This window comes from Xenopus laevis, chromosome 8L (genome assembly GCF_017654675.1).
Source record: "Xenopus laevis strain J_2021 chromosome 8L, Xenopus_laevis_v10.1, whole genome shotgun sequence".
NCBI lineage: Eukaryota > Metazoa > Chordata > Amphibia > Anura > Pipidae > Xenopus > Xenopus laevis.
Window position 1 is genome coordinate 79,627,772 of NC_054385.1, and position 144,179 is coordinate 79,771,950.

Below are 144,179 nucleotides of genomic sequence, written 5' to 3' on the forward strand. Positions count from 1 at the left end.
CTGGCAGAACATTTCCCTCTGTGTCTCCGGGGCTACTGTTATCTGCCTCTATGTGACATTCTATCTACATAAACTGTTCTCCCCTGTTCCATAACCACATACATCCTCCTGTGACCCCCTCCTCCCTAAACATTTTTAGATAAAACACTTTACTCATTACAATAAAGCACATGATAATATGAAACATATCAAGTATCCAGACACATTATATGGCCAAAACGATCCAAATATTCCTTATAAACTAACATAACCCTCACTGATGAATTCCAAATTGTGTCTCAAACAAATGCAGCAAAGCAGCAGCTGTAAACAAGTCTAACTCATCATACACATGCTGGAGGGTATAGAGGTTGCAGCCATTGGAAATGTGTTCTCTGAATCCCGCTATACCACCTGCCAGTGTGACAGTTGGGTTTGCCAGATGCCAACAGAGCACTGCCAGCTGACTGTTAGGGGCAGATTTATCAAAGGTTAAGTTATGTTCAGGGATGGGCGAATTTTCGCCGCCGGCGAAATGTCGCAGACACCCATTAAAGTCTATGGGCGTCAAAAAAATTTTGTCGCGCGGCGAAACTGTTTTGACGCGCGTCTTTTTTTTTTGACACACGCTGCCATACGAGTCTATGGGCGTCATTTTTCCGGCGAAACGAGGCGAAAAAATTCGCCCATCCCTAGTTATGTTTTCCCAAAAAAGTTTACGTTTTTCAATGGTAGTTTTTCATCAAAAATACAAATTTTTGATTGAAAAAAAAAAAAACTTAAATTTTGCGGTTTTATTAAAATAAATTTGAACTAGAATTTTTCAAGATTTATTATACCCCAAAGCTGGAAATAGCTAGAATCCGGAATTACTCCAGCTAAAACCTGTCGAGGTCATGTAGAAGTAATGGCAGAGGTTCCTTGAACCATTTGAAGATGTTAATAGTGTTCACAATGTGTTTTTAATTGGTGGGTTTTGATCAGAGACTCGATTAATTTGAGCAAATCGAGTTTTCTCCTCACTGAAAACTCGATCAATCCGAGTTTTTCGGTAGTTCGCCCCAAAATCATTGTTTTAAGTTTTTTCCATTCAAGTTTTTTCTTAAATCAGAAGACATCGGAATTATGAGTTCAGTCGAGATGTAAAAAACCTCACAAACCTGTAAAACTCGACCTTTGATAAATAACCCCCTTAATGTTACATTTGTACATGGTATACCACTCCAGGAGGAACGGCCAGCTCAAAAACACATCTCTTTGATCAAATAATCCCAAACTCTGTCTTGGTTTTCCTGTGTTTTGTATCAGATTATTTTTAAAAAGAAAGTCTTATGTGCCATTTGCCCTAAATTTAAACCTGAAATATGCTGCCAACCTTGACCTTTTGCATCTGATGGATTCAGATTTTCTGGTCTTTGTGAAGAGTAGAGGATATCAACGACAAAACAACCAACTTCATATTAGCTGCACCCAAATTACATAAGGCTAAATTTAATATGAACCTTGAGGGCATATGTTGGACGCGCTTTCTGTAAGATTACGAAGTAGATGTGCATAAGTTTGTTATATCCATTCTGCATGGAAACATACATTTATAACGGCTTCCACAAGAGCAGCAAGAAGGCTAGTAACATCATGCATGGAAAATATTTTATTTACATGTTAACGTTTACCTGTTTGTCCAGCACATGATTTTTATATTTTTTTGTCAACAACAGTTCTATTTTACATGACAAAGGTTTTCTTCCTCTAGGTGTATAGAGAGACAGAAATCACTGATACTGAATCTGCTAGGGAAATGTGGGTTCTACAGCCATTAAACAACACTAGAATGCCCAAAAGCTGTACTGGAACTTGGAAGTCCTTATTTATATAAATTTTAGAGGTTCTCTACTAAACACACAGGGGCTACTTTATGCTGTATTAGCGCACTTACCCATAGCATTTCTGATCCTTATGTTTGTAACATGTAGTAGGCTGTTCAAAACATGTTTGCTATTAGCACCTATGTTAATAAATGAGCTGTTCAGTTTACTAATGTGGGGACAGTAATTAACGTATAGCCAAGATATTGCTTGTTGCTGGTATAGATCTGTTAAACAAATTGTTTTACCCATATAAATACATTTAATAAAAATGTAAATGTACATTTATATGCACATGAATTTAGCACTCAGACAAAAGCAGTAAATGCATACATATGTAGTTTCCCTCTACCTCGAGCCATATTTGCCTTTATACCAATAGCTAGGCTGCCATGTGACTTGCTCCACAAATAAAAGGTGCCTTTTCTGGTACAAGTTTAAATCTAAATGTGCAGAGAACACTACTTAAAAAAACAGTATATCTTTTTAACTAAACCGCCCTTTCTTTTAAAAAGGAATACATTTATTTATGTAAAAAGCAATTAATTAATTTAGAACACCGCTGGATAGTTTAGTCATCTGATTATCATATCATTCCAAGCTAATGAGGCATTGAGTTCTCTATATTAGCCATTTATGTCTAAATGCTGTAATCTTGGGTTTAGCAAGTTCCAGCCAATACGGCTCAGTACAGAGTGAAAGGCAGTGCAACACATTGATAAGGACAGATAGGACAGGGGGGTGTAAGTGCTGAAACCTGTTGCAACCTAGATAACGTTATTTCATTCCTGCTTCCTCACCATCCCCACCGATATCAATTGCCGTACTTTTTGTACACCACGTCAAAATGAAAGTATCGTAAGGGTGAATGCACAGCTCTAGGCTATGATTTAGTATGGACAATATGGGGATATCCCTCCCAAAACAGCCACGTGGTCAGAGGATAGCTTGACAGAATGTTCCACCATAATGTAGCACCAAGCCTAGCTTAGCTCTGGAAGATGCCAACATGTCTCTCTTTGTAGCAGTAAAGTAAGTGTATCTGATGCTACTAAATGTGTGGTACTCATGGTATTCTCTATAATTCATACAGAAGGATAGGCGAAAAGATTCTCATGATATGAGCACCTTCCTCTCTCTTTGGTTTATCACGTGAAACCTCATGGACGAGATTCAATTAGAGGAGATAAAACGTTTCTCCAACTTCAGTTCCAGTTTTCTTCTCATAGACTTCAATAGTTTTCAAGTGATAAACCTTGAGAGAAGTTTTTCTCAATTGAATTGCATCTCACATTGAATCTCGTCTATGAGATTTCACATGATAAACCTTTTTCTCAATGAATTGAATCTGACCCTTTGTCTCACATACTTAACTCTCTTCTAGGTAACAGAGTAGAACAATTTTCTCTCCACCAACTGACTTTGTATCCAAGTAAGCATCTGTTGTACAGTTGTCTAATGTTCCTGACATTGAATCCCTGTTCTGCACAGGAGACACCTCTTTTCCTTCTATGACCATAAAAAACGACTCATCAGAAGTTAAGATGGCAATTTTACTATAATTATTTTTACTTTCAAAGATACATTCTAATTTCTGTAAAAAACTGTACTTGTTCTACACCAGCTAGTAACCAAACCTAGGCTCTTCAGTCACCACAAAACCTTACTTTCCAGCAACCATTGCCAGTTGCTAAAGATGGTTGTTGGGAATTTGTATTTCAATAATAACTGAAAAGCCATGTGACTATTTTCATCAATATAAAACATTAACCTCCGTCTTTATCTCCCCTACATTTCCTTGACATCAAATTCTTAATTTCCTTTAACACTTCCATAATCTGTACAACAGTGTCCAGAACATAATAATCAGAGACCTCAGCCATGGTACCTGGGAAGACAACTAAAATTAAGACAGACCTTCCTGGGAAATGTAAAATTGGAGCAAATGATAGAAAAACAAAAAACCTGGTTGGTTATCTGGTGCAAATAGCGTGACATTGATGTCATCTCTAAGCCAGGTCGCTTTGGGGCAAACTTGCAGCTTTGAGGGAATAACTGCCGCTTCTAATTAAATTTCCAGGATGTGTCACCAAGGCCTTTTTTTCCAGTTGTTGCTCATGTTACATAAAATAATAAAGTCAAGCTATTCTCCATGCCTTGTAGCAGTTACTCAGCTTTCAAACATCGGCAAATGCACCCTGCTTTTATCTCGCGCAACACCAGCCATCCCAGGGAACAAAATCATACGCAGCTTTTTTTTTACTAACTGCTAAAGCTGGTAATAATTGAGTAACGCTGACATTAAGCAACACCTTTTTTGTTTGGGTTTGTTATTTCTATCAAGTTATAAAACTGTCTCACATATCCAAACTGTAATATTAAAGGCACACACACCTTACAGTACAAGCTTCTCTATGTACGTGCTCTTTCCAAGCTGAGCATTGGTGACAAGTTTATCTAGTACCTCTTCATACAAGGCAGGAGAGTGTCTTTTACCCCTCAATAAATGGCAGCAAATGAAATATCTTCCTTGGTTGATACTTTGCTACTTATAGTACAGGTAGAGTTCTGAAGACCTTGAATATTTTTAGCAAATATAACCTTTATAGCAGACATTTTTCAGAATAAGAAATGTTGCAATTACTGGGGATGATTGCATATGCATTAAAGAATCTATAATGACTATTAGTATGCAATACTGTGGCAAAAGAAGTAACTTGAATGTATTGATGATTGTGGGTGATTCATAGCTTTGGTTTATTTGGTATGCATTAATGCAATACATGTATTTGAAGACATGTAATACTGTGGCATTGCTTCCTTTCCAAAGTTCTTCAAGAACCTAATTTGTCACTTGGCATTGTCTACTAATTGTTGCACCAAGGCAATGGAACAATCCTAACTATATCTAGCCTGCAAATTCTTTTAATTACTACTATCACCTGTTACTAAGGTAAAAAAGCAGTTTTTCCTTTCCTAGACCCCCCCCCCCCAGAAAGCCACTGAATGAGGAATGTATTTTGACCTATAATAAACAGACCAACTATTGATTAATCCACACATGCAGTCACCTGTGGCTGTCGATAACTAAACTACATTACAAATATGGTTTAAAAAAGGCATATGTTGCCTGCCGTACATAAAATTATAAATATTGGAAAATTGTATAAATATGCCACTGTATTTTCTTATATACAAAACTGCTATATATACAGGGTTAATAAAATAAACCCCTCACAGATTATGTGGCCTGCAATATCTGTTAAAGCCGCGAAAGGTTTAATAATTATGTAAGCCTTTGCTAAGAGATTTATATACAAGACACAGCTGCCGTGTAATAGTGGAGGGAGAGAATGTTTACAGTACAATCTGATCCATGCTGTCTGATTAAGTAGGAGGGGGTCTTTCGTATTTTAGCATCAAGTTGAAGGAGCGGGCAAAGTTGTTGGAAAGGGCGCAGTTTTGGCTCTCCTGCATCAGAAGGATAAGCAATGCCAAGAGGAGGAGCAGTAGAAGGAGCAGCTGGAGTGGAAGTGCGGCACAGCACACCCGGTGCAGGAAGGAGCACAGACCCCCAGATGACTTCTGTAATATCAAAGGATAGAATTAGCATAACACAGCAGAGCCACTATGAAATTCAGCTACACATCTCTTATAGCAAACATTTAAATGATTTTTGTTGGATATTTTCTCAGTTGGAATGTGAACAAATGTGCAAATGTGAGCACTGAAGAATTGAAAGAATACTATTACTGCATTTAACTGCTCTTACTTTTAATATTTGAATATATTCTCCAAAACTATACTTGCAAACAGATTATTACATTTTATGTTAGTAATCCAGACTTAGATGTGGGTAAAGTATAAAAGCTTGTAACTAGAGGTTAAAAACAAATATATGTATTTGATCACAGTTAATCTTCATGTTGTATTAACACTACTTATTTCAAGGTGTAATTACCTATGATAAATGTTATTACTGATTACATGTAAGTAAACACCCTGTACTATAGGAACACGCAGGAACAGAAATCAGTTTTATACTGGTTTCAAGACCCAAATATAAGCTTTACAGAGGCAGAGAGGTTACAGGTAACACTGTTTAGTCTTTAAAGGGAAAGTATCTTAGGATCACTAACATATTTTCTCAATTTACTTTCAAAAGTAGAGTATTCAGTGTTGTGGGAAGGATGTTTTAGTCACAGTCAAATACCGTGCTGACAATGCGCTCATACATGTATTGTACTTTTAAATCTAATTGTACCTTAGTTATTCCTCTTAGCTCTTCAGATGTTTTTATGCTCTGTAAAAAAAATAAAATAGAAATCTTGGCATAAATTCAGTACAAGCTAACACTCAAGTAAATGTAAATTATACCCCGCTTCTTTTATTACACACTTTTAACATGCGTATTACTGTTAATGCACATGCAAAAGGCTTATGGGCTAATTTATGATTGCAAGTAACAGTGCAGAAAAAAAATGGACCCAGAAGTGCACCCATTAAATTGCTATTAAAAATTGTGTCTAGACATGCTCATTAATACTTGTATCAGAATGCCAATGCTCCTACCATGAGACAAGGTAAAAAACAGGGGCAGCAAAAAGCTGCATATGGTGAGTTTATGAGTTAAATTTCAGGCTTTTTAATAATGGAAATGTGGCTCTTTTAGTGTAGAGAGGGCAATAGCGATGTGGTCTTGACTCTTGACTCGCTCCTATGCCAAAGAGATAACTGTGGATCAAGTGAGGGGGTTTCATGCTTTATAAGCCCCAGAAACATCGCCGGAGGGTGCGTGGTTGCAAGAGAGTCCTGGAATTAACGATTTGCCAATAATTGCATGCAAGTTGCAGTGCACACTATTTTGCAGATGCCTAAAATTATTGGGGAATAACACTGCATTGTGAGTAACAAAACACAGCAAGTTGTGGGGCTAACTGACGAACATAGGTGCTGAATTGCACACTTGCAGTTGCCATAACAACCAATTAACAATTTGTTTTGATCAGTTTACTATAAGTTGGAAAATGAAAGCAAAGACCTGATTAGTTACTAGTGGCAACTGCACTTGTACAATTTAGTACCGATATTCATAAACTGGCTCTTACGTATGAATTTTGTTCCTTGCACCGTAAATGAGCCCTAACCAGTATTAATTATCAGTTCTTGACCAGAAAATACTGATTGGTTGCCATGTTACTGTAAGGCAGTTGGTTGGACAAGGTAGTGTCCCTGATGTTTTATTGCTGCAACATGGAGAATGGGATCTTAATCTTTATTAAGTGGACAGGTTCATTTTTGTATGTGGTCTCACGCATTAGTGATATTAATGATAAGTGGTTTGCTAGCTTATGACTGAAATGTGGTTTGTCACAACCTAGGAAATAGAGCTGCAAGAAAGTGCATCAATTTGAATTACAGAAGTCTAGGGGGCAGATTTACATAGGGTCAAATATCGAGGGTTAATTAACCCTCGCTATTCGACTGCCGAATGTAAATCCTGAATATTGAAATAGAAGGATTTAGCGATATTCCTACGATCGAACGATTGAAGGAATAATTGTTCGATCGAGCGATTAAATCCATCGATCGAAGGATTTTCCTTCGATCAGAAAATTGTTAGGAAGCCTATGGGGACCTTCCCCATAGGCTAACATTGGCCTCGGTAGGTTTTAGGTGGCGAACTAGGGGGTCGAAGTATTTTTTAAAGAGACAGTACTTCGACTATCGAATGGTCGAACAATTTTTAGTTTGAATTGTTCGATTCGAAGTCGTAGTCGAAGTAGCCTATTCGATGGTCGAAGTAGCCATATTCGACCATTCGAAATTCAAAGTATTTTTTCTTCTATTCCTTCACTCGAGCTAAGTAAATGGGCCCCTAGGACTTCTTGCCTTGCGGTATCTGTTTTGTTGCATAAGCTGACTGTTGGTGTCTTACGTCAATGAGTTCTCAGGCTTTTTAAAGCCTATAAAGAAAGAAAAGAGTCATCTCTCCCTTCCTTTAAAGATTTGCTGCTACAGCAATGAAGTGAAGAAGTTCTCCAACAAAAAGGAATATTTTCTTTTCTGAAAAGGTTTGGTTGCCATAACACAAGCTTCTGCAATGCTACTCTTATTCCAGAAATTCACCAGCGACGGCTTCGCTCACATCACCACACTTCGCCATGCAAAATTTGCCAGGACAACACTAATTCACTAAAATCTAAAGTTGTGTCCAGGGCTCTGAACGATGGCGAAGTTTCACTAGCGTTAATTCGGCAAGCAAAGCGAAGTTGCGCTAGCGTTGGCTTATTTGCATATGGCGGGAAGTTAAATTTGAATGGACGTATATGTTGCAGCAAATACATTACACAAACCTTAATAAAATAAACAAGAGTTGTTATATTGCCCTACACATGAGTCCAGTGTATAGTTTATGTGCCATATGTTAGGAAATGTAGGGGAGAAGCTGGGTACCCTAAAAAAATCTTACAATCTTTTGCAGCTTATCACCCTGAAAAACTGAAAAGTTGCCAGCATTTTTGAGGAACTCCTATCTACTCAATTGCACTTCGCCTGGTCTGAGGTGGTGAAGGCAAGTCTGGCGCAAGAGGTTACTTTCATTAAAATTGCATCTTAGTAAATTTCAGTAGTTACATTCATTCATCAGAGTGAAAATTCGCCTGGCGTTAGAGTGCGAAGTCGCGCTAGAGTCAATCTCCTTCGATAGCGAATTTACGCCAGCGCCCATTAGTAAATCGGCAAAATTACCTCACGCTGGCACTTTGCCCTTTAGTAAATTTGCCCCTTAGAGTGCTGTAATGCATACCATATTAGTGCAATGAAAAGCAAACTAGAAGAACAAACTTTCTGCCTTCTACCAACAGATTGGAGTAAAACTGAGTTATCTGGACATTCAGTAATGCCATTTAATACCAGAATGTTCAAGGTTCCTCCAAAGTGCTTATAAGGAGGCTGATTTATTAAAATTCACTGTGACACATTTTCAGTCATTATTTATAGAAACGTGAAAAAAAAACCTTAATCACACAATCTAAAACTTGTCTAGATGAGGCTGAACCCAATAGGGTGCATTTTTTTGGAAGTTTGACAAGTGAATAATTAATTTTTTTTTTTAGATATTTACAGAAAAAGTTGTGATCATGATTTTCTAATACCGTAAATGCTTGAAAACGTATAAATCAAGTTTTTTGCAACGTTTCACTATGTATTTTTTCAGTGATTTTCAATAAGTTGCAAAACTGCATGATTTCTAACAGTCTTCCTTAGTGTAGAAAAAAGGCCTCATATAATATTTATAAGCAAGAGAAAATCCAGAAACAACAGCCTGCAGTACAGTAAATATTATGTACAAAACAAATACCCAACTGGGCGGTAATATGGCACACACATATTAAACCTACAGTGTCATGAATCATCACTGTAATCCAATGAAATAATAACCCGTTACCAAATAACCCAAACACAGGCAAAACAGGAAAAACCACTTGGGATCTGTATCAGAGATAGTGTAGGAAGATAGAAAGCAAATTCTCTGTAAAGCCTACTGCTGTGCTAGTGGGAGGAACATGAGTGAATTGGTATGTATGAGAAACCACACAGTTTATTTGTGTATACTGACACCTATAGAGCTTTTTGTATTGTTTGGACTAGTGAGGCACAGCAGTTTTATTTTTTGCTTTCTACAGTACTACTTACTGTATGTTACTGCCAAGTATGATGGAAAGAACTTAAAGAAACTAAGTTAAAGGGGAAAAAAATGTGTTGCTTTTTTCGTTGAATTTCCATTTTTACTGTGTGAATATTGTATCTGAAAGGATGCAGACAAGAAATTTTCTTTGTAAGGCCCAGAATCATTCATAAGTCTCTCCCAAACAGTTTGAAAATGCTCCAACATAAACTTTGGTCCAGATTCAATTTAGTTAGAAAGGGGTTTATCACGTGAAAACTCGTGGACGAGATTCAATCTGAATCAGGCCCATTGTTTGAAAAGTTTTTGTTGTGGCAAACAAACACGTACAATTGTTCTGTAGAATGTAATGAAGTCAGCACACTAGGTAGTGTGGATTAAAAATGGAAATGCTCAGTCTTCCAGAAGGACTGTAATTTTGTTTCAGTGTCCCTTTAAAATGTGTGTGCCATATCACTAGTCAGTTGATTGTTTGATAGCCATGTTGTCTCTCTACTTTCTCCCTCAAATAATCCATTAACATTACATTAGAGTTAAATGATTAGCCTCTTACCGATGAGCTTCCAGCATCTCTTAGTTTGGATTTATAAAGCATCCATTGGTAACGTAGGTCTTCCAGTCTTAAATTATCAGTAACAGCCATGGCTGGCATTGAAACAAGCAAGGATTCAAACAAGCGCTGGCCCTGGGGTATCCGCAGCTGTAATCTCTGAGAAGAAAAAACATATTTAAGGAATGAGAAAAGCATCTTTAAATCAGTGCAGATGAGCCCTCTCATGACTTTTTGTAATCAATATACTTAGATACATGCAGATTAAAAGAGCAAGGGTATGCTGAAGCCCAGGGTGAATCCCATTGTAAAGGAGAATTCAACCCTTTAACAAAAAAACCCGTACCCCCCACCCACGTAGACCCTCCTTCCTCCTCCCCCCAGCTTAACTGCCCCCCTGGGGAAATGCCCCATACTTTATACTTACCCCTCGGTGCAGATTCTGGCATCATTGTTCCACGCAGCCATCTTCTGGGTTTTCATCTTCTTCCGGTGCTTTGCCAATTTTCGTGAGTTTCGGCGCATGTGCAGTTGTTGCAAACCAGCAAATTGCTCCAACTGCGAATGCTCCGACATGCCGATCTCCCACTCAGTTTGCTGAAGACCCAGAAGATGGCTCTGTGGACCTCCAATGTCAGAATCTGCGCCGAGGGGTACGTATAAAGTATGGGGCATTTCCTGCGGGGGCAGTTAGGATGGGGGGAGGAGGGAGGGGGGTACGGGTTGTTTTGTTAAAGGGTTGAATACTCCTTTAAAGGCCAATAAAAGGCCAAACTCTGCTCAGCTCTAAATTCAACTTGCAAATTGAAGCAATTACTTGTTCATTAGATAGTTATAATATAGTTCTTTCTAAAACTTAGTGTCTGGTAACCAATCAGTGGAAACCAAGAGAAGTGCAAAGCAGGAAGTAGTATTCTGGCTATTACGTTATACATACAGTCACTCCAGCCATTACATTTTTGACTAACTAATAGGGATGGGCACATTTTTTCGCCTTGTTTCGCCGCAGAAATGACGCCCATAGACTTGTATGGCGTTGTGAGTCCAAAAAGATGCGTGTCAAAAAGTAATTTTTGACACCCATAGACTTTAATGGACGTCGCCGATGGCAAATTTTTGCCGAAATGAAACGGGTCGAATTCGCACATCCCTACTAACTATATTAGAATAAAATGTTTTATTTTGCACAGCCTATCTATTTACCCACTTTTTATTTTTATACTGAAGTGTTCCTTTAAACAAACTGAGGCCCCTGGCAACTGCTTAACCACAGAAGTGGTTCTGACTGTATAGAACAGGATTTTCACTTACCTGGAGCTTGCTGAGCCTGGATTTCATTTCCTCCCTGCCTAATGCTTTTGTGCTACAGATTTTGTTCAGTGTGGAATTCTCTTCCTGCAGCCAAAGCTCAAATTCCTTCAAGAGATTCATGTGGCCACCACTTGTCTCTGTCTGCAAAAAGTAAATAAAAACAATAATTATGTTTTCCACAAGTTAATTTTGGAGAAAATAAACTTTTTTTTTATCAGTTGTCAGTGTCTAGCTTACATTTTACTGACACATCAAGAGTGAGGCACATTGCATTTTGCAAATGAGTTTTGGTATTTACCTGTCTCTCTTCTTTACTTTGCACAGAAGATGAATCCACAAAATCCACAGATTCTGCCAGACTGATACCTTTCTTGCTTCTTTTTAAAGAGACAATATTATATGGAGAAGTTAGATTCACTGTGGTCTTCGGGCTGCCTGCCTGGAATCTTGAAAATGCAAAAAACCAGTGATAATACACTTGCCAACAAGGGGGCAGATTTACTAAAGGGCAAAGTGTCTGTCACTAGCAAATATTTACAGAAATCCCATCCACAGGGACATCGCCGTTTTACTAACAGGCATAGAGGACAATTCGCTAGCGAAAGAGACCATCGCTAATGTAGTTTTGCGCCCTATCACCAGGCAAATTTTCGCTCAGGTGAACGATCGATAACCTGCATATTCACAAGTGCGAATTTTATAGAACGTTAACACTTTCACCAGAGTTTCTCTCGCCACATTAGACCTGGCAAACTTCATAAGATGAAGCTACATCCTCCTCAATCTTATGTCATTATGTCTTATGTGACATTATATCCTATATGCCATAAAAGTTCTAAAGAACACTGTTTTTTTTTCATATTTTAAAGCGGAATTGCCTTTAAAAATTGTAACTATTAAAAATGTTTGTGTTAACATTTTTTTTCAACCATTTAAAGGGCATGCCACATTTGTTTTAGGGTGGGTTCAAGTCTAGGGCATTAGAGGATCTATTTTGTCTTTATTATGCTTCCTTGGACATCTGTAATTATAAGTGGCCACTTCAAGCATTTGCACCAACATCTCTAACAAAGTCCATACGACTTATATGTACCCCTATTTAAATTGACCTAAGCCTACGTGTACTAACAAAGTTTGGCTAGGCAGAAATAAACGCTAGTGGAACATCAAAGTGGTGCGAAGTGTTGCGGAGCCTGCACAAGTGAAAATTTGCCCTTTAGTGCATTTGCCCCATGGTGTATCATGAGAATATAACCCTGGTGATGGAGTTGTACAAACTGTAACGATATGGACAAGGATGGTAATTACATTGGTTATGCTGAGGTGAATGCAAAGCTAACAGCTTAGACAAAAGCTACACAGTACCAACTATAATGGCAGTGTAGGGTTTTGTTAGATTGGTGAACATAGATCCATAGAACAATTCTCTGCCTTTTTGTACTATATCACTGTATATTTACATACTCTAGTCTTGTGTTCTGGAAAGTGTTTTCTTGCTTTCTTATGCTGGAATAGGAGAAGATAGAAAATAAACTGGTGTCCTTCCTTCTGATGGTAAGAGCTGCCTCCCTGAACAATATACAAGAAAAAATGAATACCCTCAGTGCACAATTTGTCTTAATGTATTAAGTTAACTCAGGAAGCCTGTTAGTAACTGAAGGAGATGCACACACCCAGTATTTATCTTCAAGGTGCTTGAACTCTTTCCAGACTCTCCTGATGTGCTGACTGGATCTTCCATATTGCTGTGATTCACAATAAATAAATAGATACAACAACAGGTCAGTAAATGCAATGTAATGAGCCAATGCACAATGCAGTCAAGGAAAAGAGAAAACAACTGGATTCTCTAACCTGGACAACTGGTTTATCCTTGGTGCTATCCGGTTATCATCTGATCTGACTGTTATGTTCGTTGGGCTGGTATAGTAGGCAGTTCTGCCAAAAGACAGAGACAAATAGTAGATGGGATACAATGCACCATATACATTTATTACTTAAAGCAGCATTTGAAAACTTTGTTTTATTGAAACTAAAGTGTTTTTGCTATGTGTACTGTAAATGAATACCCCCCTCACTTAAATGGTATATTATTTGCTACTGTTGTTGCAATTTAAGGTAAACAGTTTATGATAACATTGTCAAAAATAAAATTAATAGTCTGTGGGATGTCTGTCAAGCTAAAGCACATAAACACCACTATATCTTTATTTTGTCTCACTGTTTGCCAATAGAAAAACTAATGCTGAATACATATTTACTGTCTACATTCTGACTACAATGGGCTGTATTAAGAAAGGATATGTTAGAATAGGAAATAAAATTATTTTTACTATCCTTTCATTTTTATGATCTAGATGTATGAGATTCAAAATACCATAGAGATTTCCTATAGCCCACAGAGATAAGGCTGTGAAAATGAAATTGTTGTGGCTAGTAATTACAGAAACATCTTTTAGGCTGTGTCCTGCTACCAGTTCAGGTCTCTAAGGTATAAAACTTAAAATGCATGTACATTGGGGCCTTATGTAGCAGAGAGCAAAACAGTAGCTTGCTGTGTGGGATTCACTAACCTGGATGCCTGTTTTTTCCCCAGAAGTGTTTGATCATTGTCTGAGTTACTGGGGAGACTGCTGTCATAGGCACTGCTGAAAATAAAAGCGATATGATGTCAGCATATCATACAGAGAGATGGTATACAGTGAAATCCCCCACAGGGCTAGATCACTCCTAATTCTGAATCCTTGATTTAGTGGCAAAGATAATTTAACATAATAAACTATAATTTGGCTAAAGAATTTGAACTCAAGGAATATTGCTTTCCTATGGTATTTTGCTGTAGCACCGTAGGGTTTAAAACAGACTTTTGCCTGAAACTGCAGTGGTATATCAAGGTCACTTGAAAGGAATGTGCCTTCTTTTTGCTATGTCTCTTACCACATGGTACTAAGGGGCCCATTTACTTAGTTTGAGTGAAATAATAGAAGAAAAAATACTTAGAAATTCGAATGGTTGAATGTGGCTACTTCAACCATAGAATAGGCTACTTCGACCTTCAACTACGACTTTGAATCGAACGTTTCGAACTAAAAATCATTCGACTATTCGACCATTCGATAGTCGAAGTACTGTCTCTTTAAAAAATACTTCGACCCCCTACTTCGGCAAATAAAACCTACCGAGGCCAATGTTAGCCTATGGGGAAGGTCCCCATAGGCTTCCTAACAATTTTCTGATCGAAGGAAAATCCTTCGATCGATGGATTCAAATCCTTCGAATCGTTCGATTCAAAGGATTAACCCTCGATATTCGACCCTATTTAAATTTGCCCCTAAATCTATGTATAGTTATTTATATGTGTATTTATTGTTTGCCTCCCTGTTTGTACTTTTCTTTATTGTAAAAATATATAGCACTGTGTATATGTACTATCTATACAAAGTTATTCATACATACACACAAAATTCAATCGTAAGGTACGCATAGATGTTATCTAACAGATCGCAAATGAAAAATAAAAGATTGCATTATTCCAGTTTAATAAGCCTGTTAGTAACTGAAGGAGATGCACACACCCAGTATTTATCTTCAAGGTGCTTGAACTCTTTCCAGACTCCTCTGATGTGCTGACTGGATCGTCCATATTGCTGTGATTCACAATAAATAAACAGATACAACAACAGGTCAATAAATGCAATGTAATGAGCCAATGCAAAATGCAGTCATGGAAAAGAGAAAACTAAACACTGGATTCTCTAACCTGGACAACTGGTTTATCCTTGGTGCTATCCGGTTATCATCTGATCTGACTGTTATGTTCCTTGGGCTGGTAAAGTAGGCAGTTCTGCCAAAAGACAGAGACAAATAGTAGAAGTGGAGTTTGAAAACTTTTTCATTGAAACTAAAGTGCTTTTGCTATGTGTACTGCAAATGAATACCCCACTCACTTAAATGGTATATTATTTGCTACTGTTGTTGCAATTTAAGATAAGCAGTTTGTGAAATCATTGTCACAAAAAAAAATTATTAGTCTGTGGGATGTCTGTCAAGCTAAAGCACATAAACACCACTGTATCTTTATTTTTTTCCCTGTTTGCCAATAGAAAAACTAATGCTCAATACATATTTACTGTCCTTTCATGTCCCCTACTTAATTGATATGAAATTGCATTTGATGAAGCATCTTCTGTCTATCTGGTTAGCTGCTCACAAGATACTAATAACCCTCCCATGGACTTCCTTTGTGTTATAATCCCATTGCAAATTATCATAAAGCAGATCAGAAAATGGAAAATAAAAGATTGCATTATTCCAGTTTAAAAATTCTGTTAGTAACTGCAGGAGCTGCACACACCCAGTATTTATCTTTAAGGTGCTTGAACTCTTTCCAGACTCCTCTGATGTGCTGACTGGATCTTCCATATTGCTGTGATTCACAATAAATAAACAGATACAACAACAGGTCAATAAATGCAATGTAATGAGACAATGCACAATGCAGTCAAGGAAAAGAGAAAACTAGACACTGGATTCTCTACCTGGACAACTGGTTTATCCTTGGTGCTATCCGGTTATCATCTGATCTGACTGTTATGTTCCTTGGGCTGGTAAAGTAGGCAGTTCTGCCAAAAGACAGAGACAAATAGTAGAAGTGGCGTTTGAAAACTTTTTTTTATTGAAACTAAAGTCCTTTTGCTATGTGTACTGTAAATTAATACCCCCCTCACTTAAATGGTATATTATTTGCTACTGTTGTTGCAATTTAAGGTAAACAGTTTGTGATCACATTGTCGCAAATAAAACTATTAGTCTGTGGGATGTCTGTCAAGCTAAAGCACATAAACGCCACTGTATCTTTATTTTTTTCACTGTTTGCCAATAGAAAAACTAATGTTAAAAACATATTTACTTTCATTTCCCCTACTTTAATTTATATGAAATTGCATTTGTTGAAGCAGCTTCTGTCTATCTGGTTAGCTGCTCACAAGCTACTAATAACCCTCCCATGGACTTCCTTTGTGTTATAATCCCATTGCAAATTATCATAAAATTTAGAGAAACTTCTAAAACAGAATCTACTGTCCCCAAAAAAATCCCAGCAGGCCAATTGTTTGTTGCATAGGATATACTAACCCAGAATAAGTGCCTGAACTCTCCATAGCATCCGCTGAAGGTATAAGTGGATCAGTAACCTGAAGAACACTGGAACTGAAATAAATTAAATGAATAGATTAACACTATAGTTGGCGATATAATATAATATTCTGACTACAATGGGCTGTATTAAGAAAGGATATATTAGGAATAGGAAAGAAAATTATTTTTACTATCCTTTAATTTTTATGACGTAGATGACTCCACAGAGTTTAGGCTGTAAAAATGAAATTGTTGTGGCTAGTAATTACAGAAACATCTTTCAGGCTGCTACCAGGTCAGGTATATAAGGTATAAAGCCTAAAATGCATGTACATTGGCGACTTATAAATCTGTCTTTGGTGCCATAAATACATAAATATGGTAGCCAAGACATTGCCCATATATATGCCCCAAGGGCCTTTTATAGCAGAGAGCAAAACAGTTGCTTGCTGTGTGGGATTCACTAACCTGGATGCCTGTTTTTTCCCCAGAAGTGTTTGATCATTGTCTGAGTTACTGGGGAGACTGCTGTCATAGGCACTGCTGAAAATAAAAGCGATATGATGTCAGCATATCATACAGAGAGAGACGGTATACAGTGAAATCCCCCACAGGGTTAGATCACTCCTAATTCTGAATCCTTGATTAAGTGGCAAAAATAATTTAACATAAGATAAAATTTGGCTAAAGAATTGGAACTCAAGGAATATTGCATCTCTATGGTATTTTACTATTGCACAGTAGGGGGCACATTTATTTAGCTTGAGTGAAGGAATAGAATAAAAAATACTTCGAATTTCTAAGTATTTTTTTGGCTACTTCGACCATCGAATTGGCTACTTCGACCTTCGACTACGAATCGAACGATTTGAACTAAAAATCGTTCGACTATTCGACAATTCGATAGTCGAAGTACTGTCTCTTTAAAAAAACTTCAACCACCTACTTCGCCACCTAAAACCTACCGAGCATCAATGTTAGCCAATGGTGAAGGTCCCTATAGGCTTTCTAGCCAATTTTTGATCGAAGGAAAATCGTTTGATCGACAAAGTGTGGTGAAGCGGATCGAAGGAATAATCGTTCGATCGAATTGAACGAATATCGCTAAATCGCGAAGTCGAAGGATTTAACTTCGAGGGTTAATTAACCCTCGATATTCGACCATTAGTAAATGTGCCCCAATCTGTTTAGTTAATTTCAATATTTGTATTATTTGTATTTTGTCTCCTAGTTCTGGAATGCAACCCTTAAAAATTTAAAATTTGAAACTGGTTGCTAGTGTTACTAACCCTACAAACCAACCCACTTCAAAATGTAAAAAGTAAGGAACTACTTTACTTTACAGTGAATGAATTCCCTTTCTTCTTGGAGCAAGATAGGGCAAAGAGTGCTCACTAGACAGGGATATAAAGTCTGCCATGGATATAAAGTCTGCCATGATAGTCATTCCACTGCAAAGCCCAGGAAATGGGTGGGAAGATAGGGGTTCCCTGATATATCCCAAGTTATTGATGTTTGGCTAACTAACCTGGATGCTTGTGTTCTCCTCCTTGGTATCTGACTATTGTCTGATCTGACTGTTACATTGGGAGGACTGGTGTCATTCAAAAGCCTAACAAATAAGACAGAAAACAGGTTATAATTATATACATATAGTAATGTAGAAAAGAGTAGTAAAGAGAAATCCTTGTTCAATTCGCCAGAAATCTCATCCGCAGGGACATTGCCAATTTACTAGCAGGAGTAGAGGACAATTCGCTAGCGAAAGAGACTATTGCTAGCGCAGGTTTGCGCCCTATCGCTAGGCAACTTTTCTCTCTGGCGACTGGCAATGAATTTGCACCTGGCGAAGTGGCACAAAGTGTGGTGAAGCGGTTGCTAGCAAAAATTCGCCCTTTAGTGAATTTGCCCCTATGTTCTTACTACTGCCTGAGCATTAGTTTAATTCAACAGATCCACTCACCCAGTCTTTATATTTGGGTCCCTCCCAGACTCTCCTGGTGTAAAGGATGAGCCATTTCCAAGCTGAACACTGGGACTAAAAACATATTCATTAATTAGTAATAAATAAAAAAATAATACACTGCATATTAATTCACTGAAGTTCACTAGTACAATGAGTTAGATTGAAAACAGATTTGAAAAAAGTGGCATGCAGACCATCAGCAATTATAAATCTGCAATCATTAGTATGTAACTGTAAGCTACTCAAGTATAGGGAGATAGCAGCGTCCCTCTGATTGGCCAGCAGACAGGTTGGGAGGCGTCAGAGAGTTCCAGTCTGGTTACATGAAGCTCCGGGGAGAGAGGTAGAGGGAGGGGAGTGTGTGTGTGTCTCTGTGTGTTTGTGTGTCTCCGTGTGTATCTCTATCTGTTTATGAGTATCTCTATGTGTTTGAGTGTGTCTCTGTGTGTTTGTGGGGGGGGGGGGCTGCTTTGATTTTATTTGCCCGGGCTGCTTTTTACCCCCAGTCCGGTTCTGCCTACAGGGGCCACATACATACTTTCAGCAAAACACATGAACTCTCTTTACACAGGCTGTTTTTGGTCTTATAAATGTATCTGGAAAAGAAACTCACCAACTACAGCACAGAAGAATTTCAAAGACCAGAAGGCAGTTAACAGTGCCTTCTAACTTTTGTGATGGTGTTACCATCCTATATGACCCTAATTGGCCTTCTGATTGGGCACCCATTGGGCACCCTATGGTGGTCAGCCCCATAGTTTAGGAACCACTACTGTAATATATCATTTATGAAATTGCATGTTTAAAACAATAAAGCAGCACATTAAAGCACGTATATACAGAAATGCTGATATAAGTACATGACTCAGCAAGTGACACATAGGATAGTTACAAAGGAAAATACAATTAAGCTTTACATATTTCTTAAAGGAAAACTATACCCCCCAAACTATGTAGATCTCTATAAAAAGATATTTAATGAAACAGATCATATGTAAAACCCTGCTTCATGTAAACAAGCCATTTTCACAATAATATACTTTTCTAATAGTATGTGCCATTGGGTAATCATAAATAGAAAATGGCCATTTTAAAAAATATGGCCCCCCCTGGGACCGCACGATTCACTGTGCACACAAACATACCAAACAATCTGTAGCTTAAGTATTCATTTTGGGGGTATAGTTTTCCTTTAAAGCAATGGTGCCTACTAACCTGGATGTTTGGTTTACCCTCGTTGGTATTCGGCTCTTGTCTGACCTCACAGTTATCCCGGATTGACTAGAGTCACTGGTAATGCTGGTAATGCTGATAAATAACAGATAGAATATGGGCAGTGCTTAGGGTCTTTTTACTGCTGCTAATAATAGCTATGATTTTGTGACAGTAATGTAGTCTCAAGTGTGATGACTACAACCTTTCAGTAGTAAAGTAAATCTGTACTACTTTATATAAAATATACACATTATTTTCAGACACACTTAAAAGACTTTTTTAAGGACAACAAAATCTGCAAGGAAAGGGTAATGCATGGGGGGGGAGTTGCAAATTGTTATTATTGTTATCGTAATTTCCATTGCTCCTTGCAGTTATGTAGAGTTGTGCAGTATGGTAAAATTGGAAGTATTTCAGTGTTTTGAATATCTACATGCTTTCTTCCTGTGGCTAAAAAATCTTGCTCTGTGAGCCTACAATGGAACATCCTTCACACCACTGCCTGGTTTCTAGGGAAAATTGTAAACCAACCAGGTAACTGCTGAAATTCCAAACCTGAGAGTTGCTGAAAAAAAATCTTAATAGCTCAAAAAAAAAAAAAACACAAACATAATAAACCCCTCCGAATAAACTGTCTCCGAATATTTCTGTCTACCTCATGCACAGAGTTGGGGCACGGAGTGAAGATGCTTCTCTCAGCCTGCAAAGAGAAAGTAGGCGGGAGCAGAAGCCAATGCTTAGTGTGACCGGCCCTAAATAACCAAGTGATCAAGGAAAACAATCCATAATTACAGGAAAAAGTTGAGCATAGTTTGTCTTGTTTTTTTTTTTTCTTCTCAATCTCGAAATGTGCTATTTTGGCTAAACTTGGCCCATCAAGCCTGCTTATTACTGTATAAGTAATACTAACCTAGTATTTATTTCCACTGAACTCTTCTCAGATTCTGTTGTTGTGGATGATGGATCATTTTCCTGAAGGACACTGGAATTTAAAATGAACACAGCAGATATTTATTGAAGTAAGCTGATAGGTGAAATATACAGAGTATTATACAACGTGTACAAGCAGCATACATCAAGGCAGGTGCTTATTTACCTGGTTGTTTTGTTTGTTCTTTGTGGTATTCGGCTTTTCTCAGATGTTAATGTTACACTCTGGGGACTGGTGTCATAGACAATTCTGATAAGATAGAGAGACACGCTGCTGTTAGGGTAAGGCCAGACGAGGAGATTCGGGGAGGTTTTGTCGCCTGGCGACTAATCGCCACGTCTTTTGCGCGACTATCTCCCCGAACTGCCTCAGCGTTTTTTCCCCATAGGCTACAGCGCAAAGTCGCCTGCACTAATGCACACGCGGCAATGCGTTTTTAATAGTCGCCCAATCACCGCGTGTGCATTAGTGCAGGCAACTTTGCGCTGTAGCCTATGGGGAAAAAACGCTGAGGCAGCTCGGGGAGATAGTCGAGCAAAAGACGTGGCGATTAGTCGCCAGGAGACAAAACCTTCCCGAATCTCCTCGTCTGGCCTTACCCTTATAGGAAAACATATATTGCTGGTGTGCACAGAAATCCCAGTTAGGACTTACTCAGTAGTTAGGATAAACCATTACAAATATTACAAAAGAACAATATAAATGCAGGGGTTCTTCTCTAAACTGCTCCTTTCTGAAATTCTGATTCATATGAAACTATTTTGACAGATGATGGCATGATATGGGGAGGCACATTTATTAAAGGTCAAATTACGAATTCATGTGTGTTTTTTAAAACTAATACTTTTGAATATACTCAAAATTCGACTGGGGGTTATTTATAAAGAAAATTTGAATATCTAAAACTCGCCTGAATTTTATCGACTTGAAAACTCGAATTGAATTCGACTCTGAAAAAAACCCGAATGTCAGGAAGGACCCTAAATAAATCTGCCCCTAAATGTGGAAATGGCAATGTAGTACACTTCCAATTTTCCTTAATAAATTGTTAAGTATTTTAGGAAAGCCGAGATTTGGATAATACATATATATTAGTGTGACTCATATTCATGCACGCTATTAATTTAGGACTTCTGAGGTAGCACCAGGTTATGAAGGAAATCATTTGCCCTAAATGCCAAACAATAGTATAGTTTTTGGTAGAAATATATTCAGCGTGTGTGGATTTTACTGGTCTATACTGAATGTAGCCCTGTATGTATTTCCAAGGCTTTAGTTCTTACCTGCCCACAATTCCACTTGGTCCAAACTCTTCAGAACTGTTGAAAATAAACAGATATAGAAGCATAATATCTGCAAAAATATTTTTATGCTCAACAAATATTACTTAAATGAGGTGGTTCATTGGACTGGTGGACGAATTGGCACCTCTAAATAAAACGCGGTATTTACTAAAGACCCTTTTATTTTACGCCAAAAAGCAAATTGCCATGACATGGATGAGCCCACAACCCCCTACAATAAAGCAATGGGTAAAGCTGATCAATACCAGGCTCCCGATGATAAAACTAACATACATAGCCAGACAGTGCCCAGAAAAATTTGGGAAAATCTGGGAACCCTGGTTGGAGCTCTGTCCCGAAGTAGACCCAGAGTCTCAATAAATGCGTGTATATGAGAGAACATATATGTAGTATAACTATTTCTTTTTCAGCGAATTGAGTCTTATATAAGCGCGCTCCACTCCTGTAAGACTTGGAAGTAACATGTAATACTCACTTTAACCTAACATGTGGCAGACTTTATGCTCCGATTGTGTACCTTGATGCCTTAAACTGATATGTTGTGGTCCTGCGTGACCAACTGCACTTTTTATCACCAATGCCTACATTGTCTGTTGTTAAGTGTGTTGTTTGTTTGAAAACGAAAAATAAAAACCTTTAAAAAAAAAAATGAGGTGGTTCACCTTTAAATCATTTACCCTAAATGCCAACCAATAGTACCGTTTTTGGTAGAAATATATTCACCTTTATTCTAGGTGGTAAAGCGTGTGCTGATTTTATTGGTCTATACTGAATGTAGCCCTGTATGTATTTCGAAGGCTTTAGTTCTTACCTGCCCACAATTCCACTTGGTCCAAATTCTTCAGAACTGTTGAAAAATAAACAGATATAGAAGCATAATGTAATGCAAAAATAATTGTAATGCAAAAATAATTTTATGCTCAACAAATATTACTTAAATGGTGCGGTTCACCTTTAAGTTAACTTATTATGTTATAGAATGGCCAATTCTAAACAACTTTTCAACTGTCCCTTTTTTATATAGTTTTTGTAATTTTTTGCCGTCTTTTTCTGACTCTTTACAGCTTTCATATGGGGGTCACTGACCCTATCTAAATTGTTAAGGCTACACATTTATTGTTATTGCTACTTTTTATTACTCAGCTAGTCAGGCCCTCTGCTCTATTCATATTGGAGTCTCCTATTCATATCAATGCATGGCTTCTAAGGTAGTTTGTGCCCTAGAAACCAAATTGCTAAAACTGCAAACTGGAGAGCTGCTGAACAAAAAGCTAAATAACTACTTATTAAAACCAATAGCAAGTTGCCGCAAATATCAATCTCTACATCACATTAAAAGTTAATTTAAATGAGAACAACCCCTTTAAAATATAATCATAATATGCTATTAGTATTGTATACTTCATTACTCCATTGACTGTGATAACTTCTATACTTGTCTATGCTTGTTTGAATACTAATACAAATAGAATGTATATTTGACATATTCTTTTGATATCATTAGAGTTATGAAATAATCTGTGATCTAACATTATAGAAACTATCCTTGTAGTAAGGTGCTTAATACTGCAACAGTGCCTAGGGATATTTCTATAAAAGTCTGTATGCAAAAAAAGTGTAAAATTAAGTTTAAAATTAGTTATTACACAACAGCTGTTGCCGTAATAAAGTCCCACCCAATTCATTGCGTTCAGTGGGGCCGTAGGCAATACAGTATATATGCATGAAGTGCCACAAAGGCCCTGTCAGAATAAATACATGTCTTTTCCAATAAAAATACCACACTTTCTAGAAAAGTATATTATATTTAATGTTTTAGGGCCTTTTAATTTTATTGTTGTTACTGACCCTTCAATGAAAAAAAAACAGACTCTGTCTATACATCAACTTCACTTACTCATTACTGTTGTTCATCTCATTGCTGCCATTATCAGATTGAGACGCAGTCCAGTGTAGTTCCGTATCGGGGAGGAGGCTGCCAAAATACAGTAGAATATTCTACAAAGAGATCCTGTACACAACAGTTCTCAAGGCAAGGCATTCCAGCAAAACATCTAAGAGAAGCTTAGTGTACAGACTAGACAAAGTGCTATTGCAATATCCTTTTCCTTCTTAAAGGAGAAGGAAAGCCAAAAAAATACTTAAGCTCTAAGTGTTGCCAATAAATAGTATATATGTTTACCAGCAAGCATTCCCTCATTAGTTTTGCCCTTAATCTTTTTGCTGCAATTTATTTTTTAAAAAGTAAAAACATGTATTAAAAAGCATACCCTTGTTTCTGTCCAGAAAACCGTCTGGATAGGGCACACGCATGCGCAATAGTTTCCAGCCGTGCCGTGCTCATGCGCACAAGAATCTCTTGTTACGATGACTATGCTCCCCCTGCCTCATAAATTACAAGCTGACCCTCTGCCCCGCCTCATTAATTACAAGCACCAATAGCCCGTGCAGCTTCTTCCTTGCTAAGAAACTATCTTTGAAGCTCCTGCGCTCGCTCTGCTTTTAATTTACATTCTGTCAGCGAGCGAGTGCAGGAGCTGAGGAGGGGAGCTTAAAAGAAGGCAGCCAGCACGCAGGGGGCGCATGTGCAGTAAAGGGCGGAAGTGATGCTCATTTTGAAAATGGCGGCGCCAAAATGTTCACAGAGCCGAAAGTTCACAACGCAGGTGCACAAATACTGCAGGGATAAAGGAAGGAGTTCTTAATGTGGCGTTTCAGAAGGGGGCCTGATGGCAAACCTAATGATGTAGGTGTCATTTTTTTTGTTTCCTTCTCCTTTAATTGTAAATCGTTGCTAGTACAGGTATGAGACCTATTATTCGGAATGCTTGGGACCTGTGGTTTTCCGGATTTTGGATCTTTCCGCAATTTGGATCTTCATACCTTAAAGTGGACCTGTCACCCAGACACAAAAATCTGTATAATAAAAGTCCTTTTCAAACTAAACATGAAATCTAATTTCTATTTTTTATTAAAGCATTCATAGCTGTTGTAAGCTTATTTAAAAATCTCAGCTGTCAATCAAATATTGTCTGCCCCGCCTCTATGCCTTAGGCATAGAGGCGGGGCAGACAATTACTTTCACTTTCCATTCAGCAATTACTAGATGTCACTGCTCTCCACATATTCCCCCGTTCTCTTCACCATTTAATTGTGTAACCAGGGCATGGGGATGTACATTAGGTCCCCCATTCTGGTGCACAAACAAGATTCTGAGATGATGCAAGGCTTGTCTTAATAACAGTGTCCACAAAATGGCTTCTGCCTGCTTGCTATAATTATGAGTTGCCAGCTGAAGGAAACAAGAGTCAAATAATTTATATAGTGTAATTAAAGTTCATTTTGCTTGACTAATGTGATGAAATAGGATTTTGAATATTTTTTTTTTGGGTGATGGGTCCCCTTTAAGGGGCAAATTTACTAAAGGGCAAAGTGACTGTCATTTTGGTACTTTGCCGATTTACTAACGGTCGTCGGCGTAACTTCGCTATCGAAGGAGATAGACTCTAGCGGTACTTCATTCCCTAACGCCTGGCGAATTTGTGCTCTGACAAATGGACGTAACTACGCAAATTCACTAAGATGCGGATTTAACTGAACGTTACCTCTTGCACCAGACTTGCCTTCACCACCTCAGACCAGGCGAAGTGCAATAGGTTCCCTGGGCTTGTGTAGAGTAATGTATTTGCTACAACATATACGTCCATTCAACTTTAACTTCCCGCCATATGTAAATGAGGCAACGCTAGCGCAACTTCGCTTCGCTTGCCGCAGTAACGCTAGCGCAACTTCGCCAGTGCTTGGCACCCTGGACTCAACTTCGGATTTTAGTGAATTAGCGTTGTCCTGCCGAATCTACGCCTGGCAAAGTGTTGCACTGTGAGTGAAGCCGTCGATGGCGAATTTACAGAGGTTAGTGAATTTGCCCCATAGACTACTAAAACATTAAACCCAATAGGCTGGTTTTGCTTCCAATAAAGATTAATTATATCTTAGTTTGGATCAAGTACAAGGTACTGTTTTATTATTACAGAGAAAAAAGAAATCATTTAAAAAAAAATGGATTATTTGATTATAATGGAGTCAATGGGAGACAGCCTTTACATAATTCAGAACTTTCTGGATAATGGGTTTTTGGATAAGGGATCCCATACCTGTATAAAAAATATCCCCTGTAGTGTAGTGGATGTTTAATAAGTCTGTTTCACCAATTTTTATCTGGATATTACAGTTCTCTATATATTTAAAGATCTGTTTGTGAGTTCCAAGGTTTAAAAAAAAACATTAATTAAATTGCAGTATTTTTTGAGGATACTGTCATTTAAGGCCTGTAAAATACTAAGAACATTGACTATGATATGGAAATAACAATATATATATACTCACTCAGTTGTCTGATTTATGGAGTTCTCATATGTAATTTTAGGTGGCAGTAGTGCCAGTCTCTGTAGCTCTCTGTCTTTAAATGTTCTATCCAATTTTGAGAATATAGAATAGTAAACAAAAAAAAACCCATTATGCTAGGGCAGAACGTAAAATTCAAACAAAACAATTTTTAAAGGGGAACTATCACCTAATTCGATTTTCCTTTTTCAAGTAAAACATAAGCTATTCATAATTCACATTTTTTAAAGATATTTTATCTCAATAAACCTTGGCACGTCTCGGCAAGGAAAAGGCAGCTTGGGGATGTGGTGATGGGATGTTATTTTATAACTCTATTAGTACATGTATACTTAAGCTAGAAATCTTCAAGGAACTGTTCAGTATAAAAATAAAAAGTGGGTAAATAGGTAGGCTGTGCAAAATAAAAAATGTTTCTAATATAGTTAATTAGACAAAAATGAAATGTATAAAGGCTGGAGTGACTGGATGTCTAACATAATAGCCAGAACACTACTTCCTGCTTTGCAGCTCTCTTGGTTTCCACCAATTGGTTACCAGGCAGTAACCAATCAGTGATTTGGGGGGGGGGGGCATGGGTCATAACTGTTGCTTTTGAATCTGAGCTGCATGCTAAAGATCAATTGCAAACTCACTGAACATTTGTGCCCAGAGAGAGCTGAAAAGGAGGAAGTTGGGTTCTGTTCTGTTAGACATCCAGTCACTCCAGTCTTTATACATTACATTTTTGGCTAACTAACTATATTAGAAACATTTTTTATTTTGCACAGACTATATATTTACACAGTTTTTATTTTCACACTGAACTGTTCCTTTTAGATAATCAGCTCAGCACAATGGAAACAAACGCATAATAAAGGAAGAATTTCTTCCTGGATGTATAATGGATGAACTTGTCTTGACTGACTTGCAAACTTAAAAAATACACTTTATCTAAGATTAACAGATCAAGGATGATGAGACCCTACCTTGCTAGTGCTTCCCAGAGTAATTTCAGAGACACCCAGGAGGCATTAAGCTGCCTCAGCTCATTCTGAATGTGAGCAGCTCCTTCTGCAGAGGAGGTCTCCATCACTAATAAACCTTGAGAGTCTACCTGTTGTAGCTGGATATCTTTTTCTGTTATCTCAGACAGCAATATCTGTAAACAGTATGTTTTAATCAGTATGGCAGTGCTGTTGATGTACAGACTTCTACTTTACAGTTAATTAACATACCTGTATTTCCTTCTCTCGGGACTCAACATCCCAATGCCCATTGCTATCCTGAAATGATTCCAACTCCTGCCTTGTCACCATGAGCCAGCGCTGAAGATCTAGCAGTTTGTCATTGAATATCAGATGGTCCTTAATGTATGTTTTGCTTTTTCGTTTGTTAATCTGGAACAATGGTAAGAAATATATAAGGAAGCTATAAATAAGTAAAGTACGAATGAATTCTGCATTGATTTTGTCAAAAATGTTACCACTAGATTAGGTGGAAATGGATATAATAACTTGCAGAGAAACACAAACTGACTAACACACCTGTCTTAGCTGGAGGAGAGCTGACTCTTGCAACATTGTTAACCAAGTCAGAGTTAGGCGCAGAGAAAGGCATACAAAAATAGTCAGTAGCAATCACATTTACAAATAAAATTTTACATTAATAACTGTATATACTGTATAAGAATGTTTCTATTTTTGAGCAAAACGTAATATTTCCTACAAAACTGCTTTTTTTTTATTCCCAGGAATACAGTAGTGCCGCTTGCATCTGTCCAGCTTCTTTAGATGAATCTTGAACAAGTCTACCTATTTAAGCTTGCAAACCTTGGAACTACCACCACCCTGGACATGCCAGTAATAACTAATTCTGTCAATGGCAGATATAAACTCTCAGCATGTCCAGAATGACACCTGAATTGTGGGGGAAAACATGGCTAAATGCAACAGTCTGGCAGATAAATGTTCCTTGTAGTGACTGATGACATTCATTTTATGACAATACATGAATATGTGTATTTTTGGCACACACAGTGCTGAAACTTGTCTGAATACACAGAGATAATGCAGATGTTCCAGTGCATAAAGGAGCTATATTTGTAAACTAAATAGTTAATATGCTCAAGCATATAAAGACTTTGCAATGTTTAGTACAGACGTTCAGTAAATAAAATTCCTAAAAAAATAGAAAAAAAGGGGTTTGCAAAGTGTATATATGATCATGACCACATGGTGGTGCAGTTAATACTGTAAAATAAATGAATGTATTAATGGAATGTCTGGGTTGTTATTTATCATAATTTGTGACAAACTATATTTGAAATGTAATGATAGCTCATATTTATAGAGTGATTCAGATACAAACAATTTACGCACTTAGAACATATCATTAACTGTTTAGTTGCTGAGACACAGAAAGACAGAGTGGTTTATCTTGCAAACACTTTTTTCAGTTCATTTGTTTTCAAATTGGTCACCAGAAATAAATTAATTAAATTTAATTAAATTAAAATTTAATGCAGGGGTCCCTGGCCGTGGACGGTCCTGAACTGGGCTGCCAAACAATTAACAAGGCGCGACAATTTGGATACCAGCACGCTCAAATTGGACGCCGACCCCTCCCTGACTTCTCCCAACCCCCGCCCCCCCGGAAAAAAATTTGGCTCTTTTTTTGGTCCCTGGGCCAAAAAAGTTTGGGGACCCCTGGTTTAATGTACCTGTCTCTAGTGTTTCAAACTGCAGCTCAGTAATCCAGGTGCAGATTCTGAACTGTTACAATTTGATACATAAGTTGATACATTTCTCTGCAGCATCTGTGGAATATTAGCGACTATTGTATCAATTATAACAGCTGCCTTTATGGAAATTCATGGATTCTGCTCAGCAGGGCCAAATATAAGAAATGTATTAATTAATGTATTATTTAGAACAGTTTACAGAGTTGGTGACCCCCCCTCCCAAATCTGTTTCAGAAAGACATAAAAAGGTGAAAAATTAAGCTTTAATTCTTCAATATTAGAAAAACAGTCACAAATAGAAATAGGAATTCTTTATTTCTGATGAACTATCCGAAAACAACTGCACTGGAAAAAGAGTTGGAAGGTGAACAACTCCTTTAACGGTTCACATACTGTACCTCAAGTGACTTGTGCAAGGTAATGTATTCTGAAGACAGCTGGCTGACTTTAAGCTTGTGAGTGGGACTTGATTCAGCCATTGAAGCTACCACTTTAAATTCAGGTTCCAATTTCAGCAACTCATCCTTAAACATCTGAAAGAGAAAGGAAGCAAACATTGACAACTTGTAAATGTTCCCAGCAAAGTTACATACTGTACAGGAAAATGTCCAATCTCTCCATCACAAACCTCAAATCTCTGCAGTTGTGTCTCTTTCCCTACAAGGTCAGGCTGTAATTCGCTTTCTTTGCCAGCTTTGATTCTTATGGTTGACACCTTTTTCCGCAAATGCTCAAAAGCAGCATCAAATTCTTTACTCTGGGAAGCCAAACTCTACAGTTGAGGTAAATAAAAGTGGGTTAATATCATTAAAGGTGCCTTGGGGTAGACTTGAAAGCATTATATTAATAAACATAAAAAATCTATTTGTTTTAATTGTTGGTAAAGTTGCCACATGAGTATTTTTATTAACAGATTCTGGCATTTCGACTGCCCCTCCCTAGAGTGAATCAGATGAGAGCACAACAGGTGTTTTATGAGCAATAAGAAAGCACTCAAGTGATTAACATGACTAAATATTTGATTTGATGAAGAACATGGAGATGTGAAAACAGCAATCAGGTGGGTCCATGGCAATCCAAGCAAAGCATAAACTGGGACCTCATGATCTAGTGAATTTTCTTTCCACATCTTTGCAATTGGAGGGTGAAAGAAAGAAAAGTAAAGAAGGATAAAAATACAATTAGTCCATATAATCTGCATTTTAAATGCTTAAGGGGTATTTAATCTTCACAAAAGCTATTGCATTGGAATAATATACCATAAATAGTGCCTGCTGCTGACAGGTTCCAGCAACAATCTGAAACAGTTGGATTCACAATCAAGCTTTCTGAGATGCTACTGGGAAGCAAGGGGGGAAATATCACAATTCATTGTAATGTAAATTGTAGAAAACTGTGAGAAAAAAATAAATAGAAAATCAGCTGGTGTACACTGTGGTATACTATCTGAAGCCAACGAGAGTCAGATTTATTATAGCTAAGAGGTAACTACTGCTGATTTGCAATGATGTGGATGGTTGGTTAAGTACTTAGATTAACACTGCGTTAGAATGAAAGCAGATCTCATTCTTTTTTGGAAATGTATCAAATTGTGCTGCTGCTATAGTTCAGAGCTAATACTATATATATATAATACTATGTATACCTGTATATATAAAAGAACTGAACTCAGCTGCTTACAGAAGCTTTTCCCGAATCTTACCATACTGTATTTTGCACTTTTGTAATAAAGACGATGCATCATAAAAGGTCAATTGGATTTTACCATGAGCAAATTATTTGAACAATTAGAATATTTACCAGTAAGGTTTCCTTTCTTTCCAGAAGAACAACATGGAGAGAATCCCTTTCCCTTGAAGCAGATGCCACCTCAGTGAGAAAGGCTTTTGCCTTCTGTTCACCAAGCACCCCGCTGATTCGTTCCTTCTTTGTCTGTAGAATACTCAGTTTGTCTTCTATATTGGCACTCTCCTCCAGCAACTTCTAAACAACAGAACAATGCAAACACATGATGCAAAAATAATCCTTATTACTGAGATTGGCATAAAAGAAATGTGTATTTTTGCTGAAAACCTTAGTCTAATATTGAGCACTCAGTACTATAAATGACAGTTTTTCAAGACTGCCTGAAAAGGTGGTATTCATAGTTTTGCATGGTGGAGGTTAGTATTGCTGTGTTGTAGTGCAGGGGTTGTAGCTTGATTCCTGCCAGAGATTGAAACTCTACTGAGGTAGTACATCTCTGCAAAGTGCTGCTGTATATGAATAGCCATTAAACATGTAAATAATAAATAATAATAAGATAATATTGTTAATAATGTTAATTTTACTATATTTCGCCAACATTTCAACCACATTTAGTCAACACCATAATCTGCGTTTCCATAGGTCTCATGGTTCACTGTTCATGCCTAGAGCTAGTGACAATCTCAGAAATGTACAATTGAGGCTGACAACAGAGATTGTATGATATATAATGTGCATGAATGCAAATCCTGACAATTCCCTACTGAATAAAAGGCCTGAATCTATTAACTCTTAGCCAGTCAACCACAGTGAGGTTGTTTATACCAGAACAACAAATCTCCTATGTTTGTTAAAAGTCTATAACAATTTGCATATAGTGATGTCAGATCCACAATAGTAGTTTTGAAACTTAGTACCTAATGAAGAACACTTTTTTTACCTCAATCTGTAGCAAGCAGTCATGGTTCAGAACAGCATCGCTCACAGGAGTTGATGTGGTATCCAGGACTCTCTCACATATGCGTTTCCAGTGCTGGAATTCCAGCAGTGGAATCCGGAAGTGCTGTTTGAGTGCTGATTCAGTCTCAGTGCTTACCTTGAAGGCTTTGCTTTTAGCCCTGAAGAAAATACAACAGATTGGGAATAGACTTGGTTACATTTTTAATTTCAACCTTTTAAATTGTACTAGCGGCAACAAAGTATTTCTTTCGTTTTGTAGAGATCCATTTTATGTATTCTGCTGCTCCCTCCTTCCATGAGTGAAACGCCTTTTTTCGTGTAGATTCATTCAATTATGACCTTTCATAGTTTCCCTGTTGTCTCTTCCTCTCCAGGGCTAGGTAACTAGCATTTGCAAGTTATTTAAGAAGAATGGGAGTAATAGATACATTCATAATTTTATAAGAAGAGCATTCTTCTGTCTTTTGATATAGCAACAATCATAACATAATAGCTTTTTATAGACCGATGATACCTGAACCATAATGAATGGGATTAAGCTTGTACTGGACAAACATTTATGAGACATCTGAATGCCATATTACCTTTGGTATTCCCGGATTGCAGCTATGACTCCATCAGAAAGTGGCTGCACATCTTTGGAGAACTTGAAGAGTTCCTTCAGCTGAACCTTTACCCCTTCACCTTTTGTTTCCTCTGCTGCTAAAGCAGACTTGGTGGCCTTGGGGACAAACATTGTAGATGATAATTATCAATTAGAAACAATTCATCACTCAACTTTACAAGGGCTCATTAAGCACCTTAGCATTAGACATCATTTTGGTAGGAATATGATGGCATTTTATAGAGTCCATTACCTTCACTATGTTTAAATGAGATGAATGACATTAACAAATAATAAGAAAACAGTGAGACAAACAGTTCACATTACAGTATTCCTCATTTTAATGGTTTCATAACGGATTGCTCACATTAATATATACTATTCTATAAACTTATGTTACTGACTACATAAAATATACTGATTTTTGTGGCTTAATTGCTCAACATAAACATCTACGAAATAGTTCTCAAATTTTGTGGAGCTCAGAACAGTTGGGAGAGTGGGAGGGCAGCATGATGGCCACTTGCAGTGAGGTTTGAAGACTGCCTGTTTCCTCTCCTACATACTCCTGGAAGCCTAGATTGAAGGTCATTTAGTGTAAGATTCAGATGAACACACATTTGCTGTCCTACTTCTTGAAATTACTGCTGAATGTCTGATGCATGCATTAAACTAATTGGGAGACTTTACAAAATAGACCTCAAAGTGGGACCTTGAAAAAGAATTCATAAATGTACCGCGCTAAACAATAAAATGATTGTGTTCACTATAAGGAACCAGTGACTAGCTACAAGATTTTTCCAGTTAGATTGTTGATTGCAAACCCAAAACTAACATTTTGGTTGCAATAAACATTCAGTACAAATTTACAATGTTAAATCTAATGTAATTGCAAATCTAATTTCAAATTTGTAAATGTAATTGTAATGGGAAGCAGAATATGTTTTTTTTTATTCACTACGCTTCTGGTTCTGATGTAGGAGAAAGTGAGCTGATTAACAGGCATGTGAAGAAGCATGCAGGACATTGTGAAAATGTTTCAATAGTCAAAACCAGCAGTAAGAGATGATAATAGAAATAAGACTATTTTAATAATAATACTATTACTATTGTAGCGCCCTTACACTATTATTAGACACCCTTACACTATTATTATTGTTCTTATTATTATTATTTGTATCACACGATTATAAACACACCTGGAAGCATTGTACAATAAATGGGTGTATACAATAAACATAGAGATTGCATACAAAAGTACAACGGATACAAGAGGTAAAGAGGCCCTGCCCAAAAGCTCTTAAAACTATATAACTGGAAGGTTGCTTCCAATGTTACATTCTTTAATTACCAAAAATTTTATTTTTAGGTTTTCATCTAGTTTGGTTGTTCCTGTGATTAGGTTGTAGTAAAGGTTGTAAAAAAAAATACAACAATATAGCATTTTTGTGGGACTCTGCACCATTACTTTACCTTTTTAATTGCAGCAAAAAAAGTACTCTTATGAAGAGGTGCAACAGAGAGTACCAGTGAGGCAATGGCTTATTTCACAGGATATTCACAATTAACTGAGGCCTGAGATAAAGCTTACGTTTAATGTTTTCCACAGAGCTAGCAGCTCATCTTCACTTTTCACCCTTTCTCCTGATTCCAGACTCTCCTCCAGTCTCTGGATGGCTTTTCGGAACTCATTGATGTTGGCTTCCAGTTGCCTGGCCAAAAGTAGGAAGGCATTTTCAGAGCTGTGAGCCTTGAGAAGACTCTCTTCTTCATCATTATTCATGCGTTTGAGATCTGCTAGAGCTTTGCGCAGCTCCTCCAGCTCCTTGCAGATTTCTTCTGCTCCTAGAGGGGATGTATTCTTTATCACCTCTAGTGACTTTCTCTCAAGGTCTTCCAGTTCCTTACCACCACTCTGTACCTCCTTGCTGATTTCCTACAAGATTAGAGAGAATGGGAATTACACATTGTCTATAACTAAATAAGGGAATATATAGCCTGATTATACTGTACTTGGAATTGTGGTTTACCACAAGCATAATTAAAGCTTTTAGTTGTGGTACTTCAGCTACAGCTGGTGGTTGATTAAGGATGCAGATAACTATAGGTTGCTTATGGAAGCCATGTATATTATAACTACAATGGGTACAATTAATATGATCTTCAGACTGAATGATATTAGCATCATTATCAATGGAAACTCAATGAAAGTTTATTTTCTCCATGCTGTACTGTACAGAAACGTGTATTCCTCATCAGTATACTAAGCAACATTTCTTTTTCTACTTTTACAGGCACTTATTCTGGGAATACATTCAGTAATTTTAGTAATAGTTCAGGACCCTGTCAGTGCAGTGTCATTGATACATGTACCATACACACCTTTTCACGTGTTTCTAATGAATATCTACTTCCTGAACAGGCAATTTTCAGCTTTTTAGCTGTTTCTCAACTACATCATGCCAAGTTGCATAAATTGTCACTAACCACCAGTGGCAGGTACAGTAAATGTAACACTAATGCTTTTATTAATACCATGTCCACTGCAGTTTTAAAATCTACAACATTGTTTTAGAGTTAGTCTGCTAATTAAATTGTTCCATTCTCTCTATCAAGTGATGTACGTGATGCAAGTGATACATGTGTAATATGTATGCTTTATTTAGATACAAGATAAAAATAATAATAATTATTGGTGGAGGTGTACTTCAGGAGTGGCTAGAAAGTTACATGTCTAAACTACCAATACATTATTTGTTGATGGAACCAGTAATGCAGATATAAATGATAGGCTTGAGTCTAAAATCACGTGAACATTCTCAGGAATGTCACCAGGCATGCACTTTGCATCTAGGGTGTGGCTTTGTTTTTATTATTGCACACACTCACACATGAGCAATGTTATGTATAAAAAAAAGTAGACATTGCCACAGAGTCAATTTATGCTCAGCCAGCCAAGCTGTCCTTTTATATTAGTTAAGGTGGCAGGAGACTTTTGGTCTTTGGGGTCAAGTTAATTACTGCCCTGAGTTTTGTTTTCTGAAATAGACACCTACTTTATGGCCTAACATTAATGCTGAACAGTATATTGTTCCTGATATTTTTATTTTTCCAATCTCAAAAGCTTGCATTTCTCACATAACCAGTCAGCCAGTTAATAGAATCACATTACCACAGAAAACCACCCTTTTTCTATTTCTGAACTATGGCTAATAAAATTCTACAACATGTATGACAGATTATTGACCGTTTTGCCAAATATTTAAAATGTACTTGTTAAAACACAGGCAACTAATATCCTAGTCTGTCATTGCCCTAAAGGGTGTTGTTATCTACAGCTGTGTTTTGGTTTTAGGCCACAATCAATTGGGGGTATTCTGGGACACAAAGGGACTGGAAAAAGGAGCTCTAATTAAGCTTGAGAAAGCTACTGACTAATATATGTACAGTTCTTCAGGTTTAACTCAGCACTTTGGAATGTTGCAGTTTAAAAATACATGTTAATAATAATAATAATAATAATAATAATAACCTTTAATGTAAAATCACCTTGTATGTGAAAATGATACCAACCTGCAGCATACTGAGCCTGTATTCTGTAGACTCTGTGGCCTCTCCGACACAGCACTTCAGCTTTTCAATCACACTATTCAGCCAAGACTGGAATTTATTGACATCACTATAATAGGCTTCATGTTCTTTCAATATATTTTCAAGATGACTGGTCCTTTCCTAAAACCATAAAGTAGGGATGGACAGAATAGGCTTAGTTACATAATCCAACATATTTATTCACAAACTGTGGCAGAAAAAACACATTATGTACATGTACAGATTGTTATTACAAAATGCAACGAAAGCTCAATTTCACATCCCCTTATTTTAAGTGTATTTACATTGTTTTTTTGTGGTTCCTCCAATATATAATGCATAATACATTTCCCTGATTTAACATTTTCCTGGATTTTACACCATTTTTCTTCTTCCCCCTGAAAAATGTAAAATGGGGTTTCTACTGTAGAAATTAAACATAATCTACTGTAGGTAACTAAATTTGCAAGAGCAAACAAGAACTTTTCTTTTATTTATTACCATTAGTATTGTTTATTTTTGGTAAATTAGTCTGTAATACCAACACAGAAAATCTAAATCTCTCTTCTGTGAGTTACACAAGCCTGGGACTTCTTAAAATGTGTACTCAGAGATTATGGTGGATTAGTAGCAAGAGGATTTTCTGTGGATTACATCATTGACTAACTCATTAGTATAGACACATAATTAAGATAAGGGTATATTTATTTGTACAGTAAATCATCTGATCAGAAATCTGAAAAAAGATATACCATAGACATTAAAGGTGGCCATACACGAGCAGATTTTCTACTTCCAAACGACCGATTCCAGAACATTCCGATAATATTGCTAACCTATGTTTATGCTAACCTAACCTATGGATGGTTGATGGCGTACGAACGATCATCTGACAAACGATCGCCTCGACATTATCATTCGCAAAATTGATCAGATGAGTTTAAAAATTTTAGTCGTTCAGGACTAAAATCCCTCTTTGCGCATGTCAAGAGTGTAGCACAAGCCAACGAACATACACGGAACAACTAACATATATGGAAGGACCCGAAAGCTTAATTTGTAACCATATGAACTATGTAAAGAAATAAATTGGTGCTGACTGCAGGAATATCACCCTATCACCTCATATGTGAAAGAAGTTTATTATGCCATAGCAAGACATAAATCCATATGTCTGCATGGAGCAGGGACGGAGAAACTGACTATATACTACAGACAGTGACACAATGCTAGCACCACTCCTCGTTAGTTGAACAACGTTCATCCGTACACGAAGCAAAGAATAGGGTTATTTCTGTTCATATGATCGTTCTCCGTGGATGGCATATCGAATGGCAAAATAATCGTCAGACGATCGTTTAACGATACGATCGTTCATTGCAGAACGATAAAAGTATGCCCGTGTATGGCCACCTTTACATGGGAATTTAACTGAATTAAAACACTATTTTAAAAACAACCCACAGATATGCCATTTATATACAATATTTATAAATATTACATAAATTTAAAGGCTACTATAAAGTTATAGGCTACTTAACAACATTCTGTGTTCCCTTTATATGAATGAACAGAAGTCACTTCACACACTAACATTAATGCCCCCCTGTCTCCACTCCCCCTGGGCAACAGCTGTCTCATGCACACTTAAGTCAGTGGCCTACAGGGAGATTTGTCACCCGTGTTTAATTATGCACGACGGCGGGCGACAAATCTCCCGAAAATGTCTCCATTGGAAATAACTGGAATCTCTGGCGGTAAAACCAACATTTCATGAAGTCGACTAAATTCGGAAGAGCAAAGCAATGTGTTGGTTTTAGTGATTTCATTTATTTCCAATGGGGACGAGATTTGTTGCCTGCAGTCGTACATTTTTATTGCAGGCGACAAATCTCCAGGGAAACTTCAGCAGTCGTACTGTCGAGAAATTGTATGGCAAATGGGCCTTCGGTTGAGTAGTTTTCCCACTTTAGGGAGTCTTGCACTAATAAAAAAACAATTATATTTTCCAATTTAGCTCTCCACGGCCCAAGTGCCATCTAACCCTGGCCTTGGACTGCCAGGTTTAAGTTTAGGACTGTTTCGATGAAACAGGCAGTGGTACTGTATTGGACAGAAAGTTGGTTGTCTTCTCTACAAGTGCTATCCTTACTGGGCAGAACAGTGTACATAATGAATACTTTAAGTACAGTTTGCCTGCTGTAAATCATAAAGTTAAGGACTAATAAGGTTTAATAATGTTATCTAGATACACACTAATCAGAGAATAATGTCTGTCTGTTTGTCTGCAGCTGTAGCATGACCCACTCATACAAACACTAAACCTTATTCAATTAAGCATGATATTCTTCACACATTGGAGACTTTGGAGTTGATAGTGTGCCAGGCCTGAGCTGTGTTTTGGCACACAAAAAGGCAGTAATGATTCAGTTCCTGAGCAGGCCAGTATTTGGGGCTTGACCATCCCTAGGCCACTGGGTCCTAGCAGTCAGCGCCCACGTGAGCGCAACCTTCCCCCCTTGAGCGTGTGCTGGAGCACTGGGGATTACGTGTACGTGTAATTGAACAGATTTTTGAACATAATTGTGGTACAAAAGCTAAGACTGAAGTGTCACAACTGATTTGATAAGTGCTATAACAATGTAATTATTTTGAGTGGTCTTGTTGGCTTTGTATCAGTTTCTCCCTCTCTTCTCTTTCAGTTACTGTAATAGCATGCAGGGTATCTTAGGGAAAAGCACAGTGATCAAATGATCCTAACTTACAGCAGCCACATCCTATATATGCATAACTACAAAACAATGCATTATATTATATAACCTATTAATACTACCACAATTTGCCATAATGCAGTCATTTCCTATTTACTGGAATGGAAAATGGCTTCTGGTGGGAAACACTACTTTGACTGCCAAGATTCTCCCTCAGATAAAAAAATGAAGTATTACACGGAATCAATTGCTGGACTTCCTGTTTCACCAGGAAGAGTTTAATTTAAACCACTAATCTGTGTTTTCCATAATGCAGACAGTAAGAATAACCATCTTCTTATAGGAACAGTGTTTTATACAAAGGGCAACAGTGCAAGCTTCTCTCAACATTATACAAGCACAAATAAAATGTGTTAATTAATTGAAATTGGTTTTAAAGACAAATTATAAAAACTTATATGTTTTTAACTACTACCTTGGCTTTCCTCTTTATTTGTTTGTATTCAGTCATCATTTCTTTCTGCACTGTCTCATCCACACTGGGGTCTCCAATCCTGTTGTATAAGGAGGCAGCTTCCTCCAGGAGTCTGTCCAAGAGGCATGACTGGTTGTTGACATCTCTTAGAAGAACCTGTGCTTGTTCATAGTGCCAGCGCTTCTGTTTAAGGCCCAGCTGAAGTTCCACATCTGGTTCCAGGGTCAGTTTCATATTATGGACCCACAGATAAAACTCATCTCTGGCTTTCAGGTACTCATTCCAGTGCAGCCAAACCCACTCGATGCGACTGAGGGAGACACATTGAGACATCTTTACTGCATACTGGAGTAAACAGAGCTCAGTAAGTGAGCTACTCATAAAACAGGCAAAAGTAGTTGTAAGTACATAAGCACGTTGACCACATTGATTTACCATCTGGATATGTATGCCAGGTTGGGGTTTGGTTCCAACAGATCATCCTGCGATCCTGTCAGATTGCAGATTGTCTGTCCATTGAAAAATGCAATTGGTGGGCTATGGGTGCATTGACTGATAAGGAAGAGGAGCTGCAGTTGCAACCCATCATGTTTTTGCACTTTGCATCCTGCCTTCTACAACAATGAATTGTTGAAGGCTTCTGCTCTGAGACCTGTGTTCACCCCCTAAATACATCACTGCAACACTGTATTCATTTCAAATGAATCTATCTCTTCCCACAGGGTATCCTGTGCCTATCTCCAATATGAATCCATCAGTAATTAGCAAAAATGTAGGAAAGGGTCAGGGCAGTAGACTAGACTGCAAAGTATTTTTATTAAGAAGTTAGAAAGCACACTACATGTTTTGGTCTAGGCCCTTTATCAAGTGTATCCCCAAACTTGTGCATCATTTAAAAGCTAGAGTTAAAGAGGATGCCGGCTGCAACAGGGCCCTGTACTTACTGCCTCTCCTATGGCAGACGGTAAGGAAAGGGATTCTTTGCACATTTCAATACTGCGCTCTGTATAAGAGGCAGATTACAGTACTGCCCCTGCTGCAAGTTAGAAGTGGACAAGCACTAAGAGGAAGGCTGCTGACTAAGTAGCACATCAATGTGTAAGCTGTACCTGTGGCAGTGTGTCATATAAACTGTGGTCTCCTCAAACATGCACTTTATTTTCCCTAGCTTGATGTGAATTTCATGTTTCTCTTCCTCACTACTCTTGCTGAGATGATTTTCTGCTGCCATCAGAACCATGTCCAAGAGTAATTTGCCTTCAGGCTCCAGAGCACAGATTTTCTAAATAGAAAACAAACAGTTAAAAATCAGTTGCTAACTCCGTGAAATCAATATACATGTTTTTTTTAAAGGGGGCAAAATAATATTTTCTCTTCAGATCTAAGGACATGTTTTGAATAAAAGGTTTTCACACTTATTTTACCTTTAAGAGAACATTCATTGTACAGTTTATAGAATTACGAGTAAATCAGCCAATGTGAATTAGGAGAATGACTAAAATTAAAAATGTGAATTTTTTATTCACAAATATTAGTATCTATGCATATTTTTGCATATAATAATTTAGATATTTAGCATGGTCTGACCTCTGTCTCCCTGAGCCTGGCCTCCAGGGCAGGTCTGGGCCCTTCAGTGTTATCATTGATCTTCAGTCTCTCATGGACATTTTTCATCCAGGTTTCAGCATTCTCCCAGCTGGTCTCAAATTCACGCTGCGGCACTTGAGTCATCTCATTTGAAAAATCTGAGGTTTATGAAAAAAACAAAACCAAACAGAACATAAAAGCAATGACTGGGTTCAAAATTCATGTTTTTTATAAATATATTTGGGTAAACAACAGGGCACAAGATTTAAAGGATACATATAGGATAAATAAAAAAACTTTAATTTTGTAGGCAATGATGTATATCATATGGTGCTGGTTTTACTTTTGGATGTAAATTAATATTGTCTTTAAAAAGGGACCCTTTACTGGAGCACCCTATAGATTCTCTGATGTTCTCTGATCCATGTCCCTGTTTCAAATGAGGGGTGGAGCATGTCCTAAGGGTCCCTGGCAGAAGCACAGTAAGAGGGGGACAGCCAATCACAGCCCTGCAGTCACACAAGCAAAGACAACCCTCAGTTCCCTATCAGGTCAGCCTAGCTGCTAGTTGGTTCCTATCCTACAGTGCAGTGTGCTAAGTGCCAACGGCTCCCCTGAACAGCCAGACAATTCAGCCGACAAAAAGTAGAAAGTAGAACAGGGAAACATATGATTAGATATCTAGAATATGGCCATTTTACAGGCAGCTGTGCTGTTCTGCTAGTTAAGAAAATGATGGTGGCGAATCCTAACAAGTCTGTAATTCTGTGAAGTCAGAACTCCCTTACTGCTCTCTGTATTCCCACTCTGCAATTAACTACTTCCATATTTCAATTCCAAACAAAATCTAAGTAACGGAAAATATTTGTAGGAATGCAACAGCTTTAAAATCTACCCGGACTGAATCAATACAGGCAATACAGAATTATTTAATTTACGGAAGGGAGTTATGTTTTAAGTCTCTAATCCAGGAATCCCCTTGGAGGAACCACAGTCAGTTGCTCATCACGCATCTCAGCCTTTCACTCTAACAGCAGAAACAGCCCTATACCCCAAGATCCTTTGCTGCCGGTATTTGTGCCAAATGCTTTCATTCTATTGCCAGTGATTCCAAGAAAATGTGCCCTGAGTGAGTGGAAAGAGAGAACTGTAACCACAGGGGTTTCTGACACGTTTCAGCCAAGTGTGGGATATTTTACTGGCATAAGATATATCATGTTATTTGTATTTTTGTGAGTCCCAATTTCGTACCAATCCTGAAAGAAACTGATTTTATTGTTTATATTCACATTTTTTTTTACATGAAAATTATGTAAAAGGCGCAGAATTGTTTTTCTCAACTGACAATAAAGGGAAAACTACAGACTTGGAGCAGAGGCAGAGTGGGCTCAGCTCAGGACAACAAACAGCTCACAACATTGGCACTGTATAATGCCAAGAAATGTTCAATGTACTTTAATAAAATCCAAACTCCATGGGTCACGTTTCAGTGGTGCTCTATCTGGGAACTGTGCTGCTCAACATTTCCATGTATACAGCAGTAACCAAGAAGATTCAGATGGCACACACATAGCAAAATGTGCTTAAACTTTGTGATTTATTTGGATCTCTGCACCATCCACCTTAACTGCTTACTGTTATGGCCCAAGAGGGGCCATAAGAGGAAGCAGTTAAGATGGTACTGCAGATAGTGGATACTGCAGATAGTGGATACTCCTTCTAGAGGTGGGAATTCTAATAAACTCTTGCAAAGAAACAATGTGGATAGATACACTTAATACAGTGTCCCCCATTGGATTGAATGAAGTTCAGAACTATGCATGTTTCTTTTAGTTATGTGATACATTTCTCAATTGTAATATGGAAATGGCCTGTTATGTGGAGATAGATTTTATATCTGTTTTATTTTTTTATATTCACAGTTAATACATTGATACAGATGAGAACACTTACTGATACTGTCAGAATATTTCTTAATATGATATCACATGACTGTCATAGACAGGTATGCACATTTTGCATTAAGGTTTGCACTTAGTAATTACTTGTAATTAGAGGGTGGTACCGAACTCAGGTTTTATCTATTTATACCTGTTTCCTGTTCACTTTTGTAAGAGCACTTGATAAAGGGGGTTGATCCCCTGAAAAGTTGTGCAGAGATCCTAATAGATCACAAAGTTTAAGCACATTTTGCTATGTGTGTGCCATCTGAATCTTCTTGGTTACTGCTATAATGCCAAGAAACTATGGGGCAAATTCACTAACCTGTGGAAATTATCCAGCGACAGCTTCGCTTAATTCGCCAGGACAAAGTTAAATGCGAAATTGCGTCCAGGGAGCTGAACGATGGCGCAGTTTCACTTGCGTTAATTCGGCAAGCAAAGCAAAGTAGCGCTAGCGTTGGCTTATTTGCATACGGTTGGAAGTTAAATTTCAATGGATGTATATGTTGCAACAAATACATTACAATACGCAAGCCCAGGGAACCTTAATAAAATAAAGTAAAGTTGTTATATTGCCCTGCACATGTGCCCAATGTATAGTTTAAGAGAGCTGAAAAGAAGGAAGTAGTGTTCTGGCTATTATGTTACACATCCAGTCACTCCAGCCTTTATACATTACATTTTTGGCTAACTAACTATATTAGAAACATTTTTTATTTTGCACTTCTATTTACCCAGTTTTTATTTTCATATTGAACAATTCCTTTAAATGAGGTGCTCGGCCTTGACATCTTCCATGAATACAGTGCTACATTCAGCAGCACTGTATTCAAGAGGGCATGCTGGGGATGGCACATAAGTATCCCCTATGTCACCCCCTCCCATGCGGGTCATTCTGAAGAACATGTCAGGAAATGGAAGCAGGTGCAGGGTGCAGCAAAGTCAAGTACTTATGCAAGGTGTTAAGTACAGGGCTACCTATTGCCTGATAACTCTGCACCTTGCACTAGATTTTTAATCCTGCATAAGGTCCAGAGTGCAGCTATGCCCTGGATGCAATGAGCACTAAGGGGTGCTATATTATGTATCACTGGCTACATGATGAGGATGATTTTAGAAAATGATGTATGTTATTTAGAATTTATGAAAATTGGTCTTTTCGGTGAAAAGGTAGATAAGATTTACTTGCACAACAGTTTATATTTTAAACCAATACAATTCCAATATAGTGTGCACTCCACAGATCAGTAGCCAGCGGTGAATTTTAAAAGCAGCTTTATTTACCGTACAATCCTCCTAACTTGTTTTGTGTGGTCCCACACGTACTCATTTCTTTTAAACCACAACTAATATGTAACCGCGACAGCTGATCTTCCTATTTGCAAATCCAGAGAAAATGGCAATACGTGAAAAAAGAGGTTTCCTTGGCAACACAAGAACAAATCCCCCAAAACACACTAAGAAGAGTCCATATGTAGAAGTACATTAGTATATGTAGAGGGAACTTTGTACATTTCCTGTGAGTCATTTTCCCCGCTCACGAGCAGTTTCCTCTGGTTAGTCACCCTCCTGCCTCAGAGTCTGCTAACAGCACAAACACATCTGGAGCTTATTGAGATGAAACTGTTTATAAGGAGGGGTGGAGCATTCTGGCTATTGTTATATTCTGCCAGTTGGCAACCCATGCCCCCAAATGAGCCCTTTGTCTTTCCGCGTGGCAAACAACTTCCATAAAGATATCATGAGACCTGTGTTATGCTAAAGTGCATTCAGTGAGTGTGAGCATCTTGTGGGGATTCTATGATACTGTATTTATTACAAATCTAGGTAGTACTGTCAATGTGTCCTTTAATTTAGGTAACAATACACCACGGAGGGCAGGATTGTTTGCCACATATTTCTGCCAGCAGGAAACTCTGTGCCTTCTGACAAACACACAATAAAAAGCAGGCGGGCTACAACCCATTTAATAGCATATTTATTGAGGAAGTATTTAAAATATTTGGCATGCAGTCTGATTTATGTGGCAGGTACAGAACTATCCATTTGAGGAAGGTACAAGCTCTCCCTGAGTAAGTCACAACTGGCCATTGCCTAATGAATAAGTAATTCAGGTCCCCTCTCGTTATAAAAAAAACACTATAATTACTGTCTGGAACATGTGCCAATTCAAGAGCCCTGTTCTTTAACTCCATGGTTAGCAAACTATTTATAATTGGGTGTACAAGTGCAGGTTTAGTAAGGGAGTGTAGATTAGCACTCCTCATCCACTTACTGAATAACCCCAAATAATGTATAATAGTGTTTGAAGGGCCAGTAAAACAAAGATTAAAAAGGCTTCACATACATTTATGGGCAGATTTATCAAAGGTCGAATTTCGAATTTATGTGAATTTTTTTACTCTAATAAATTTGAATATACTCACAACTTGAATGGGAAGTTATTTAAGAAAAAATTTGAACGTCTACTATTTGATCGATGAGTCTTGACCCAAAAATTAAAAATTGAATTTGAATTGAATTAGAATCGGGTTTTCCCTCCGAAAAAAACTCGAAAGTCAGGAAGGCAATTAACACATTCAAATGGTTCTCTTAGAAGGAGGGAGTAACTTAACACACTTTGGATTCAATGCAATGAGTAAAAGGTTTATCACTTGAAAAGTTATTGGTGAGATTCAATTTGAAATGCAATTCAATTCAGGAAAACTTATCTCACAGTTTATCACGTGAAAACTTTATTGAAGTCTATGGAAAAAAATGGAAATGAATTTGGAGAAAAGTTTTTTCTCCTCGAATTGAATTTCGTCCATGACTTTTCACATGATAAATTGTGAGATAACTTTTTCTCACTAAATTGAATCTGGCCCTTTATTTCTTCTTCCACTCAAAGGCTACAACTGGTCATACTTGAAAAGATCTACTTGTTTAGCGTGGTTGTCATTGGGAGTTGACTGCATCCATTGGCCTGATACATATCTGTCTGTTCCTCAGTCAGCCAGGCTGTCAGTTTGGCCTTATACAAGGTACAATAAACTTTGAATTTGGTTTGAAGGGGTTAAGTGGGCAGCTAAAATCAGATTGTGTATGGCCAGTTTAAGCATTGTGTGATAATCCCTTAAGAAATATCAATTTGGGAGTAGCCTATAGGTGGAGTGCAGTCTGGCCAGAACCACAAGTTATGAGAGAGCTGGAATGTAAAGACTAATAAATCTCCCTAAGGCCAAATGCACGCATGAATGCTTTGTGTACATTGCATTATTTTCTGTTGTGGTGTTTTATGTGCATGCAAAGTAAATAAATGTTTTTAGGTTAAAGTACCTTTAAAATACAAGCTTTCATATAAACTATAGATATTAGCATGTTGTGTTTGGCGGCATAGCTCACTTGTATGCATGTTTTATATAATGCACGGCCCCAGGATTCAAACATAACAAGCATATTTGTTAACACAGAGACAAATCTTTTTTTTCATGCTTTTATTTGGTCATGGAATTCCTTGGTGACTTATATTTTATATCTTTATTCAATGTATAAATGGTGCTTAGTAATGCCATTGGCCATAGCTGATGCTTAGTAATGTAATTTGTGTTATATGACTCTCTGAAACTTGTGTTTTATAAAAAGTAATGTATTACCTTTTGTAAAATATATGGATATAAGAAGTCACCTTAGAGTTTCATAACCTGCATATATCACTTGTGTATCATAAGAATGAATGTACTAGCTAAGACAGGTATATGACAGGGAAAACCTGAATTCAGACAATCCAGTGCATGGTGCAGAGCGTTAAGCAGGCAGTGAGCACTTGGCTCCCCAGCACCCTGTGTTTCCTATCTTGCACGTCAAAGAGATTATAAAAAGTGATAATCAGAGAAAACAGCATTTGTGTGTTCATTATTTGGCATTATTAAATATGATATTTCTAAAAGTTACAAAGACTTCTTTTACATGTCCTTATGCAAGAGTGAGGAGACCGGAGTCAAAATGGCAGCTGTCCAACATGGACAGTTTAAGGACTGGATTCTTAATTTCACAAAGGGACACTTGTTCTCATTTACTATTAATAGGCACAACATGCATATACACATGCAAATTTCTATACATTAACACACCACGTAGAAAGCACTTGTTTCTATTTTTTCTTGTGCCTGATATCAGTACACTAGGGAACCCTGTACTTCACACCTGCCTCTAACTAAGGCTAAAATTTTAAATTGGCCACAAGACTAAAATCCAAACAAATGTATCTAATTTAGCATTTTAATCAGAATGCAGCTCCTTACTGGTCTACCATCTGCTATAGGCACCATTAGACTTGCAGGTAAATCCTTGGTGTGCATAAGCAAGGACTTTTGTCATAATCCACTTAACGACAAGAATAAGCCAGAAAAACCACAATTGTACAGCTCCCTCCAGCACAAAAAGAACAATAAATGGAGGTGCCTTGGAGATATTATAAAGTCAATTAAACCAAACAGCCACATCCTTCTAAATAGTATGCATGAAATAACTAGGAATGCTCTAAAAAGTTTACATATATTATTTATTATAGGCACAAAAACAGTAAAATGCATTTGAAGATTATATAGTTAAGGCTGCCAGCAAAACCACTTTAAAGTAGAAAGAGAAGCCAACAAAAACAGAAAGTTTACTGCACAGAACCTACCCAGCTTTCATGAACCAGTCTCCTGGCATCAGCTCTCAGTAACTTACTGCTACAATGGGAAAGAGCTATAAAAACATATTTAAAAATCTATGGAGTTTCAGTTCTTCTGCTAAAACTGGTTTTGTTGGCGGGATACTTTAGTTAATTAATGTGAAGAAAGAATGAAATAGCAAATTGTATTAACCCACTCCCCTTTTTTCCAACACGACCTTCTGTCATGCCAGTTTTGTTTTAATGGGATAGGGTAACCCTCATTATACCTTGCATAAGTATTCACCAACCTTTCACATTTCCAAATTCTACCCAGAGTGATTTTGCTTAGCTCTTTCAGGCACATTTTCTTCATGTTGTTCATGTTAGTTTGATGTTGCCTAAAACAGGACTTTGACTGGGCCATTGGAGTACATTTACCTCACTCCAGTGTTACTTTGGGGTCATTATTCTGCTGAAAGATGGACTTTCTACAAAGGTCGAACTCCAAAATATTGACTCACAGAGTAAATAACTATGCTAATAACAAATCTTTCTTCTTTTAATTACAAGAGCATCATTATTTATGAAGAGTTGCAATATGAAAATTGGATTGCAGGGCCTTGCTCACATGAGCTTACAAGCTAAAGGAAATGTGCTACTTGTACTATAATTAACTGCAGGAACTAGGGATAGACAGAAGAGGCTAGAAGAGAGTTCCCTGCAATTCATCATCAGGAAGAATGAGGAACGTTATATACCCTTCTCTTCAGTCACCTCAGAGTTCCATAAGCTGTCATGCTTTTATAGGGTCATAAAGCTCTTTTGTGACTTCTGTTTCCTTATATTTTGATTATTCCCTGAGTCTACTCTCAAAGTACTGTAGTGTATTCAACCTGCAGCACAGATGCATGTTAGTTCATTTGTAATTCATCTTAAAATTCATCTTAAAATTACTAATGCCAAAAGAAGTCTGGAGCTTTTTCTCCCTAAAGATAGCTCTACATTTTGCAGTTTAGGTATGAAAAAAAAATTGATAGGAAAAGACTTTTCCTATCAATTTATACAAGACTGCAGACAGAGAACATCTTACATGTGGCTCTTGAAGGATGCCAGGGGTTATCATTTAGAAACAATTTAAAGGCGGCACAGCGAAGATGCCTCTTTTATAAAGTTTCTGTATTAGTGTTAGTACATGTTCATGCCAATACAAGGGAACAATATATATATATATATAATATATATTATAGTCCCATCGGCACTCACCATTCCAATCCGTCACTGGCCGAGAGATGTATAGATTTTTTAAGATAAAAGGAATCAAACATGCATGTGTCACTGTCAAATTTAGCTGCCAGCATTATTTTGGTGGCAATCATGAAAGTGTTTCACACTCACAGCAATTCCCAGTAATTAGAATGGAAAGCAATGTCACGGAAACAAAATTACAAGCTTTGCACTAACTCATTCACTGCAAAATTAGTGATTTTTGAATCAAGGAACAAATCAACTATATCAGTACCACTAAACAAGAACAATAAGTAATTTGAATCGTGCCAGAATATGTTAATATTTTTTTCGAATAATCTACAAATTACAAACATTCCTCAATCTATTCATGTTATAATGTTGCAGACTGACTGTGAAAGATCACCATTACCATCCTGTTGGATCCTTTCCATAGCATGTGGCTGGGCTTCCCATAAAGGATCTTTGTTTAATCAAAGTAACCGTTTCTGTTGAAATGAATCTGCATTTCTCTTATCCAAAGTGCACGCTGAACACACACTTCTTTGTCTGAAGAGTGGCTTTTTTTTCATCAATTATATCAAATCAATTGAATTTTCTAAATCCTAATAAGGCATAGCCTCCTCAAAATTCAGCCATTTGTGTATTTGGCTACAGTTAGCCATTAACTTTAGATTGTATGTTCTGTTTCTCCAAACTACTTTTATCATCAGTAATTTCTTTCTTGCACTATATTTTCTCTTCTTGGTAAGACTTTTACATAGATGGCCATTATAAGACACAAGACCATGTTAGGGTGCAATGAATAGGTGCAAACCACCCTGCTTTTTGCACTTTGCTCCCAGTCCTGCTCCCAAGAAACCAGTGGTGGCAAAAATATTAGAGCTGACACCCACACACTCACAATATCAGGAAGCGACTATTGTTTTCTAACTTATAGTAGTCTGATCAAAACGAATTGCTTTGGGCAATTGCACTGGTACATTTTAGCACCTAGCTTTGTATATGAGCCCTATTGTACTAGTAAGTAGTTTACACATTGAAGTTCAATTTATACATATTGTATGTTAATAACCTAATTTAAGAATACTTTTTTTGTTGTTTGAGTTCTCTTGCAATTCAAGTTGAAAACACCATTTGTGCTATGTTTATTCTGGAGGACTGATGTGTTTTTTTTTATTTTGAATCAAAATGTGTATTTTGCAACTGCTCTGTCACTGATGGATATCCCAGTATGTTGAGTCTCTCAGAGAATGTTTGAACTGTGAGTGTAACGTGATCCACAATGGACAAATGGGCAGCAATGTGCAAAAACTCACCATACCTGAAAACCATCATTGCAAATTCTTTCACTAGTGGCAATGAATAGGTCACATTTCATATAATTGAAAGTGCTTCAGAGACCGATGTTCCAGTGTACTGGGCTGTTATTCTTATAAACTGTGTAATTTAATCACCAGTAAAGGTGATTTTGTGACCTTCCCTTAAAGTCCAAGCATTCCTAACCATACAACCAATTGTTAGAGGATGCTGGGAGATGCAGTCTAGACAAATCTGGGCACCCAAGAATAAAACAGAGACCTAAAGTGTGTATCTCAAGACACGTGTAGGGTTGCCACCTTTTCTGGAAAAAAAATACCGGCCTTCCTATATTCTTTGTTTTTTCATATTATTAACATTAGGATCAACCATCATTTTTACCGGCCAGGCCGGTAAAACACCAGTCAGATGGCTAGCCTAGACACGTGGCATGCATGGAAATATCTTGAAAGAAATGTTGACTTCCACATACTTACATAGTTTATACAAGTACCGAGAGTGCTTGTTCTGGTTTGAACAAGGTAAAAGAATGCATATTAAACCATAACAGGGGGCAACAGGTCTCAAAAAATGTAAAATGAGGCAGGTCCCAGCAGATAATCATGCTTTAGGTCTCACCTGTCTCTTTATAAATAGTGGTATAGAAGTTGTAAGATTTAGAGGTATGTACAGTCACATATATTACATGCAGTCTCAGACATATTTAGTGAGGGTGTACAATATTGAGCTATAACCTGAATGTCTACAAATCCTGAGATTTCATTTAGTTTCACATCGAGGGGTTATTGAGCCCATCACAGGGCTGGACATCTGTGAAATGAGACAATTACATATGAATCAAACTACAGTGTAGATCTGCTCCACTATTCCTGCATACAGTATATGTCTGGTAAAGAACATTATTAGTTAAAGTAACATGATCCCTGAGACTCCAAGCACCATGTCACGTCAAACTAGCAGCTGGGCTCATATCAGTGCCACCCAACCATGGCCCCTACTGCAAATTGAAGTATGTTGGACACAGCTTCTTAATAATAGTTTATCTTTATAGAAACAGGACACCTACTTCAAAATTTCCCAGCATTTTAAATAAGAATTATTATGAAAAATAAATTACAAATTTACAATTAATGAAAAATCAGTGCCATTGTAAACTTCCTCAAATAGATGCCTGGTAAGGCAAGAATATGAAAAAGCTCAGGGCAGCAATGCCTGAATATACTATTTAGTTTAGAACGATCCAAATCACCTTCCATGACATTATAAAGACAAATATAGTTGGCCTTTGCAAACAAATAGGCCATTATTGTTGATTAGCTTAATGCACTGAGAATGAAGAATGATAAACACAAAGCATTTTTGGCACTTATTTGGCACTTTGGCCACAAACATGGACTGTCTTATTAAATTGATTCACTGGATCAAAATTGGCTAAATCACTGTAGGAGATATCAATCCCAGGACAACCCACTAGAAAGCCCCGAAAACATATGAATAAAACCAAATATCTTGAGAAATACAATTCAACATGCAAAACAACCTTCATCTAAATGTTTCACTGTACTTTACTTATAGATATCAAATTATAACAACACCACTTGTACAGTAAGACCACTGAATAAATAATACTTAGCTTGTGCAGTTAGCTTTTTTAACACTGCACCCCTTAATAACTGTTTACATGTGTAACACTGAGTAGTGCTGCAACATGTCTGACATACTAATATTTTCCCTGTCGTCCAGTCTAAACAACAGAATGCAATGAGAAAAGTCAAGAGCAATGTCAATGGCCTATTTTTATATGATCTGCACTGCTGGTTTTGGCTTTTAAGACAATGTATCAGATCTGTTTCAGGGTGGAGATTTAATAGCAGAGGAAATAAAAATAAAATAAGTGGCTTTAAAGCTATTTGTAAATGTAACTTTAATGGGACAATATGTTGTTGTTTATATTATCTGCACTGCTGGTTTGGTTTTTTAAGACAATGTAGCATACCTCCCAACATTTGAAAAATCAAGAGGGGGATAAAAACTTCTGCTGTACTGTCATGCCCATTTTTGGCCACACCTCCTAATTATCATGTCCATTTTACAAAATTTGGCAGGTCATGATAGTTGGAACACATTTCTGGGAGTTGTAGTGCAATGTTGTATGTGTTATAGCAGTTTTGCTATTGAAAGTAAATTCTCCTTAAAGCAGCTAGTTTCTGTTCTCCCAAGAGACCTGCTTATCTTAAATAGTTACAATTTTTCCTTTGCTTAGCTTAAATAGTTACAAAAGTATTAAAGTACCGCTACTGACTGTTCAGGGCTCTCTGCCAAATAGCCTCTTATTTTAATTACGTTTCAGAAATGTTGAATGTTTTTCTGGTGTCAGTGAAGGAGATCAAAGAGAAAGTCAGGACATTTCAGTAAGAACTGAGTGCTAAGCTGTCAAAATCAGGACAGCGGAAAGTCTTATGAGAATGATCTCTATAAATCATTGCGTACATGTGGGGTTTCAAAAACAATAAAATAAGTGCTTTCTACATGTTTTGGCTTGGTGTGATTATGATTTTAGGTTTATATTTAAATGTAAGCAGGATAGGCTTGAGTGACATGGAGAACTTAACTAGCAACACTGCTAAGAAAGCACACTTTCTTGTAAATAACTGACAGTGCTACATCTACATACAACAACAAATCTACTCTACTGGCTTGACACTTAGGAATGTTTCAATGTTGCCTCGGGGCTGGCAGGCCCCCTACTCAGTCTGCATTCGTTTGGGGAGGGTGGAGATAGTAGACAGCTGAATTCCTTAAACCTCTACCATAAATAATCAACACTGGCTAATCCACAGTGACATGCATCCACCCTTCCTTATTTGTTCTAAGAAACTTCAGGTACATTTCCAGGCTCAGTGGGTCCCAGGCCAATAGAATTTACAAATTAACTTGCCCAGGACAGTGAGATGCCCATAGGATTAAGGATTTATTTATATTCCTTTATCCCATAATCTCCTATTTCACTAGCATGTAGAAAGGATCATGCTCTATTATATATCTATTAAATTGTAGATAATAACAGGAGAGTTATTGTTGAGCTGTTGAAGTTTCTGCTGGCACTTGATTACGATAACTGTTTCACAACTGCCTGCTGATTTCAATTCTGCAGTGACCTTAAGTCACCCACCTGTCTCTACACTTAAAGGAAACTTAAAGCCAAATGGAACTCCCCTTCTATATAAAGTACATGTTACACTGTACTGCTCTTGGATTCCATTTACACACAAGCTCCATATAAAATACTATCCCTCAGAATCTATCACCCATCATTATATATATATATATATTATATATATAGTATATATAATGTAGTTTGAACTGAATGTGGCTTTAGCTTATCATTAAAGTACTAAGTGTTTTATTAGGGGTCTTTAATAATACACAACACTTTATATTTGTGTTGGTGCGAAACGGTGTGATGCCGGCTACCATCACATGGTTTGATATGTAACAACACTATCAATGCTTAATATAGATTTTGACTTACACCAGAGGAAGGAATTTACCTGTACACATTTCACTACCTAACTTTATGTATACAGGTATTGCATGTTGACATGGCATATAGCAGACATGGACAGCTACGCTGCCTATTCACAACACAGTCTCTCATAACTAGCAATGCATTCACCTATTACAAATTACACAGCATATATTTAATCTAGTTTGGCGCTATTTCAAGGTAAGCTAAGCAAAAAAGCACACAGCTGGCACACTATGCAAATAATTTTATTCCTGAAACACCAGTATTTTTCTGTAACAATGTACAATATAAAAATGACACTGATTCAAACATGCTCAGATCGGAGAAGTAAATAGATGCAATTATGACATAATAAAAGCTGCTGAGAGCCAAATCCCATGCCTGCCAGGTTAGCAAATGTTGTACATCTCCGCTGACTAATGCAATCAGCACTTAATATGACACAGACATTTAGAATATGATAATATTCACAGTCAGCTTACAATGTACTGATATACGAGTGCAGGGTCTAACATCCATAGAAGCTCTTTTACAGCAGTGCTGGCACAGGGCTGCAATTGTATACAACACAATGATGACTGGCACATGAATCCTACAATGTATATAATGTGTAATGTTTTAAGCAACAAGATTCACCAATGTGTATCATGAAAAGCAACCAGGCCACTTACTGGCTGCAAACAAACAGAATGTATCACTTGTCCTTTTCTAATGTCTTTGCAGAGGAGAATGTCCAGTTTGAGATAAAGTAACAGTCCTCCATACACCCTGCACTGCCTGGTACAGCCAATAACACTGCCCATAATAACTTTGAATAAGTTGCTACAATGGCAGAGATAGTGCCCCATATACCCCTCAATGATACTCTATTAGAGCACAGCTAGTAACTAGTCTCCATTCACCCACACATAGTGATAGTACTAGTGCTCTGGAAATACAAGTAGCGCTGCCCCTAATCCGCCAGCCCCACCGACCCCACGCTCCTTGCTTCCCCGCCGCTATATTTATATACACACACTGATATACCCGCTACACTCAGCCACTGCTAGCCCACCCACTGCTAGCCCACCCCGAGTGTCACCTACCAGGGACGGAAAGGGTCCGGTATTGTCCTGGCCAGTATCGGGTCACTATTGAAAGCAGAAGGCAGTCAGCGGGGACCGGATTTGAAACGCGTAATTTGTGAGTGGCTCCTCCCCCTCTTCCTGTGTCACTGTACTGAGCCGACTGGCAGGCGCAGGGCGCCGTCTGCTGCCAGGCTATATAAGGACAGCTCGTCCAGGGAACTGCTGGCACAATGCTTTGGGGCTGGAACTGTAATTTTTCTATTCTCAAGGGCTGTGGTGAGACAGGGCAAGTCAACTCCAGTGCTTGGGTGAGACGAGGAGAAATAGGTAGCTGTGGCGGGCACGGGCGAGAGCCAGTAACTAGGCGGCATGTCACTGAGCAAGGGCAGCTATTACGGATACAGCTTTCCATCGCGTGCTTGTCACGTGGCTTTGTGAGCAGGGAGGTCACGCTGGCCCTGGCAGATAATGTTTGTCTGTCTTATTGGGTGGGTGTATAGCTGTGTATTCATTCATTGTGCACACCCTGAAAACACATTTTTATTCCTGCATAAATAAAAAAGGGCAGGTACTAGCAGAAACCAAACAGGCAGGCTTGTCAAATCATTAAGTAGTTTATTTCTCGTACACAAGGATGCAGCCTTACATGTTTCATATCACTCAGATACTTAATGATCAGCCTATGATTAATTATCTGATTGATATGAAACGCGTAAGGCTGCATCCTTGTGTACTGAAATAAACTACTTAATGATTTGACAAGCCTGCCTGTTTGGTTTCTGCTAGTACCTGCCCTTTTTTATTTATGCAGGAATAAAAATTTGTTTTCAGGGTGTGCACAATGAATGAATACACAGCTATACACCCACCCAATAAGACAGACAAACATTATCTGCCAGGGCCAGCGTGACCTCCCTGCTCACAAAGCCACGTGACAAGCACGCGATTGAAAGCTGTATCCGTAATAGCTGCCCTAGCTCTTTATACGGTGGTCCGCTCCCCAAGCTGAGGTTTCAGGGCGGCGCCCCTGGACCACCCTTCACAACTGGTGAGTTCTATCAAAAACCTGAGATTTGTTTACTTTCAACTATTATCAAAAAAAATGTGTTATCTGTATTAAATTTTTATTCCTGTCCAGGATAGAATGGAGAGGCCACAGTAATTATACTAAAATGTATAAAAGGACCAACTTTGCTACTGATCTAGTAATTAATAGCAAGCAATCGGGTGATTGCGTTTACCCATTGCTTGTTTAAAACTGAACATCATGTTGGTTGTTATAGACAACTACACCTGGGAAAACGCTGGGCCTTTAATTACAGATGGGGTTGCTTCTGAAATTAGACACATGCAATCACTGGCCATTAGAGGGAAGCAGGCCCGGACTGGCAATCTGTGGGTTCTGGCAAATGCCAGAGGGGCTGCTGTAAAGTGCCATAGAAAGTCAGTATTTAGTGGGCCGGTGCGGGCCTCTGTGTACCTGAAACGCCAGGGCCTATTTTAATTCTCAGTCCAGACCTGGAGGGAAGGAACAATAGCTGAATGTGGCCTGATAGGCCTGTGCATTGTGCCTGCTGATGGGCCTGCCCCACAAACATCTGGAAGAAAATAAGACAGATATCAATCGTAGTTTAGTCTTCCCATCAGGGCAAGGTCTACATCAGCATGGTGATGCACTCATGGCCTATATTAACCTTCACTATGATCAGATCATTGGTCCTAGTGCTAAACAGATCAGCCTGATATCACCTAGCCCACGATGGGCATATCAAGGAAAGATCCTCTTGTTTGGCTACCACAACAATGCAGACCTTCTGGTGTATGGCCAGCTGGCGTTTTATTCACACCATTATTTTACAGCAGCCTAGATGGTGTACTTAATGGGAGAAATTCAGACAGGGAAGAATTTTTAGCTCTAATATCTGGTTACATTTACTCCGTGACACTTCATAGACATTATTCTTCATTCGTTTCAGTCCCTGCCTAAGTGGAGCTTACAATCCAAGTTCTTGATCTTGACAAACTCTATATTATGAGGAGCCAATAACCTGTATGTTTTTGGACTGTGGGGAAAAAAAAACACAAGTATGGTGAGAAAAGGCACAGTGATCCAAATTACTGATAGACCCCCATATCCATTCCCAAGCTTTCCACAAAATTACATACTTGTGAATCTTTCTGCGGAAAGTCATACGCTAAATCGAAGAAATGAAACAACAATGACTGCAATCCAGGAGGATTTATTATGAATCTAATAAAAATGTTTTTTAACTAAGACTATATCATATGAAGACATTACAGGCAAAACAATTTAAATACATTTATTTAAAACAAAATCCTAAGGAGCTGATTGGGTTTAAGACAAAGTAAAGATCTCTGTTCAGTCAGACTTGATACCAACACTGACTTACCAAAATGAAAATGTGAGCCAAACCAATGAATGAAAAAACTTCTTTAGCCTGCAAATTAAAAAACACCAGGCAACCTGGCCAGATCAGTGCAATCTGGCAATCCCAGTTGTGTGAACAAATTGTACAATTACCTAGAAGATGGGCAGCTTAAGCCAATACAGCAAGGGGATGTTCCATTTAAACCTTAAAGTTGACTTTAGGCATATTTTACACAGAAGTAACCTTCCAATCTGAAATGAACACCACTAGGGCATTCAGTCATTCACTTATGCTAGCAAGAAAATTATATTGATGGAAAATATATTGATGGCTGATTCTTTATTAATATTATATTCTTTATTAATATTTGCCATATTCTAGCTTTCTTTACTATAATTTATACTCCCAGCTAATGAAGTGACCATTAACAATACAGTCCAGGTAAAAGAAGCAATGCTCTGCTCTGGATTCGATATTCAAAACATGATCCTGTTTATTTGTACGAGTACGACATTTTACCTTTTTTTGCCCTTGCTGAAAAGAACAATTTCTGAGGGTCACACGTGACCCACATGACCCCAAACCAGCATTGTAATTTACAAAATATGTTGCATAAACACTGGCCAGAATTTCAATATCAATGGCACAACACTCCAAAACTAGTAGTCCTTTTCAAATGTGGGATTGGATGCTCCATCTTCCACGTTGCTTCATATGTGGATTCCAGAAAATTTTGCAGGCCTATCTAATAAAGCAAAAAGAAATGAGAGTAAACAAATAAATTACGATAACATAGCAACAGCAATAATTGGGTTTTAAAAAAGCCTTTAATGGGGTTTTTCATCTTCCAAACACTTTTTTCAGTTCAGTTGTTTTCAGATAGTTCACCAATTACTTTCCATTATTTATTTTTTACTGTTTTTCCAAAATCTAAGTTTAAAGTTGAATGTCCCTATCTCTGGTGTTTGAGTCTGGTAGCTCAGTAATTCAGGTGCAGACTGTTACAATGTTGCAACATTTATTTGATACATTTTAGAGCATTTCTGGAGTATTAGCAACTATTTTATCAATTCCAACAGCTGCCTAAAGGGAGGAACTCCACTGGCGATTTTGCCACGATCCGACGCGTTGCGCAAAAACGCAGGCGTCACGAGGGATGTGGCAGAAAAAAGGTAAGTAATAGCATTGTCGGATGGTGTCGCAGCGCTGATGCGACACGACTGTCAGATGCAGACGATGCGTCTGCATCAGACAGTCGTGTCGCGTCGGATCAATGCTGTGACTTCATCCGACATTTCCATCTCTTACCTTATTTCCGCCGAATCCCACGTGACGCCTGCATTTTTGCGCAGCACGTCAGATCGCAAAAAAATCGCCCGTGGAGTTCCTCCCTTAATGAAACCCATAGATTCTGCTCAGCAGGGACAAAGATAAGAAATGTATCAATCAACAGTTTACAGTGCCATGACCCCCCCCTCCCAGAGCGGCTTTAGACCCTTTACACTTCCAATATTAGAAAAACGGTGACACATAGAAAAAAAAAATTAATCTAGTTGATTGAAGGTGAAACATCTAGTTGTTTGATTGAAGGTGAAACATCTAGTTGTTTGAAGGTGAACAACCCCTTTAATTAAAAGTTTTATGAGGACTGCCCATTCCCTGGTAGTAGATGATAATTCAATGATGTTTGGCCAATTAGGGTATTATTTTTTATACAAGATGTAAATAAAGCTTTTTATACTACTTTACTAATATTTTGAGACTCCTGGATTCTACTTAATTCTTCAATATTTTTGGGGTGACGGAATGGTGCCAGCTCTTTTTTCTAGGTTTTTGTATGCAATTAGGGTTATGACCCATGATCTGACCTACTAGGAGTGCCTTGCTATGAGCAGAGTGCAGTTGTGTTCCTAGTGTATCAGTTCTACTGTATGTAATTTGCATGTGTACAGACATCTGTTTTTTTCCTATTCTTCTTTGCTGCCATGATTTACAGGAAGTACTGCAAACCATTTTTCACAAATTGGAATGCATTTGTTACCTGAATACAGTCCTATGTGTGCTTTGCCCCAGCATCATACTTAGCCTTTTACTATGCAGTAAAACTTGCTCCCAACAATAACTTAAATGAACAGTTCAGTGTAAAAATAAAACTGGGCAAATAGATAGAATCATTATTTATTTTGCACAGCCTTATAAAGTTAGCAAAACTTCCTCTATAGAGACTGGAGTGGCAGATGTATTCACTGATTGGTTACTGACTGGTAACATGTTAGAGAGCCGCAAAGGAGGAAGTTGGCTTCTGTTATTTTAGACATCCAGTTACTCCAGCTTTTATTTATTACATTTTTGGCTAACTATACTGAAAACATTTTTTATTTTGCACAGCCTATTTACCTAGTTTCTGCACTGAACAGTTCCTTCAATATAGAGGCTATAACCAGTGGTAAAGGATATTTGTGGTTACAACATATCAAGCTTCCTTTTTGTATCAATACTTAGCTATACACGACACATTACTTTCAGGCATGTATACAAACTCATTTTATAACAGCAGGATGGTACTGTTCTAGTAGTGACCTTAAATATATTTCTTTATGTAACAGATTCCACTAAAATCCAACAGAAGAACAATGCTGAAACATTGTAGTTTCCATTATACAAGTAAACATTTGCTGTATAGCTTGCTACTTGTTTTCTAAGAATGTAATTGAAGGACTTTGACATTAGTGACTTTCTGTCTTATGTCACAGTCATCTCATATTAACACTCAGTGGCACTGGTAGATCTAGGTCTGCTCTAAAGGTGTAGGGTATCTTAAAATTAACTTTTATTGTGAAGTAGACAAAGTTATTCTAAGACATTGTGTAACTGCCCTTTATTTTTTGTGTTTTTTTTTAAAAAAAGTTTATTAATTGTTTGTATAGCCCCCTTGTCATAGCAACTTTTAAGCTCTAGAATACTGTATATTTTTATTCAATATATAAAATCAGTTTTAATAATAAAACAAGTTCTTTAGTCAGACAGAGGCCTTGCACACATGGCATTTTTTCCTGCAGCTACTACTGTTGTCTGCAGACTGTAGTGATAAGAGCAGTATATACATAGCAATGAATGGCAGCCTTTAGTGTAAAGAAAATATCATCAATATAAAAAAGCAGTTGGCAGAAGTGTCTATCCATCACTATACACAGTTAAAAACAAAGTAGAGTAGGCACATATAAAATGTGAATGTGTATGAGAGCAAATGCTGTAGTATAGTTTATAACGCTGAAATATTAGACCTGTTATGGTTGGTTAATCCTTCAAAGATCTGGCAGTTGATATTTCCGGATAATTCCATCCCTGCAGCATGTATAAACAAACTTCTCCCATGCAGCCACCTGAAAGAGGGACATGTTAAACTCAAAAAAAGCTCACAATTCACTTATATACAGTCATATGAAAAAGTTTGGGAACCGCTCTCAGCCTGCATAATAATTTACTCCACTTTCAACAAAAAAGATAGTGGTATGTCTTTAATTTCCCAGGAACATCTGAGTACTGGGGTGTTTTCTGAAAAAAGATTTTTAGTGAAGCAGTATTCAGTTGTATGAAATTAAATAAAATGTGAAAAACTGGCTGTGCAGAAATTTGGGTACCCCTGTAATTTTGCTAATTTGAATGCATGTTACTACTCAATATTGGTTAAGCCTTGATCTTCGTAGGCAGGGATGTCCAATCATGAGAAAAGGTATTTAAGGTGGCCAATTGCAAGTTGTGCTTTTTGACTTGCCTCTGAGCATGGGATCCTCAAAGCAACTCTCAAAAGATCTGAAAACAAAGATTGTTCAGTATCATGGTTTAGGGGAAGGCTACAAAAAGCTTTCTCAGAGGTTTAAACTGTCAGTTTTAATTGTAAGGAATGTAATCAGGAAATGGAAGGCCACAGGCAGAGCTGCTGTAAAACCCAGGTCTGGTAAGCCAAGAAAAATACAGGAGCGGCATATGCGGAGGATTGTGAGAATGGTTACAGACAAGCCAAAGATCACCTCCAAAGACCTGCAAGAACATCTTGCTGCAGATGGTGTATCTGTACATCGTTCTACAATTCAGCGCAATTTGCACAAAGAACATCTGTATGGCAGGGTGATGAGAAAGAAGCCCTTTCTGCACTCACGCCACAAACAGAGTCGCTTGTTGTATGCAAAAGCTCATTTAGACAAGCCACAGTCATTTTGGTACAAAGTGCTTTGGACCGATGAGACAAAAATTTTGTTATTTGCATGGCGGAAGAAGAGCACAGCATTCCAAGCAAAACACCTGCTACCTACTGTTAAATTTAGTCGGATGAATTCAAACCAATATCAACAAATTCTTCATGTTCAAGCATCAGTCACAAAGTTGAAGTTACGCAAGGGTTGGATATTCCAACAAGACAATGACCCTTTGGAAATCTACAAAGGAAGTACAATAATCTGAAATGGTGTCACAGTCCCCTGACTTGAATATCATGGAAAATCTATGGGATGATTTGAAGCAGGCTGTCCATGCTCGGCAGCCATCAATTTTAACTGAACTGGAGAGATTTTGTATGGACGAATGATCAAAAATACCGCCATCCAGAATCCAGACACTCATCAAAGGCGGAGGCGTCTAGAGGCAGTTACATTTGCGAAAGGAGGCTCAACTAAGTATTGATGTAATATCTCTGTTGGGGTGCCCAAATTTATGCACCTGTCTAATATTGTTATGATGCAATTTGCATATTTTCTGTTGATCCAATAAACTTTATGTCATTGCTGAAATAAAACGGTTTCCATAAGGCATGTTTTATATTAAAAGGAAGTTGCTACTTTGAAAGCTCGGCCAATGATAAAGAAAACTCCAAAGAATTAAGAGGGGTTCCCTGACTGTAGGTCAGGTTCTGATATCTGTGCAACCCAGTACTACAGCTACCCAACACAGAGCAAACTCTGCTGCTTTAAAGGAGACATATAGGATAAATGAAACCCCCCAAATTGTGTAGGCAATAATATATACTATATGGTGCTGGATTTACTTTTGGGTGTAAATGAATATGGTCTTCAAAAATGCCCCCTTTATTTGAGCTCCCCATAGATGTTCATTAGTCCCTGTCCTGGTTTCAAATGAGTGGTGGGCATGACCTAACGGTCCCTGCCAAAAGAACAGTAGGAAGGGGACAGCCAATCACAGCCTTGTAGTCACACAAAAAAAGACAGGCTTAATTTCCCTATCAGGTCAATGTCATGTTGGGACAGTAAATTCCAGCATAGAAAGTGTTTAGCTTTTCAATTTTTCCTAATTCAATAAGCTTTCTAGAATCCACATTCTGAGGAAACCTCACAGTAGGGGGTAATTCACATATACCCACTAAACGACATAAGGACAGACGGTCTGGCTAGGGGACTGAAAAACACAATTATCATACCTGTGCTATAGTGGAGTGGTCCGTCTCAGAGCAGATTTAAAGGTAATATTGTTTTATGCTCATAGCTTAAATATCCTCTAATGCAGATAGAAATCATTGCACCCATTATTTACCTTATAGCTAGGACTTTTCAAGGAGTACAAACACGCCCACATTAGGACGATCCCTCCCAGTGTTACCTGATATTATGATAAGGCCATAATAATATGTTAGTCCTGGGGTGCTTGGACTCTATTGAAAGAGAATTAAATTTCCTATTTGATATTCATGATTTCATAAACTCACAAATAGTTTAGGCTGGTTGAAAAATCTATTGTCTCCAGAACAGCCTGTTGTAAATTAATGACCCGCCCTCACCTTTCTCATTGGATGGGGGCATGAACTCTCTCTTCCCAACCTGGAAATCAAGGGGCCAGACAACTGGGAAGATATATGCCTTTGGGGAGACAGCTACTTTTGGGGGTAAATGTTGTTATTTCTTCCATTCCCCCGGAACAGGACTCATGAAGATCCTTCTGTAGGTGATGTATGTAGGTTTGTGTATTTTTATCCGTTTTTATTTTGTAACTGTTTGCTGCCTTGTTTGTTATTTGTAATTGTATCTAATTAGTCACCTCCTGAAATTAGCTAATGCAGAGTACTTGGTCATCATTAAATGCAAAACAAATAATACTTTACTTTTTTTTTTACAATAACAGTTTTCTTATTACCTGGTACACAGGTTCACAGTCTGGCCCAGTTAGCTGCAGAACTTGATCAAAGCTTTGTGCTATAAAGCAGGATCCATTACCTATCACAAAAGGAACACAGTATGTTAGTGGAGATTCAATTCTTTACCTCTTGTTTCAGTCGTCTTTTTGTATGTAATGTACATCTTCAGTGTATACACCCATTTCTTGAACAGCGCTACAGAAGGTGGTGTCGCTAAATAAACTCAAATTTTCCACCATCTCAGTAGTGGATTTAAGGGTGTATTTGCAAGTAGTAAATTAGTATTTTTCTAATTAGCATTATTGTTTTCACCTCCCCCCCACCTTCAGTTTGCCCAACCAGTCAATCCTGCCTATCCTACATTGGGACTAATGGAGGCTAATCACTACCCACAGTCTACCCTTGCTGTACCTTCTACATCCAAATACAGGAACACATGCCTCTACTGCTCTAAGAACTTGGTCAGCACTGCCTTATGCCACTGTTTTCTCTTTTTTTTTTGATAATGTTACACATCCCAGTACCAAGTCACAGATCTAACCCAAAAAAGCACTTATAAGATATGAAGGAAAATCTTACAACAAATCATTTACATACCATGGCTTGCAATGTAGGCATCTTTAAATGGAACTAGGGACAATACTGGAGAGCCTGTTCTGCATATTATATCAACTGGTTTTCTGAAAGACAGACGGTTAACATTCTGTATCAAACAGCTTTTTATTTGCTTGTGTCTATATTACCATAGTGCAGATTCAGGGGCAGATTTATCAAAGTGTGAAATTAGAGCTCACCACAGAAAAACTTTCCCACTCTCTATTCATTCCTTTTTTTTTTAGAAGTGTGTTTAGCAAAAGGTGATCTATTTCAGACATTGGTAAATACAATTCTAAAATCCCATAGGAATACATAGAAAGTGGTCAGGTTTTTATGTGGAGAGCTCCAATTTCACAATTTCATAAATGTGCCCCTTAGTCCATCATCCAGCATGAATGGTGATAAGATGTCACCTGCACTGTGGAAAGTCATTTAAAGGAGAACTAAACTCTAAAAATGAATATGGCTAAAATGCCATATTTGATATACTGAACTTATTGCACCAGGCTAAAGTTTCAACATCTCAATAGCAGCAATGATCCAGGACTTCAAACTTGTCACAGGGAGTCACCATCTTGGAAAGTTTCTGCGACACTCACATGCTCAGTGGACTCTGAGCAGCTGTTGAGAAGCTAAGTTTAGGGGTTGTCACAAATTATCAAGGAGAAAATGAGGTTGGCCTGTCATATACACTGATGCTACAAAGCAAATTATTAAATTCGGATGCTAGTGTGCAGCCATGTAGTCATTATCTGTAATAATTACTAATCAGCCTTGTTTAGCGACACATTATATATATTCAGTATATTGTGCATTGGTCCCTAAGCTCAGGTAACTGACAGCAGCACAGAGCATGTGCAGTGAATTAGCTGAAAAGAAAATGGGGAACTACTGGGGCATCTTTGGAGACACATATCTCTACTGCTAATGGGCTGTAGTTGCCTTGGGCTGGTACAGAAGCTCAAAACATAATGTACAACATTTCTACCCTACTTTTTAAGTTAAGGCATATTGCTGGACTTACTTTGGGTTTCTGACATCCAAATGGAATATATTTCCATCTTGGGCCCCAGCAAGGATATCCACACTGGAGATAAAGGTGCAGCAATTAAGAGCATCTGATCCTTCGAATATGAAAACCTGAATAATAATAATAAGCAATTGAATTTACTTTCAAATATATACCTGCAGATTCAGTACACACTTACAAAGTTTTTGCATATTTGACCCTTGGAGAACAGTCAAGGCAGTTAATTAGAAACTGGCCCAAGCTCACACAACACTATCTTAAAAAAAAACCTACAGATTTTGTCAAAGACAAAGGAACGGTTAATAAAAGCTGACAAAATGTAAAGGTAATTATGCCTTTTATCCAGAATGAAAGTAGAAAAGAAAACATGGACCATTTCTCAGCACTATTCTAAAAAATATTCTCTTTGTTTCACCATGTTCTGCAAAACATTAATTTCCTTGTTGTATGGTGACTTGGATGCCATTCACCAAACGTATTTACTATAGGTTTCATTGTTAGGTGTGATCCTTACAGTTCCACATGTAAAATACCTCTTTTGCACATTATTATGCTTTAGTCAGAAAGCAATACGCTATTGAAAAGAAGTGTAGAGCAACAAATAATCTCCACATAACCACTGCCAAGATTTGCAATATATATTTTTATAATCGCTCTGTACAATTATCCATCATCAAACTATGCTTTAAAAATATTACTCCTCAATATGCCTACTGCAAATTATTTGTTTTGCTTAAATATTTTTCCAACTTCTTGGTTAGCACTTCATTTTACAAATTCTCTTCCAAAAAAAAATGTATGCAGTACTAAAAAACTGCAGCTTGAAATGAAGACCCATTTCTACAAACCTGTCACTTGAAACTCCATATCCAATCTTTACAATGTTACCTATCATTAAAATTTTAAAACATGAACAGAGTAAGCTTGCAGCTTGATGCTTATGCACAGGTGACAAAGACATGGATGGATCCATGAATACATTCGGAAGCATGGATCTCAACTACTAGAAGGCTGCTGTATCTGTGTTCTAGAACAGTAAGTTATATGTATGATCTACACAATTTTCTTTTGAGGCAAAATATTTTGACTGGATTTAGGTGTACATTAAGTAAAAGAAAACTAAGCTATTACTCACAGAATCACGACTGTGCAGACTCACTCCCTCCAACATTTTATCCTCTCGGGCCAGGATCAACATTTTACCTTCTGTCCCTATTTCCCTATCACCTGCAAAAGAACAAGCTGCTCTCAGTAAGCTCCAGTGATGTTTAGAGGAATTCTAGAAGCTGCAGATTTTGAAATATCCATGAAAATGGTATATAGCATGGGATATGAATTGTTATTTTGTGAGAAAAAACAACGCCCAAGGCAATGTGTTTGCAAGTTCTGTATCGACAAGAATGGATACTTACTAGGGGCTTCATTGGGAGATCCCAAATTAACTGTATTATCAACTGCTCCTAGAGCAATGGCATTGATAGGAACACAAGAATTATTAACGATAGCAATGCTGGCAGCCTGGCCACAATCCCATAATCTTGCTGTGCCATCCCGGGAACAGGTAACTATATTCCTTCCACGATCCACAATAGCCAAGTCGAGGATGCCTGATCAAGAAAGATATTTTAATAAATGACAAAAACTGATCATGCTTTTACTTTTCTAACATCTGCCAAATTAAGTTACAATTCAGTTTCAGGTGCCACAATAATGTAGGAAACAAAACTTCTCTGCTGTTTAAAAAGAAGTGGGAGCCCATCTTCCCAAGTGATACCTGCTTAGCAGTACAGGTATGTTTTGTATATGAATTAGAAGCAGCTGCTGGCAGGGAAGGGTGTTTCAGTTACTGCAGTACTCACAGACAGAACTGGGACAATAAAAATGTCATGTGTGCCTGAGACAAAACACCAAAGCTCATGCTGACATTTAACACCCCACATAAAATCTAACTATTCTTAAAATCAAACTTCTTCAAGAATGGCCAATACTTTCACATTTTTTCACACAGCATACTTTCCAAATGAAGTCTGTCTGCAATTATCATCATAGCCAGTAATCTGTAATGATGGTTTGTTTCTTTGCAGTGTGGCACATCTCTTTAAGGCTCAATTTGGGACCTGATAATCTGACCCGTTATCTTTCCTAGTGAGTTCCTTCTGGGTTAGCTTTTAATTGTTTTAATTGGTTAAATATATCTGTTAGCTACACATACATACAACTGAACCACTTCATAGGCTGATGCAGTAAAGAAGAGAGATTCAACATTGTGGTTACCTCCTTTATGCCCCTTTAATGTCACTGGGCAGCTGCCATCATCCACAGACCAGATTTTCACCCGAGCATCTATCCCACCACTTAAGACCACCTTTCCTGAAGGAAAGAACTTGCAGCAGTAGACATCATGGACATGACCTTCCAAGACTCTCTGCAAGAAGAAACACTTATTAGCATTGTATGTAAAAGAAGACTCACAATCACATAAATGTAAACATGAAAAGATATACATATAAACTTCCTTGGCACATTGGGAAACACAGAAACATCAGGAAACTGCACAGGGTAATCAGAACCTAAAACTGGCATGGACTGACTCTTTTTACATGGCTGTCAGTGCTCTGATAGAAGCAGTACTGTGGTTCTCCTGGTGAGTATGTAACTCATAATTTACACCAGTAATGTTTCCATTGAGGGCTACAGCTTGGCAGAAGTACCAGTATATCTCTGCCCAGAATCCCCCTTTATAAACCACTCCTCACCAATAATTTCCTTCCCCTGGAGGACAATGGCAATCCTCAAAGGTGTTGGAAATTGACAATGGATCCACAATCCAATCCAGGAGTAACAACCAGAACCACCTTGCATCATTCCCAAATCGATCAGGTTTGTGGGGTACTCTTAAAGGGGAAATGAAAATTTATTCATCATACTGAAATAAGACGTTTCCTAAATATAAACAATTAAAATTTCTGTACCATTTCTGAAATGATCAGGTTCATCTTCACTATTCCTCTCAGCATCGGTTTCTCCTCATTCTCTATTCATGCAGGAGTTGGGTGTCAGATAATCATTGAACGTTCGATTCAATATAGCTTATAGAGGGCTCCTTTTGCCTAGAAAATGTATTAGAGCTCACTCACACTTAAAATCACCAGAAATTCTCTCTTTCTACATGCAAGATTTGTGAAAAAGGCAGTTATTTTGTACTGGAATCAGTTATTTGAGTGAGCTCCAATACATCTGCTAGGAGGCCGCCTATAAGATATATTGGATCTAACTGTCAATGAATATCTGATACCCCACTCCCGCATGAAGAGAGAATGAAGAGAAACTCTGAGATTCTGAGAGAGGGATAGTGAAGGTGAACTTGATTATTCCAGAAACAGTACTGAATTTTTAATTGATTGCATTTAGAAAGTTTCTTATTTCAGAATAATGAAGCTCATTTTCAATTTTCATTTTCGCAATAGTTCCCCTTTAAGCATTATACTGCAATGCCTTTCTCCACCACCTTTTGTATAGTGGCTCTCCTTTCAAACATTTGTGTTACTCTGTGGGGGTCAATTAATATAGCCACGCCTAGCTTATGCTTTAAGGGCCTTGTCCTAGAATAACCTTATGCTTCTCTCCATTCCTATTTTTAGGGCAAAATTGCAAAATTGCAATAAAGCCAATGCCCCCACGATGCTCAACATCAAGTATGAATACAAGGTATAGAGAATACAAAGCATTAAGCAGACATTAGTAATGCATTTTCCAGAAAAATAAACCGATTATTTTGCCCTCTCTAATTTTATTAATCACCATTTCTCTTATAGCACTGCAACCACCTGCCCTGTTAAATATATTTTCTCTCCTTTCTCACCCTTATTTCTCCATTACTGGTCTGCCAGATCTTCATGGACTGATCAGTGCTGGTGGAAACTCCAAGGGCTCCTCCACTGGAGATATCCAAGCAGGTTACCTGAACAAAGAGTGTACACTTGATGCAGAACCAGTATTTAGCATTTCCAACTTATTTAATAAGAAATATAATGTACTGTATATTTGGAAAGTATATTTTCCAAATAAAACATAAAAATAGTGACCATGCCAACCACCAGAAAGACATGTTTGAGCACAAGGCCCAAACATGCATTAATGCCAAACCAGACAACATAGTGATATATATTATCCAAACAAGTTAAAAGCAATGGATTATATATAATACACTATCTAACATCTAATATATTAAACTAAAAAGGAGAGAGGAAGTGGAGAAAAAGTAAATGGAAACTAATGAACACCAAATCAACATACATTTTTTAAATGAACTCTTGAAAAGCTTGTGTAAGGAGACAAAAATTTGCCAGAAATATTCTGCCCAGGACAGGAAACAGTGATGCACTTCTGCAAAACAAAATCCACTCTAATTAAAGAACATAGCCTTTTCGCAATGTCAACAATCTACAAAATGTCTAAAACATTGGCATTTCATGTAAACTTACTAGTAGAAGTGTTGCTTGGCATTATCAATGTACTCTGCTTGCAGAACAAGCCCTCTTGTGTTTTAGAAATTAATACATATAATGCCTCTAACAAACATTTTAGCAGTTCCAAATATACATTTAAATAAATTGGAATCTATAGAATATGTTTGTGTAAACTATTGGCAATTTCCTACTATTTAAAAAAAACACACTCTCTATTCAAAGATACTGGTCATATTTATCTTTCATTTTCCATTAGACAGTTAAATAAGAATGTTGAAGAAAGTAAAAACTGACATGATAGTTGCAGCAAACATCAAGTTTTAATGGTTAAAAAGACAGAGACAGAAATAAATAATTAGAACCTTTGTCATCTCATGAACAACAAACTCATCAGAGGAGGTGAGTTCAGGGTTTCCATCAGCACTAATGCCTTGACATTTCAAACTGCCATAAATGCTGGGCTTCCCTGAAAAACAGGACAATGAGGGTGTAAAAATATATAAAAATGTATTTAATACATATATACCGAGCAATTTACAGCTATGGTCTACATTTTAGAGCAGAACAAAGTCTGACATAAAAGGAACAGATTTAAATGCACCATACTAACAGCTACCTAACAAAGAATTTCTTTTATTTGTATTCATTTGTCTCCAATTCAGCTGGGTCCAGTTTCACATTAGCATCAGCAGATTATCATAGTTTTAACATAGGTGTTGTTACCGTGATAAAAAGGAACTGAAATCTGTGTTACATAGCAGATATAACAAATAAAATGCAACAGTAAAATGGTCAAAACATCTACCTGCAATTTTGCAAGATATCCATGCTTCCCCTTCAGCCTTCCTGAAAATAAAATAGTGTTATTCAATGCTACAAAATGTTACATGGGCAAAAATACTTAACCAAATTAATACAATAAGCAGCATGTGTGTCAGACACCTACAGCAAATGATCTGGCCACTTCTACAGCATGTCTGAAATTTCTCCTTATATACACTGGGGCTCATTTATCAAGACTGGGCAAATTTGCCCATGGACTGTTACCTATAGCAACCAATCAGTGATTAGCATTATAAAGTCAGCTGCAAGAAGAACAATGAATGCAGCAATCCGATTGGTTGCTATAGGTAACAGCCTAGGGGCAAATTTGCCCAGTGTTGATAAATGAGCCCCATTATGTCTTATATGTATGATGATTAAATGTGTCAAGAAAATAATGGAGTATTCCTGACTCAAAAATGAGGATGCTCTTTTCAGTTAGGATTTGTTTTAATGTAGTGATCAGTTCCATAGTTGGGGGTGTGGTATTATTATATTATATTGTTATATGTTGTATGTAATTTCCAGAGTTGGAGAAGGGTATGCATTGCAAGTGCTCTCCTAATAGTAAGCACAATATTAAGCTCTGGTATGATGCAATATGATCAGCTAATGATTACAATAAATACATTAAGAATTAGGCTACTATTCTCCTAACATTATCTTATAATAGATTAGATTATAGGATATTTTGACAACTGAATGTTCCTGATAGGTGTCAGAGAGATCTATTAGACATAATTTAGTCTATGCAAAGATGACTAGTTGTATCCAGATGGTCTTAACACATTAGGGGTCATTTAATATAACCTGAGCAGACCTGCAAGTGTGACAGATACTGATATGTCAGTTTGGACATGAACAGCTTTTCATTTTAGCGGACGACAACTTTTCTTAGCTACACTAAACAGGTGTTAAAAAGACTGACTCTAAACCCCAGACTCAGTTGGTTGTATCATTCATTAAAATGATACAAACAGAGGATGAACCAAAGATTTAAACAAACCCAGCACTGAGGCTATTGCTACTGGGTGCCCACTATTACTCTGGAATTCTGTGGAAAATATTGCATTGTAAATCAGGTTTTTGTACTTGCATTTGTAAATGAGCCCTAGCATCTCTAACTCCGACCATGCAACTCACCCAACTAGGAACGCTGAAGGAAAAACAGTAAAGGAATAGTGACAGCAAAACACCTATAACTTTTTCATAGTCTCAATTTTTGTTCTGAAGTATATATTCATTTTGACAAGTCCCCTTTTAAAGAAAGAGACTAAAAAACCTGCTGTGAAGCACATCATCATTTTAAAATGGCATTTAGAGTGTGCGGTAGGCATGAAAATAAATATGGATGCCAATTGTATGGACTGTTAATTGTTACAATCTGGACCCTTTTCAGAGCTTTTAGTTTCTAGAATATAAATACCATTTATATAAACGCTGCCTTGTGGTGTACACTACCACTGACTGAGAATCACCCTCCTGTATGGAGTTCAGGTGCCCATACGGAAAGCATTTTAGGACATACACAGGGGAAATCGCTCTCCTGCATGCGATCTCCTAAGGGCAGGGGCACACGGGCAGATTTAGTCGCCTGGCGACTAATCGCCTCTTCTGCGGGGTGACAATCACTGCCTCACGAAAAAACTTCAGGCACTCCGGAAAGGCGATGCTGCATTCCTCTACCCCAGGAGATGCAGGAGAGTGATTTCCCCTGAGGATGTCCATCTCCCTTTTGCATCTCTACTGCAGGATAAATCCAAGCAGGCTCCGTCTCACCTTAACACCTGATCCCAATCACTCTGTATGGAAAGATTCGCGGTCATTGTACTACTTATTGAATACCGACATACGTTTTCCATATAAATGGGTCACTAAATCATCCAACAAGCGCTTCAATCAAATAACAAACTATTTGACCAATAAGAACACAGCTCGTTCCTCACCCGGAAGTTTATACATTTTACCTCTCCGACACATGCCCGCGTTTGACTGCGCATGACAGCAGGTTGCTTTAATGTTAGGGGGCGGGCACATAAACTCTGCATGAATAGATACATGGCTGGGGTTGGAAATATTCTGCCGGAAGTTAAAGCGTTCCTACGTCTTGGTTTGGATGGAAGTGTCTTGTTTTTGTGTTACCGGCACTTTATTACACTAGCCATTTGCGCAGGCGAGTTGTACAATGCCTGTAGGGGAGTGGCCTGGCTGTCAGCAAATCCTGTCGGGGAGGGACCATACATGCAGTAGGCGGGGCTAAGTCAGAAGGACTGGGGCCGGACGGGGTCAGGCGGGAGCCAAAGTGAAGGTCTTAAAATGAGTTGGTGTTTGAGCAAAGTCTCCGCAGCTGTTCTGCGAGGGAGCGCTAGGACTCCGCAGGCCTGTGGCTCCTTATCCGTCCTGCGATGGCTTAGTTCAGACAGCGTATCGCCCGAGCACTTAGACGGCTTGGTGAAGAAGGACAAAGTGGTGGTGTTCATCAAGGGCACCCCGGCCCAACCCATGTGCGGCTTTAGCAACGCGGTGGTGCAGATACTCCGCATGCATGGAGTGAACGACTATGCGGCCTATAATGTGCTGGAAGACCAGGACCTGAGGCAGGGTAAGAGAATCACTTGGAGGGCGAAGAGCAGGGAATGAAAGGAGCAGGCAGTGGAGTAGCACGTGACTGATAAGGGAAAGTCTTTGAACATAAAGGGATGGAGGTCCCATTGGCTGAGGCAACAAGAAGCACTGGGCAGGTAGACTGCCATATATCCACAGCTCTTTACATCAGATAATTGCAAATATATAGTGAATAAAGCACTCCCTCTTGTAAAATATAAGGATATTATAAGTTACAGAGGAGTTTCATGACCATATAAAGACACAATATAATATAATTTATTATAATACACAAATTTCAGTGAGTCATGTGACAGAAATGACCGTTTATAACTGATGACATCAGAACTCGCCGTTTATAAGAATATCATTTACAATATATTAATGGCTTTTGTGTGTTATATACAGAATAATGTAGCCCTTTGTGCAGTATTAGATTTATACATGTCACCAAGACTATTCACAACTATATCATGTACAAGGTCGCAGGTTAATTGCCTTTACACAGGTCATGATATGCCAAGGTGACTTCTAAATGCAGTTTATAAAGGGGGTCCATTCATTTTCACATAACTTAACTTTAAGTGTGTTCGGACAAAAGTGACATCAAAAAGCATTTGTGTATTAGAAGCATGATCTTTCTTCATTTAGTTTAACTCTGTAACAATTACTGTACCCAATGTACATTCATATTATGCACATACACCCGCCCATGAAATCGTTTGTGCAAATATAAACTGTGCAAAGTCCTCAATATGCAGTTCAACCAATGGCCAGGGTGAAGAATGTTGGTGTTGTTGATGGGATGGCCTCCATGTGCCAAGGGCAACACACTGGGGTATAGTTATCAAAGAGTGAAGTTAGAGATTGCCACAGTCCTCTAGAGTGAAATTCCGCCACTCTCCATTCCTTTCTATGGGATTTTGAAAGGCGTATTTATCAAACCATGAACTTTCACCCATTGATAAATACGCTTTTAAAATCCAATAGAAATTAATGGAGAGTGGCGGAATTTCACTCTAGAGGATTGTGGCAACCTCTCATGTCACTCTTTGATAAATATACCCCTATGGCTCCACACACTCTAAATTCACTATAACTACTCCCTATAAACATTTGCATAACTTCATTCCAGCACCTAAAACCTCTGGTATTATGTAAGTTAATATATCCACTACTTTAGAAGTTAACTTGGAGTTCTATGACCTATATCAAAGCATTAAGCCAGTATGGTTATGTATCCTGAAAGTAGGGGGCACAATATAGCATACACGTAAAATACATCTTTATAAAACAGAGAACCCAACCTTTTTACCCATGAAATGTAAAAAAAAAAAGTTTGAGAGCAACATAAGCATGCAAAAGAGGGTGTAATTTTAGAAAAGGGAATTATTCCATATATAATATAGTCAGTAGAGAGGAGCACTTGATTAACTGCTTGGGTGCTAATAACCATGGTCTATAAAAGTTAAAAAATATAGCACTCGGCAGGTCTTCAAAAGACAAAAAAAGATTTATTAGTAGGGCAGTGGCACATAGATACATGTGTATGTGCCCATTAATTCCATAGATTTCACTGAAGTACTGCACAACTTGTGCAAGCAAATGCCTTGGGAAATGTGGCAGCCTTAATTTTAGTTTTATTAGCTGCAGAGGTTGGTGGAGACTAGAAGAAATGCAGTGCAAGTGCACAGTCATGGCGGACTCTGTACTTTTTTTTTTTAAAAGAGAACGGAATCTACCACCAAAGATGACTCGAGACTCAGCACAGTATGCAACAGCTTCACGTAATAGAAGTATATAACCTGTTGCCATGGCATATTGTATATTATAATTGTTTTTCAAATGCATTTATTTTTTTTCAAAGGGATAGGTTGCATAATACCAATGTATAAGGATCCCATAGAGTTTTTGAATTGAATTAGCTTATGAAACAAAGTTAGCTATAAGGTTGGGTTTGGAGAGGCAGATTTCTCAGTAGCTGGATATGAATAAAAATACTTGCTGCAATGAGATCGTTTTATTTAAATGCAGAATTGAAATGATTGGACACAAAGGGTTTACCACAAACCTGACAGAGGGTTCTCGTTGATCTATAAGTACATTTTCAGTAAGTAATAATTACAGGTATCAGACTTGTTATCCAGAATGCTTGGGGCCTGGGGCATTCCTGATAATGGACCTTTCTGTAATTTGGATCTTCATACCTTAAGTCTACCAAAAAATCATGTAAATATTAAATAAACCCATGGGCTAGTTTTGATTCCAATAAGGATTGTATATATCCTGAGCATAGGACTGGCCAGATATGGGATGACTTTGACGTAGTTGGCCAGCTTAAATATATTGCAATATATGGACAAACAATCCCTGTTTTGTTTAAAGGGTAAGGCATTTTTTAGTAGCAGTATGCACAAAATGTCGCTGTCTTAAATATATTGATAATGGGTTGAGTGCAGAGGAATTTTGTATTTGTCTATATCCTAATTTGGATCAAGTACAAAGTAGTGTTTTGGTATTGCAGAGAAAAAGGACATTATTTTAAACAATTTGGATAAAGTGGAGTCTATGGGAGACGGCCTTTCCGTAATTTAGAGCTTTCTGTATAACGGGTTTCTGGATAATTGATCCCATACCTGTACCAGTTACTTAGTAAAGTAGCCTTATTCACTTGCATATATTTGTTTATTCCAATAAATTTCACCTTTTTTTTTTTTTTTTTTTTTTTTTAGATTGCATCCAGTGCAAATTTTTAAGAGAAATTATAAAATGTTTGCTGGATGGGGGGCTGCATTTTATAGTGATTAGTGTTTTAGCCTAGCCACTCAGGTTTCATATATTATAAATATTATATCTGAAATCTGCATCTTCCATTGCATGTGTTTAATGAGCAGTCAGATGTATTTTTCAAATGCTAAGAAAATGCACAAGACAATAATTGTTTTTCTCTTTAGCAAACAACACATTATATTGAGCCCAAATGTACAACTAAAGCTTGTTTTAAACAAAACACAAAACTGGCAGTACAGATTGTTGGCTCTCAAAGTTATATGGATGTTTTTCTCATGTGTGGGATTGTGCAACTGTGGCTGGCACGCTGAAATATCAAGATTTGACAATAACATGCATGCAGGAGTATGACTTTGCACATTTTCCTAGGAGCAGTATATAGAAATATATTTTATTTGCTCTTTGTTTAAAGAATATCTACTGTTTTGTAGTTTTACACTTTTTCATCACTTTAGAATTTATCGGCATGTATTTCAGCTGGTATAGAAGTGCTCAAACCGGAGCATACAGCAAGTGACTGCATGGACAGGTTTGGGTGCTTCTAGGCTAGTCAGAAATTGGCCATATGTGCCAGGAGACTTATTGCAGGGTGTTGCTCAGCTGTGGTACTACTCAATTGCCCTAGAAGAACAACTTAATTTTCATGAAAATGAAACCGGAACCTGTCTCAAAGATGCAATGTTCATTTTATTCCTGAAAGCCAAATTGCCAAATTGCTTAACATTTCAGGTGGATTTAAAAAAAAAAAAAAAAATTGAAAAGCAATAGTTTTCCATGATATGTAAAGGTTACTATTTCCTATAGTGCAAATGACAAAATTATGTTTCTTTTTTAAGCCATTATCTTACACCATTTTTGCAAAGTCCGTTGTAACAGACAGATTGTAAAAATCAACAGTAACCACAATTTTTATAGGACTGTGCTGAGATGTCTGCATTTTAAGAAAATTTAGAAGCCAGTTTAATGCTTTTATATAACCAACTAGTTCAAATTTTTTTTGGCTCTATGGTTTCATTTTAATCTCTCTATGAAGATGAATGTTCTCTCCACTTGCCTTTCTTTGTAGATTAAAATCCCCATGGAGACTGGGCCTTCTGTTACCTCACCTCTTAAATTTAAACCCAGTTTATGGGTTTAAATGTGTTACCTTGTTTGATGTGTGCAATATGTTGCCATTCTATAAATGAAATGCTAAAGCAGTCGTTATTGATTACAATATAAGTGTATATTCTAGTAGAGAAGAGCTCTTAGTGCAAAAGTTAGGAGGTGCAAAACTCGTCACAGATCAGCTATTAATTTCCTTGTTTTGTCCATTTATCCTCTAGCATTTACTGTATGTGTATGCAAAACAGGAGTGAATCCACTTGTTTTATGTTGTTTGTATAATCATAACATTGATGTTTGTAACCTCTATGCAATTAAGATTTCTATTTTTTCTCTCTAGGGATAAAGAATTATTCAAACTGGCCCACCATACCTCAGGTCTACTTTAATGGTGAATTTGTGGGAGGCTGCGATATCCTACTTCAAATGCATCAGAATGGAGACCTTGTAGAAGAGCTGAATAAGTTGGGAATTCACTCTGCGTTGTTAGATGCTGAACCAAGCCAAGAGAAAAAGTAATGCACTGTGTTATGAACTATATGTGACAAAAGGATAACGGCCTGATTAAAGCCTTATGCTCCTGGAGGAACTGTTGTACAGATGCTCTGACGTGCAAAAGAAGTCCATGAAATGTTCTCTATTAATAAATCAAGCCTGGCGGATGGGTCTCCACCACAATGTGCTGAAGCCTGTCTGTCGGGGAGTAGATCTGTGTAATATATTTAGAGAATGACCACTGATTTATGGAGAAAAAAAATTACATAAGTAAAGTATTGTAAACAATAAATTATATGTGTTTATCACTTGCCTGTTTTAGACTTTTTGTTGTATTATTGAAAGTGTTGTAGCATCACTCCTGCAAAAGCAGTCTGAGCTCATAGGGTCCATGTCATATTACTGACAGGACTAGATATTTAGCAAGGAGACTTTGAATACGGTTAATGTAGCTTTAACATCTCAAGAAGCCACCACAACTAGTTTGCAGAGCAGTGTCTCATTTCAGAGAATACCTGCATCTTCAGCTGCTAAGCTGAATGCCCCTAACTGTTGTCAAATTTACATTAATATTTTTCACCCCCCACCCCCGTCATGCTTTTTATTATTTGCAACTTTAGCTGGCCACAGACGCAAAGAATTTTTGTTTCGTACGAAAAAAACTTGAATGTCAGGAAGGCTGCAAACATCACCGAATTGATTCCTGACCTCTCCCACTGAATTCGGCAGGTTTTAGGTGGCGAAAAGTAAAATTTGAGTTCTTAAAAGGCCAGAGTATGATAAATCTCAAAATTTAAATTAAAACTCAAATTGAGTTTGGAAAATTCTCAATACGAAATTGGAAAGATACTATGTATGCTTAGATTACATCAGATGACTAAATCATTCACTGTCCTACACATAGCAATTAATCCTACATTAGATTATATTGTTTTTAGGGACTTTTAAATTGTCATTTATTTTACAGGGACAGGATTATTATGTAATCCATGAGAACATTACAATATCCAATGGTCACTTGTAGCCAAAACCTGAAATAAGTCAAAAGCTCATTATTGACCATAGTTATGGCACATGTTTACCTTAATATATGTTTGCAGCCTGTTCCCTGCATAAAACACTGACTTGAAAATTAGTTTAACCACTGCAAAAGAAACAGAGTAGAAATTATAACAGATGGTAATTAGAATTTACAGTTAAGAATATAGAGAAACATAAGCAAAACATAGGAAAGGCCAGTAATTAGCCATTGCTTTCTTAGTTATATTCCATGGGAAATAGTAGATGTGACTCCTGCACAGATCAAATTAACAAGGTTTTAGAAGGGCTAATCTGTATTCTTAAGCACCACGCTTGTGGGCAAAAGGTCATGTCAAGTAAAACCTCTTATAAATGTGCCCTGTTCACAATACTAAAGGAATGAAAGACCAGTTGTTTTGCTAGCTTCTGAAAAGACCTTATGGCCCAGCCCACACATTCAAGTTCAACTAATCTGTAAATTTGTACAATCTGTAGACAACAGATCTGTATAGTTTTTGGTTTCAAGTGCACCATTGTGTTCTAACATTTGGTCCATTAGCTTATAGCAATGTCACTGCATCCTAACAGTCACTCTCATAGTTCCAGTAATATCCAAGATTAGAAAATAATCACTTTCCCCCAAATTTTTAAGCCAGCCTTAGGTTTGGCCGATTTATGAAGCCGCAACATTTTCTTCTTCCTAGCAAAACATTGCTAACTCAACTTACTTATGCTTACGTCAATTTAAAGTCAGTGGGTATATAATGGTCATATATTTATTAGTGATGTTGGTGAAATTGTTGGAAGTGGCCACTTCTTTTTAAAAATGTCCAAAGAAGAAAAAAGGAAGACAGATCCTCTATTGTTCTAGGCCATGAGCCCACCCTAAATGTGGAATGAGATTCAAATGTTAATAGTGTTAATAAAATATTTGTAACAGTTGTAAACATAATATACAAAAAAGCATAGGGCCACCATTTGGTTGAAGGGGTGGGCAGGGCCGGAACTAGGGGTAGGCACGTGCCTAGGGCGCAAAGCTGGGGGGGCGCCAGGCACATACCTGCTCTGGCGCCTACCCCGTGTCCGGTCCTGTCTCTCCCAGGCTGGCGAGTGTAATTTTTCAGAAAATGCGCATGTGCGCTGGAGCGTGGTTTCACGTGCACTGAGCCAGCGCCGTGGCCCGCCAGGTTGCCTAGGGCGCCTGGCAGGGTTGGCCCGGCTCTGGGGGTGGGTATAGGATGCTACAAACCATATGAAGCTTAGCCTGCAGCTTCTGGCTATAATACAATATACAAAAAAGGGGAGTTGTGTTAGCATTCAAAGGCTAAGTTAAAATATATTAAGTAAAATGGAAGTGCTACTGATTTGGCCAATTAATCACTTCACATTCCCTGGTCCCCTGTCTGGAAAGCAGGCTAAGCTTCATGTGGTTTTTGTAGCACTCCATAATGGCCCCTATGGTGGCCTTATGCTTTTAAAAAAATGGGCGTTGGTTTGGGCAATCTCTCTCTCTCTCTCTTAAAAGCCACCAAAGCTAGTGAGCAAAGCTAGGATTTAGCCCTCAGACTGAAACCAAGGATCAGGAGACACTGATTACAAGTAATGCTACTATGCAGAGAGGTACAAGACTTTTTATACTATGACCGGAGGTAAACAAGTTAGGGACCACCCTACGGGTTTACCTTGACGTGGTATGGTGGCTTATCAAATTTATGATCATAATTTGTAACCCTGGTTTTTGTAATCACATGCACTTGCATATATACTGAATTACTTATGAGACGGGACCAGGGAATGTGCACTGATTAATTGGCCAAATCAGAAGTACTGAACATATTTTAACTTGGCCTTTGAGTGCTCCCACAACCCCCCTTTTTTTTATATAGTTGTAAACATAATCCCACTTTAAATATGACGAAACATCAGTGTTTTAACTGTTGCTTATCACTTTTTTGGAATACAGGTATGGGATCCATTATCTGGAAGCCCATTATCCAGAAAGCTCAGAATTTCGGAAAGGCTGTCTCATATAGACACCATTTTTTTAAAAATAATTTTTAAAAATGATTTGCTTTTTCTCTAATTATAAAACAATAGCTTGTAATTGATCCAAACTAAGATATAATTAATCCTTAATAAGATCCGTTATCTGGAAAACCCCAGGTCAAGAGCATTTTGGATAACAGGTCCCATACCTGTACAGGATATGATGTCACTGACAATGTTGAGGATGTAGCATCATTGTATTATTTCGCCAGTCAGAACCTGGCAAAATAGATTTTGGAGAAAAGGGTAACAAACTGAAATTTTCACACTTCGATAAATAAGTGGATTTACGATCATTTGCCTTAGCAAAAATCTGCCTCCTGAAACACAGCAAAAGTTCTTCAACAATAAGGTATTTCTCTAGCAAAGTGTGCTACGCGACTTTTTTTTAGAGAATTTGGTAGCCAGTCTAATCTTAAAATGATATATTAAGTGCATCTCTACCTAAAATATTATATTTGGTTTTCCTAGTGGCTTCAAGTTGTCACATAAAACATATCGTACAGGTATAGGATCCGTTATCCAGAAACCCATTATCCAGAAGGCTCTGAATTATGGAAAGGCCGTCTCCCATAGACTTCATTTTATCCAAATCCAATTTTTTTTAAAAAAAGATATACTTTTTCTCTGTAATAATAAAACAGTACCTTGTACTTGATCTAACCTAAGAAATAATTAATCCTTATTGGAAGCAAAACCAGCTTATTGGGTTTATTTAATGTTTACATGATTTTTTAGTAGAGTTAAGGTATGAAGATCCACATTACGGAAAGATTCGTTATCTGAAAACCTCAGGTCTCTAGCATTCTGGATAACAGGCCCATACCTGCCTATAATTTATTCACCCTGGCTTCCATAAATAGAGTTTATGATATTAAGAGGCTACATGAAAAACCAAAAGCAACAACACATTGGTTAATGTGTGGCCCTGTGATGTTACTGTGAAAATGTACACTATGGAGCAGATTAGGGATACACCAGGGATCCCTACAATTAGCTATAAGCAAATCGATGGGTTACTGGAGTGAAGGAATGATTTAAAAATAAGACAAAAAAGTATTAATTATCCTAATAATCTCAGTTTTAAATAAAGACATGTTTAAACATGAATATATTTGTCAGCAGGGGGCACTGTCTAGCTAATATCCCTTGTCCAAACAAATACAAAATCAATGTGCTATTATTATGTCAAAGTTTTCTTTGCTTCTACCTTTGTGTACTTTATGGTGAGATCTAGTGTGGTTGCAGAGATGTTAAATCACACATACGTTTGTTCTTCTGTATTTACAGACTGAGAAGATACTACAGTATATGAATAGTAAGTACAAAGTATTACTGACTGTAACAGTTTTCTTTAAAACACTAAAAAGGAGATGTTAAAAGGACCATTGTTGTTCATGGAGACACAGATCTGTCTGCGATCAATGGCCCTGACTCATTTATATGTGAAGGTCTAGTTACAAAAATATTAACCAGCGATGTGTGACATGGAGAAACAGGTGTAACAACTGCATATCCTTTAATTCTTCTACTGATGGGCGAATCTGACCCGTTTCACCACAAATTTGTGAAATGGCGAAATTTAACAGAAATACATTGGTGTATGGTGACAATTTTTTTGTTGCTGCGCGACAAATTTTTTTTCATAATTTTTGCGGCAAAACTATTTTATTATTTTTTATAGTTTTTATATGATTTGCCTTCTTCTGACTTTTTCTAGTTTTCAAATGGGGGTCCTGGACCTTAACAAATGCTCTGTAGGGCTACAATGTATTGTTATTGCTACTTTTTATTACTCATCTTCTATACAGACCCTCTCCTATTCATATTCCAGTCTCCTATTCACATCAATGAATGCTTGCTAGGATAATTTGGACCCTAACAACCAGAGTGCTTAAATTGCAAACTGATTAGCTGCTGAATAAAAAGCTAAATAAATCAAAACCCACAAATAAAAAATGAAATCCAATTGCAAATTGTCTCAGAATACCATCATACTAAAATAGACCTCAAAGCTATTTTTTTTTTGCATGTCAGACATATACCATGCATTGAATTCAGTAGTATTTTCACAATTTATTTGATTTTATGGGCAAATCAAAAACAACAGTAATGCAGCAAATATTTTGTCAGTGTATTGAATGTAATTATGAATTATTAAGCTATTTACAGGCAAAATTGTTTTTTCTTTCTACTATGAAAATCATTCAATAAATATGCTGCATTCATGTTTTGATTAAAACAGTATTTCATTTTGTTTAGAACTCATGGCTCCTCCATCTAATTCCTGAGCTGCAGGCAGGTGTGCCTTTATCCTGGGACTTTGCAAACAGCTGAAGTAAGAAAAAGCTGCAGAACTTTGGTAATGTTTGCTATTGTGCAGGGCTGTCAGTTATCATGGGGTGGGACGCCACATTCCCACTGCAGTTGGCATACTTGTGATTAGTTTATTGGCTGCTAAATACTCACCCAATCTGACACCTCACACACATAGGAGCAGATTTATCAAGGGTCGAAGTGAATTTGAGAGAATTTTCGAAGTAAAAAATTTGAAATTCAAAGTAATTTTTTGGATACTTCGACCATCGAATAGGATACTATGACTTTGAATCTGATTCAAAGTAAAATCGGTCGAATATTCGACCATTCAATAATCGAAGTACTGTCTCTTTAAGAAAACTTCGACTTCAATACTTCGCCAAATTAAACCTGCCGAAGTGCTGTGTTAGCCTATGGGGACCTTCTAGAGCATTTTTCTAAGTTTTTGGAAGTCGAAGTAAAATCGTTCGATCGATCGCTGAAATCCTTCGAATCGCTATTGTACAGGAATGGGACCTGGTATCCAAAATGCTTGGGATAACGGATCGTTCTGTAATTTGGATCTTCATGGCTTAAGCCAGTAAAATATGATTTAAACATGAATTAAACCAAGTAGGATTGTTTTGGTTTCAATAAGGTTTAAGTATATCTTAGTTTGGATCAAGTCCAAGGCACTGTTTTATAATTACAGAGAAAAAGTAAAAAAAAAAAATAATTGAAATGGTTTCCGGATAACGAATCCTATATATATATATATATATATATATATATATATATATATATATATATATATATATATATATATATATATATATATATATATATATATATATATATATATATATATATATATATATATATATATATATATATATATATATATATATATATATATATATATAACAAACAAGGGAAAGTTGTGCTCACCACTAGTTTTTAAAATCATTAGGCGGGGGTGCAATGAGGGTGTGACCACAAAATACATATAGACAAATACAAAATTCCTCTGCACTCAACCCATTATCAATATATCTAAGACAGAGACATTTTGTGCATACTGCTACTGAAAAATGCCTCACCCCCTAAACAAAACAGGGATTGTTTGTCCATATATTGCAATATATTTAAGCTGGCCAACTACGTCAAAGTCATCCCATATCTGGCCAGTCCTATGCTCAATTTTCATCTGATTCATTAAGAATTCTATGGTTTAATTATACATTTTATAAAAGGGACGAATACGTTTTACCTGCAACTTACTAGCTGCTTTCAAAGTAAAACTCCCAAACTTGGCTGCCCTTTTATTAGACACCAGTGGGATCACCTGACTATAGTTGGAGAGGGTGGGAGCTACAACATGGAGCTGGTCACTGCTCTTGTAGAACTATAACAAACAAGGGAAAGTTGTGCTCACCACTAGTTTTTAAAATCATTAGGCGGGGGCGCAATGAGGGTGTGACCACAAAATACATATAGACAAATACAAGATTCCTCTGCACTCAACCCATTATCAATATATCTAAGACAGAGACATTTTGTGCATACTGCTACTGAAAAATGCCTCACCCCCTAAACAAAACAGGGATTGTTTGTCCATATATTGCAATATATTTAAGCTGGCCAACTACGTCAAAGTCATCCCATATCTGGCCAGTCCTACGCTTAATTTTCATCTGATTCATTAAGAATTCTATGGTTTAATTATACATTTTATAAAAGGGACGAATACGTTTTACCTGCAACTTACTAGCTGCTTTCAAAGTAAAACTCCCAAACTTGGCTGCCCTTTTATTAGACACCAGTGGGATCACCTGACTATAGTTGGAGAGGGTGGGAGCTACAACATGGAGCTGGTCACTGCTCTTGTAGAACTATAACAAACAAGGGAAAGTTGTGCTCACCACTAGTTTTTAAAATCATTAGGCGGGGGTGCAATGAGGGTGTGACCACAAAATACATATAGACAAATACAAGATTCCTCTGCACTCAACCCATTATCAATATATCTAAGACAGAGACATTTTGTGCATACTGCTACTGAGAAATGCCTCACCCCCATGCACAAAATGTCTCTGTCTTAGATATATTGATAATGGGGTGAGTGCAGAGGAATCTTGTATTTGTCTATATATATATATATATATATATATATATATATATATATATATATATATATATATATATATATATTTCTACATCTACAGCTCTGCACAGAGCCCACAAACTGCGTTTGTGGCCAGTGGCACAAAGAGATCAATTAACTTGTAAAGATGTGACGTAGACTGCCGGGTGACTGTGAGACTAGTATCTATCTATTCTCCTCTCTCAGAGCTGCCGGTGTCCTTGGTTGCTTTCTATCCCTGTGCATATATATGTGCCACCAGAGAGTTCATTTTTACGCTTTGCGAGAAGTACATGGTGGCACTGTGAGTCATGGTTCATTCATCATTAATTATTACTGACCCATATTGATATTGTGTCAACATTCGTAAGACTACATTCATAGTTTGCTAAGTGTGTTGTTTCTGTGCTGCTTCAATAGCAAGTGAGTGTTAAACCTGAGAATACTAGGCTTATTTTATAGCCAGTCTGTCTTCACATATTATACATGACATGTTATTATGGGGTTTAATTGGCAATAACTACCTTAATTGCTTCATGAATGGTGTCACTTGCATTAAAATGTACGGTCCTGTTAGATATGCTGATAGTGTAAATATATGGTATTCTTTATCCGGAAACCCGTTATCCAGAAAGTTTGGAATTACAGGAAGGCTATCGACCATAGGCTTAGTTTAAGCAAATACTTGATTTAAGTTTGTATTTTAGCCGGTGGAAAGGCAGCACGGGGAGATTAGTCGCCCGCGTTAGAGGAGATTTGTTGATGGGCGACTAATCTCCCCGTCTGCCACTAGCCTAGATGACACAGTTTTTAAAACTTGTTGGCCGCCCTTAACAACAGTGTAAAGCATGGTTATGCACTGATACCAGAATTCCCAAACCTGATGCCCATTTTACAGCCCACTGCAGTATTATATCTGCAGTGCCATTATATCTGTAGAACCATTATGGCAAGAACTCTGTCTTGTTGGCACCATTAATATTGCAGCTGTGGTGACTGCACACTTACCAATCAATAACTCTACCCTGATCTTTAAAAGAAAGGCCCCCCATAAATGTCTATCTCACATAGGCAAAATATTCAGTTCACTCCACAGTTCTGTTATTTATTACTTTGAAGATAACGTTGAAAGTTCATTTTTCTTTCCTATTATATCATGAGCCAACAACTTTCACTTGTCCTTGAAAGTATCTGTACACTCACATTTTACCTTGTGCCAAATAAATCCAAACATATTGCTGTCACACTGTGCAATTTCTCCATGTTTTTCCAGCTTATTCAGATGAATAAAAAAATCCCCTTTCTGACAGTTTAGTCATCTACCATATAGAATCTGCTCTTTTTCCATTACTGGAAAAGAAAATGCAATATTAACATGCATACGATTATTAAATGAGTTCCCCTGGATACTGTCAGAAAACATGGACTCTACACGTGATATAGGTGCATCTCATTCCATTTGTAAACACCACATTGCACAGATTTATGCTTTTGCACACACGTGTAAATTTGCTGGACCCCCGGCAGTCTCCTAGTACCTCTGTCACCTAAATTGTAACACAGATATATAATGCAATGAATACAACTATTCAATATGGTTTTGCTCTAAAGAGTAGATTTGCTTAAAACTGTAAAGTTTGCCTTAATGAAAACTGTAAAAATTCTCAACCATTTTCCTATATACTAGCCAATATTTACTATTATCGTCTGCAATGGTTTCCAACATAAAAACAATTAAAAAAAATATTAGTGGACTAGTGAAAGTTTCTTTTAGGTTTTTTGGGTAGCTTTCATTTTAATGGGGTGTACTATTCTGGGGTTGCCTCTGTCAATATATAATCATATTTTCCCTCAATCTGGTTGTCGTCACTGATCCCTCTGTGTTTTATAGGTATGTTATTCGTTATCCAGAAACCCATTATCAAGAAATCTCCCATAGACTCCTTTTTCATCAAATAATTCCAAATTTCATAATTGATTTTCTTTTTCTCTGTAATAATAAAACAGTACCTTGTACTTGATCCCAACTAAGGTATAAGTAATCCTTGTTGGAGGCAAAACAATCCTACTGGGTTAAACTCGTTTTTTTGTAGACTTAAAGTATAGAGATCCAAATTATGGAAAGATCCCTTATGTGGAAAAACCCCTTGATAACAGGTCCCATATCTTTATATATTTCCCTGGTCCTGTCTGGGCGTTCCTATTCTTCATGTAGAGTTATTTGTATTTACCTATGAAAAATTGTGAACAGGATAAGTCAGGCAGTGATCCCATGTGAAAGCAGCAGAAAACTCATAGTAACATAATAATGTAGGTTGAACAAAAGACTTATATCTGTTAAATTCAGCATTCTGGATCTGTTCAACGTTGGCCATAGCCAGATCATTTCCTATTCCTATTGTATAAATTAGAAGTGGCTGCAAGCAGCTAATGGCATTTTGACATCTTGTTTTGCATGTTCTTCCCATGATATCTGCATGAGCCTCCTCCCACACCTACACGTGTTAATTGTCTCTAAATGGAATTACCCTAATGCTTGTGTGCATGTATAGGGGCATTAAATTGTAAGATCCTTAAGGGCAAGGACTAATGTGAATAAAAAAGAATCTCTGTAAAGAGTTGTGTAACATGTCAGTGCCATATAGATAAGGAAACAATACTAATGTTATGTTTTAGAAAACCATAATAAAATGTTAATAATAATTTCAGTGCACACAAGTTGAATAAAATACCAGTTTCCCCACATGCACTTAAAGTTTTGAGGATTCAGCTTGTTTGCTAGATATTTTTCTTTTTTGTGTCTTTTTCCCCCTGAAATGCATAAATATGCAATGAAGATAACCAGCAGGGTCTTTGTTTCTAAACTTCATATGAGGCAATTTTGCTGATAATGATTTGTGTGGAAAGTGACCGCTAGCTTTTGCTTGACTTGGGATAGGATTATAATAAATAAAGAAAGGAACTTGGGTTTAGAAAATAAATTGGTTCCAATTTGCATTTTATGCAGACATTACTGTAATTGCCTGAAGTAGTGTACAAGTCTGTAGCTGTAATGGTCACAGAGAAAGCAACATTCATTGAGAATTCAGTTTCTACCTACTCCCAGAGCATTAAGGCCAGTGAGTATTGCTCCTTCCTGAATACTGAGAGGATGAAAAAGCAGCCCCACCCCAGAGGAATTAAAATTGCCACTGCATACCATTGCCTATTTTGTTTTTTTACTGAAATTCTGTCACGGCTCTAATAATTTTTAAAGGCATATGATCACTCTCAATAATGCAGCCTGAAGTGAACTGCTAACTATCCCGTGTATTAATATGCCTTGTCACTAATATGCATTGTCTCTTAAAGGAATTCTATGTAGGTCTCTATAAAAAGATATTGCATTAAACAGCTTATATGTAAAACACTGCTTCATGTAAATACACCATTTTCATAATAATATACTTTTTTTAGTAGTATGTGCCATTGGGTAATCATAAATAGAAAATTGCCATTTTAAAAAATAAGGGCCACCCCCTGGGATCCTAGGAATCACGGTGCACACAAAAAACCCATACATGTTGAAGTCACATGAGCCAATTAACAGACAGAGTTCTGCCTTTTGCTTCCACACTTCTTACTGTTACAGTTAGAGCTGCAGTATTTTTGGTCAGGTGATCTCTAAGGCAGCACACAGACCATCCCGAAATGGTGACTCAAGGTAAGAAATGTAAAAGGACAATATTTACTTTTTACAGTTTGATAAGATTCTTTAATATGCCACTTAATATGATATAAACTCTGTTGCTTAAATATTCATTTTAGCGGTTTTCCTTTAATGCCCTTTATCCTGCTCTCGTACTCTGCTTTTTCTTTCACTTTACAAAGCACTGGTAAGGCCCCATGTAAAATATGCTGTGCAGTTTTTTCGCTAAAACTAAGCAAGTTTTTATTTTAGAATAGAGGAAGTTCAAAAAAGAGCTTTTAAATCGATAAAGGGCATGGAAGGATTAGTTATGATGATGAGCTTGGCTAAGCTGGGGTTGTCTACCCTGGAGAAAGGTGTTTAAAGGGGCGAGACACCTTTAAATAAACTTTTAGTATGTTATAGAATGGCTAATTTTAAGCAACCTTAAATTATGTGCCTTCTTCTTCTAACTCTTTCCAGCTTTAAAATGGGGGTTCCTTGTATCCATCTAAGAAACAAATGCTCTGTAAGGCTACAAATTAATTGTTATTACTACTTTTTATTGCTCATAGTTTTATTCAGGCCCTCTCCTGTTCATATTGCAGTCTCTTATTCAAATCAATTCATGGTTGCTAGGGTAATTTGAACTCTAGCTACCAGATGAAAATTGCAAACTGGAGAGCTACTGAATAAAAACCTAAATAACTCAAAAACCACAAGTGAAAAGAAATGTCTCAAAATACCGCTCTATACGTCATACTAAAAGTTAATTTAAATGTAAACAACCCCTTTAAGTGGGATATGATTACTTACTGTGTAAATATACAAGGGAATCATCTATACAATATTTTCTAGGATGCTTTATTCACAGTAGATCCTTTTAACGAACAGAATGGAATCCATTCAGATTAGACGCAAAGAGGTTCTGTCTTGATGCAGAAAGTTTTATTTTCACAGCAAGGCATGAGAATTTGTTTAATTCTTTCCTGTTGCGCTGGTTGATTCATTAGATGGTTTCAAGAAAGGATTGGATGCATTTTAGAAAGTGAGAAAATACAGGGTTACTGAAATGAACTCAAAGTACAAAGTTGATCCAGGGACTGGTCCATTTGACATCCTGGAGTTGGGATTTTTCTCCCCTCTGAGCAAACTGGAGAGGCTTTTTTCAACATTATCTGCTATGAAACAATATATCTTTAAAGCAAGTGCGTTAAAATAATGAAAATATAATGTACTGAATGCACTGCACTCGTACAACTGGTGTGTTTATATAAACAAGCTGCTGTGTAGCCATGGGGCAGCCACTCAAAGCTGAAAAGGGAGAAAAGGCACAGGATACTCAACAGATAACAGATAAACTCTGTAGTATGCAATGGGATTCTTCAGAACGTATCTGTAATCCATTGTGCATCCTGTGCTTGAATGGCTGCCCCATAGCTGCACAGCAGCATTCTTATATAAAACATAATCATTTTTCTGAAGCAAACACACCAGTTTTACCAGTGCAGGGCAACAATAAATTATATTGTCATTCTTTTAAACCATAAAGTCATTTTCCTTAGGGACTATGTATTTTCTCTTGTACTTATTTTACCTGAAAAATGTAAAGTATCTGATATTTATTCAAACCAAATTAAAGGCAAAGTATATTTGAAAAGATTCAGCTATGTTGTTGCTCTATAATTTCACAAGTTGCCACTGTTCTCTCTTCTGTTCTTTTGTAATATATAGCAACATATAGCTGGGCCCCCTGCATCCACAGGGTCTGCTTCTTCTGTAGCTATTCCCCTGTTATATCCTATATAAGGGTTTGAGGCTTAGTTACATTGAAACACATATTCTTTGGAAAAATACCAACATGAACATAAAGATACTGACAGATCAAAGATGTATGTTTTAATAACGTTGGTGCCGTTATGCAGTGTTTGTGCTCCTATATTCATACTTCACCCCATTAAAAGAAATGTCCACAGTAGAGATGATTTGTATACTTAATAAAACCTGTTAATTATTGCACCTTGATAGAGATCAGCCTTTGCACTTTTGTTATAGGGAAGGCTTAGTGCATCCACAAGGACTTGACGGGAGTTAACATTGCTTGTTACAGAAAATTTTATCTCATCAGCTGCCTCAGCTTCCCTCCCTTGCAGACTCTAGGATTGTGTAACACACCCAGACTGTTATAAGGAGATAGTGATTTTCAAAAGGAATACTAAACAGAAAATATAATCTATGAATAAATAGAATAACTGGTCACTTACAAAGTACAAGATCTAGAAAATAACGATGCAGTCTACTTTCAGAAAAAACCACTCAAGACTCAAGATGCTTTGCTTTCTAAAGATACCTCTGTCTATAAGTAGGGTCTGTTTTAGTTTGTTTTCCCTTCCATGGACATTAAAATTCAGAGACATAGGTTTTAAGTTAAAAAATACTACACTTGAATGGTAAAAATAATATGAATATAAAGGTCTATAAAATGAGTGCTTTTGTAACAGAAACACTGAAGAAGAAGAAGAAGAAGAAGTAAAGGAATATATCCATGCAGCATGCATGTATTTCTGTGTTGTTTTTTTTTTAGTATGGTGAGGATCATCATTAGGGTTGCCACCTTTTTTGGAAAAAAATACCGACCTTCCTATATATTTACCTTTGTTCCCTGTTAATAACATCGGGATCAACCATAATTTTTACCTGCCAGGCCGGTAAAATACTGGACAGGTGGCAACCCTAATCATCATGGATAGTTTTAATTTTTTTGTTTTTATTGGAGAACTTCAGACACTGCTGTAGATCAGGACACATGGCTCCCTCAACAAAATTGTGCATTCGTGCATTTTTTGAAATTTGGGGTGGAATTTTTTTTAACCCTCCGTCTCTCCCCATTAATTAACCAAAGCAACCCCTTGCTTTTCTGCACCTCTCTCTCTGTACTGTCCAATTTGGTGTTAGAGCCATCTTGGGATAGTGGATAGTGAGCCCGATGTTATTAACAGGGAAAAAAGATAAATATACAGGAAGGTCTGTATTTTTTTTCAGAAAAGGTGGCAATCCTAATGATGATGCATGTTATGTTAATAATATCGGGATCAACAATCATTTTTACCGGCCAGGCCGTTTTTTTTTATTATTAGCCTGTTTCTTCTGACTCTTTCAAATGGGGGTCCCTGACCCCATCTAAAAATGGTCTGTAAGGCTACAAATGTATTGTTAGTGCTTCTTTTTATAAATCATCTTTCTATTCAGGGCCTCTCCTATCCATATTCCAGCCTCTTATTCAAATCCGTACATGGTTGCTAGGGTAATATGGACCCTAGCAACCAGATTGCTGAAAATGCAAACTGGAGAGCTGCTGAATAGAAAGCTTAATAACGCAAACCCTTCAAATAATAGAAAATGAAAAACAATTTCAAGTTAACTCAAAGGTGAACAACCCCTTTAAGAAACACCACAAAATAAGCTATTGTATAACCAGCCCTTATGTGCTTTTGCCAAAATGCATAACCTTCCATTAATCATTGTTGAACTTTATTTTATAATCTGCTGGCGGTTTAGATATCCTGCATGGAACATATTTGGACAATTTGCCATCAGAAAAACAGGGACAGTACTTACAAAGCCAACCACAAGGTAATTTATGAGTAAATTATACAGCATTTATGAGAAACATTAGTCCAGCTAGAAAATGTTCATATTACCAGTGAACAAATAATATGGTCAAGACCAATATTAATGTGTAACCTTTTGTGTTGTTTTATACCAAATGTTTTTGCCAAACCTAAGTAGATAACATCCGCTACAGCTCAAAACTCTAGGTTTCTGTTGACATAAAGAACATATACAAGGTATGATCTGTTGCTCTTCAAACTATGCTGGCACATACTTATTGTGTTGTAATTTGAAATGTATACCAATATTTTATCTATCCCTTAATATCACCTTCAAAAGCAGTGATTCCATAGATATCAAACTAACAGGGCTATAATTACCTGGTTGAAAATGGCTTGCCTTTTTGAATAATGAGACCACTTTTATTCTGTTACCCTTGTTTGTTAAATTATTATAAGACCCCTGTTTGTTATAAATTAATTTCAAGCGATGCTTAACTTGCTGAGAAGACACATAGGAGACAAGCTTACTTTTCATTCTCATCTCTTTAGAATTATTTTCATCATTTTAGTATTATTGTGAATTTGTGTTAGCTATAGATCAATTTTTCAAATATATCCAAGACTGAACATCTGTCCGCAGTACCTAATTGATGAGGGGAAAACATGATTTCTTCAGTCACAAGAATGATTTTTCATGACTATAGTACTAGATAGGCTTGTATAGATGAGAGACACATTATAGTTGGCAGTGCGAAGAATGCTAAGAAGTGTGCTACCATTGCCACTACCAATTCCCTCATTAACAGCCATTCAATATGTCATCTCTGACCTTCTGAAAATGCATATAAGTGAATTGGAAGTTTGCACAGCAGCAGATGAATCTCTAGTGTACAAAGTACTTGAGTGGGTGATTAATCCTAACAGGAAAAGTGTCATTAACCCCGTTGTGGTAACTCATTAGCTCCCAATATTAATTGAAGCTGATCTGATAAAAGGTGCTTGGCTTTACTATTTTGTGGTAAGTGGCTTTGGGGTTTCAGTCTTTCACCCACCAGACAGTGCTAATAAATTCTAATCAGTTGCATTTTTCTGGTATGGAAGGGGATATGGAATTTGTTTGGATTTGCATCTTCAAACTGGATTTCATATATTAGTTTGCTCATTAAGTTCTCTAAAGAATTTCATCAAGATCAAACCTCTGGAACAGAAGCCATTACTGAAAAACGTAATAAATCCCTGTACTGCATCAATTTTCATCTCAGAAAACTACTTGGGGGACTAATTAAGCTGTTTAGCATAATTCTTTCATCTTTTCGACAAAATGATATTCTATGGCCTGAGTGGGAATTATTCCTTTGCATTCCACAGTCACAATATAAGAGATTAAAATAAACCAATTTGGGAAAGAGAGGAATAAAGAATTCATTTGTGAAGTGATATATTTATGTCAGTTCTGTTTTAGTTTCTTGATGCTAGGTATGGGCAAAATGTGTGAGGCTAGTAGTTGCAGAACTGCAACTCACAGCATTCCTCTGATAACGGAGAAATGGAAGTTCTGAGAGTTGTACGTGTTGCTGCCTGTCCCTAGAACACTATATTGGGAGAAAATGTCTGCCATTTGTAGTATACACACACACTGCAAATTAGAAATATAGCAATCACTATTGTAAAGCCCAGAGTTCCCCTTTGGGTTGGCAATAAGTATTGATGTTATAGGAATAAGTAAGCCTTTTATTTTTACAGTCCCTTAAATGAATCTAAACAGCCCCCCAAAAACATATATCTTTCTCCCTCCATTTAGTTTTATTTCATTTCTCTGATACAAGTAGTTGAACTGCAGCTCTTTTAGCTACTTCCTTGTCTGGCATGAAGCTCCGCCTCCTAAGCTTTTGTCTTGCATACCTCCCAACTGTCCCATTTTTGGAGGGACAGTCCCAATATTGACAGTTTAGCCACCTGTCCTGAGTTTCTTACTGAAATGTCCTGACTTTCTCTTTGATCTCACTCACTGACGCTAGAAAAAGGTGTCTCAAACTTAATTAAAATAAATAGCTTTTTGACAGAGAGCCCAGGACAGTCAGCAACTGCACTTGGATACTTTTGTACAATTTAAGATAAGCAAAGATACAATTATAAGTATTTAAGATAAGCAGGTCTCTTGGGAGAACTGAGACTAGCATCTTAACTAATTTCATTAGTAAACTGTTATAACACGTAAAACATTGCACTAAAACTCCCAGAAATGTGTTCAAACTTTCATAACCTGCCAAATTTTGTAAAATGGACATGGCAATTAGGGAGAGTGGTCATAAATGGATTTGGCCAAAAATGTGGTCCCTCTTTTCATTTATCAAATCTTGGGAGGTATGGTCTCGGAATGTAAAGACCTCAAAGAGATGCCTACTGCTCATGCCTGATTGATTTCCATTGAAACAAAGGCAGTGAGCATACCCAGTAGGCACCTCTTTGCAGTTGTATAGAAGGAAAGGAGAACTCAGGGGGTGGAGCTTCATGCTAGACAAGAAAGTAAGTAAAAGAGCTGCAGTTCAGCTGCTTGTTTTAGAGAAACAAAATAAAACTGAATGGAGGGAGAAAGGTATGGTATTCTGGGGTCTGTTTAGAGACTAATTTTAGAGACCTGCAAAATAAAAGTTTACTTATTCTTTAAAGCTAACGAGAATCTACTGTGATACTTGTTTTGCTATGTGATGATCACATCAGAATGGATTTCATAACCATGAGGAAGAAAAATGACATAGCTTATGTGACAGAGAGTTCCAAGGTTATACTTCTGAAGGCAGTAAGTTGGAAAAGCAAGGGAGACATTATACAAGCATGCATGGCTGTATCCAGTTAGCAGTCACAGTGACTCATCCATTTGTTTGAAGTGTGTAGCCCCTGGAGATCATACAGATTTCTCTTTTATGCCATTTGGCCAACTTTCCATATATTTGATACAGTACCTGACGTCTTCTTTTGGTTCAGGGGATTATTAAACAAAACTATTAAAAGGGATTCAATGTTCAGAATAAAATGTGTTGACTTATGCCTGCAATTAGTGTATAATATTCTTTAGAGCAATGTCATTTTATAAACATTATTTTACTTTATCACCTTTTTTTACATAGCACACATATTTTGGGCATGTTACAGAAAATGTGCCTCAATACTAAGGCTTCATTTAAAGGAGAAGGAAAGTCATTTACCACTTGGGGGTTGCAAATGTTAGGCACGCCCAAGTGAATGTATTTACTTACATGAAACCCCGGGCCGGTGTAGGAACAGCAGAAAACTGCACCGGCCCGGGGTTATTCCAGAGAGCACCACTAGCTAGAAATGTGCAAAATAGCAGCACAATTCCTTATTTTTGTATCTACAATGCAATATTCTTTCACAGAATTATTGATTTTCCACAAAAGTTACTTGCAGCCACATAAAATAATACATGCTGGAACATAGTGAAGTGAAGGTGCTTAGATAATACTAATAATATCTTATTTGAAAAACAAAACAAAACTGTTATAACTTTACCTTTAAAGCAGAACAAAAATTCTTAAATATACTGTTCTTTTGTAGTGTCTTTAAGTATAGGGGTTCACTTGATTGATAAATATGCTCCCTGGTGTGCTGTTGTCCTTCACTGTTTTCCTTACTGAAGCTGGATTAGATGGCACCTCTTCACTAGTTATGCTATGCACCTGCCTGCAAATCACCCAGACATAGACACCAATTCATTCTCCTGGCTTTTGGATAGTTATGCAAAAAAGGGACTTTTGCTACACCAGTTATAACTAATTACATTAATAAGCATAGATACAGGTATAGGACCTATTATCCTGAATGCTCGGGACCTGGGGCTTTCTGTAATTTGTAACAATATACTTTAAGCCAACTAAAAATATAATTTAAGCATTAAATAAACTCAATAGAATTGTTTTGCTTCCAATAAGGATTCATTATATCGTAGTTGGGATCAAGAAAAATGCACTGTTTTATTATTAAAGATGTCTGGTAGATGTCTGTCACATAATTCGAAGCTTTCTGGATAACGGGTTTCCAGATAATGTATCCCATACCCAGGGCCGGAACTAGGGGTAGGCAGTAACTTTTTAAGGTCATACTTATAGCCATCCTTACCCATAAGTAGAATCTTACTTTCTATTTTTCCCTAGGGCAACACAATTATCTGTAAAGGAAACATAGTTGCATAAGTCACTATGTAGCAAACTCTATTACAGAAGTGTTACAACTATGTACAATAAACATTGTAGCTTGGTGAATAAAGATATCATTTCAAGTTCCAGCCGTCATTCACGCCTACTGGATATAACGTATTTATGGGAGAATGTAATAAAACGGTAACGGAAAAATGCGAAAAAGTTATGCCTTTGCGCGAAAAAAAATAGCTTTCTGCGAATTTAGTATAGCTTTTGCGAACCCGGAAACTGTTTAGCGACCACTTTCGACAGTGGAAGACCGTTTGCAGATTTTATAGTTTGTGCCAATGTGCAGTCAGTGTAATTAAACTTCTTACTGAAAAAGTCACTATGTTTGCTCCAAAAGATTACGACACCTTCAAGCACTTTTTAAGAGTGTGCAATTAAAATTCGCAATGTAATAACAGTTTAAGGAACAATATTACATTGCGAGATGCAGATTTTTATTCTTATTGGTGCAAATTGTTTTGCTCTTTGCGACTTTTATTACATTCCCCCGCTAGTCTCTTAATCCACCAGGATTCCTTTTGTAGTAGATACTGTTTTAGTGAAGGCTGGACAGCTTCCAAAACCATCCATTTCAATTGTGTTTGGTAATGGTTGGCTTCATTAAAGTGTCTAGATACCATCGTGATTTTTCCTTCCAATTCAGGTGTTCCAAGGTAGGCCCTTCATGGCAGTGCCTTGTGGTTTTAAATAGACATTAATTCATTTATAGGTGACATTGACACTACAAGTACCTAATTATTTATGCACCTGTGGACACTTCACACTCCCAGGTGAGGGCTGTCCAACTCACAGAACTTCCTGTTTCAGCCTTTAAATGTATTATACACTGTTTTTGTATTATACTTGATAAAGGGCCCAGAGCATGTTGTGTTATTAAACACTAATTCAGCAGCTAGTACTGCCTCTGGTTTTCTCTCAGTAACCCAACACTTGATTACTTATGCACTACACCTGAGGTGGAGGTGTATTATGAGATTGAGAACCTGAATTCTCCGGTTGCGCAGTCACCTACATAGAGTGATCTACATTACTTAATGTTTTGGTTTTCTCTATTCAATAATATTACCCATTTTCTGCCAAGTTCTATATTTTGAAACTCTCTGCACAGCATCTGATTGGTGAAGTTTCTTATTCCCACACATACAGCAGAAACAGGGAGCTGTCACGAAAGCCAGATCTGCTTAGCATGATTGCCGTTCTTGTTGCACTGACGTGAGACAGACAGGTTATTACCATATAAATGAGATAAGGGGTTCGATAATTGCTTGCTGGAAGCAAATGCAATGTGTCTGTGGCCAGAAAAAATAAAATATACCTCCTAATCATCCTTTATACGCTTAGTTTGGGCTTAGTTTGTCTTTTACTTGTATTTTGACAGATGCTACAAAAAGTTCCTAATTAGTGCTAATGTAGAACCCAGACACGTTTCAGCTGCATTATTAATAGGCGTAGGCGCTACCATTAACTTTGGAAGACTTTGTCACATTTTAAGCAAAATATATAATAGAAAAGCTATTCTGTTGGGTTTATTTAATGTTTAGATGCTTTTCAGCAGAGTTAAGGTCTGCTAAAATTAAGGGGGGGGGGGAGAATGGAAAACATCTGGTCCCAAGCAGTCTAGACAATAGATCCCATAGATAGATAGATAGATAGATAGATAGATAGATAGATAGATAGATAGATAAATAGTTTTAATGTAGCAATAGAGTTATATGCCTGAGCAACTACATGTATCTCTAGCTCAGTATTATCAGTCTCATACTTTCCAAGTGATAGCAAGTTATTATTTCTCTTCATGTGCTACTTTAATATATCTTTATAAAATATATTATATAATTATATTATGTGTCACTATGTGTCATCTGCCATATCTTTGGTACTATGAACTTGTGTTATGGGAAAAAAATACTATGCTATAAACTAGGGATGCACTGAATCCACTATTTTTGATTCGGCCGAACCCCTGATTCCTTCGTGAAAGATTCGGCCGAATACCGAACCGAACCCTAATTTGCATATGCTTGATGTGGTTTGTTGCACCCTCATACCCACCCCTTTAGATTCTTGGTGGTCCTATTGTCCTTTTAAAATTGTGCTTTGGTTTGTGCATGCATGGGAGGATCTAGCCTGAAGGCAGTCTCTCCCACTTAAAAGCCGCATAGCAGTTGGCGGGGGAGGATTTAGCTCACAGTTTGAAACCAAGGCACAGGAGTTTTTCACATAAAGTAATGCTATTAAGCAGAGAGGTAAGATACCTATTTTACTATGATTAGAGGTAAACAAGTTAGGGACCACCGTATAGGGTTTACCTTGACGTGGTATGGTGGCTTATCAATTTTATGATCATAACTTTGTAACAAAAAACCCTGTTTCAAAATTACATGCACTTGCATATTTACTTGAATTACTGAGACAGCGAATTAGATATTTTGAAATTGGCCTCAGGTGTGCACCCACAATCCTCCTTTTTTTGTATTTGTATTTGCGGGATACACCAAATACAGGATTCAGTTTGATTCGGCTGAATACAAGCCCCTTGCTGAATCAAATCCTAAAAATCAATGCAGAAGTGCCGAGCGTAGAGACATAAAAGGGACATTTTAAAGGGACCTCACTGTTATGTTATATACCTCATTCTTTAAAATAATTATTTAAAAAGGCTGAGATTCTGTGCTGGCATGCATTCGTCTTCATTTCTGTCCTTTACATGAACTCTCCATTCAACCTTGGAAGCATTAGAATTTTGGAGTTTTGCATTATTAAGGGGCAGATTTATTAAAGATCGAGTTGTGTTTTCCACTAAAATTTTCAAGTTATTTTTTTGTCAAAACTCACATTTTCAGGTTAAAAAACTTTTGTTTTCGAAATGTTTTCGTTTATTTTGGAGTGTTTTGCCCAAAAACGCGATCAATTTGATCCATTCTAGTTTTTATTTTGCTGAAAACTTGATTAATTCCAGTTTTCGAGTTTCCCAACTTGCAGAATCGAGTTTTTTCCATTACGGTTTTTTCTTAAATAAGAAACCGTTCCAGTTGTGAATTCATTCAAGGGATAAAAAACTCATTTAACCTTTGATAAAAAAAACCCTAGAAATATGGAGTTTTAAATGGCACTGTAAAAGCTCAGTCACCAGATCATTTTTCAACTGCTACTTGCAGGATCAAATGCTTCCCGTTTGTAGGAAGCAATCCTCAGCTGGCAGCAATGTTTGGCACCCACAAGTACCAGTTATAAAATGCTGGATGTATTAGAATTTTAGGTACATATTTTCCAAAGTGTGAAAGTGAGAGTTCCTTCTTTGATAAATATGTCCCCATGCAATTAAATAGAGAGCAGTGGAGTGCCCTTCTTGCAACCTGTCAAGCTTTTTTATCTTTTGCTAAATATTCTCAATAGTATAGTTCCCCTATTACCCACCCCCTCACTAATCCCCAATATAATACAGAAAACGATACATACCTTTACATGTGTTACAACTTTATTGACGTTATACAGTTTGAATATACAGTCTACATATTTTCTGTGAAGCACAAATAAAAAATGTAAACTGAAATAAAAGAAAATCTAAGTTGAGATGAGAGCACAGCTATAGTAAAATACACCATTTTCTGGGTCTCCCTGCACACAATCCTACCTAACCACCCACCCACCTGCACAACTACCCAACTGATCCTTCTAGCATGGCTGTGGTTGTTTGTTTTTATTTCTGCCCACAAAAACACATCTTCAGCAAATATTACTGATATTGAATCTGATGACACAGGACATTCTTCAACAGCCTCTTGGGCTTCTGCTTCTGAGTCATGAACTTCTTCAAGTGCCTCACTAGCTGGACTTGAGCTTTCTGCTGAGTAGTTAAATTCTTCAAATGCATCTTTGGCTGAACTTATGCCTTTTGCTTACTCATAAAATTCACTAAATGCTTCCTGATAAGTGAATTCTATTTTGGATATAACAGATACAGTATTTGTTCCCCTGCTGTACATTTTACATATAGAGGAGAAAAGTCCAGAGGCTGAACCAATTTAACAATCATGTTTAATAGTTTGTCTATTGGCTGCTGAATAACTCAAAATAAATAAGTCTTTTAAGATTAAAATCCTCAGACACAGGTATCAGTTCTAATAATTTACTGCTTTTATGATGTTTCTGGTTTCTCTTGGGAGTTCTGTTGGAAATATTACAGGAGTTTTTATGATTCTTAAAGCCAAATCCATCAAATTACTTGCAAAACGTAGACAAGGATTTGATTAGGGAGCCAGGATTTAAAAGAACACAGCAACAATTGCACAGCAAGGGATATAGAGTAGTTTCTGCTCTATGCAGATTATGTAAAAGAAGCTGGCCAGGTAATCACTGCATCATAGGGATTTTTCAGTGGGGCACAGCAACCGCATATAAAAGGTGCCTGTCACACAATGTAAGAAAACCTAGTTAATAAGCCGCATGGCCATATACATGTCAATAAAAGCTGCAGACTCAGACAATATGAGTTGACAGCTTACTGGCCCATTTATGAGGCCCTACATCAGTTTGCAGAACAGATACCTGACCGAAAATCAGTTATATATCTATGGGGCAGTTTTAAAAATCATTCGAGGGCTGATTCAACAATTGATGTGTTCCTCTCCTGACAAGTCTCCCTTATGATCCAGTTGCTAACTAAGGAGTCAAAAAATTGGATCATGCCAGTATGTTGATGGCCAAATTGGATAATGTATGTTCAGCTTTACACACATATATGCAAAAATTAGATTACCGTATATACTCGAGTATAAGCCGAGTTTTTCAGCATCCAAAGTGTCCTGAAAAAGTCTACCTCGGCTTATACTCGAGTCAGCGGGTAGCTGAGATTGCAGTCACTTTTAATCTTTCCTATACCAACAGTTCCCTTGGAGAGAGACTGCAAAAGAATAACAGTGACTGCAATATCACACAGCACCCTCTGTTGGTTATATGAAAGAATAACAGTGACTGCAATATCACACAGCGCCATCTATTGGTTATATGAAAGAATAACAGTGACTGCAATATCACACAGCACCCTCTGTTGGTTATATGAAAGAATAAAAGTGCACCCTCTGTTGGTTAGATGAAATAATAACAGTGACTGCAATATCACACAGCGCCATCTGTTGGTTATATGAAAGAATAACAGTGACTGCAATATCACACAGCGCCATCTGTTGGTTATATGAAAGAATAACAGTGACTGCAATATCACACAGCGCCATCTGTTGGTTATATGAAAGAATAACAGTGCGCCCTCTGTTGGTTATATGAAAGAATAACAGTGACTGCAATATCACACAGCGCCCTCTGTTGGTTATATGAAAGAATAACAGTGACTGCAATATCACACAGCACCCTCTGTTGGTTATATGAAGGATTAACAGTGATGGCAATATCACACAGCACCCTCTGCACATGGTAGTGGGACAGTGGGACAATGCACACAGTAATCCGTTTGGCAATTCTCTGTCACCATCAACTTTGCAAAGAAGTCTGGTTGATCACTGGGGGGGTCGCTTTGGCGGAATGTGCCCTGCTGGGAGACAGGGCTGTAGTTGTGTTTAGGCTTATACTCGAGTCAATAAGTTTTCCCAGTTTTCGTAGGTAAAATTAGTTACCTCAGCTTATACACGGGTCGGCTTATACTCGAGTATATACGGTACACTCATTCATGACTTGTTTACTTTAATTTATCTCTTTCTGAATGACATAACCTCTTCCTTTATCCCAATTATCCACTCTTAGATAGATTGGCACTATCAGTTTTACTTACTGAACTCCCTGTTCCTTCTGTATCAATACTGCTGTTACCAACTGTGGAAAAATAACAATATGTATGCATGTAAAGAAATAACTGCTAGGGCAGTGCTGTAAGTGCAGATTAAACAGCAGGCATATGAAACCTTTGGTTAATAATTAACATCACCAGCCAAGAAGCTACTGTTTAGCTCCAGTGGGAGGAGTTTTAACAGTCAGCCATTTTCAGTCTCAGCAACATGACGTAGGATTGGGAAGTTATTGCTCCACAAACCGAGGAGCAGTCTGTGAGAAGAGGGATCATGGGCAAGAAACAAACTGCCTGGTAAATACTGTAACATAGGGGTGCCCAAAAGGTTTATCAGGATCTACCAGTAGACCTCTAGCTGGTGATCAGTAGACACTGTCAACAAACAGTTTGTCTAAATCATCCTCCTGTTTCATGCTTTTCATTCAGATATTTATTATGTTAAGGTGACATAAGAAATAGTTATTTGTTAAACATAGCAAGATACATTTTCTCATAAATCAGTATTTAAGTAATATTTTCCATGGAACAGAACTCCTCCTGTAACAAAACAAATCTTTCACATACATGTCCCTGTCTCTAGCTCATGTGTCAAGAGGCTTGGACCAGTAAAGCGGGGATTCTGGCAAATGCCAGAGAAGCTGCTGTATAATGCCACAGTCACTATTTAGTGGGTCTGTGTGTGTGGGAGGAGGGGGGTGCTGTTTGGGTCTGTTTTTGAATCTCAGTCCAGACACATGTAGAGTTGCCACCTGTCCAGATTTGACCCAGACAGCCCGGTTTTCAGAAGGGCTGCCCAGGTCAAGAAGGTCAAGGATCTCCCCTGATTGACATGGCGATCAGCCAATCGATGAGCGCCCTGCCCAGTGGTATATCACGCCCCTCCCGCAACATCACTGACCCGCCCCTGTGATGTTATGGCCCTGCCCGGGGGCACACTGAACTCAGTGACAAACAGGGCCCCGAGTGAAGTGAACTACACTATGATTGGTCAGTTGGGAAATGACCTGCCACTACTTCGCACTTAGCTGGTCTGCAATTATACCGCCAAAAACTAGAAAATAGCTCTGCTGGTAAATAGGCAATTTATCATGAATTGTATATCCACAATGCAAAATAAGTTTAATTTTGCATACAGCATGTGTACACTTGTTTAGACTATATGAGTCTTTTTCTCTAAGGCTGTGTGTAAAAATGTATTAAGGACTGTAAAGTGTTTTTGAGAATGTCTGGATTCTTGAAGAAAACAAAAATAGCACAATTCACTGACACATTATGGTCAAGTAATTTGTTTTCATATACCATAACCACTGTTGAAATAAATAATGAAATCATAATGCAGACAATAAAACACAACAAAGAACTTCCCCTTACAAACTCAAGATAAAAAGCAGTATAGTACAGCAAGGTTGGCAAATTACAATCTCTCTGATTCACAATTGAAGCCAGTCTGGTCCTTGATTCAGTTGCTTATGATCCTAGTCACCAGAAAGCAGGGGAGAGGAAGGCAAGTGGCCACCGACCCTGCTGTGCTACTCTGCCTTTTATCATAAGTAATAGGGGAGCAGGTACCTATTGGAGTTCATGGGTGACACAATTTGGTGGAGAAAGGTAGACCTCTGAAAGGGGCCCAAGTGGTATAAAGGGGTCCTTTCATCTTAAGATGAACTACCTATTTAAAGGGACCCGTCATCCCAAAAAATTATTCAAAATCCTATTTTATCACATTAGTCAAGCAAAATGAACTTTAATTACACTATTTAAATTGAGTCCTTCAGTCTGGGAATTCATAATTATAGCAAACAGACAGGAGCCATTTTGTGTCGCACTTAGCTGGTCTGCAATTATACCGCCAAAAACTAGAAAATAGCTCTGCTGGTAAATAGGTAATTTATCATGAATTGTATATCCACAATGCAAAATAAGTTTAATTTTGCATACAGCATGTGTACACTTGTTTAGACTATATGAGTCTTTTTCTCTAAGGCTGTGTGTAAAAATGTATTAAACAACATATTTTCCTAACCAACTAGAGACAAGATATTTTATTAAAACATATTGCTATCTTCCTCAGCCCAACCTAACCTTGGCTCATAACAGTAATAACATAGATAAACCAAAAATGGCATTCTTAAAATATCATCAATCTGCACTGTTTTTCCCAAGTATCTGATTTCACTTTAGTTGACTTTACTAATAATTCACATGTGCCACACATTCCCGCTGAAGGGCTGATATGTTGTTATTACAAATAGCACTGTAGCTGGGAATCCTAATTCATAACTCTGTAATGCATAATACATAAGCTCATGGCACAGGTAGACATTTCTTTTTTTGTCTCACTTAATTCAGCATAGTGCACTGGTGTGGGAGAAAACACAAGTGAATAGGGTTTCTTTCTGTTCAGTTTGCTCTTGTTGAAAAGATTAGTGTATACCGCCCCTTTAATAACTCTCTTTCTCAAAAAGACTGTACTATTATTAACATTTTTCCCTGGCTGCAACCAACACACGAATGTGTGAAGACAGTTTGTTCTAATTGGTTAATTCCAGCATGAGTCATGTTGTTTGCAGCAGAAAAATATGAAAGGTTGAGTAGGCACAGTTCCCCTTAGTACATTTTTGTGAAATTAATCAGTTTGTAAAATAGTAGTTCCTTGCTCAACATGGGCAGCTTGGAATTTCTTGATATGATATTATTAATATTTATCCAGCTCCCAGTTTCTGGTATTCTTATAGCTGCACAGATGTAATGTTTGGTGGAATTTATGCTCCCTAGGAAACAGAGTCTTCAACAGGAGAGCACAATCTGTTCAGTATACTAAATATATGGATCTTCCTTCTATTGTCTACTGAAAAAAAAGTACCTACAAACTCTGCAGTTCTTTGAATTACAATTCCAAGAAAGAGACATTGAAAATGTGTTTATATGCCAAGACAAGAAAAAAAAAACGACTGCCCGGATCTCTTATCTTTTGTCAAAAAGAAAAATTACTTTCACAGAGTCACAGTAAGGCACAATTATTTAGTAAAAACTTACTGTGTATTCAGTTTGCCACTTCCCAGCCGAATGAAGGAAAAACAGGTACAATCTAATGGAATCTTTCCTTTAAATCATTGAAAAAAGGCGCCATGTGTTTGATCTATCTTGCTTTTCACTGCTATCCTTAGATCCCTAGTGGGGAAGTCATGCATTCAACCATTGATCTTCAGCATATACAATGAGAGGGTGGGGCTCAACCTAACCATATTTCTCTGGTCTAGTGGCAATGTTCTTTCTGGGCATATATTTTGCCTTGGTGGTACAGTATAACCTAATTCTAGGTTCAAAGGGAATATAGTTAAGACCCAAGGTTAGCTCTCCACTGGGCCTTGGTCCAGAGAGGCATCTCAGAACACTTTTGCCAAGACCAGGCTGATTTGTAACATATAGAGCAAAATCTCAGCTATTTATTCTACAGGTTGACTAGTTGATCTGTAATAGAGTCCACAATAATTTTAACTTCAAGACAGTCTTCAGCTATTTACAGTAAAGTGAGTCATTGACTGGAACTCCATGTGAAACTTCCACTAATACTGGAGCCCTGGTTTTTGTTTCTGTAGCAGCTGTTGCACCAGAACAGAGTGAAGGCTCTGCCAGTGACAGGGATATTATTATTTTTTGATAAAAATGTAATCGTTTTATTTTGTTTTAGTAGGCTTGTGTGTATTTAGGCATTGGTTCAGGAGAGGAACAGTCTCCTTGTAATAAATAAAAATAAAGCAGTCCACCTCTTCCCTGGACCAGTGGCATAAATGTCCCTTTAAATATATAGAAATATACTGATTTGGTAGCAGCAGAGCAAAGATGTCTGTGGTGAAGATAAAGATATAGCAGTTGCACACTACATAAGGACTGTTAAGTGTTTTTGAGAATGTCTGGATTCATGAAGAAAACAAAAATAGCACAATTCACTGACACATTATGGTCAAGTAATTTGTTTTCATATACCATAACCACTGTTGAAATAAATAATGAAATCATTATGCAGACAATAAAACACAACAAAGAACTTCCCCTTACAAACTCAAGATAAAAAGCAGTATAGTACAGCAAGGTTGGCAAATTACAATCTCTCTGATTGACAATTGAAGCCAGTCTGGTCCTTGATTCAGTTGCTTATGATCCTAGTCACCAGAAAGCAGGGGAGAGGAAGGCAAGTGGCCACCGACCCTGCTGTGCTACTCTGCCTTTTATCATAAGTAATAGGGGAGCAGGTACCTATTGGGGTTCATGGGTGACACAATTTGGTGGAGAAAGGTAGACCTCTGAAAGGGGCCCAAGTAATATAAAGGAGTCCTGCTCTCCTTTCATCTTAAGATGAACTACCTATTTAAAGGGACCCATCATCCCAATAAAATATTCAAAATCCTATTTTATCACATTAGTCAAGCAAAATGAACTTTAATTACACTATACAAATTGATTCCTTCAGTCTGGGAATTCATAAATATAGCAAACAGACAGGAGCCATTTTGTGTACACTGTTATTAAGGCAAGCCTTGCATCATCTCAGAATCTTGTTTGTGCAACAGAATGGGGGACTCGATGTCCATCCCCTGCCCTGGCTACACAATTAAACAGTGAATAGAACGAGGGAATGTGTGGAGAGCAGTGACATCTAGGAAGTGCTGCATGGAAAGTGAAAGTAGTTGTCTGCCCCGCCTCTAAGACATAGAGGAGGGGCAGACAATACTTGATTGACAGTTGAAATTTTTAAATGAGCTTACAAAAGCTATGCATGCTTTAATGAAAAAAAGAAATTGGATTTCATGTTTAGTTTGAAAAGGACTTTTATTATACAGCTGTTTGTGTCTGGGTGACAGGTCCACTTTAATCAATGTAGTGAAAAAGCATCTAGGATTAAAACAAGATTTCAGTTGGGTATGAAAGTCCATGACATATAACACCTATGCCAGTAGCTACTCCGATCAGATGGATATTTTAGTTAGGGAATCTGTGTAGAAAGCTTCTCGAGAGCACATCACTCCTTTATGCCAAAATGCTTTTTCTGATTGACTGGATACTGTATTTCACTGAGCTGACAGATAGCTTTAGACAAGCCTTCTTTGAGCAGCTGAACCATATCCCCGAAAGACTAATAAATGATTTCAGGTCCCTTCTAGGCTTTCAAGCAATTCTGTCTGGTCTGACCCTCAAACACTACTCCCTGGTTTGGCTGGGAATTATTCACATTCATTAGAGCAATTTGCTGCAAATCATTCATTTGTTGGAAATCTAACACCAATTTTTCAATCAAATGTGTAAGGTCTTTGGGGACAACAGGGTAGAATAAAATGCCCTTGTTTTAACTTTTTACAGCTAACTCCTGCAAAGTGTATTCTGTGATCATGATATCTCTCAATCCACCTGCTTCTCTATCAAGTATATAACATGTACACAAAACAACATTTTTTTGACACAAATATACTCAAATGGGAAGGAAAATCCCTTACTAGTTATTTCAGGTGGGTTATGTCATCTCAAATTGCCAGTAGGTCAACCTACCTGGTTTCAGGTGACAAATACATAACAACTACATAAAAGTGGCAATTGTCAAAGCCTAAGACTGTCTAAAATATATATGGTAACTGAATATTTCTATCAACTTTGTGATTTCATTTCCTGAATTTTTAGAGTAACTTTTTAACCTTAAATGTATACTCTCATGTGAAAACATTTTTTTTTTAAAATGAATCAGTTAATAGTGCTGCTCCAGCAGAATTCTGCACTGAAATCAATTTCTCAAAAGAGCAAACAGATTTTTTTATATTCAATTTTGAAATCTGACATTGGGCTAGACATATTGTCAATTTCCCAGCTGCCCCCAGTCATGTGACTTGTGCTCTGATAAACTTCAATCACTCTTTACTGCTGTACTGCAAGTTAGAGTGATATCACCCCCCTCCCTTTTCCCCCCAGCAGCCAAACAAACGAACAATGGGAAGGTAACCAGATAACAGCTCCCTAACACAAGATAACAGCTGCCTGGTAGATCTAAGAACAGCACTCAATAGTAAAAACCCATGTCCCACTGAGACACATTCAGTTACTTTGAGAAGGAAAAACAGCAGCCTGCCAGAAAGCATTTCTCTCCTAAAGTGCAGGCACAAGTCACATGACTGGGGGCAGCTGGGAAATTGACAAAATGTCTAGCCCCATGTCAGATTTCAAAATTGAATATAAAAAAATCTGTTTGCTCTTTTGAGAAATGGATTTCAGTGCAGAATTCTGCTGGAGTAGCACTATTAACTGATGCATTTTAACAGGTAACTCCTGCTAATCAGAGCTTAAAATGAAAAAGGAAAGAAACCAATGGCACAGTGGAAAGTTTACAGTACAGTATATGGAGTAGGGTTTTATGTGCAGTTAGTGGTTAAGGGTTTCTTGTTGTAGGTAGAAAGGATAGACAGTTTGAAAGAAATTAGGTAAGCTAAGGGCTGTGAATTTAGAATTAAGTCTTATGCATGAAAGAAAAAGTTTCGAACTATGAAAGGAAATCCAGTGAAATTACATGGCAATAGGTTGAACTGAAAAAGCTGCTCGGATGAGTAGTGAAACGTCTTCATTGATTACTCAGCAAGTCCAGTTGTTTTTAGATTTACCTATACTGGATATACCATGACCTGGATGAATGAAAATCTTCATAGTCATGACAATAAGTAGTTAAGTTAAGTTATAAGCATTTGATGTGAGATCTAATGCAAGAGACTCTCCTATCATTTAAGAAGTATTTTATTATTATTAGTAGTAGTTGTAGTATTCTCAAGGCAACATTTACTGTCCTACTGGCAGAAAAATACATTTTATTAGGTAGTGTATATTTGCATTCTCTAAGACATTTTCAGATGCTTCTTGTACTTACTTTCCCTTTTAGCTCCTTGCTGTTAAGACGTATACACTCAGCATACAGATTTCAAGATAATTACCGTATAAGCACTTATACTGATTCTGTACTTTCAAGAATTACTTTTGTCATTGTCACCCTCCCTGCCAGCCATTTGACTGTTTGTGGTTACAGGTTTGACATAATGTAAAGAGAACGAAGGATCCAAATGAGGCATTCTACTGCTGCCTGCCAGCTCTGTGCTAGGGAGGTAATAAAAATAGTTCAGAACAGTTGCGTTATTCTTATATCCATGCAGTATTTCCTCTTAGGCACAGGGAAAAGCCTCAGGGCAGCCTGCTAGGGTTTGTGCAAACGAGAGCAGCCTTGTGTATAATATACAGATAGAGACAGATAGGCAGATGATATACATATATAGATACATAGACAGATAGGTAGGTAGATAGATCGATAGACAGCATAGACAGACAACTGAGAGATATACAGATCAGACTGAATAAGGGACTGATGGAAAGAAACATACATGATTGATTCTTACTGTGAATATCTGCTGAACTAGTTGCCATGGAGATGGTCGACATCCCACCTGATCTATATTGGTATGGAAAAGGATGCAAAGTTTATCATACAACTGTTTTTCATTCCTACTGTACATTTAAACAATTTAAATTGTTATAGGAGACAATACTGGCTTTTGATTTATGATCTCTTTCCAAATATTCCACTAAATACCCTAGAATGTGTACTTGGACTTAAAGGCTAAAAACAAAATACTGTTTGAAGATTCCAGTGCCAATAGGAGCACAAGCTGAAGACAATGTATTATGTAACCAATGGTCACTGTCATAAACATAATGGACCAATCACTTGGGAGACATTAAAAATATTTAGCTGTAGGATGCTGGATGCAGCACATTAGAGGCTTAGGCTGAAGTTCCATGACATTGCAGAAAAGGAAGCATATCATCTCCCCACCTACAGTTCAGCAGCACCTGACACTAACACAATTAAGTAACACTCAAAGCAGAGCCCATGGTAGTTGTCAAAGTGCTAAACAGTCAGTAACTAGACAGGAATTTTCTTTAAAAAAAAAAAAGCTCATTCTAACTTGGAGCAGAAATCATCCTAATTATGTGTGATACCATCTGTCAGGTTTGAGGCAAATCTCTGGAATAAACCATCAATATGAAATCTATTTCACTGCTATTTTAATATTCCTAAGCCTCCAGGTCACAGAGCTGGTTGTTATGGGATTGTTTTTACTAATAACAAATTAACAAGCGGATGGAGAACAATACTGACATTATTAACATGTAAAGCATTTCAGAAGAGATATTTGTTTTCTCCATGCTAAATACTGTGCCAGATGAACTTTCCTATAATATATTATAATTTTCCTGATTACAATAAAGATATCATTTATTGAAATATGAGAACGGAACTCATTGATATTCATGAATGTAAATATACTGAGAATTGTGCCTCAAAGGGGGACCCAAGGCAACAACTCTATTTTCTGGGAAACCAGGAAACAAGGGGCCACCCCCTCAATGGGTTGAATGAAAGTATAATGATATATGATATATTATAATAATAAAGCTATGAGTAATAAAGATGAAAGTGTGTGAGAGAGAAGGGAAATGGATCATATTTCTTCATATGCACAGCATCATGTCAAACTTGGTTTTGTTGATGGATATTTTACCCACACTCAGAGAAATGAGTGGTAGCAATGTGTTGATGAATACAAACTACAGAGAAATACAGCTGAGTTATGCTGAGCATTGCGCACAGACATTGAGCTTCCAAGCATGATGCCCTGATGCAAGTCAACTTGCCCATGACAAAGAAGATCAATACGAGCACAGTTCGAAGAGGCAACTCCTGGAGCTGTAATAAATGTCAAACCTTTATGCTTCAGCTGGCATATGATTGATGCCCACTTGCAAAATCAACATGAAGGCAACTACAGCAAAAACGTAAGCTATAACATAACTGGGAACAGTGCTTTATGACTAGTGACTTGTTATTGCTGAGTAAGAAGAGCAGCAGAGATCTAGAGCCAAGCATGACACTTGTCCAACTATGCTCTTAAGAAGAATATATATTCAGGCTATAATCAAGAGCACTGTGATTTGTCTGTTTATAGACCACTAATTTCAGTGTGTTTTTTCTTTGGTTCGGGTCAGAGCTGAATCCCCAACATTTCTGTAGAAGCCAAAAAGAAAGAACCAGTAGACATGTGGCCTTATGCATCATGTAAATGTAGTTTTAGTTGCTTTGTTCCTCAACTAGTAAGCACAAAAACGACAGCCCATTTAAAAGCAACAGACACTTACAATCACATCATAAAATGAACCTGACATGTCTGGTGGAAGACATACTGAAAACTGACCATCCAAATTCCTAATTTTCCATATCCCAGAGAGGAATATGCATGAAAATTCTCTAAAATAAACCAAAATGATATACACAGACTACAGTAACAGAAGTAAAGAAAGCAATGTTTCAGCAGAATAAGGCATATCATGGATCATTTAGAAAACACTAGAGGAACCCACATAGGCAATACATTTGAGGGCCACAGTTTAAGGGGTTGTTCAACTTTAAACTAATTAAGTCAAAGGCAACTGAACATTTAGAGTTTTTCTTGAAAACGTTTCACCACTCATACAAGTAGCTTCTTCAGTTCAATCAGTTGAACTGAAGAAGGAACTCGCATGAATGGTGAAACATTTTCAAGAAAAACTCTAAGGGGCAGATTCACTAAAGGGCGAAGTGACTAACGCTGGTGCAAATTCGCCAGCGTGACGTCATTTCGTAACTTCGCCAATTCACTAACGGGCGCTGGCGTAAATTCGCTAGTGAAGTAGACCTACTCTACCGCTACTTCGCACCCTTACGCCAGGCAAAGTTGTGCTATGGCGAATGGGACGGAACTACGCTAATTCACTAACTTGCGCATTACCTCTTGCGCCAGGCTTGCCTTCGCCACCTCAGACCAGGCGAAGTGCAATAGAGTAGATAGGGATTGCTTCAAAAATAGTTGAAAAAACGTTGGCGTCTTTTCCTTTTTTAAGGGTGATAGGCTGAAAAAGATCGTAAATTTTTTTGGGGGGTACCCTCATTCCCCCCTACATTTCCTAACATATGGCACCTAAACTATACAGTGGGCACATGTGTAGGGCAAAATAACAACTCTATTTTATTTTATGAAGCTTTCCCAGGCTTGTGTAGTGTAATGTATTTGCTGCTACATATACGTCCATTGAACTTTAACTTGGCGCCGTATGCAAATTAGGCATCGCTAGCGTAACTTCGCTTTGCTTGACGAATTAACGCTTGCGCAAATTCGCTACCGTTCGCCTCCCTGAGTGCAACTTCGGATTTTAGTGAATTAGCCACGCCCTGATGAAAATTCGCCTGGCGAAGTGCGGCGAAGCCGTCGCTAGTGAATTTTCGCTGCTTAGTGAATTTGCCCCTAAATGTCTAGTTGCCTTTGACTTAATTCTACTAGATACTGTATATCATGACCTAAATAAAAGAGAATCTTCATAGAAACATTAAAGTAACTTATAGAATGATGTAGAGAGTTATATTCTGAGACAATTAGCCATTCTATAACATAATTAAAGTTGAACCAAACTTTAAAGGAATTGTTCAGTATAAAAATAAAAAATGTTTTCAATATAGTTAAGTAGCCAAAAATGCAATCTATAAAGGCTGAAGTGACTGGATGTCTAACATAATAGCCAGAATATTACTTTCTGCTTTGCAGCTCTCTTGGTTTCCATTGATTCATTACCAGATAGTAACCAATCAGTGACTTGAAGGGGGACACATGGGTCATGTCAGGTATTGCTGGGAGTCGAGCCGGGGACCTTTGGGTTTCTGGCTCGATACCCTAACCATTTGGCCAGGTGAGCAGCCTGTAGGGTTACTCACTGTGTGTAACCTGGCCTCTGCAGTCCCAGCCCAGCTGCCGCCTGATTGGCCTCTCCAGCCCCAGCTCAGCTGCTGCCTATCTTAATCAACCAATCAGGGCTGCCTCTTCCCTATTTAAGGGCAGCTCTCAGACCACTCCTTGCCAGAGCATTGCATGGTTTTCTAGTACTGCGGCATCGCCCCTAACTAGGTTTCTAGCTCTTGCCCCTTCTCCCTTGTTAGTCTGCCTTGTCTTGTCCTGCTTACCTTTCCTATCTTGTACCTTTCTAGCCTCGACCTTGTTCCAACCCTACCTTGTACTCCTCTCTTGCTATCCAGCTTCCAGCTCTCTAGCTATCCTGCTTCCAGTCCCTTCTTGCTATCCTGCTCCTGTCTCCCTCTCTTGCTATCCTGCTCCTGTCTCCCTCTCTTGCTATCCTGCTCCTGTCTCCCTCTCTTGCTATCCTGCTCCTGTCTCCCTCTCTTGCTATCCTGCTCCTGTCTCCCTCTCTTGCTATCCTGCTCCTGTCTCCCTCTCTTGCTATCCTGCTCCTGTCTCCCTCTCTTGCTATCCTGCTCCTGTCTCCCTCTCTTGCTATCCTGCTCCTGTCTCCCTCTCTTGCTATCCTGCTCCTGTCTCCCTCTCTTGCTATCCTGCTCCTGTCTCCCTCTCTTGCTATCCTGCTCCTGTCTCCCTCTCTTGCTATCCTGCTCCTGTCTCCCTCTCTTGCTATCCTGCTCCTGTCTCCCTCTCTTGCTATCCTGCTGCTCCTCTCTTGCTATCCTGCTCCAGTCTCCCTCTCTTGCTATCCTGCTCCAGTCTCCCTCTCTTGCTATCCTGCTCCAGTCTCCCTCTCTTGCTATCCTGCTCCAGTCTCCCTCTCTTGCTATCCTGCTCCAGTCTCCCTCTCTTGCTATCCTGCTCCAGTCTCCCTCTCTTGCTATCCTGCTCCAGTCTCCCTCTCTTGCTATCCTGCTCCAGTCTCCCTCTGCACTCTATCCCCCAGTTTGATCTACGCCCGCACCGTCCTGTCCCATCCAAGCCGTTCCACTCCTGCCACGTCCAGTCCTTTCCTGTTGAGTCGTCGCCCTCTTCTTCCTGTCTTGTCCAGTCCTGATCGTCGTCCTATCCGTCCTGTTCCAGTCTGACTCTTCGCCCTCATCTACCTGTTCCTGCTTCCCTTCAAGTTTCCCCTTGGCACATACAGCCCCTGCCTCAAGGACTCGCCCTTTCCCTTCAGACTCTACAGCGCCCCCTACCTAATCCTTGACAGAATGCTCTGGCCAAAAGAGTCTGCAAGGGCTGTTCCTGTGCCTTCTGACCGGATTCCCAAAATGACTGAATATTCTATTTTGACCCGCAGATACTGTGATGGCTCCCCAAGTAAAATTCCTATCTTTCTAGAGGAAGTCCTGCTCCTTTCAGAGAAAAAACACTTTCTAAGTGCTCCTCCAGTTGAGCAAGTTTCGGAAATCATTTTCTTCCTGCTAGAAGGTGAAGCTCGTTACTGGGCCGAGAACTTACTGTGCAGTAAATCCCCTATAATCTACGATACTGCTCAGTTTCTGTTGGCATTCCTAGATAAATTTGCTCCAGTTCCAGGGCCGGCTATCCCTCCGCAGTCTGCTCCAGTTCCAGGGCCGGCTATCCCTCCGCAGTCTGCTCCAGTTCCAGGGCCGGCTATCCCTCCGCAGTCTGCTCCAGTTCCAGGGCCGGCTATCCCTCTGCAGTCTGCTTCGGTTCCCGGGCCTGCCACCCCTCAGCAACTGCTTCCCCTGCAGCCTCGGCTGCCCACAGCTCCAGAGGGGCCTACCCAGCAGCATCGGCTGCCCACAGCTCCAGAGGGGCCTACCCAGCAGCATCGGCTGCCCACAGCTCCAGAGGGGCCTACCCAGCAGCATCGGCTGCCCACGGCTCCAGAGGGGCCTACCCAGCAGCATCGGCTGGCCACAGCTCCAGAGGGGCCTACCCAGCAGCATCGGCTGGCCACAGCTCCAGAGGGGTCTACCCAGCAGCATCGGCTGGCCACAGCTCCAGAGGGGCCTACCCAGCAGCATCGGCTGGCCACAGCTCCAGAGGGGTCTACCCAGCAGCATCGGCTGGCCACAGCTCCAAAGGGGTCTACCCAGCAGCATCGGCTGCCTACAGTTCCAGTGGGGCCTTCCCTGCAACCGCCATTGCCTTCAGCTCCAGAGCCGGTTCCCCAGCAGCCTCCGCTGCCCATGGCTTCAGCTAGGCTTCCCCGGCGACTGGCTCCCCACTGGCTGCCTCCTGCACTTGTGCCGGCTCAACAGCAGCTGCCTCCTGTACCCATGCCTTGTCCTGTGCCCCCAGAAGTGGGGCTTCTGCCTGATCCTGTGCCCCCAGAAGTGGGGCTTCTGCCTGATCCTGTGCCCCCAGAAGTGGGGCTTCTGCCTGATCCTGTGCCCCCAGAAGTGGGGCTTCTGCCTGATCTTGTGCCCCCAGAAGTGGGGCTTCTGCCTGTTCCTGTGCCCCCAGAAGTGGGGCTTCTGCCTGTTCCTGTGCTCCCAGAAGTGGGGCTTCTGCCTGATCCTGTGCTCCCAGAAGTGGGGCTTCTGCCTGATCCTGTGCCCCGAGATGGGGGGCTTCTGCCTTGTCCTGTGCCCTCAGAGGTGGGGCTTCTGCAGTGTCTTAACACAGTGACTGTACCAACCCTTAAAATAACATTCAAAACCCAGGCACTCATGTGGAGGGCACCCGCGAGGGTGGAGTTGCCTATACTGTTGCCAAGTCCCAGGGCACCCGCATGGGTGGCTCTGCCAAACACCTGGGCACCCGCCAGGGTGGCTCTTCTGAGTCCCAGAGCACCCGCCAGGGTGGCTCTTCTGAGTCCCAGAGCACCCGCCAGGGTGGCTCAACCGAGTATCAGAGCACCCGCCAGGGTGGCTCTACCGAGTATCAGAGCACCCGCCAGGGTGGCTCTTCCGAGTCCCAGAGCACCCACCAGGGTGGCTCTACCAAGTATCAGAGCACCCGTGAGGGTGGCTCCTCCAGAGCACCCGCCAGGGTGGCTCTACCTAGTATCAGAGCACCCGTGAGGGTGGTTCTACCAAGTATCAGAGCACCCGTGAGGGTGGCTCTTCCAGGTCCCAGGGCACCCGCCAGGGTGGCTCTACCGAGTCCCAGGGCACCCGCCAGGGTGGCTCTTCCGAGTCCCAGGGCACCCGCCAGGGTGGCTCTGCCGAGCATCAGGGCACCCGCCAGGGTGGCTCTGCCAAGTTCCAGGGTGGCTAATACAATAGCATTACCTTCTAGTTGGGCACCCATGTGGTTAGTTCTGCCCATAGCATTGCCAGTTCCCCAGGTGCACGAAAATGTTGGTCACTGTGGCGCCTGGGAGTCGCCTTGTGAGGGGGGGGGGATACTGTCAGGTATTGCTGGGAGTCGAGCCGGGACCTTTGGGTTTCTGGCTCGATACCCTAACCATTTGGCCAGGTGAGCAGCCTGTAGGGTTACTCACTGTGTGTAACCTGGCCTCTGCAGTCCCAGCCCAGCTGCCGCCTGATTGGCCTCTCCAGCCCCAGCTCAGCTGCTGCCTATCTTAATCAACCAATCAGGGCTGCCTCTTCCCTATTTAAGGGCAGCTCTCAGACCACTCCTTGCCAGAGCATTGCATGGTTTTCTAGTACTGCGGCATCGCCCCTAACTAGGTTTCTAGCTCTTGCCCCTTCTCCCTTGTTAGTCTGCCTTGTCTTGTCCTGCTTACCTTTCCTATCTTGTACCTTTCTAGCCTCGACCTTGTTCCAACCCTACCTTGTACTCCTCTCTTGCTATCCAGCTTCCAGCTCTCTAGCTATCCTGCTTCCAGTCTCCCTCTCTTGCTATCCTGCTCCTGTCTCCCTCTCTTGCTATCCTGCTCCTGTCTCCCTCTCTTGCTATCTTGCTCCAGTCTCCCTCTCTTGCTATCTTGCTCCAGTCTCCCTCTCTTGCTCCAGCCTCCCTCTCTTGCTATCTTGCTCCAGCCCTCTCTTGCTCCAGTCCTCTCTTGCTATCTTGCTCCAGTCCTGTCTCCCTCTGCACTCTATCCCCCAGTTTGATCTACGCCCGCACCGTCCTGTCCCATCCAAGCCGTTCCACTCCTGCCACGTCCAGTCCTTTCCTGTTGAGTCGTCGCCCTCTTCTTCCTGTCTTGTCCAGTCCTGATCGTCGTCCTATCCGTCCTGTTCCAGTCTGACTCTTCGCCCTCATCTACCTGTTCCTGCTTCCCTTCAAGTTTCCCCTTGGCACATACAGCCCCTGCCTCAAGGACTCGCCCTTTCCCTTCAGACTCTACAGCGCCCCCTACCTAATCCTTGACAGGTCATAACTGTTTGCTTTTAAATCTGACCTGCATGCTAAGGATCAATAGCAAACTCACTGAACAGTTATGTCCCACGTGGGCCCCCTAAAAGTCACGGACTAACTCAGAGTTAGAGAACTGAAAAGCAGGAAGTTGTGTTCTGTTCTTTTATGGTAGACATTCACTCACTTCAGCATTTATACATTACATTATTGGCTAACTAACTATATAAGAAACATATATATATGCCCAGTTTTTATTTTTACACCAAACTGTTCCTTTAAAGATACTGGTCAGTAAGCAGAATTAGGAGCACAGTTTAAAGCCATATATCTGATGTCATTTGTGTGTCCATACCTTGCTGAAATAATCCTAAATATGAGTGCCAGATTTAATATTCAGACAAAAGTCCACAAGTGTCTCAGCTATGTCATGCCTCTGTGCCTTGGAAGGGAACACAGAATATAATTACAGAAAGGTATTTCTATACGTGTCAAGTCATCACCAGATGTATCTGTTCTGTGTGCATGTCAGTCACTTCAGGCTTCAGTGCTATCACACAGCTGTCGCACAATGCGACATTTGTAACCATATCAGGCCAGGCATATTGTCCTGGTTCCATTATACAATTTTACCTGACAAATTGACTAATATTGTGTACTAAAAGCTACAGGTGAATTCATTCCTATCTGCTCTAACATCTTTTGGGGTCCTCTGTGACTTTATCAATCTCCACAGCATGCATAAAGCTTACCTGTAAACATCAAACCTGTAATCCACTTGCAGAAACCTGCTTTGCAATGTGCAGAATTCACAACAAGGCTGTTAAAGTCAGTACAGTTTTTACTTACCCACGGAATAATCATCACACAAACCATCACTTGTTCAGTAATCATAATGCAAACATAATGTAGTATATAGCACCTTTGTTGAAAATGTCTTGTTTTTCAATTTTTTGTTTATCAAAAGCTTTATAATTCCTGATGGTGAATAATTAGTTTAATAATATTTTTGCCCACATAATATAAACCACATTAAAATACAGTGTATATTAATTGCAACCATGATATTGTATATCCAGTGTGGGAATATGGAACCCAATGGCATATTTCTATATTTACAATTTGAGAACAGAAAAGGGCCAGTTTTTAGCATATGATCTTCCAGTGGAAGAAGAATCATACAAACAAATATGTACCAATGGTTGCGCAGCCTCTTTTGACCAAAAAGCGCAGGGAATTTTTTCTACGTGTAGTAGTTTAGTTTGTTTTTGTACAATCCCCACATAAAAAGTTACACTCACAAGATCAATAAAAACATTTGCATATATAAAATCCTTATCTATCCATGTCCACCACTCCTACTTCCAACTCCTTTCTGTGTTTTTGGCTCCGATTTGTTCCACTCTCACTTCTGTGTCGTTATTCAGTTCCTTAAGTGATCCGGACTCTGGGCCTCAAATCCACACAATTCTGGGAGCGGTTACAGTTCTTACTTCCATGGACTCCTTTGTAATATCCATTGTGTTGGAGTCGGAGGTTAACGAGTATCAACGCCCGTTCACAGATCACTTCCCCACTCTGCCACTTTCTTTTTGCCAATTTCTTTTTTTTCTACTACACTTTAATTCCCCTGCTGTTGCGCTTTTTTGTAATTATAGATTTTCGTTTGTGTGAAGAATGAGTACTCCAAAAAGAAAGTGGCAGAGTGAGGAAGTGATCTGTGAATGGGTGTTGATAAATTGGTGATTTTTAAACATGTAGGTTGGTTTCTTAGCACTAGGGACATAGACAGTCATGCTTTTAAAGGAGAAGGAAAGTTACTGAAGCAGTTTATTGCCAATAGATTAGCCACAATAGAGCAAGCTATAACACTATATTTATTCTGCAGAATGCTTTACCATACTTGAGTAAACAGCTCTTGAAGTGTTCTCTGTTTGTTTAGGATAAAAGCTGCCATATTGGCTTGGTGTGACATCACTTCCTGCCTGAGTCTCTCCCTGCTCGCTCATAGCTCTGGGCTCAGATTACAGCAGGGAGGGGGAGAGGAGCAAACTGAGCATTCTCAAGGCCGTGCCCTGGAGGTTTAAGCTGAAAACAGGAAGTCTGATACAGAAGCTCATGTGTACACAATAAAAGGAAATACATGTGGTGTTTCTTTTGACAGAGGACTCAGAGCAGCATTACTTTGAGGGTTTACTGGTGTATTTATATAGACCTTTCTAATAAAGCTTACTTCATTTTAGCCTTTCCTTCTCCTTTAAGCATCCTTTACTTTTATTGATTCCTTATAATCAACACCATTAGTTCTAAATTGAGAGCCAATTGCCAATGTTCCATCTAGCATTTTGGAATTGTATTGCTCAGCAAGTCTTTAGTACATCCGTCTCAGTTGGATTTCACATGTCAGGTTCTAAATTGGTCATATAACTCTTTGATGAGAACTATTCTCATTTATCATATTACTGAAAACCTTACAATATAAAGGGTGGCACTATCATTAAAAATTCTAATATTTAAGAAGTGAATACTAGTCATGTAAAAAGAGAAAACAGTCAATTTGTTGAATCCAAAGTGTTTAAAAATAAATTCAGTTGATATCCCTAAGGATTGATGGAAAAAGATCATATATGATCAGTTGGTAGGATAAAAATTTGACCCCAGAGCAGATCTGTCCTGACAGCCATACATAAAAAAGACTGACTTAACTAGGGGCCACATATTCTTCCATGATAAAACAAGAAGTTTTATTTTTTGTCAGCACCAGTGAGAGCAGCCAAAGCACTAATTTGTATATAAACTGAATATGAACTTTTCACATCCCTGTGTAATAAGTTACTAGATCTACATAGATATAAGATGGCATAAGATGAACTCATGATTATAGAATAAAGCCCAGAAATTGGTTGTAGTAGGGACCTCACTAGCTGAGATTATTGGTCACACCTGTGGGAAGGGGCATGCTTATGAAATCTAGGTAGCGTGCAGAGAGCTGGGCAAAAGAAATATAGCAGATAGCTGCTGGCTGTGGCTTAAAATAAACGTCAATGCTTTCTATGATATTCTTTCTTATTGATGTTGCCATTTAGTGCACTACATTCCTTTTGAATCAGGATGTTTCTTAGAATCATGCTATAGATGAAGACTGCTTTTCAGGCAGAATTAAATACTTTGGCTGTATCGTCTCTGTGCATTTGTCTCAACCAATTTGTACTGTAGGTCTGTCAGATAGGATTCACACCTCAGTTGCCTTTAACAAGCCCCTATTCACCCCTGATAAAACAGAAAGCATTTGCTGGTGAATCACACATGGCCACAGTTATTGAGCAGTGGCCCAAATAATTTGACAAGAATCTGATAAAACAGAAAGAACTTCAGTGACGAAAATATCCTATGTATAGAAGAATAACTGGACAGCAGGCATATGGAAATAATGTAAATGGATCGTTAAAAATGGCCTGATGACAACTTGCTTTGGACATTAAACAACAGAAATGAGATGAAATTATAAAAGGAGACACAATTATTACTTAAATGCATTCTAATTTCATAGTGACTGTACCATTTATGAGAAAAGAAGCACAGTGAACAGAACTCAAAATAAATGCTTTTATTTACATATTATATTTTACACTTAATTCCTAAGCCCCAATTCTACTTGCAGTAATAGAAATATGCAAGGAGTCAGAGGATCTGCCAAAAACCAAGGATTATTGTGGTAGCATCATCTTAGCCTAGCAAATTCTGCTTTTAAGGGACGTGAACATAAATATAGGTCCCTTTCACCATTAATGCCATTCTATCACTCATCTCGGTTTTTCTTGCAAATCCCATTCAGACATTTAGAAAAGGATGCTTTATTCTCAGGACAACTTGGTTAATCACACTGGCTTGTGAAGATAAAACCAAGCCATTTTCGATGACATTTGTTTCTACTTAATTTATTCAGTGACATTTAGACCACAAGCCTCATTTTATCTTTCATAAAATGCAATTTTATGCGTAAAATGAACAACTTCTTTTCCCAGCATTCATTTAATATGAAAGAAAATGTGATACTATATAATCACTGGCAAAAACTATTCAGAACCCTTCACCAAGTCTCTGATTTTAGTAAACAAACAAATCCTACACTGATATTTTTCTCTTCTCTTTTTAGTTTTAGAATTTGATCTTGAATGCGAAATTTCTTTATGTTAGAAAAAAACCAAAAACTAATATATATATTACATGTATATATATGCACAAGTTTTCCGTCCCCACATTGTAATATTTTGCAGGAAAACAAGGATCAAATAGTATATTGATCAAGGCAGATTTGCTCTGGGTGGTTCAGGTTGCTCATCTGATGTTTGTGCACAAAGGGCACCTATCTTTAAAAAAAGCTTTTTTTTTTTAAATGCACCTGCTAACAATATGTTGCCTACACCAGGACGGAGCTCTCGGTGTGCACAGTCATGTTTTGATACTAAGCAAAGCACCACAGTTCTCAATCATTATGCACATGGGGCATTTAAGAAAAGAAAAAACTATCTACTGTATTATCCCACACCTTTGGCGGGGGAAAATTTCTTTTTGTATGATAAGTGCCCTTTAAGATCAGAGATCTTACTGGGCCATTGTATGACATTCACCTTTCTGTACTCGAGTCACACCATTGTACTTTGGCTTTGTGTTTGAGTTCTTTGTATAAGTGAAAGATTAATTATCATCCATGCTTCAGATTTTTTCAGCATCAGACTAGGGGGCCCATCTGGCCTGCAGCCTTGGGGCCCCACACCATCTCCCGGGCCCCCCAGCCACAAAGCCTGCTCTACCCTGCCACACCCAAACCCCCCCCATGTGTGCATGTGTACCATTTTCCTATGCGTCAGGTCAGGGAGGGAGGTATGGTGAGCGGCAGTGCAGGGAGTGGGTCTGGGTCAGCGGGGCTCAAGGGAGCCGAGGCCCACCGGGTTTTTTCCTGGTGTCCCGCCGGCCCAGTAATTTTATTATAATTACTAAATAAAAGCTTTACTCCAAGCCTCATCCTCTTGAAAGAATAAACATATATACTAAAAAAACATCTGGAGGGCTGCATAGTACATATAGGGGCAGATTTACTAAAGGGCGAAGTGACTAGCGCAGGTGAAAATTCACCAGCGTCACCAGACGTCATTTCGGTACTTCACCAAATTTACTAACGGTAGCTGGAGTAACTTCTCTAGCGAAGGAGACTCTAGCGGTACCTTGCTCCCCAACACCTGGCGAATTTATGCTCTGGCCAATGGACGTAACTACGCAAATTCAATAAGTTGCGGATTTTACTGAACGCTACCTCTTGCGCCAGACTTGCCTTTGTCACCTCAGACCTGGCAAAGTGATGATGAATACTTCACAAGTGCACTCACTGACACTGATGATTAACAAGGACTTGTGTGATCATCACCTACTCTGAGGAAGCGGTCAAGGGAGACTGCGAAACGCATTGGATTTTGGAGCAGTTTGATTTATTCACCGATCACAGACTCAACAGGAGAAGCCTTCCTGGTCCCAGAGAAGTCCGGACTTTTATTTCGCTATGGGTACTACATGCTTTATGATCTGGCTATCCATGTGAGTAGAAAGCTGGATTTTTGCGAATTTATTCACCAGCGGCAAAACGTGGAAATTCACTGAGAATATGCGCCAGTCGATTTTATTCCCACTACTTGTGAGTATATCCCCAAAAGGGCGAATCTTGAAGAATATCACAGTGGTGGATCTTCTGCAATATAGCTCTCCAGACACCATTTTAAACACTCTATGGGCTTCATTACTTATCTTACTCTATGTTGCGCTTCCTTTTGCATTCTATTTTAGATTTCCTGTGTCACATCTAGCACTGCCAACACCTAAGGGTGCTCTGTCATACCTTCCAACTGTCTTTTTTTTTTTTTGGAAAATATTTGGTGGGACAGTCCCGATTTTGACAGCTCAACCCACAGTCCCGGATTGTGTGTGAAATGTCCCGATTTTCTGTATACTGTGTAGTGTGTAAAAAAACAACATGGTGATTTACATACAAAATTTCACTTTGCACAATGCACTTGTGGTTGAAAATTACCCTTTCTGTGCTGCCAGGCCGATAAATGTATCAATTTTTCAGTATGTGTTGATGTGTTTTAAGCAGTCAAGCACCATTCTGTTCTATGGTGTGGTGAAACTCAGTGGTTCTAACATCCCACAGCATCTTTAATCCCTGGAAATCATTAACCAGTGACACAATGTGAGATTAATTATTTAGAAAAGTATTTCTTGCTGATCCCTAAGCAGAAAGTCCATATATAATGTCGGAAAAAACAAACATTTGCTTTGGGAAGATTTTAAATGTTTTAAAATGAGTTTATGCTACTTTTAGTTGACAGTGTAAGCAGTGGGATACTGTATAGCAAGAACACAGAACAAGGAATAGTTACTGGGAATCTGATAGCTGGTATGGGTATGTCAGGGTGAGCTTAGTGTAGTGTTGGGGGCCATCTGTTGCCAAAAGGATGCATTATCAATTATCTTTACCTGCCATAGACCAATACAGGCAGATTGTTAGGAGAATACATTGTGGTAAGATAGTCAAAAAAGATATCAGCATTGACCGTTCTCTGCAGCTTCTGCACTCTCTTGTTAATGATGGAAATTTAAGTAGTAGCTCAATCCTCTCAGGACTGGGTATGGATAGTGCAGTCAAAAGGGCTCTATCTAACGCTAACTCTAATGTAGGCAAATTTTGTTTGGCGCTTTATATATCAGTGTGCCTTATAGCATTTCATTTTTTTAATAGCTCTGGCAATTAGTAGGTTCTATTTCTGTTTGTAAAAAAAGTTTATCCTGAAGTAGATTTTAGGTCTCCATGCTCTAGCAGAGAACAGAAATGTTTCATTTGCTGTGGGGCCCAGTAACATCTAATTACATCTAATTATACCACTGCCTGCACCCTATGTACAAATTGTGGGGAAGGGTACAAAATTGCATTTTGGCACTGGAGACACAGTGTCCACTTCAGCCTACTTGTGATAAATGAGCACTTCAGTGTATACTTTATAAATGTAAAACAACAGGCACAATCTGCATAATCATCCTGTCCCAGGTTCAGTGTATACAGACAACAGCTCTATATTCATGAGAGTGGGCTGGGGTGCCACAGGGTGTTATGTATGTAGTATTGCACCTAGCCATCCATTGTGCTGGATTAACACAAGGTGCAATGAACAGAGCACACAAATCACCTGCTGCAAGTGCTAAGTAACTAAGCACTAATGGGCAGTGCATTTCGTAAATGATTCCCTATATGTCATAGTTTCTCTCTCTTTCCCTTAGGGTAGAACTACATGGACGATTTCCCCGTGATTGTGCCTGATCCGACGTGCTGCGCCAAAATGCAGGCATCAAGTCGGTTCGTCCGACGTGACATGACTGTCGGGTTCAGATGCTGCGTCTGAATCCAACAGTCGTGTCGCTTTGGATGAATGCTGCGACTTCATCCGACATTTTTATCTCTTACCTTATTTCCAGCACATCCGACTTGACGCCTGCGTTTTGTTGAGACAGAAATAATGTGTGCTTTATATCTCAGAATGGCCTCTCTCTTTAAGTGAGTGGCCCATTGGGTCAGAGAACATAGAGCATGTTCTGTTTATAGAATCCTGTATAAATCACAACGGTCCCTGGATTGGTGGTTTTCTTCCATTTGTAGCTTGGTGTGACTGGGTACCATTTCCCTGTCTGAGCACCAATAGATTTGTTTATGTACACGTGAAGGTGTTAGAAAGCAAAAAACCTTTTTGTTTTCAAGGATATTTGAATCAAATGTGCAAGATTGTCAGTGTTGTGATCTGGAATAAAATGCAATAACTTATTCTTGCAATGTTCCTTATGATAAACAGCCTGGAACAGTCATGAGAAACATTCAAAAGGGAAAGGCAACTCCTCTAAACTCTGTGTAGAGCCTCCAATGAGCTTGTTTTATTCTCCGAATTTCTTGGAGATTAGGAATCAGCCATCCATGTCTCTGGCATTGAATAGCCTCAGGGAGCTTTTATTATATGACATTTTATTATGCCTTTGTGCTTCACTTCATGATACTAAGCAGCAGTCAAGCATTTCAAATAACATAGATTATTTAAGTAACAAGGCAACACAAAAATATACAGTAGATTCCTAAGATTCAGGTTGATTTTCCTCCCATTGTTTCCCAGCTTATTTTTTTTTACTTATTAAGAACATTGTTTTTATGTGCTCTTGCAAATCACTTATGTTGTTAGATTATATTACTTATTAATGACATTTTTTTAATGACACAGCATTCTGCCAAATTTACAATTCAAGTAAAATTGGCCACACAATTGGTCTCTCCATGTGCTAGGGACTCTCATTTGCAATGACCATCAAACAATCCAGTAGACAGCAAGGGTGAAGTTTAGACCCACTGAACAGGCATAGTGTATTCGATTCCTTACAGTGGAGGCCTCTCGGGGATAACTGTAGCCTTTCCATATTCTACTCTCTACACTAGGCAGGCGTCACCTTGGAGAACTAACTGCACTACTTCTCCTTGGTGAAGGGCAAGACTGCTCTTACTAGCTGGCCTGACTATCTGTCATAATACATCCTAGGTGCATTATGACAGGTCACTACCTTAAAATCATTCTTAGGAAATCTGCTCCAAATTCAGTAAGACATTGGTTTGGTTCCCTTAGTGCTGAACCTTCTTACTGGGGCTATATGGCCTTATGGGTCCTTAAGTTCTAAAAGCTCTGTGTTGAACACAAGGAAGCAGCTCAATCTCCCTGGAGCCTAGAATGGGGACAGAAAAGAAGAGCCACCCTATGCAGGGAGAATTATGCATGGAGAAATCTCCTGCAGAGGAAATTCCCCCTTGAGATCAGACCTGGATCTGTGGATTCTGATAAATGCCAGAATAGTTGGTGTTAAAATGCTATAGACAGTCACTATTTAGTGGGCTGGTTGAGAGCAGTTTGGGCCTTTCAGTAATTAAAATGTGTACTGCGCTCTTTGAATCCCAGTCCAGGTCTGCTTGAGATCCAAGTCCTGCAGAGACAGACAGCTTTCCTAAAAAAAGAATTCCCTTTTAAAACTATAGAGCACATTGCCCTTCATTTTTGTGAAATATCTGTAAGAAACCTTTTATTACCAAAGTAGTGTAACCTGACCTTCCCCCCTTGTCACTGTCCATTCTTTAATTGTGAACAATTTTAAAGCTTTGAAATTTGAATTTGAACATTTAAAATTTGAAAAGCTATTTAAATGTTTGGAACTTACAGACTTGCCAAGTCTTGTAATTCTGTGTTGATTTGCTTCTCCTTGAATCTTCATCAACCTATTCACCTTGCCTCTATCAGCTTCAGATACCCCAACCATACATTGTCCTGATGGAGTACTCTGCATACACCACAAACATGTTGGCAAGGTTGAACCTTTAACACCTGGTTGTAGTAACTAAAAGCACCTCACCTTATTCTGCACTGAATTTAGTTCTGTGCCACTTTTGGTAACTGCAACAGAAAACAAGAGATTTCTTTCCGCTTACAGAAGTTCATAGCAAACTCCCAAGATAATGCAGAGTGGGAAGATCTTAGCCAGCAATTCTTAAATTAACTCTGTCTATTGTAATAGTCCCAGGGTTAAAGTAAACTGAAAATGATTGACTTCAGTTACATCATTAAGTTCAAGCATGCTAAACGACAAAAAAAAAAAAAAATTAAATTAAAGGCAAGTCTATTGTTAGTCAAGTCAATACTCCCTGGTGAATGCTCGGGAACTGATGGGAAATCCCAGAGCTAATAACTGCCAGTGCGCAGTGTAACGTTATCGCTGCTAATGCACTTTTGATAAATGTTGTAAAATGAGTTTGGCTTTTTACGATTACATGTTATGAGAAAGGATATTAGAATAGGATTATAGCTCCTTCTTGTGTTTGAAGATTTCTACTCAGTCACTGAATAGTAGATTTCTATTTATAATATAGCAGCAGCAATTTCATGCCATCATGTTTGTTGTAGGAAATTGGTTTGGGAAGGTTTAGCTGCTCCAAGCTTTCATTAAAAATCTGTCCATGCTTCTTACCCACAGCTGTGACTGCACCGCCCATGCAGTTATTACGCTAGGAAAGGAAACATATGCTAAGGGATTGTTCATCTTTTCTTTTTTTGGGGGGGGGGGGGGTTGTTCACCTTTAAATTAACTTTTAATATGATGTACATGAGTGATATTCTGAGACAACTTGCAACTGGTTTTTATTTTTCATTATTTTTGGTTTTTGAGTTATTGAGCTTTTTATTCACCAGCTCTCCAGTTTGCAATTTCAGCAATCCGTTTGCTAGGGTCCAAATTACCCTAGCAACCATGCATTGATATGAATAAGAGACTGAAATACAAACAGGAGAGGAACTGAATAGAAAGATGAGTAATAAAAACTAGGAATAGCTATACATTTGTAGCATTACAGAGCATTATAGATGTTGTCAGTGACCCACATTTGAAAGCTGGAAACAGTCAGAAGAAGGAGGCAAATATTTCAAAAACTATAAAAAAGAAAAAAATGAAGACCAATAGAAAAGTTGGTTAGAATTAGCCATTCTATAACATACTAAAAGTTAACTCCCACCGTCTGCAAACTATAGTGTAAATAACTAGAAAATGACCCTTTAATGAACAATAATTTGGTATTTTTGCTGATTGCAATTAACGCACATCAAAATGAATGGTGGCAGCGGATCCTACACATATTCAGAAGAAATTAAGGCTAATCTGTGTTAAAAAGTTCGACCTTCAAGCAAGATTTTATGCAGCTGAATGAGCATCCAGCTTTATTTCTTTATCTTATTAGTATTCAAACTAGCTAAAATTCCCTAATACACAAAATGAAAAATAAATCAATTTGTAATGTGTTCTGTAAAAACACCTCCATAGAAATCAGTTCTTGAACACTTCCCACAGATTCTCTATGGAAATGTAATGCCCCTACACACTGATTTTTTAACTCAGAAAAAATAAATGAATATGCTAAATTAATATGCACTAGAAGATACAAATTTAAAGAGGGGCACATGTGAAGTTCAGTGTGTTATATGTAAAAGTCATTTATGACCTGAATCTGTGAAAAATACTGGACATTTTATTTATAAAGGTCAGTATTTAAGAAGATAAAGTGATCTATACCTTTGTGTCCAGGACTTATTCTTTTAGAAAGTCTCATCTATGACACCACCATTTTTTGTATCCATTGATCTTTTATTGCAAATATCACAACCCCTGGTTTGCCAGAACTTCCCAGCCTATTAATGCAATATAGTTGCAGCTGTGATCTCACACACACACCTCGAGTTTAAATCATGAGGATGGGGAGACATTTGCTGTTCAGTAGTCATAACACGCTTTCTGTCTCTGTAATGTACTAGAATAGAAGGAAATCGGGCAAACCCAAAGAGACATCAAGACCAAATGCTTGCTGTTATTTAGAGACAGACCAGTGTATTTCACTCCTAAGAATCCTACCAAATTCGTATTGCAAAAATGATCTATGTTTGTAATTTAATTTTAAGCTGTTGCAGCTGGGCTTTCTGCTTTTCCTTGAGGAAAACGATTTCTGAAACTTCTACAACACAGACTCGTGTTGCTTATACCTTACGCCAGGGATCCCCAACCAGTAGCTCGTGAGCAACATGTTGCTCTCCAACCCCATGGATGTTGCTCTCAGTGGCCTCAAAGCAGGTGCTTATTTTTTAATTTATGGCTTGGAGGCAAGTTTTGGTTGTATAAAAACCAGGGACATTGCCAAACAGAGCCTCAATGTAGGTTCACAATCCACATAGGGGCTACCAAATAGCCAATCACAGCCCTTATTTGGCATCCCAAGAACATTTTTCATGCTTGTGTTGCTCTCCAACTCCTTTTACTTCTGAATGTTGCTCACAGGTTCAAAAGGTTGGGGATCCCTGCCTTACGCTGTCCAATCAATCAAACACGGGCAATTAGAAAATTAGAAGAGCAATAAGGGCTCTTACTCATGAGCGTTTTTACCTGCGCTTCCCTGCGTTCCGTTTTTCGGCGTTCAGCCGCAGGGGAGCGCAGGAATAGACGCATTTCATTTTTTCAAATGGGGCTGTACTCACACAGGCGCATGTAGGCGCCAAACTCAGGTTGAGACGCAACATGCTGCATTTTTCCTGCGTTCGGCGCCTACATGCGCCTGTGTGAGTACAGCCCCATTTGAAAAAATGAAATGCGTCTATTCCTGCGCTCCCCTGCGGCTGAACGCCGAAAAACTGAACGCAGGGGAGCGCAGGTAAAAACGCTCACGAGTAAGAGCCCTTAAGGGGTTCAGCAGATTGGCAAGATTTAGTTAACAAGGAGAATATTAGTTGGGAATCGCAAGGAAACTAACCATTATACAGAATATAGCAAATATAGCAGAATAATATGTATTGCAAAGTAGAGTTGTAACTCATTAAAGTTTACTAATCATCTGCTAAAGCTAGGGATGCACCGAATCCACTTTTTTGGATGAGGCCGAACCCCCGAATCCTTTGTGAAAGATTCGGCCGAATACCGAACCGAATCCGAACCCTAATTTGCATATGCAAATTAGGGGTGGGAAGGGAAAACATTTTTTACTTCCTTGTTTTCTGACAAAAAGTCACGTGATTTCCCTCCCCGTCCCTAATTTGCATATGCAAATTAGAATTCGGATTCGGTTCAGCCAGGCAGAAGGATTCGGCCGAATACGAATCCTGCTGAAAAAGGCCGAATCCCGAACCGAATCCTGGATTCGGTGCATCCCTAGCTAAAGCCAGTGTTCAAGCTGTATTATAGAATGGTGTTTTTCATTATTTTTTTAAATGAATGCTGGAAGCTTTTGCTTTTAGAGAACATTAAAACCAATGCGACACCCTGCTTAACACATTGTCTGAGATTGTGTTCATGACATCTCACTATAATGGCAATTAAGAGTTATTTATTCAAATAATAAATTAATTAATTAATAAGGTTTTCAAGTGTTACAGGGTTATTGATCCTGCCTTTGCTTTACAACACAGTGTCTGCTTGCACATCTCTAGGCTCTCCCAGCACAGGTGATGATGCCACTGTAACCCCTCTGGTGCATTTATGTCAACATCCTCATATCAACACCGGGAAGTGTGCACTGCCTCAGGTGCCATCTCAGATGTCAAACAGGATATATAAATGTCAGTTATTTATAGTCCTACAAATGAATTGCCTGATCATACTTCCACCTAGCCTCTCCTGGGTGTACATACTGCCAAACTCCTATACTTGACATTGGCCTGACCCTGATTTTCTGGCTTGCCCCCTGCTCTGCTCTGACCTTTGCTTGGACTCTGACAGAACTTTGCTAATCCTTTTGGTACCCAGCTTTTTACTTACTCTATCTTCTTGCCTGTGTCCAATAAAGTGTATGATTGTTACCTGTACCTGTTCTACCTATGCCTCAGTTTCTGCTTCCTTCTAGGTCTCGGCATTCAGTCTATAGTCATGTATTATAATGGCTTGCTGGAACGTAGACCATTTTCTTCCTATAAATGCCAGTAGGAATCAACAAAAAAAAATTATACTTCAGTTTGGTTTTATTGTGTTTCCACTGGTTCTGACACAAAATTGCAAAATGTTTGCTTTTGGATATATTGGTAGAACATAATATCCAGGGAAAATGTTTCTGCTGTTCACAGTTCTTGACCTAGAATCCTGTGCTGAACCAATTTATGAGACCCGGACCCAACCCAAATCTGCACCCTGTGACCTGAACTGCAACCCACATATTTACTCGCTTTTGATATGCTACCCGACCCCGACCCACAACTGCCTAATACACAACCCGCCGACCACCATTAAATAGGAAGTGCTGTTGCTGCAAAGCAGAAGTGGCATCATCAAAAGTGGGCCGGGACAGAAAAAAGTTTTGTAAAATTTTAAAAGGACAACATAACAAGATAAAAAATTTAGATGAGACCTGCAACCCGACCCGTAACCCTCAGACCAGTGACCCACATCTACACCCGCACCTGAAAATCCTATCCTCATCCCGCAGGGTACCCGTTTTTTTTTGTGGGTAACCCGCGGGTAACCCGCAGGACCCTGTCTTGACCTACCAACCAACAAAGCTTTAGCAGCACCATAGGTTGAAGACTTCTAGTAGTCTAGTTAAAATATTAAAAGTTAATGAAAACCAATATATAATGCCAGTTGTAAAAGTATGCTGTAAATAGTAGCTTTCAGTATTAGATTACATAGGGTGTACCAAGTTTATATTCCCCCATCATACTTTGTATACACAAGTGGATTATAAATGTCTGTGTCATGATTTTACACCAGATCAACTGCTAAATCTATAGTGCCCTAAACAGCATTTGTAAACCATTAATCAGGGCTACAAACATAGCTTTAGGGATGCACCGAATCCAGGATTCGGTTCGGGATTCGGCCAGGATTTGGCTTTTTTCAGCAGGATTCGGATTGTACATGCAGAATAAGACATAGGCATGTACTGGTTCCACACCACATGTGTTCCTTGTAGGAAGGATTTTGCACATACAGCAAAATAAATTAAAGCAACTCTTCAATCCTTTTACCTGCTGTACAGTAAATATTAGTTAGACTCCCACAATTATCATCTTAATAAAGTATCCATTTGATTATGGACATTGTTAGTTGATTTAAAGGCTATCATTTCATGTAGTGCTTTACAGAGGGAGGGGATACAGATACCAAATACAGATACCAAATATGCTATATCAGTTCATATATACAGACAAACATTTCACCACAATTGATGCACAGTTACAATTATATATTGTGAGGAAACAACAGTTTACAATCTAAAAAGTAAAGTATCCACTTCCACAAGAAGCAGTTGAAAAATAGCAAACACTTAAATCTTTGTGCTGTAGCAAAGTAACAGATGTGCTAGTGTAACACTGTTGAATGTAGAGTTTGTCTGGAGACAAAGGTTTGTCCCCCGAAATGTTGATTTCACTTTACAATTCAGCCTGTGACTTATGTCATATTAGTGCAACACTAATATACATAAGAGGTGTCAGATAGGGATACTAGTCCAAGTATGCCTCAAGAAAGTACACATTCCAAGTACAGATGCAGCCACTTTGGTTTGTCTGTTTGACACAGAATAACTAAACACAGATATCCCATTTATCTCATTTAACACAGAAAACTGCGTCACAACATCCCATCTAATTAAGGCATTCACCATTGTTCACAATGGTGCTTTGGTATGCTAATGGAAAGGTTAAATGCATTAAATGAGCTAAGATGACTTTAGATAACGCAGTTTCTTCAATTAACCATGAGTCATGACGCATTTATCTCACAAATCCAAGTGGCTTCATCTGTACTATGCAAAACATAAACACAAGGTACAGCTAGAATTACCAATTTCTGTTGCTTTTCAAAGACTTGGATGGTACAGAATACAATGTTCCCTCTAATTTCCTCTTGGTTGTTTGCAGAAAATTGTCTCATATGTGCTCTTTTAAAATTTTGTGTGCAGAGTAATGGTAAGGTGATATACATTCAAAATGATATGTTTCACACAATACTTTGTGTGCCTTAAAATTTGCTATTTGCTCTGTCCTTAAACTTTTCGGTTGCGTCCACAAGTCACCCTCTTTTGCCAACACTACAAAATGAGGATTTTTTTTCAATTTTACAAAACAAATATTAAGAAATGCATAATTTACACTTAATGCATGCACGGTTTGCTTGATGAGGTAAACTGAAATGGCACCTTATTTGGATATCATTTATTTTCTTCTTCCTGCAACAAGCTTGTTGCCAAGGATGGAATTAACAGTTAATCTCTTCCTAATTGCTTTCTTTCCAAGCTAAATTGTACAATTTACAGTACATTAAAGGGCATTCTCTTGTTTGATGTTTACTAAGAAAGCAAACGAAAACTATAATCCTTTAATTGAGGTTGGGCTGTAGGAGTCCATCTTGAAAAACAAGTTACTCTGACTCATCAAGTTAAGGATGTTTGTTGGTTTCCAAAGTCAAGCTTTCTAGTTCCCTAAAATTTGCATTTTGGAAAAAAGTTGAGGATAAAGGGCTCACTTACTGAAAGACATACATACTAAAAACAACAGGGGCCAAATATGCCTTTTCTTATGAGCAGGGATTTGTTTATACGGTATTTGCATCAGGCTGACTTTGCTGGAACAAAATGTACAGAGCCAGTGTCTAATTGAGCAGAAAAATATCTGCTCACCTTACACTGCATTGGGCTCCTGTCAATTTCTGTTTACAACAACACAATTAAAACATAGTTAGGCCACTTGTATTTTATTAGGTCAGATTTGGTAGGAAGCTCTTTAAAATGTGCATTTTACTAGCCAACATTCTCTTGGGAAAAACACAATTTAGCTGAATGTTAATCATTCCCTTATAGGCAGATATTTCTGAGGCAGTCAGCTTATTTTGCCTTCTTAAGTAAGTAAATAATAAGCATTGAAGATGGTGCCCTAATCCCAATATGTAATAAAAGGCACAAAGTTTGTCCAGAAGCAATAACCCATAGCAAACAATAAGTGAATCAAAGTAACTAAAATATAATGTACTGTTGTTGCACTGCACTGGTAAAACTGGTGTGTTTGCTTCAGAAAGACTACTATAGTTATTATAAAGAAGCTGCTGTGTAGCCATGGGGCAGCCATTCAAGATGGAAAAAAGGAGAAAAGACACAGGTTGCATAGCAGATAACAGATAAAACACAATTGTATTGGAGAAAGCTTATGTGCTATGTAACCTGTGCCTTTTTCCAGCTTCAATGTTTGCCCTCATGGTTACACAGCAGCTTATTTATATAAACTATAGTATTGTTTCTGAAGCAAACACAGCAGTTTTACCAAAGAGGTATGCTAAGAATAGATTATACAGTATGTTAATTACTTTAAAATGCTTTCATTGATTAGTGTTACTGTTCTTTTAAACAGATGAGCAGTAAATGATACCTACTAATTGGTTGCTGCTATAGGTGGTCAAGAATTCAACTTTGATCCTGATATTACATAGCTCTAAAAATGTTTCCATGTCAATGCAGCAACCTAAAGTGAGATGTTGCACTCTGAATATGATTGTACGTGCAATTTATTTAATTAATACATTCATCTGGGGTGGCAAAAAACCTAGGATCAAACACAAATTGGGAGTCCCCAACATCGAAAACGACTACAAAGCTGCCATAATGGACCAAATGTCACTGTGGAATCTTCCCTCAAATCTCAAACACTGGCTATACTGTATATATAGAACAACAAGCAATCCACCCACAAATCCTACAGCAAATCACGTGGTCGGGAAAACCAATATCACCATCTAAAATATCTGCTCTATGGCACACAACAGACATAGCACTGAACATTTGAAGCACAAGAAGCACATCCATGTATTCCCAGCAAGGAACACCCCTATTAACACTATAGAAACAAGAATCCCAGGCCTCAAAATTACAAACCACATTCTATATATTATATGCCTAATTGGATTCAAAATGCCAACTCATAATTTATATATTCTAAATGCACGAAACATGTCGTAAACCAAAGGAAAATACTTTACAGATGGTATCATACACCTACGGTACTCCACCGCATTTTCCCATCTGTCTCGACAACCTTCTGGAGATGCAATAAGGCAGAAGGAACACCACATCTGGTGGGCATGCCTTATACTTGCCCCATTTTGGAATAAGGCCTCCCAAATGTTAATACAAATTACCGGGATACCAACTCAGCTCACGCTCGCTCTTGCTCTTCTTAACCTCGGTCTACAAGACTACCAATATCATCTAAATCAAATAGTATTCCATGTACTCACTTCGGAGAGGCTCCTAATACCCAGGGGATGGAAATCCCCAAAAATCCCAAGTCTGCTTGATCTGATCAATCTGACAGACTCTAATTTGTCCTATGAAAAAACTAGTGCTCTCAAACGCACCCCCCTAACCAAACAGAAACCTACTCATCAAATCTGGCAGAACTGGAAACTACAACAATCAACCAAATCCCCACAGGTATAGACACTCTTCCAACAAGTAACACGTAGCCAAATGCAGCAGTTGCAATGCTAACAGAAAATTCATTAAGGCACAAGCTTCCTACCCCCCCAAATACCCATCCATTCTTTACTCCTATCTCCTATTCTGTCTTCATTCTTTAATATCAATGCTGATTACAATGCTGATTTCTTGTCTTTTGAAAAAAATCTAAAAAAATTTCAAGTTAAAAAAAAAAACACATCATAGATGGAGGTATTTATTTTTTCAATGTGAAAAGATAATCCTCTATGGAATTCCCCAAAAAGTAGTCTACTACTCAAGTGTATGGTATTGTGGTGTATACTTTTGGTAAAATGTGTGGGGAATTATCTTGTTACATACAGTGATAAATATGTCCCAAGGGATAAATATAGATAGAGGAGAAAAAAGCCAGTAAAGCAAAAATAAATTAAAAACGAAATAATTGACTATTATTTTGTGCCATTATTGACTAGACATAATTGTTCTTTGGTGTCACTTGATTAATAAGTAAGTAGCTTTTTGTTGACTTGATTCATGAGCCCCATAGGGAAAAAGAACATACACAGTTATAAAGGTACTTAATCAAACCTCGTCAACCACCACACATCCATTTACAATTGTATGTCAAATGAATCAAGTCACTGGCATCATTCATGTTATATATTAATTAAAAAAAGAGATATTTTAATGAAACAGAAATGGCACACAATATTAACACAGAGTTCTTGCACTCAATTCTGTAAGCTGGGCCTGATGTTGTTGCTATGCAACAGTACTTTAGAGCCAACATATTCATGCCAATATTTGTGTTAATTAGAATGATAATCATTTCCACAGTGGATCTACATGGAGCAATATTGATGTCACACACTGTTAACCATAGAATATCCCATTTCAGGAGGCTCAGCATTGAACCACATTTATGTTTCCATAAAGAATGATCCTCTATTTGAGAACATATTGTTACTACACTAAAGTGGGACAAGCACTGACAAGGATTTCGATTAGTTTGAAAGTACATCACTCTGTAATTCAGCACAAAAAGAATAATTTTTTATTCATTAATATCCGAGTACTGTCTGTTCTCAATGAACTAATAAAATGGTTGTCCTATGTATTTACAATATATTGTTTTTAGAGGCATTCGTATTATTAGCGCATCGTTCACCATTATTTTCTATTTTTTATTCGGCTCTTTTAATAAATGTTATGACATTTGGGGGCAAATTTACCTAGGGTCGAATATCGAGGGTTAATTAACCCTCAATATTCAACTGCCGAATTAAAATCCTTCGACTTCGAATATCGAAGGATTTAGCGCATTCGTTCAATCGAACGATTTGAAGGATTTTAATCCATCGATCGAAGGATTATCCTTCGATCAGAAAAACCTTGTAAAGCCTATGGGGACCTTCCCCATAGGCTAACATTGGCCTCGGTAGGTTTTAGGTGGCAAACTAGGGGGTCGAAGTTTTTTTTAAAGAGACAGTACTTAGATTATGGAATGGTCGAATATTCGAACGATTTTTAGTTAGAATCGTTCGATTCGAAGTCGAAGGTCGTAGTCGAAGGTCGAAGTAGCCAATTCGATGGTCAAAGTAAAAAAAAAAACCATTCGAAATTCAAACTATTTTTCTTCTATTTCCCTCTATTCCGAGCTTAGTGAATGGGCCCCTTGTTGTTCTAGAAAAAGTGAGTTTAGTTGTGGTTTCAAAAATCTCTAAAACCACTAAAATCTGACCTTTGGTAAATAGGCCTTCAAGTTAAAAATTTTCATTGTTGCTTGTAAAGGTACAATTTTTTTATTTTTATTATAAAAGTTACAGAGTACTCCAAATATTGGTACTTGGAAAACATTGGATGCGTGGGAATCTGCTGACTATTCTCTATTTATTTTTTATAACTTTATAATATTGCTATTATTCTGAAGTGGCATAATATTTGCCAGAAGCCAGGAAATGAAAACATATTATGTAAAATATAATGCAAAATAGGGATTAAAGAGCACCCAATGTCATCAAACATTATAAATGCAAAATAACCATTTTAATGTGATGATGCTTTGTGTCTGATGAATCCCATGCTGTTTTATTTGGTCTTGTATTTGTTGCTGTTGCAGGGGTTCTAGATTAGTCATCAGTGATAACACTTGATATAAAGGTATAAAAGTTATTTTATCACTGGATGAGGCCTATAAAAGGAATCTGCTGTGATATCCACATTGTTGGGGAGAATTTAATTCTGAGTATGAAACATACACTGAGCTACTTCCTTTTTTTAACACATTAAACAAACTAACCATAAAAAAACCTCGAGCAAACCTTTCTTCTGATATTGCAGCAAAATTTAATTTTGTTTAGAATACAAAATAATATGAGTTAGACTTGTTAAAAGAAAAGTGTAATAATAAGTATATAGTTACAGTATTGCACTTTTGAAAATGTTTACCTAGAGTAAATCTGTTTTGCCATCTGTTTGTTCTATAGTTCATGGAATCAGAGGTGTATTAAGGCAGAACTGTGACTGCTGTATGCCAATTTATAAATTAACGATATTTAAAGTTACCGTAGTATTCATTTCCTGCCTATGACCATATTTGCAGCAATTGCAGGGAGTGGAGTACTGACAAACACATTTGAAATTTCTTCCATACCATCATTTATTTATTACACCAAAGTATCAACATTTCAGGGAGGTATTATACTCCTCCGAAATGTTGATACTTTGGTGGAATTATAAATGGGGTAAGCTCCCCAATTGCATATTAATACATGTGTGCAGCTCTGTGTAAATTGTGCATTACTTCTAGGACCAAGCTGGGCCAACGGAAAGCCTGCACCACCAGTGCAGTCTGTGTTAATCAACGGGTGTGCAGTGGATCAACTTCTGCCACCTACCCCCCCCTTCCACTGTTATTCTTTCATGTTCTTCATTAACCTTATTTTTCCTAGTTTTTTTCTACTAACTATTTTTTGTCTTTTTTCATTTATCTCTTTTTTCTCTAGTCGTTTTACACTACTTCCCAGTTGATCTGTGAAACAATAATACCGAGAGATTTCTTAATATCAATCAGGGAACCCCATGGGATTGATTGAGTTTGACAGTTGCGTAAATCCCTTCGTTAAATTCCAGAGTTTACTGTCAAGTTACAGCCCTATGCAAACTCTTTGTTGTAGTACTCTTGTTGTAGTTCTCACCCATGAATACCAATTAATATAGCTAAATCTGTATCTGTATAAGAAGACATAAAGGACTTATGCAAAGTCCCCATTGAGGATGCTCCAGTAGTTTATCTTTCAAAACTTACATTCCTTCCAATCAATGATGTGGCTACTCTTCAGAATCCCATGGAGGAATCCCAGAAGAATGGAAGCTGATTAAAAAAGGGCTTTTATAAATGCAAGGGAAATGTGTAAGCCTGCTATGGCAAGTATATCAGTAGCAAAAGCCTTAGAAGTATGGATTGACAATGTGGAACAGGCTCTAAGAACAGGAAGAGAGAGGAAAGATATTCTTGAAGAACTGGTGGAACTTAAACTAGCAGCAGCCTTTCTCACTAATGCAGCTGTAGATATCACCAGATTCGCTTCAATCTGGCCTTATCTGTCTTTACCAGAAGAGCGCTGTGGTTGAGGCCCTGGGAAGCCGACACAGCCTCTAAAATGGCTTTGTGTCACCTGCCTTTTCAGGGCCAGATCCTGTTTGGAAAAAAATTGGAAGAACTAATTTCCAAAACTTCAGGCGGAAAAAGACAGTTCTTGCCACAATCTGAGAAGAGGAGATATCCCTTTAGACAATCAGGCAGAGGAGTAAATGTCTTTAAAGCCTAAAAAGATACTTCAGATAATCAGTCCTTCCCCTTCCTAAAAAAACAATTCTGATGGTCCACCAGCCTGGGAGTATTGTGTATGAGGCATTTCAATTTCCTGAGGTTTGCTGTTCAGGAGAATTCATCCCCATGCCGTTTGGTCTCTTAACAGCTCCCCGAGTTTTTCTGGAAGATAATGATAACCCTAGTTGCCTACCTGAGATTGATGGGAATAAGGATATTCCACTTTTTAGAAAATCTTTTGATTGCGGTGCAATCCAGGGAAAAGTTGACAAGGGATTTGCAGGTGGTCATCAATCAAATGAATTCCAATGGTTGGTGTCTGAATCCTCAAAAGAGTCAGTTGAACCCAACTCAGTCTCTTCAATACTTGAGGGCTTGGATCGACATTCCAGGGAATTCGAGGGAAGTCTGTCCCAACAGAGGCAGATCAAATTATCATTCCAGGTGAAGACTTGTCTTGGAGTGGGGAAAATTCCAGCATGCCAGTTTATGTCAATGTTGGGCTCCATGTCTGCCTCAATAGGGCTGGTACCTTGGGCCCAATGGCACATGAGATATTTCCAGATATCATTCCTCAAACAGCGGAAAAGAGAAAGTCTGGATCAACAGATCACTATCAGGAAAAATTTAAAGGAAGAATTGAGATGGTGGCTAGTCTCAGGAAGGCTAAGCAAAGGAACTGTGTTGTTTCTAGAACCCTGGTTAATTCTAACCACAGACGCCTCTGGAATAGGCTGGGGCAGTTCTAGGAGAACAAGTTGCACAAGAAAAGTGGAATATTCCCTCAGGAGATCAGCCATCAAACATCTTATAAGCAAGAGCTGTATTCTGGGCACTCCAATTTTTCCAGGAAAAAGTACAGGGAAGAAATGTAAAATTGCGATCAGACAACATCAGTGGCCTACATTCGGAAACAGGGAGGCACAAGAAGCATCTCTATGTTGAAGGAAGTGTCACCTCTATTCCAGTGGGTGGAACTTCACTTAGCAGACATGACAGCCAAACATATTCCAAGTCCACAAAACAGCAGACTTCTTAAGCAGAAGTCTGGACTACCACGAGTGGGAATTGAATCAAGAGATATTTCTCTCCATAGTGAGGAAGTGGGGAGTTCCCTCTATAGACCTCATGGCAACGAGGAGGAATACCAAGTGTCACAGATACTTCTCCAGGAGAAAGGAAGAAGTGGCAGAAGCAACAGATGCCCTGACTCAGATGTGGGAATTTCCTCTAACATACATATTTCAGACCAATTCCCCTAATATCGAAAGTCTTTCAGAAGATCATACGGGAAAAAGAGTAGTTGATTGGGGTGTTTCCCTTCTGGCCTCACAGACCCTGGTTCACAATCCTACAGGAGCAGGCAGTAGAACACCTGTGGAGACTTCTAGGACTGGAAAACCTACTACACCAAGCAGGAATGCATCATCCAAATCCTTTAGGTCTGAACCTGGCGGCATGGAGATTGAGCAGGGAAAAACTCAAGGCATGGGGGCTATCAGATGAAGTTATAGATACTCTTCTCAGCTCCAGAAAAAACTCAACCAATGCCAGATATTGGAAGATTTGGGAAAACTGTAAATCCGAAAAAAATAAAGAGAAGCCCAATTCGGTATCTTGGGTCTTGGGGTTTTTACAATCCAGTTTGAATAAAGGATTCAGCCCTTCAACCCTAAAAGTGCAGGTATCGGCCTTATCATCGATAAGACATCTAACCCAGAATCCGGTTAGATTTCTAAAAGAGTATGTCACAAGGACAAAGGACATCAGAAATGTTCGTAATCCCAGGAGGGAAAAGGAAAGGATTAGCAGCATCTAAAAGTACCTTGGCCAGATGGATAACAATTATCACAGGAGTGCCCATACATTACCAATGTGGGGTCTACTTTTAGTGATGTTGTCCCATTATGATCTACATCTATAATATCACTGTTAGCATTCTGTACTAAGGAAAAATATTACTTACATATTAAATAGATTTATAAGAGAATTTATATCCCTATTAAAAAACATTACGAAAACAATTTATGAAAGACACCAAGCAAAATATAATACAGTTGTAGGTAGTCATGTACCTTGTCTGGCCACTAGTGATGGGCGAATTTGCGCCGTTTCGCTTTGCCGAAAAATTTGCGAATTCGTGCGAAATTCGTGAAACGTCTCGTTTTTGACGCCGGCCCCCGTTTTTTTGACGCCGGCGCCCGTTTTTGATGCCGGCACCCGTTTTTGACGCCGGCGCCCGTTTTTGACGTGAATTTTCACGAGCGTTTCGCGAATTTATTCGCTGGCGGCGAATTTATTTGCTGGCGGCGAATCGCACAAATTCGCCACGAATTTGCGCCTGGCGAATAAATTCGCCCATCACTACCGGCCACTATTAAACTTGCCATGCAGTCTGGAACACTAGTCCCTGCAGCCAGAAAAGTAATGCCCATGATCACATCAGGTATTCCAAGCGTGTATCCAATCACAGTCACCTGTTCAGTAAAAAACAGAAATGAAAATGGCAGCACTTTTCCTAGTCCCACTATACAGATATGTATTCTTTATTTATAGCCACCAAAGGGAAAGCAGACTGAGACTTACATATTACATAGATTTATAAGAGAATTTATATCACTATTAAAAAACAACTATTTCTTATGTAACCTTAACAGAATAAATATCTGAATGAAAAGCATGAAATAGTAGGGTGATTTAGATTAGTTGTTTGTTGACTGTGTCTTGAGATCTACTGATCATCAACTAAAGTTCTACTAGTAGATTCCGATCTACCTTTTGGGCGACCCTGAATTATCATCAAGAAGGATTATTCTCTAATGAACAAACCAGGTCAGCTGAGAGTAAGGGCTCACTCTACAAGAGGCATCACGGCTTCATGGGCAGTGAAGATGGGCACACCAATGGAAGTGTTCTGTAGGGCAGCTTCTTGGTCATCTCCTCACACATTCATATCCCACTATAAAGTGGATGTGGAAAATTTAGCAAGATCACAGTTTGGTAGAAATGTTCTACAACCTGCATCTATCCAATAATAAACTTTTGCAATATGACTGTTGTCAAGAAGGTTTTATTATTGCCCAGGCGTAGCTGACATGGTGTGGCCAGGGTAAAAGGGAAAATTACTACATACTTACTGTGATTTTCCTTTCCTGACCACTAACCATGTCAGCAAATTGCTCACCCCAACCATTAGAAGTTACTTAGACAGCTTGATACTAGACACCAGGTATTGGGCTGTGGGGTTATTTAAAGTTTATTGGGAGTGGATCCTTCTGTATGGAGCGCATGAAGGGGCTTACCCAGGTGTAGCTGACATGGTTAGTGGCTAGAAGTACAGAAAAGAAATGTCAAGGGAATATTACATATGAGATGCAAAGTTTTATACAAATCCATTACAACTAGGGATGCATCGAATCCAGGATTCGGTTCGGGATTTGGCCTTTTTCAACAGGATTCTGATTCAGCCAAAATCTTCTGCAAGGCCGAACCGAATCCAAGTCCTAATTTGCATATGTAAATTAGGGGCGGGGAGGGAAATTGAGTGACTTTTTGTCACAAAACAAGGAAGTAAAAAATGTTTTCCCCTTCCCACACCCAATTTGCATATGCCAAATCTTTTGCAAAGGATTCGGAGATTCAGCCGAATCCAAAATAGTGGATTCTGTGCATCCCTAATTACAACCGACTAGGTAGTCAGTATATTCTACTTTGTGGTTGGTTGCTCTACATTAGTAGCATTAGCTTTAGCAAACTGTGAAGCTGTTACTATATTAGCCCCTTAGAGATGCTGTATAGCAATAAATGTATACAATAAATTGATAACAGTGCTTTTGACATCAAAAGTAACCCCCAAGCCATGCATTACTTACCAAGGCAGGGGGCAGTCTGTCGCTGTAAGATGCCTAGACTCCCCATTGTTACTCATAATTCTATTAGTACATTATTAATAATGTGTATGTTAAACGTTGTACTCTTGAGATTTTATATATAGTTTAAAGTGTTAAAGCTAAACTGTTAAATCTAGTATAGGTGAATCTAAAAACAACTGGAATTGCTGAGTAATCTTTGAAGACGTTTCACTACTCATCTGAGCAGCTTCTTCAGTTCAACTGACTGGTGTGGGAAGTTCTCGGCATATAAACTCTTCCACTAATCCAATCACAATGGCAAAATGTAACTGTTCAAAGAGGTGATATCTGAAAATTCACAGAGGTGTTGTGTTGATTCTGTGTAGTTACTGTGATAGGATTATTCAATGTGTCATGCAACTCCTAGAAACAGGTGTTACTTGTGAGAGTACATTCTCTGTACTTCTGGCTCTGACTACTGAAACACTGCTGCAAATCAGCTGATTAATAGACCTGGAGGAAAACTGACTCCTGTTAAATGGCCTTGAGAGTTACACCCAGAAAACAAACAAACACTGATTTCAGTTGCAATTACATTTTCACAAAACTGTAAGACCAATGAAAATGTATACATTTATGCCAATGTATATCGGAAAGCTGTAAAGTTGTTTAGAACCACGTTTGCTTTCATTATACAAATATTTGTTTTGGCTTGAGGAGCCCATTAAAGAAAAATCATCTGTAATATACAGTTTTCGTAATTCAATTGCCGCACGTTAATGTTTTGTAGAGCCACAATGAGAACAGCTTTGGCAGTAAGAACAGCCTTAAATTCCTAAAAAAATATAAATATAATCCCCAAAATAAAGTAAAGCGGCATTACCAGAAAATAAAATGTTATCTGTGCCTACAAGCCCTGGTGTTTTTTTCACTTAATTAGTTCTTTTTATAATCTAAGATAAGTTACATATATTTTTAATGGTTTAGGTTCTTGTAGTGTTCAAAGTGTTCATGCATTGGGAAATAAAGATAAAAGCCACATATGTTCCTTACACTGGTCAGAGTCCAAGATCAACAACAATTCCAGTGTATTTTAATTCTATCCAATCCCAGACCCCTGCGCAATTTCCTGAATACTGATTGGGCACTAAGGAAACAGAGAAACAGCCTTTGCCCCAGAGACAAATGAGGAACAAAATTCACCAGCTTTTAATACTATGGCAACAAGAACATAGAACATTACAATTATGTGTAATTTATTTTAGATTATAAAAGTAACTGGTTAACTGAAAAAAAACCATACCAAGGCTTTTAGGCGCAGATACCATTTTTTTCTGGTAAAGCCTCTTTACTGTATAACTATATTGTATTTGTGTTTCTTTTTTTAAATAGTTCACATGAGGACAGTTACCAGGCAATGGAAACAGGTAGGTTAGGGGTTCCACTGAAAGGAAAGCTTGTGGCTGTGTGTTTGGAATCATTGCTTTGCTAACTGTGTTCTAATGAAGCATTAAACTGTAAAAATTAAATATATTGCAATCACTAGAGGCATGTCAGTGT

General features: G+C 38.3%; 3 protein-coding genes across 28 annotated transcripts; 1 reads left to right on the forward strand and 2 right to left on the reverse strand.

The window, feature by feature from the left end:
• Positions 1-1,612: 1,612 nt before the first annotated feature.
• syne3.L (spectrin repeat containing, nuclear envelope family member 3 L homeolog) lies at positions 1,613-54,906 on the reverse strand. 23 transcript variants are annotated; one of them, XM_041573026.1, is made up of 37 exons: positions 54,509-54,904; positions 40,748-40,905; positions 40,270-40,442; positions 39,161-39,470; positions 35,957-36,115; positions 33,975-34,319; positions 32,364-32,500; positions 31,760-31,937; positions 30,874-31,056; positions 29,702-29,845; positions 29,472-29,606; positions 27,569-27,730; positions 27,320-27,492; positions 26,334-26,417; positions 23,845-23,922; positions 22,759-22,794; positions 21,927-21,962; positions 20,809-20,892; positions 20,623-20,694; positions 19,713-19,796; positions 18,495-18,569; positions 18,060-18,143; positions 17,000-17,074; positions 16,529-16,603; positions 15,934-16,017; positions 15,750-15,821; positions 15,156-15,239; positions 14,971-15,042; positions 13,969-14,043; positions 13,250-13,333; positions 13,069-13,140; positions 12,860-12,964; positions 11,694-11,841; positions 11,396-11,536; positions 10,088-10,243; positions 6,109-6,147; positions 1,613-5,429 (listed from the first exon to the last, which is right to left on the reverse strand). In XM_041573026.1, the coding sequence occupies exons 1-37, from the start codon at positions 54,900-54,902 to the stop codon at positions 5,232-5,234; spliced, it is 4,764 nt and encodes a 1,587-aa protein (XP_041428960.1). In that variant the 5' UTR covers positions 54,903-54,904; the 3' UTR covers positions 1,613-5,231. The 23 variants fall into 23 exon arrangements, 21 of the variants coding, with proteins under 21 accessions (XP_041428960.1, XP_041428959.1, XP_018085957.1 ...); XM_041573025.1 differs by having other exon boundaries at positions 17,000-17,071; positions 19,713-19,805; XM_018230468.2 differs by having other exon boundaries at positions 13,969-14,040; positions 19,713-19,805.
• A 1,808-nt stretch (positions 54,907-56,714) lies between these two features.
• On the reverse strand, positions 56,715-71,903 carry thul16.L (thyroid hormone up-regulated protein (gene 16) L homeolog). 4 transcript variants are annotated; one of them, XM_041571988.1, is made up of 13 exons: positions 71,887-71,903; positions 69,924-69,964; positions 69,481-69,584; positions 68,946-69,035; positions 68,512-68,610; positions 66,924-67,074; positions 66,062-66,256; positions 65,785-65,891; positions 64,644-64,759; positions 63,620-63,702; positions 63,022-63,101; positions 60,165-60,263; positions 56,715-57,625 (listed from the first exon to the last, which is right to left on the reverse strand). In XM_041571988.1, exons 3-12 carry the CDS (start codon positions 69,487-69,489, stop codon positions 60,186-60,188), a joined length of 1,008 nt encoding a protein of 335 aa, XP_041427922.1. In that variant the 5' UTR covers positions 69,490-69,584; positions 69,924-69,964; positions 71,887-71,903; the 3' UTR covers positions 56,715-57,625; positions 60,165-60,185.
• A 336-nt stretch (positions 71,904-72,239) lies between these two features.
• On the forward strand, positions 72,240-77,240 carry glrx5.L (glutaredoxin 5 L homeolog). Its single transcript, NM_001096148.1, is given in 2 exon segments — positions 72,240-72,542; positions 76,779-77,240. Coding segments are annotated over 2 exon segments (465 nt in total). The 5' UTR covers positions 72,240-72,256; the 3' UTR covers positions 76,958-77,240.
• The last annotated feature ends 66,939 nt before the right edge of the window (positions 77,241-144,179 follow it).

What these genes read in the sequence shown, in the direction of transcription:
- syne3.L (XM_018230467.2), bottom strand. Translation starts at nt 54,902, where the DNA reads ATGGAAAGCTGTATCCGTAATAGCTGCCCTTGCTCAGTGACATGCCGC. An exon ending in AGGATAAACCAGTTGTCCAG is followed by an intron (nt 13,141 to 13,249) that starts GTTAGAGAATCC and finishes TGTGAATCACAG; the next exon opens with CAATATGGAAGATCCAGTCA. An exon ending in GAGATGCTGGAAGCTCATCG is followed by an intron (nt 6,148 to 10,087) that starts GTAAGAGGCTAA and finishes TTTTTTTTACAG; the next exon opens with AGCATAAAAACATCTGAAGA.
- thul16.L (XM_018228801.2), bottom strand. Translation starts at nt 71,802, where the DNA reads ATGGAAAACGTATGTCGGTATTCAATAAGTAGTACAATGACCGCGAAT. An exon ending in GATTGGGATCAGGTGTTAAG is followed by an intron (nt 69,965 to 71,719) that starts GTGAGACGGAGC and finishes TTTTATTTTCAG; the next exon opens with GAAGGCTGAAGGGGAAGCAT. An exon ending in TTGTTCATGAGATGACAAAG is followed by an intron (nt 69,036 to 69,480) that starts GTTCTAATTATT and finishes TTTGTTTTGCAG; the next exon opens with AAGTGCATCACTGTTTCCTG.